Source organism: Engystomops pustulosus, chromosome 9 (genome assembly GCF_040894005.1).
Source record: "Engystomops pustulosus chromosome 9, aEngPut4.maternal, whole genome shotgun sequence".
NCBI classification, from domain to species: Eukaryota; Metazoa; Chordata; class Amphibia; order Anura; family Leptodactylidae; genus Engystomops; species Engystomops pustulosus.
The window spans coordinates 106,093,083-106,213,741 of NC_092419.1; the positions used below are offsets into that span (position 1 = coordinate 106,093,083).

General features: G+C 45.2%; 2 protein-coding genes and 1 long non-coding RNA gene across 7 annotated transcripts; 2 read left to right on the forward strand and 1 right to left on the reverse strand.

Annotated features, from left to right (window-relative positions):
- Positions 1-6,786: 6,786 nt before the first annotated feature.
- NSMF (NMDA receptor synaptonuclear signaling and neuronal migration factor) lies at positions 6,787-48,305 on the forward strand. 2 transcript variants are annotated; one of them, XM_072125359.1, is made up of 16 exons: positions 6,787-7,009; positions 21,843-21,904; positions 33,357-33,851; positions 34,057-34,132; positions 34,748-34,753; positions 36,229-36,297; positions 37,560-37,612; positions 38,467-38,556; positions 38,662-38,786; positions 39,069-39,152; positions 39,240-39,273; positions 39,504-39,574; positions 39,723-39,802; positions 42,579-42,681; positions 42,854-42,929; positions 44,739-48,305. In XM_072125359.1, the coding sequence occupies exons 1-16, from the start codon at positions 6,939-6,941 to the stop codon at positions 44,834-44,836; spliced, it is 1,593 nt and encodes a 530-aa protein (XP_071981460.1). In that variant the 5' UTR covers positions 6,787-6,938; the 3' UTR covers positions 44,837-48,305. The 2 variants fall into 2 exon arrangements, with proteins under 2 accessions (XP_071981460.1, XP_071981459.1); XM_072125358.1 differs by lacking the exons at positions 34,748-34,753; positions 36,229-36,297.
- On the reverse strand, positions 45,940-99,982 carry LOC140077831 (uncharacterized). Of its 2 annotated transcripts, none has more exons than XR_011849840.1 (4): positions 99,847-99,982; positions 49,908-49,957; positions 46,586-46,714; positions 45,940-46,112 (listed from the first exon to the last, which is right to left on the reverse strand). It is a non-coding gene; the product is annotated as an uncharacterized lncRNA (long non-coding RNA). The 2 variants fall into 2 exon arrangements; XR_011849839.1 differs by lacking the exon at positions 99,847-99,982 and adding an exon at positions 52,096-52,242.
- On the forward strand, positions 92,746-117,049 carry LOC140077830 (ectonucleoside triphosphate diphosphohydrolase 8-like). 3 transcript variants are annotated; one of them, XM_072125362.1, is made up of 10 exons: positions 92,746-92,820; positions 99,859-99,988; positions 101,722-101,839; positions 104,345-104,495; positions 106,070-106,229; positions 106,447-106,677; positions 111,295-111,561; positions 112,269-112,379; positions 112,459-112,596; positions 113,093-117,049. In XM_072125362.1, exons 2-10 carry the CDS (start codon positions 99,863-99,865, stop codon positions 113,270-113,272), a joined length of 1,482 nt encoding a protein of 493 aa, XP_071981463.1. In that variant the 5' UTR covers positions 92,746-92,820; positions 99,859-99,862; the 3' UTR covers positions 113,273-117,049. The 3 variants fall into 3 exon arrangements, with proteins under 3 accessions (XP_071981463.1, XP_071981464.1, XP_071981462.1); XM_072125363.1 differs by having other exon boundaries at positions 92,800-92,820; positions 99,862-99,988; XM_072125361.1 differs by lacking the exon at positions 92,746-92,820 and adding an exon at positions 96,237-96,387.
- The last annotated feature ends 3,610 nt before the right edge of the window (positions 117,050-120,659 follow it).

The following is a 120,659-nucleotide window of genomic DNA, read 5'->3' on the forward strand; positions in this document are numbered from 1 at the left end:
ACTATGTTACTATATCATCCTGCATATTACTATATGGTATGTTACACTATGTTACTATATCATCCTGTATATTACTATATGGTATATTACACTGTTACTATATCATCCTGTATATTACTATATGGTATGTTACACTATGTTACTATATCATCCTGTATATTACTATATGGTATATTACACTATGTTACTATATCATTCTGTATATTACTATATGGTATATTACACTGTTACTATATCATCCTGTATATTACTATATGGTATGTTACACTATGTTACTATATCATCCTGTATATTACTATATGGTATATTACACTATGTTACTATATCATTCTGTATATTACTATATGGTATATTACACTGTTACTATATCATCCTGTATATTACTATATGGTATGTTACACTATGTTACTATATCATTCTGTATATTACTATATGGTATATTACACTATGTTACTATATCATCCTGTATATTACTATATGGTATATTACACTATGTTACTATATCATCCTGTATATTACTATATGGTATGTTACACTATGTTACTATATCATCCTGTATATTACTATATGGTATATTACACTGTTACTATATCATTCTGTATATTACTATATGGTATATTACACTATGTTACTATATCATCCTGTATATTACTATATGGTATATTACACTATGTTACTATATCATCCTGTATATTACTATATGGTATATTACACTGTTACTATATCATCCTGTATATTACTATATGGTATGTTACACTATGTTACTATATCATCCTGTATATTACTATATGGTATGTTACACTATGTTACTATATCATCCTGTATATTACTATATGGTATGTTACACTATGTTACTATATCATCCTGTATATTACTATATGGTATGTTACACTATGTTACTATATCATCCTGTATATTACTATATGGTATATTACACTGTTACTATATCATCCTGTATATTACTATATGGTATATTACACTATGTTACTATAAGATCCTGTATATTACTATATGGTATATTACACTGTTACTAAATCATCCTGTATATTACTATATGGTATATTACACTATGTTACTATAAGATCCTGTATATTACTATATGGTATATTACACTATGTTACTATATTATCCTGTATATTACACTATGTTCCTATATGATCCTGTATATTACACTATGTTACTATATCATCCTGTATATTACTATATGGTATATTACACTATGTTACTATATCATCCTGTATATTACTATATGGTATGTTACACTATGTTACTATATCATCCTGTATATTACTATATGGTATATTACACTGTTACTATATCATTCTGTATATTACTATATGGTATATTACACTATGTTACTATATCATCCTGTATATTACTATATGGTATATTACACTATGTTACTATATCATCCTGTATATTACTATATGGTATGTTACACTATGTTACTATATCATCCTGTATATTACTATATGGTATGTTACACTATGTTACTATATCATCCTGTATATTACTATATGGTATATTACACTGTTACTATATCATCCTGTATATTACTATATGGTATATTACACTATGTTTCTATATCATCCTGTGTATTACACTATGTTCCTATATGATCCTGTATATTACACTATGTTACTATATCATCCTGTATATTACTATATGGTATATTACACTATGTTACTATATCATCCTGTATATTACTATATGGTATGTTACACTATGTTACTATATCATCCTGTATATTACTATATGGTATATTACACTGTTACTATATCATCCTGTATATTACTATATGGTATATTACACTATGTTACTATATCATCCTGTATATTACTATATGGTATATTACACTATGTTACTATATCATCCTGTATATTACTATATGGTATATTACACTATGTTACTATATCATCCTGTATATTACTATATGGTATGTTACACTATGTTACTATATCATCCTGTATATTACTATATGGTATATTACACTGTTACTATATCATTCTGTATATTACTATATGGTATGTTACACTATGTTACTCTATCATCCTGTATATTACTATATGGTATGTTACACTATGTTACTATATCATCCTGTATATTACTATATGGTATGTTACACTATGTTACTATATCATCCTGTATATTACTATATGGTATATTACACTGTTACTATATCATCCTGTATATTACTATATGGTATATTACACTATGTTACTATAAGATCCTGTATATTACTACATGGTATATTACACTATGTTACTATATTATCCTGTATATTACACTATGTTCCTATATGATCCTGTATATTACACTATGTTACTATATCATCCTGTATATTACTATATGGTATATTACACTATGTTACTATATCATCCTGTATATTACTATATGGTATATTACACTGTTACTATATTATCCTATATATTACACTATGTTACTATATCATCCCGTATATTACACTGTTACTATATCATCCCGTATATTACACTATGTTCCTATATGATCCTGTATATTACCCTATGTTACTATATCATCCTGTATATTACTATACGGTATATTACACTATGTTACTATATCATCCCGTATATTACACTATGTTCCTATATGATCCTGTATATTACACTATGTTACTATATCATCCTGTATATTACTATACGGTATATTACACTATGTTACTATATCATCCCGTATATTACTATATGGTATATTACACTGTTACTATATGATCCTGTATATTACTATATTATATATTACACTATGTTACTATATCATCCCCTATATTACACTGTTACTATATCATCCCCTATATTACACTATGTTACTATATGATCCTGTATATTACTATATGATATATTACACTGTTACTATATGACCCTGTACATTACACTGTTACTATATGATCCTGTATATTACACTATGTTACTATATCATCCTGTATATTACACTATGTTACTATATTATCCTGTATATTACACTATGTTACTATATCATCCTGTATATTACTATGTGGTATGTTACACTGTGTTACTATATCATCCTGTATATTACTATATGGTATGTTACACTGTGTTACTATATCATCCTGTATATTACTATATGGTATGTTACACTGTGTTACTATATCATCCTGTATATTACTATATGGTATGTTACACTATGTTACTATATCATCCTGTATATTACTATATGGTATATTACACTGTTACTATATCATCCTGCATATTACACTATGTTACTATATCATTCTGTATATTACTATATGGTATGTTACACTATGTTACTATATCATCCTGTATATTACTATATGGTATATTACACTATGTTACTATATCATCCTGTATATTACTATATGGTATATTACACTATGTTACTATATCATCCTCTATATTACACTGTTACTATATTATCCTGTATATTACACTATGTTACTATATCATCCTGTATATTACACTGTTACTATATTATCCTGTATATTACACTATGTTACTATATCATCCTGTATATTACTATATGGTATATTACACTATGTTACTATATCAACCCGTATATTACTATATGGTATGTTACACTATGTTACTATATCATCCTGTATATTACACTGTTACTATATCATCCTGTATATTACACTATGTTACTATATTATCCTGTATATTACACTATGTTACTATATGATCCTGTGTATTACTATATGGTATATTACACTATGTTACTATTTCATCCTGTATATTACACTATGTTCCTATATCATCCTGTATATTACACTATGTTCCTATATCATCCTGTATATTACTATATGGTGTATTACACTATGTTACTATATCATTCTGTATATTACACTGTTACTATATGATCCTGTGTATTACACTATGTTACTATATGATCCTGTATATTACTATATGGTATGTTACACTATGTTACTATATGATCCTGTATATTACTATATGGTATGTTACACTATGTTACTATATGATCCTGTATATTACTATATGGTATATTACACTATGTTCCTATATCATCCTGTATATTACACTATGTTCCTATATCATCCTGTATATTACACTATGTTCCTATATCATCCTGTATATTACTATATGGCATATTACACTATGTTACTATATCATCCTGTATATTACTATATGGTATGTTACACTATGTTACTATATCATCCTGTATATTACTATATGGTATATTACACTATGTTACTATATCATCCTGTATATTACTATAAGGTATGTTACACTATGTTACTATATCATCCTGTATATTACACTGTTACTATATTATCCTGTATATTACACTATGTTACTATATCATCCTGTATATTACTATATGGTATATTACACTATGTTACTATATCATCCTGTATATTACTATATGGTATATTACACTATGTTACTATATCATCCCGTATATTACTATATGGTATGTTACACTATGTTACTATATCATCCTGTATATTACACTGTTACTATATTATCCTGTATATTACACTATGTTACTATATCATCCTGTATATTACTATATGATATATTACGCTATGTTACTATATCATCCTGTATATTACTATATGGTATATTACACTATGTTACTATATCATCCCGTATATTACTATATGGTATGTTACACTATGTTACTATATCATCCTGTATATTACACTGTTACTATATCATCCTGTATATTACACTATGTTACTATATTATCCTGTATATTACACCATGTTACTATATGATCCTGTGTATTACTATATGGTATATTACACTATGTTACTATTTCATCCTGTATATTACACTATGTTCCTATATCATCCTGTATATTACACTATGTTCCTATATCATCCTGTATATTACTATATGGTGTATTACACTATGTTACTATATCATTCTGTATATTACACTGTTACTATATGATCCTGTATATTACACTGTTACTATATGATCCTGTATATTACTATATGGTATGTTACACTATGTTACTATATGATCCTGTATATTACTATATGGTATGTTACACTATGTTACTATATGATCCTGTATATTACTATATGGTATATTACACTATGTTCCTATATCATCCTGTATATTACACTATGTTCCTATATCATCCTGTATATTACACTATGTTACTATATCATCCCCTATATTACACTATGTTACTATATCATCCTGTATATTACTATATGGCATATTACACTATGTTACTATATCATCCTGTATATAACACTGTTACTATTTCATCCTGCATATTACACTTTGTTCCTATATCATCCTGTATATTACTATATGGTATATTACACTGTTACTATATCATCCTGTATATTACTATGTGGTATATTACACTATGTTACTATTTCATCCTGTATATTACACTATGTTCCTATATCATCCTGTATATTACACTATGTTCCTATATCATCCTGTATATTACACTATGTTACTATTTCATCCTGTATATTACACTATGTTACTATATCATCCTGTATATTACACTATGTTCCGATATGATCCTGTGTATTACTATATGGTATATTACACTATGTTACTATATGATGCTGTATATTACTATATGGTATATTACACTATGTTACTATATCATCCTGTATATTACTATATGGTATGTTACACTATGTTACTATATCATCCTGTATATTACTATATGGTATATTACACTGTTACTATATCATCCTGTATATTACTATATGGTATATTACACTATGTTACTATATCATCCTGTATATTACTATATGGTATATTACACTGTTACTATAAGATCCTGTATATTACTATATGGTATATTACACTATGTTCCTATATGATGCTGTGTATTACTACATGGTATATTACACTATGTTACTATATCATCCTGTATATTACTATATGGTATATTACACTATGTTACTATATGATCCTGTGTATTACTACATGGTATATTACACTATGTTACTATATCATTCTGTATATTACTATATGGTATATTACACTATGTTACTATATCATTCTGTATATTACTATATGGTATATTACACTATGTTACTATATCATTCTGTATATTACTATATGGTATATTACACTATGTTACTATATCATCCTGTATATTACTATATGGTATATTACACTATGTTACTATATCATTCTGTATATTACTATATGGTATGTTACACTATGTTACTATATCATCCTGTATATTACTATATGGTATATTACACTGTTACTATATCATCCTGTATATTACTATATGGTATATTACACTATGTTACTATATCATCCTGTATATTACTATATGGTATATTACACTGTTACTATAAGATCCTGTATATTACTATATGGTATATTACACTATGTTCCTATATGATGCTGTGTATTACTACATGGTATATTACACTATGTTACTATATCATCCTGTATATTACTATATGGTATATTACACTATGTTACTATATGATCCTGTGTATTACTACATGGTATATTACACTATGTTCCTATATGATCCTGTGTATTACTACATGGTATATTACACTATGTTCCTATATGATCCTGTATATTACTACATGGTATATTACACTATGTTACTATATGATGCTGTATATTACTACATGGTATATTACACTATGTTCCTATATGATGCTGTACACATTACTAGATGATGTATGACACTATGTGGGGTCCCCCATGCTCAGTGTAGCAGCAGGCACACGTGTGTGCTGCCCCTCCTGCTCCTGCCCTGTGCACATCCTCTGCCCATACATGGTGGCAGCTTCCTGCCCTGCTCAGCCTCCTCCTCCTGCACAGGCTGCAGCCTCAGTCACACACAGGAGCATCTCCTCCGCACAGGGCCGCCAGCTCCTCAGCTCCTCTCCTCATCACCCAGCTTTCCCACTGAGACTGCTCCCCCCTGGGCTGGTCGGATGTGGCCCCCAATCTCTTCTCTCGTCAAGGATGGGCACAGCTGTCTCCAAGAAGAAGGCACTGAGGAATGACACCATCTCCCATGTAGCAGCTAAAGTTAGGTAAGTGCATGGCACTGGCTCTAATACTGATGGGGGCAATAGATTGTAAGCTCTGGGGCCCAGGTGCATAGGAATGGATCAGTGCATTGGATTCAGACTGCTGTCAGATTGCAAGCTCTTGGGTCCAGTCTCTTGTTAGCAGTGTAGATGTACTGGTCCTAGTGCAGTTACATAACCCAGAGGGTTCATGCTGACTGCAGCACCTTGTCTATGGGAACCCTGCACCCCGACCCCTGTGTGGACCACCTGCACCCAATCCTCAGGTGATCCCCGGCAGGGTACACATCACTGTGCCTTGTGTTATCATAGGAATGAAGCTTAATTATAGTGTGACCCGTGTAAGGGCACACAGGGGAGCGCAGGCTCTATGGAGACACCGGCGAGGGAGGAACACTACACATATCTCTCTACTACTCTCTATGATGCAACCTTTACATCGGCCGGGACTACTCTACCCATCATCACGTAGTCATGCTCTGAACCCCCTTCTATTTCTGAATATTGACCCCCCCAATTTAGTTCAATTACACAATATGTAGCCAAGGTCAGGCTGAAGGGTCTTCAAAACTGAGGGTCTGTGCCGGTATAACAGAGCCCCGGGGGCACCGGTATCACAGAGCCCCGGGGGCACCGGTATCACAGAGCACCGGTATCATAGAGCCCTGGGGGCACCGGTATCACAGAGCCCCGGAGGTACCGGTATCACAGAGCCCCGGAGGTACCGGTATCACAGAGCCCCGGGGGCACCGGTATCACAGAGCCCCCGTGGCACCGGTATCACAGAGCACCGGTATAACAGAGCCCCGGTGGCACCGGTATCATAGAGCCCGGGGGCACCGGTATCACAGAGCCCCGGTGGCACCGGTATCACAGAGCCCCGGGGGCACCGGTATCACAGAGCCCCGGGGGCACCGGTATCACAGAGCCCCGGGGGCACCGGTATCACAGAGCCCCGGTGGCACCGGTATCACAGAGCCCCGGGGGCACCGGTATCACAGAGCCCCGGGGGCACCGGTATCACAGAGCCCCGGGGGCACCGGTATCACAGAGCCCCGGTGGCACCGGTATCACAGAGCCCCGGTGGCACCGGTATCACAGAGCCCCGGTGGCACCGGTATCACAGAGCCCCGGGGGCACCGGTATCACAGAGCCCCGGGGGCACCGGTATCACAGAGCCCTGGGGGCACCGGTATCACAGAGCCCCGGTGGCACCAGTATAACAGAGCCCTGGGGGTTGTGATATGCTTGTGGTGACGCTGAGCTGGGTGTAGTGTTAGTGTTGGAGTCCAGTTATTTCTCAGCTGCTGCTGGTCATGGGATATAGGTTGCATTTACAGCTCTGCTACATCTGTGCATGTGCTTTATGATCGTGCAGATGCCGCACTTGTTATCCTGTATTAGTACCTATAGATTTATCTTTGATGAATACTTCCTCTACCCCTGGTTTTACATCCTAGGTCTCTCCGAGTGTTGTAAAACTACAACTCCCATCATGCCCTGGCAGATAGTCTGCATTATTTGGTATACATCGTAGTAACTAGACACCAGGTTAATCCTAAATGTCCTTTAAACCCTCTCCCTACAGCAGCAGCACCCCTCCATAGCCAGTCACAATGACATTGACTCTGCTACCTGTCTATACCCCCATAATATGTACCTTACATGGTGGTCCGCCACCTCCAGGTGTTGTTCATGGATAAATGTAACTCTCCAGCATTATAAAACTACTACCCCCAGAGATGTACACACATACGCAGATGTACACCGCTGCTCCAGCTGCTGACAGGCTCTCACTGCTGCTCTATCTGCTTATATTTCTCTCGCTGCTGATCCAGTTACCAACGGGCTCTCTCGGCCGCTCTAGCAGCCGACGGGCTCTCTCGGCCGCTCTAGCAGCCGACGGGCTCTCTCGGCCGCTCTAGCAGCCGACGGGCTCTCTCGGCCGCTCTAGCAGCCGACGGGCTCTCTCGGCCGGTCTAGCAGCCGTCGGGCTCTCTCGGCCGCTCTAGCAGCCGACGGGCTCTCTCGGCCGCTCTAGCAGCCGTCGGGCTCTCTCGGCCGCTCTAGCAGCCGTCGGGCTCTCTCGGCCGCTCTAGCAGCCGTCGGGCTCTCTCGGCCGCTCTAGCAGCCGACGGGCTCTCTCGGCCGCTCTAGCAGCCGACGGGCTCTCTCGGCCGCTCTAGCAGCCGACGGGCTCTCTCGGCCGCTCTAGCAGCCGACGGGCTCTCTCGGCCGGTCTAGCAGCCGTCGGGCTCTCTCGGCCGCTCTAGCAGCCGACGGGCTCTCTCGGCCGCTCTAGCAGCCGACGGGCTCTCTCGGCCGCTCTAGCAGCCGACGGGCTCTCTCGGCCGCTCTAGCAGCCGACGGGCTCTCTCGGCCGCTCTAGCAGCCGACGGGCTCTCTCGGCCGCTCTAGCAGCCGACGGGCTCTCTCGGCCGCTCTAGCAGCCGACGGGCTCTCTCGGCCGCTCTAGCAGCCGACGGGCTCTCTCGGCCGCTCTAGCAGCCGACGGGCTCTCTCGGCCGCTCTAGCAGCCGACGGGCTCTCTCGGCCGCTCTTGACTTGTTCACTATATACTAAGATATATTGAAATTAAATGAGCTTTCAAAGACTGGGGATAGATAAGAGCTAATGACAGGAGTATAGTCATATGTCATTACAACGAGCGGCGCGTCCAGAATAATAACTCTGCTGCTTTACAATACGGTGCATTAGTAACTCCACCACGTTCTGGGTCGATACAATTACCTTGAATTGGAAATTGTACGTATAGTTATTGTCTGATGGAGGAGACATAGAATTACAGACATGAGACCACAGGCTGTTACCATGTGCTGCACGGGCTATGGAGGTACATGGTATATATAGGTATATATACACTCTGTGACCTTGACTGATGATGGCGTCGCAGCCATTGGGAGGTAGATGTGAAGATTTAGATTTCATCTATGGGGAAAGTAATGGGGCAGATGTGATACGATTCTTGCATGTAGTTTGTATGATTTTCCTCCGCTGTGTGCGGAGCCATATTATATGTTGGTGCCATACAATGTATGCCCTGAGCAGTCCAGTGTCGGTAGATATTTCCTCCTTGGGTCAGGTCCCTGGTAGTGTCACCTTCTGGGACTACAGAGTTGTGCAGGAGGTTTGTGCCAATGTATCAGGCTGCATCATGACTCCTGCAGCGGCTCCTATAGCACACGATGATCCATCAGCCGTATAGGACTCTTCTATGTTTAGGCACAAATTACATAAAAAGTAAAAAAAAAAGTTTTCCATCTCCTGTGGCCAGGGCATGGTGTTAACCTCTCGAGTGCTGGAGGCAGGTACAGAGCATTAAAGGACCAAAATCTTTACATATCAGAGAGCGGAGGCTGAGGATGAGACAGGAATATGAAGCACATAAAGGGTTATAAAATGTCATATTCAGCCACAGTCACTGCCAGGAAGAGCGGGGCTTCATTTCTTGGCACAGCTGGGTATTACCAGGGAAGGGGGAGGGCGGTGCTCCAGGGAATATCACAGAATCCTATTGTCACACCTGAAGGCAGAACCGACCTTTACTAAAATTATAGTCATAAAGTAGGGATCACGGATTTTAATTTCATTAAATTCAACTCGCCACAGGATGTAATGGCTGATAACAGAGAGTAATAGATTGTATCGCCCCTGTACAGTCTCCTCTCCCCGGGTGTAATGGCTGATAGCAGAGAGTAATAGATTGTATCCCCCCCCCCCCCTACAGTCTCCTCTCCCCGGGATGTAATGGCTGATAGCAGAGAGTAATAGATTACATCCCGGGGAGAGGAGACTGTACAGGGGGGGATACAATCTATTACTCTCTGCTATCAGCCATTACATCCCGGGGAGAGGAGACTGTACAGGGGGGGATACAATGGCTGATAACAGAGAGTAATAGATTGTACCCCCCCTGTACAGTCTCCTCTCCCCGGGATGTAATGGCTGATAACAGAGAGTAATAGATTGTACCCCCCCTGTACAGTCTCCTCTCCCCGGGATGTAATGGCTGATAACAGAGAGTAATAGATTGTATCCCCCCTGTACAGTCTCCTCTCCCCGGGATGTAATGGCTGATAACAGAGAGTAATAGATTGTACCCCCCCTGTACAGTCTCCTCTCCCCGGGATGTAATGGCTGATAACAGAGAGTAATAGATTGTATCCCCCCCTGTACAGTCTCCTCTCCCCGGGATGTAATGGCTGATAACAGAGAGTAATAGATTGTACCCCCCCTGTACAGTCTCCTCTCCCCGGGATGTAATGGCTGATAACAGAGAGTAATAGATTGTACCCCCCCTGTACAGTCTCCTCTCCCCGGGATGTAATGGCTGATAACAGAGAGTAATAGATTGTACCCCCCCTGTACAGTCTCCTCTCCCCGGGATGTAATGGCTGATAGCAGAGAGTAATAGATTGTATCCCCCCCTGTACAGTCTCCTCTCCCCGGGATGTAATGGCTGATAACAGAGAGTAATAGATTGTACCCCCCCTGTACAGTCTCCTCTCCCCGGGATGTAATGGCTGATAACAGAGAGTAATAGATTGTACCCCCCTGTACAGTCTCCTCTCCCCGGGATGTAATGGCTGATAACAGAGAGTAATAGATTGTATCCCCCCCTGTACAGTCTCCTCTCCCCGGGATGTAATGGCTGATAACAGAGAGTAATAGATTGTATCCCCCCTGTACAGTCTCCTCTCCCCAGGATGTAATGGCTGATAACAGAGAGTAATAGCTTGTATCCCCCTGTACAGTCTCCTCTCCCCGGGGTGTAATGGCTGATAACAGAGAGTAATAGATTGTATCCCCCTGTACAGTCTCCTCTCCCAATGGCTGATAGCAGAGAGTAATAGATTGTATCCCCCCCATGTACAGTCTCCTCTCCCTGGGATGTAATGGCTGATAACAGAGAGTAATAGATTGTATCCCCCCCTGTACAGTCTCCTCTCCCCGGGATGTAATGGCTGATAACAGAGAGTAATAGATTGTATCCCCCCTGTACAGTCTCCTCTCCCAGGGATGTAATGGCTGATAACAGAGAGTAATAGATTGTACCCCCCTGTACAGTCCCCTCTCCCCGGGATGTAATGGCTGATAACAGAGAGTAATAGATTGTATCCCCCCCTGTACAGTCTCCTCTCCCCGGGATGTAATGGCTGATAACAGAGAGTAATAGATTGTATCCCCCCTGTACAGTCTCCTCTCCCCAGGATGTAATGGCTGATAGCAGAGAGTAATAGATTGTACCCCCCTGTACAGTCTCCTCTCCCCGGGATGTAATGGCTGATAACAGAGAGTAATAGATTGTACCCCCCCTGTACAGTCTCCTCTCCCCGGGATGTAATGGCTGATAACAGAGAGTAATAGATTGTATCCCCCCCCCTGTACAGTCTCCTCTCCCCGGGATGTAATGGCTGATAGCAGAGAGTAATAGATTGTATCCCCCCTGTACAGTCTCCTCTCCCCGGGATGTAATGGCTGATAACAGAGAGTAATAGATTGTACCCCCCTGTACAGTCTCCTCTCCCCGGGATGTAATGGCTGATAACAGAGAGTAATAGATTGTATCCCCCCCTGTACAGTCTCCTCTCCCCAGGGTGTAATGGCTGATAACAGAGAGTAATAGATTGTATCCCCCCCTGTACAGTCTCCTCTCCCCGGGATGTAATGGCTGATAACAGAGAGTAATAGATTGTATCCCCCCATGTACAGTCTCCTCTCCCCGGGATGTAATGGCTGATAACAGAGAGTAATAGATTGTATCCCCCCTGTACAGTCTCCTCTCCCCAGGATGTAATGGCTGATAACAGAGAGTAATAGATTGTATCCCCCTGTACAGTCTCCTCTCCCTGGGATGTAATGGCTGATAACAGAGAGTAATAGATTGTATCCCCCCCTGTACAGTCCCCTCTCCCCGGGATGAAATGGCTGACAACAGAGAGTAATAGATTGTACCCCCCCTGTACAGTCTCCTCTCCCCGGGATGTAATGGCTGATAACAGAGAGTAATAGATTGTATCCCCCCCCCTGTACAGTCTCCTCTCCCCGGGATGTAATGGCTGATAGCAGAGAGTAATAGATTGTATCCCCCCTGTACAGTCTCCTCTCCCCGGGATGTAATGGCTGATAACAGAGAGTAATAGATTGTACCCCCCTGTACAGTCTCCTCTCCCCGGGATGTAATGGCTGATAACAGAGAGTAATAGATTGTATCCCCCCCTGTACAGTCTCCTCTCCCCAGGGTGTAATGGCTGATAACAGAGAGTAATAGATTGTATCCCCCCCTGTACAGTCTCCTCTCCCCGGGATGTAATGGCTGATAACAGAGAGTAATAGATTGTATCCCCCCATGTACAGTCTCCTCTCCCCGGGATGTAATGGCTGATAACAGAGAGTAATAGATTGTATCCCCCCTGTACAGTCTCCTCTCCCCAGGATGTAATGGCTGATAACAGAGAGTAATAGATTGTATCCCCCCTGTACAGTCTCCTCTCCCCGGGATGTAATGGCTGATAACAGAGAGTAATAGATTGTATCCCCCCTGTACAGTCTCCTCTCCCCGGGATGTAATGGCTGATAACAGAGAGTAATAGATTGTATCCCCCCTGTACAGTCTCCTCTCCCCAGGATGTAATGGCTGATAACAGAGAGTAATAGATTGTATCCCCCCTGTACAGTCTCCTCTCCCTGGGATGTAATGGCTGATAACAGAGAGTAATAGATTGTATCCCCCCCTGTACAGTCCCCTCTCCACGGGATGTAATGGCTGATAACAGAGAGTAATAGATTGTATCCCCCCTGTACAGTCTCCTCTCCCCGGGATGTAATGGCTGATAACAGAGAGTAATAGATTGTATCCCCCCTGTACAGTCTCCTCTCCCCGGGATGTAATGGCTGATAACAGAGAGTAATAGATTGTATCCCCCCCCTGTACAGTCTCCTCTCCCCGGGATGTAATGGCTGATAACAGAGAGTAATAGATTGTATCCCCCCTGTACAGTCTCCTCTCCCCGGGATGTAATGGCTGATAACAGAGAGTAATAGATTATATCCCCCCTGTACAGTCTCCTATCCCCGGGATGTAATGGCTGATAACAGAGAGTAATAGATTGTACCCCCCCTGTACAGTCCCCTCTCCCCGGGATGTAATGGCTGATAACAGAGAGTAATAGATTGTATTGTGTTGTGTTGCGGGGCAGTACAGCGGGGGGTATAATATAATGCCCCCATCACACGTGCTGCACTGGCCCCTCTCTGGCAGTGACCTTGCAGTGTGGATTTGGGAGCAGTCGGTCCGCATTATGTCCTCTGTGTTGAGGTGTGAGGTCCCGGGTGCCTCCAGGCAGGGTGAGCACCTCTGAGGACGACATGTGGTGGCAGCGATGCTGATGGAAGACGACATCCCAAGGATTACTCCAGAGCGGCTCCTCACATGTGTCTGCTCCAGATGCTGAGGGAGCAGCAGACCCCAACACCCTGCAGGCCACAGGTGGAGACCACCAGTACATAGTCCCTCGGAGACGCCCCGCCATCACTATAGGGAACATGCTGATGAACATGCAATTACACCATAGCTCAGCTCCTATGGTTTGCCATGATCTGGATAGTTCCCATAAGGTCTTTCCAGGCACTGAACATGCAGGAGACAATGTAACCAGAGGAGCAAAGTGTGTACAGCAACTGATCAAGTGGCTGTAATCAAATGAAAAAAGTGTGTATAGATTTTGAACAAGCAGAGGGTGTTGTAATACCTGGAGAAACCTGTGTATAGATACTGAACAAGCAGAGGGTGTTGTAATACCTGGAGAAACCTGTGTATAGATACTGAACAAGCAGAGGGTGTTGTAATACCTGGAGAAACCTGTGTATAGATACTGAACAAGCAGAGGGTGTTGTAATACCTGGAGAAACCTGTGTATAGATACTGAACAAGCAGAGGGTGTTGTAATACCTGGAGAAACCTGTGTATAGATACTGTTCAAGCAGAGGGTGTTGTAGTAACAGGAACAAAGTGTGTATAGATAATGCAGGGGGTGCTACAATCACAGCAGCAAAGTATGTGAAGATACTGTACAAGCAGGAGATATTGTAATCACAAGAGCAAAATGTATAAAGAATCTGAACAAGCAGGGGATATTGTGATTACAGGAGAATTTAATGAACAGACCGTGAACAAGTAGGGGCACTGTAAGCAAAAAGGAGCTAGGTATGCAAGACCCTGAACTAGCAGGGGCTGTTGTGTGCAGATATTGAACAGACAGGAGGTATGGTAATCGTAGGGGCAGGTGTGTACAGACACTGAACAAGCAGGGGCGGCTAGAATTAATACTGTTATCCCCATTTTTATATGATCGGGAGGGTCTACCTGTTGCTCTGCTCCTCTAGGGATCTGTAATATTTGTGCCTATTTTGCAGCATCTTACACAGTGTAAACCCCAGAGACTGGGCAGCCGTTATCTCCAGCTTCTCCATCCGCATCCGATTCCCGCACAGTAAATTATTATTTTTATGGCGATTCTCATAGAATTTGTAATATAAACCACAATATGGGATCTGGATGTGAGCACTAAGTGCTTCAAGGAGTGTAATCTGCTAATAGACATGTATAACGGGCGCTCTGTATATATAACTGCTGCTCTGTATATAACTGTACAACGGGCGCTCTGTATATATAACTGCTGCTCTGTATATAAGTGTATAACGGGCACTCTGTATATACATGTATAACGGGCACTCTGTATATATAACTGCTGCTCTGTATATAACTGTACAACGGGCGCTCTGTATATATAACTGCTGCTCTGTATATTCGTGTATAACAGCCGCTCTGTATATATACGTGTATAACGGGCGCTCTGTATATATAACTGCTGCTCTGTATATAAGTGTACAACGGGCGCTCTGTATATATACGTGTGTAACGGGCGCTCTGTATATATACGCGTGTAACGGGCGCTCTGTATATATACGCGTGTAACGGGCGCTCTGTATATATACGCGTGTAACGGGCGCTCTGTATATATACGCGTGTAACGGGCGCTCTGTATATATACGCGTGTAACGGGCGCTCTGTATATATACGCGTGTAACGGGCGCTCTGTATATATACGCGTGTAACGGGCGCTCTGTATATATACGCGTATAACGGGCGCTCTGTATATATACGCGTATAACGGGCGCTCTGTATATATACGCGTATAACGGGCACTCTGTATATATACGCGTATAACGGGCACTCTGTATATATACGCGTATAACGGGCACTCTGTATATATACGCGTATAACGGGCACTCTGTATATATACGCGTATAACGGGCACTCTGTATATATACGCGTATAACGGGCACTCTGTATATATACGCGTATAACGGGCACTCTGTATATATACGCGTATAACGGGCACTCTGCATATACGCGTATAACGGGCACTCTGCATATACGCGTATAACGGGCACTCTGCATATACGCGTATAACGGGCACTCTGCATATACGCGTATAACGGGCACTCTGCATATACGCGTATAACGGGCACTCTGCATATACGCGTATAACGGGCACTCTGCATATACGCGTATAACGGGCACTCTGCATATACGCGTATAACGGGCACTCTGCATATACGCGTATAACGGGCACTCTGCATATACGCGTATAACGGGCACTCTGCATATACGCGTATAACGGGCACTCTGCATATACGCGTATAACGGGCACTCTGCATATACGCGTATAACGGGCACTCTGCATATACGCGTATAACGGGCACTCTGCATATACGCGTATAACGGGCACTCTGCATATACGCGTATAACGGGCACTCTGCATATACGTGTATAACGGGCACTCTGCATATACGTGTATAACGGGCACTCTGCATATACGTGTATAACGGGCACTCTGCATATACGTGTATAACGGGCACTCTGCATATACGTGTATAACGGGCACTCTGCATATACGTGTATAACGGGCACTCTGCATATACGTGTATAACGGGCACTCTGCATATACGTGTATAACGGGCACTCTGCATATACGTGTATAACGGGCACTCTGCATATACGTGTATAACGGGCACTCTGCATATACGTGTATAACGGGCACTCTGCATATACGTGTATAACGGGCACTCTGCATATACGTGTATAACGGGCACTCTGTATATACGTGTATAACGGGCACTCTGTATATACGTGTATAACGGGCACTCTGTATATACGTGTATAACGGGCACTCTGTATATACGTGTATAACGGGCACTCTGTATATACGTGTATAACGGGCACTCTGTATATACGTGTATAACGGGCACTCTGTATATACGTGTATAACGGGCACTCTGTATATACGTGTATAACGGGCACTCTGTATATACGTGTATAACGGGCACTCTGTATATACGTGTATAACGGGCACTCTGTATATACGTGTATAACGGGCACTCTGTATATACGTGTATAACGGGCACTCTGTATATACGTGTATAACGGGCACTCTGTATATACGTGTATAACGGGCACTCTGTATATACGTGTATAACGGGCACTCTGTATATACATGTATAACGGGCACTCTGTATATAAGTGTATAACGGCCGCTCCATGGCTACTCCTAGAGACAGGCCATAGAGCGCCATCTAGTGCTCGGACCATACAACACAGTTCTATATTTGCAACCATCTCCAGCAGATAAAAGTAGATTATGGATTGTGAAGGGGGACATTTGGCCAAAATTCAAAGCCCCCTTATTTGTCTTCTGCCAATTTTCGACGTGGTACCCCTTTAGACTTATTGAAAGCATAACTGTAATATTTAGTTTTACTTGCATAAACTTCTAATATTAGATTGCAAGCTCCCGGGGACAAGTAGAGAAGCCTCCCCTGTGCGGAGCGGATTGTACGCGGCGCGGCGTGTACTAGGGGGTCTGAGTGACAGATCACAGGGGCCTCTCACCGGAGGCTGGAGCTGTGGGCGGCAGCTACAAGGATTATTTTTATAGATGTGGCGTGGGCTGCAAACAAGATGATTACGGGTGTTCAGGAAAGGAGAGGACATGGCGGAGACAAGCCAAGGAGCTCGAGCGCCAGCGATTGGACTGATTCACTAAACACTGGATTTGGCTGAAGTTTACCGCCAGAGTAATTAATGTCTTCATTACAATCTTCATTAAGACAATCGGCCTCCCGCGGCTCCCATTGTGTCCGCCTCATTAGCCGCATAAGGGCCTGGAAGGAGAAGCCGAGACGTGGTCAGATACACACAACATCCTCTAGACACCAGGAGAACGACTATTGCTCCTCCGAAAGATAGACAGAGAAGATGTGGAAGCAACAGATAAAATGGCAACATTTATCATTTAATTGCCTGTGTAGTGTGCAGGGGGCACCAGATTCTGGATTTCTGGCGCATGTTCTCCATGAATATGCACTGCTACGACGGAGTGCAACACTTTTTTTTTGTGCACCATTAACATGGGGCATGCGACTCAATTCTGTCAAACTACCCCCTATGTACGAGAGTAAGGACTTTTAAGAAATCAGAATTTTCTACACTCACATTGCTGGAGCCCTTTTCTTGTTTTTCTGTTGTTGGAATAACTACTATAATACTGCCCCCTATGTACAGGAATATAACTACTATAATACTGCCCCCTATGTACAAGAATATAACTACTATAATACTTCCCCCTATGTACAGGAATATAACTACTATAATACTGCCCCCTATGTACAAGAATATAACTACTATAATACTGCCCCCTATGTACAAGAATATAACTACAATAATACTGCCCCCTATGTACAGGAATATAACTACTATAATACTGCCCCCTATGTACAGGAATATAACTACTATAATACTGCCCCCTATGTACAAGAATATAACTACTATAATACTGCCCCCTATGTACAGGAATATAACTACTATAATACTGCCCCCTATGTACAGGAATATAACTACTATAATACTGCCTCCTATGTACAGGAATATAACTACTATAATACTGCCCCCTATGTACAAGAATATAACTACTATAATACTGCCCCCTATGTACAGGAATATAACTACTATAATACTGCCCCCTATGTACAGGAATATAACTACTATAATACTGCCCCCTATGTACAGGAATATAACTACTATAATACTGCCCCCTATGTACAAGAATATAACTACTATAATACTGCCCCCTATGTACAGGAATATAACTACTATAATACTGCCCCCTATGTACAGGAATATAACTACTATAATACTGCCCCCTATGTACAGGGATATAACTACTATAATACTGCCCCCTATGTACAAGAATATAACTACTATAATACTGCCCCCTATGTACAAGAATATAACTACTATAATACTGTACAGGAATATAACTACTATAATACCACCCCCTATGTACAAGAATATAACTACTATAATACTGCCCCCTATGTACAAGAATATAACTACTATAATACTGCCCCCTATGTACAGGAATATAACTACTATAATACTGCCCCCTATGTACAGGAATATAACTACTATAATACTGCCCCCTATGTACAGGAATATAACTACTATAATACTGCCCCCTATGTACAGGAATATAACTACTATAATACTGCCCCCTATGTACAGGAATATAACTACTATAATACTGCTCCCTGTGTACAGGAATATAACTACTATAATACTGCCCCCTATGTACAAGAATATAACTACTATAATACTGCCTCCTATGTACAGGAATATAACTACTATAATACTGCCCCCTATGTACAGGAATATAACTACTATAATACTGCCCCCTATGTACAAGAATATTACTACTATAATACTGCCCCCTATGTACAGGAATATAACTACTATAATACTGCCCCCTATGTACAGGGATATAACTACTATAATACTGCCCCCTATGTACAAGAATATAACTACTATAATACTGCCCCCTATGTACAGGAATATAACTACTATAATACTGCCCCCTATGTACAGGAATATAACTACTATAACACCGCCCCCTATGTACAAGAATATAACTACTATAATACTGCCCCCTATGTACAGGAATATAACTACTATAATACTGCCCCCTATGTACAAGAATATAACTACTATAATACTGCCCCCTATGTACAGGAATATAACTACTATAATACTGCCCCCTATGTACAAGAATATTACTACTATAATACTGCCCCCTATGTACAGGGATATAACTACTATAATACTGCCCCCTATGTACAAGAATATAACTACTATAATACTGCCCCCTATGTACAGGAATATAACTACTATAATACTGCCCCCTATGTACAGGAATATAACTACTATAACACCGCCCCCTATGTACAAGAATATAACTACTATAATACTGCCCCCTATGTACAGGAATATAACTACTATAATACTGCCCCCTATGTACAAGAATATAACTACTATAATACTGCCCCCTATGTACAGGAATATAACTACTATAATACTGCCCCCTATGTACAAGAATATAACTACTATAATACTGCCCCCTATGTACAGGAATATAACTACTATAATACTGCCCCCTATGTACAGGAATATAACTACTATAATACTGCCCCCTATGTACAGGAATATAACTACTATAATACCGCCCCCTATGTACAAGAATATAACTACTATAATACTGCCCCCTATGTACAAGAATATAACTACTATAATACTGCCCCCTATGTACAAGAATATAACTACTATAATACTGCCCCCTATGTACAGGAATATAACTACTATAATACTGCCCCCTATGTACAAGAATATAACTACTATAATACTGCCCCCTATGTACAGGAATATAACTACTATAATACTGCCCCCTATGTACAGGAATATAACTACTATAATACTGCCCCCTATGTACAGGAATATAACTACTATAATACCGCCCCCTATGTACAAGAATATAACTACTATAATACTGCCCCCTATGTACAAGAATATAACTACTATAATACTGCCCCCTATGTACAGGAATATAACTACTATAATACTGCCCCCTATGTACAGGAATATAACTACTATAATACTGCCCTCTATGTACAAGAATATAACTACTATAATACTGCCCCCTATGTACAGGAATATAACTACTATAATACTGCCCCCTATGTACAAGGATATAACTACTATAATACTGCCCCGTATGTACAAGGATATAACTACTATAATACTGCCCCCTATGTACAGGAATATAACTACTATAATACTGCCCCGTATGTACAGGAATATAACTACTATAATACTGCCCCCTATGTACAAGAATATAACTACTATAATACTGCCCCCTATGTACAGGAATATAACTACTATAATACTGCCCCGTATGTACAGGAATATAACTACTACACTATGACATCCTATGACCTTGCAGCCTGCAGTACAGAGCAGTGATGTGTGAAGCTTGCAGCAGTGACAATTGTCTTCAGTGATGATACATTATATATTATCACGGTACATTATTTAGAGGGATGTGTTGAGGCAGTGAAAGTGCAAGGTAATTACATTTCAGTCCCTGCTGCTTCATATTCTTCAATTATTTACTCACAATAGGTAGGATTTAGAAGCACATGCCGCTATTCTTCATACATAAAGTGGACCTGCCATGTGCACATTATACCTCCATACTACTTCATCCTGTGCACTAGGGCCCTGTAGGGTTGCAATACTAGTCACAGTCTATAGCCAGGGGTGGCGCTGCTTCTGCTTGGTTACTAAGTTCTTAGTATCAGTAATGTATGAGATATAGAGCTGCACCCGGGCGGATTGTGACTTGTTTTTTTCTCTCTTTTTAAGAGCGGCGAGGGCCTTTGGAGAATACTTATCACAGACTCATCCGGACAACCAAAACGGATCAGGTAAGAGCCAACTCCACTTATGTAATAAGCGCTTCTTGTTATAAAAAATTCCTTTTCTACTCATGTTGAAAACTTCAATGTAATAATTCAGGGACTGTAAAGAGGCTGAGAGACATATCCTGCTAAATCCTGACTAGAGATGAGCGAACACTAAAATGCTCGGGTACTCGTTATTCGAGACGAACTTTTCCCGATGCTCGAGTGCTCGTCTCGAATAACGAACCCCATTGAAGTCAATGGGAGACTCGAGCATTTTTCAAGGGGACCAAGGCTCTGCACAGGGAAGCTTGGCCAAACACCTGGAAACCTCAGAAAAGGATGGAAACACCACGGAAATGGACAGGAAACAGCAGGGGCAGCATGCATGGATGCCTCTGAGGCTGCCTAATCGCACCATTATGCCAAAATTATGGGCAACAGCATGGCCATGCCAGAGTGACAGAATGAAGCTAGATAGCATCTAAAACATGCAATAATTGACCCTGACACTATAGGGGACGGCATGCAGAGGCAGCGGCAGCAGGCTAGAGAGTGGCATGGCGATATACCCTAAATGGACTCAGGCTTCAAACCAATGGGTGGCAGAGAGGAACCAAAGGAGGTGAGCAAGAAGCGCTCAAATAATATCGCTACATGATAAAAGTTTGCCAGTATATTTTGTGGATTACACAGCAGGGTGGCGACAAAGTTAACATGGAAGCCATGAAAACAACCCAAAATTCTGCCTGACACAGCTCGTTTGATAAGGGGACCATGTATGGAGGCAGTGAACTAGTAGTAGATTAAAGGTGCTGCAGTTAAAACTATGTTAGTTGGATCTTGGCATGGAGCTGGCGCTCCGCTGCCAGGCGAGCTTTCGCCAATCCAAGCCCCTGTCTATAGGCTACTCCCCAAACAGCACTTCTAAGAACCTTTTGTATAAGATCAAGTGTAGTAGCGTTCTTATAAGTTTGGGTTATGGCAGGTGAGGGGAATGTAAACAGATGCGCAAGAAGCGCTGAAATAATATCGGTAAATGATAAAAGTTTGCAAGTATATTTTGTGGATTACACAGCAGGGTGGCGACAAAGTTAACAAGTTTGATGTGGAATGCCCTGTAATAGCTCTTGGGCGGTGTGCCTTTTATCAACTAGGCTCAGCAGTTTGAGCACCGCCTGCTGTCGCTTAGCGACGGCACTGCTGCTGTGCCTAGAGCTACCGACTGATGGCGCCATGCCCACGGATGGTAATTCGGAGGAGGAGGTGGAGGAGGGTTGGGAGGAGGTATAGTAGGCCTTTGAGACCTGGACCGAGGTAGGCCCCGCAATCCTCGGCGTCGGCAGTATATGACCAGCCCCAGGGTCAGACTCGGTCCCAGCCTGCACCAAGTTAAGTGTAGTAGCGTTCTTATAAGTTTGGGATATGGCGGGTGAGGGGAATGTAAACAGATGCGCAAGAAGCGCATGATGCGCATGGAGCTGGCGCTCCGCTGCCAGGCGAGCTTTCGCCAATCCAAGCCCCTGTCTCTAGGCTACTCCCCAAACAGCACTTCTAAGAACCTTTTGTATAAGATCAAGTGTAGTAGCGTTCTTATAAGTTTAGGATATGCCGGGTGAGGGGAATGTAAACAGATGCGCAAGAAGCGCTGAAATAATATTGGTAAATGATAAAAGTTTGCCAGTATATTTTGTGGATAACACAGCAGGGTGGCGACAAAGTTAACAACTTTGATGTGGAATCCATGAAAACAACCCAAATTTCTGCCTGACACACCTCGTTTGATAAAGGGACGATGTATGGAGGCAGCTATATGGATGACTTTTGGAGGTAGCAATGGAGACAACGTGTGGAGGCTGCTATGGAGACAATTTAATTTGGATAGTGCCTGTATGTGGCAGTCCCAAAAATTTTTCAAACCAGAGGAGCAGGTAGGTGGCCCTGCAGTAAAATGGAATAGATTGAGTGCCTGTATGTGGCAGTCCAAAAAAATTTTCAAACCAGAGGAGCAGGTAGGTGGCCCTCCAGAAAAATTGAATAGATTGAGTGCCTGTATGTGGCAGTCCCAAAAATTGTTTAAAACAGAGGACCGGGTAGGTGGCCCTCCAGAAAAATTAAATGCATGAAGTACTATAGCTAGAGCCAGTGGGCCCTGTCAAAAAATAGCCAGTTTCCTCTGCTTTACTGTACAAAGAGGAGGAGAAGGAGGAAAATGAGGAGGAGGAGGAGTGGATCAATTATTCAGGTTGAGCTTCCTTCACCTGGTGGAGATTGGAAATTCTGAGAAATCCAGCCTTTATTCATTTTAATAAGCGTCAGCCTGTCAGCGCTGTCAGTCGACAGGCGTGTACGCTTATCGGTGATGATGCCACCAGCTGCACTGAAAACCCGCTCGGACAAGACGCTAGCGGCAGGGCAGGCAAGAACCTCCAAGGCGTACAGCGCCAGTTCGTGCCACATGTCCAGCTTTGAAACCCAGTAGTTGTAGGGAGCTGTGTGATCATTTAGGACGATGGTATGGTCAGCTACGTACTCCCTCACCATCTTTCTGTAAAGATCAGCCCTACTCTGCCGAGACTGGGGACAGGTGACAGTGTCTTGCTGGGGTGACATAAAGCTGGCAAAAGCCTTGTAAAGCGTACCCTTGCCAGTGCTGGACAAGCTGCCTGCTCGCCTACTCTCCCTCGCTACTTGTCCCGCAGAACTACGCACTCTGCCGCTAGCGCTGTCAGAAGGGAAATACTGTTTCAGCTTGTGCACCAGGGCCTGCTGGTATTCATGCATTCTCACACTCCTTTCCTCTGCAGGGATGAGAGTGGAAAGATTTTGCTTGTACCGTGGGTCCAGGAGAGTGAACACCCAGTAATCGGTGCTGGAATAAATTCTTTGAACGCGAGGGTCACGGGATAGGCAGCCTAGCATGAAATCTGCCATATGCGCCAGAGTCCCAACGCGTAAGAATTCACTCCCCTCACTGGCCTGACTGTCCATTTCCTCCTCCTCCAACTCCTCTTCTTCTGCCCATACACGCTGAACAGTGAAGGACTCAACAATGGTCCCCTCTTGTGTCTCGCCAACATTCTCCTCCTCTTCCTCCTCATCCTCCTCCACCTCCACCTCCTCCGATATGCGCTGAGAAACAGACCTGAGGGTGCTTTGGCTATCAACAAGGGAATCTTCTTCCCCCGTCTCTTGTGACGAGCGCAAAGCTTCCGACTTCATGCTGATCAGAGAGTTTTTCAACAGGCCAAGCAGCGGGATGGTGAGGCTGATGATGGCGGCATCGCCACTGACCATCTGTGTTGACTCCTCAAAGTTACTCAGCACCTGACAGATATCAGACATCCACGTCCACTCCTCATTGTAGACTTGAGGAAGCTGACTGACCTGACTACCAGTTCTGGTGGAAGTTGACATCTGGCAGTCTACAATCGCTCTGCGCTGCTGGTAAACTCTGGATAACATGGTCAGTGTTGAATTCCACCTCGTGGGCACGTCGCACAACAGTCGGTGAGCGGGCAGTTGGAGGCGGCGCTGCGCTGCCCTGAGAGTGGCAGCATCTGGGCTGGACTTCCTGAAATGCGCACAGATGCGGCGCACCTTCGTGAGCAAATCAGACAGATTGGGGTATGTCTTGAGGAAACGCTGAACTATCAGATTTAACACATGGGCCAGGCATGGCACATGTGTCAGTCTGCCTAGTTGCAGAGCCGCCACCAGGTTACAGCCGTTGTCACACACAACCATGCCTGGCTTCAGGTTCAGCGGTGCCAGCCACAGATCAGTCTGCGCCGTGATGCCCTGTAATAGCTCTTGGGCGGTGTGCCTTTTATCGCCTAGGCTCAGCAGTTTGAGCACCGCCTGCTGTCGCTTAGCGACGGCACTGCTGCTGTGCCTAGAGCTACCGACTGATGGCGCCATGCCCACGGATGGTAATTCGGAGGAGGAGGAGGTGGAGGAGGGGTGGGAGGAGGACGAGGCATAGTAGGCCTGAAACACCTGGACCGAGGTAGGCCCCGCAATCCTCGGCGTCGGCAGTATATGACCAGCCGCAGGGTCAGACTCGCTCCCAGCCTCCACCAAGTTAACCCAATGTGCCGTCAGCGATATATAGTGGCCCTGCCCGGCAGCACTCGTCCACGTGTCCGTGGTCAGGTGGACCTTGTCAGAAACGGCGTTGGTCAGGGCACGGATGATGTTGTCTGACACGTGCTGGTGCAGGGCTGGGACGGCACATCGGGAAAAGTAGTGGCGGCTGGGGACCGAATACCGAGGGGCGGCCGCCGCCATGAGGTTGCGAAAGGCCTCGGTCTCTACTAGCCTATAGGGCAGCATCTCCAGGCTAAGCAATCTGGAGATGTGCACATTAAGGGCTTGGGCGTGCGGGTGGGTTGCACTATATTTGCGTTTCCGCTCCAGCGTCTGGGGTATGGAGAGCTGAACGCTGGTGGATGCTGTGGAGGATCGTGGAGGCGACGATGGGGTTTTTGTGGCAGGGTCCTGGGCAGGGGGCTGACTATCAGCTGACACAGGGGAAGGAGCAGTGGTGTGCACGGCCGGAGGTGAACGGGCTTGTTGCCACTGAGTGGGGTGTTTAGCATTCATATGCCTGCGCATACTGGTGGTAGTTAAGCTAGTAGTGGTGGAACCCCTGCTGATCCTGGTTTGGCAAATGTTGCACACCACAGTCCGTCGGTCATCCGGTGTTTCCTTAAAAAACCTCCAGACTTCTGAAGATCTAGCCCTCGCCGCAAGAGCCCTCGCCACGGGAGCTTCACTAGTTGACACATTTGGCGCTGATGCACCAGCTCTGGCCCTGCCTCTCCGTCTGGCCCCACCACTGCCTCTTCCAACCTGTTCTGCTATAGGACTCTCCTCTGTCTCAGAAGCACTGTGTTCACCCGGCCTCTCAACCCAGCTTGGGTCTGTCACCTCATCATCCTCCGATCCCTCAGTCTGCTCCCCCCTCGGACTTCCTGCCCTGACAACAACTTCCCCACTGTCTGACAACCGTGTCTCCTCATCGTCGGACACCTCTTTACACACTTCCACTACGTCAAGAAGGTCATCATCACCCACAGACTGTGACTGGTGGAAAACCTGGGCATCGGAAAATTGCTCAGCAGCAACCGGACAAGTGGTTTGTGACTGTGGGAAGGGTCCAGAAAACAGTTCCTCAGAGTATGCCGGTTCAAATGCCAAATTTTCCTGGGAGGGGGCAGACTGGGGGGGAGGAGGCTGAGGTGCAGGAGCTGGAGAAGTGGCGATTTCGGTGACATGGGTGGACTGCGTGGAAGACTGACTGGTGGACAAATTGCTCGAAGCATTGTCAGCAATCCACGACATCACCTGTTCGCACTGTTCTGGCCTCAACAGTGCTCTACCACGAGTCCCAGTAACTTCAGACATGAACCTAGGGAGTGTAGCTCTGCGGCGTTCCCCTGCTCCCTCATAAGCAGGTGGTGTCTCACCCCGGCCAGGACCACGGCCTCTGACCCCTGCAGTAGTTGGACGCCCACGTCCCCGCCCTCGTCCTCTACCCCTAGCCCTCGGGTTAAACATTTTTAAAATGAGAGTTATAGCTTTAATTTTTTTTTAACTTTTTTTTGTGTTTTTTTTTTTTTTTTTGTGTTTTTGAGTTTTTAAAACCAAACGATGCTATCCTATTGCTATGGCTATTTTCTAGCCAAGTATGAAAGCACACTACTATGCCAGATGAGATGACGCAGAGTTATTAAACAAAATAAACGTAAAATAAAAAAGGACAAATGGCAGACTGTGCCTAATTGAAATCCAACCCCTACTAAATTTTCCCACTTCGGTCTTTGCAATGGATATGTGCGTCACTAAGCGCAAAACACAGCGGTCGCAAGTCTCACTACAAATTGCTCACAATTGGCAAGTACAGCCACCAGCAGATCAACCAGAAATCAAATATATAACGCTACTGTAGGCGTAAGTAAGTCGTTTGGATTCTCCTATGGCTATTTTCTAGCCAAGTATGAAAGCACACTACTATGCCAGATGAGATGACACTGAGTTATTAAACAAAATAAACGTAAAATAAAAAAGGACAAATGGCAGACTGTGCCTAATTGAAATCCAACCCCTACTAAATTTTCCCACTTTGGTGTTTGAGGTGGATATGTGTGTCACTAAGAGCTAAACACAACGGTAGCAAGTCCCCCTGCTAATTCCTCACAAAATGGTACTAGATGCAAATAAAAAAAAAAAAAAAAGTAGAACGTTATTGTAGCCCTAAGAAGGGCTGTTGGGTTCTTTGAGAATCACTCCTGCCTAACAGTAAGCTAATAGAACACCCTAACGCTTTCCCTGACCAGCAGCAGCTCTCTCCCTAGCGGCATCCAGACACAGAATGATCCGAGCAGCGCGGCCAGCGGCTAGTCTATCCCAGGGTCACCTGATCTGGCCAGCCAACCACTGCTATCGACGTGTAAGGGTACCACGTCATGCTGGGTGGAGTGCAGAGTCTCCTGGCTTGTGATTGGCTCTGTTTCTGGCCGCCAAAAAGCAAAACGGCGGGAGCTGCCATTTTCTCGAGCGGGCGAAGTATTCGTCCGAGCAACGAGCAGTTTCGAGTACGCTAATGCTCGACCGAGCATCAAGCTCGGACGAGCATGTTCGCTCATCTCTAATCCTGACCCATCTGTATTCAACCTTGTATCAAGAGAAAGTTGAATAACCTGTTATCATTCAACAGCACATATAGGGGGCAGTATTATAGTAGTTATATTCCTGTACATAGGGGGCAGTATTATAGTAGTTATATTCCTGTACATAGGGGGCAGTATTATAGTAGTTATATTCCTGTACATAGGGGGCAGTATTATAGTAGTTATATTCTTGTACATAGGGGGGCAGTATTATAGTAGTTATATTCCTGTACATAGGGGGCAGTATTATGTACTATTAGTATTGCAGTAGTTATATGTTTGCACATAGGGGGCAGTATTATAGTAGTTATATTCCTGTACATAGGGGGCAGTATTATGTACTATTAGTATTGCAGTAGTTATATGTTTGCACATAGGGGGCAGTATTATGTACTATTAGTATTGCAGTAGTTATATGTTTGCACATAGGGGGCAGTATTATAGCAGTTATATATTTTTTTCCATTTGTTGAATACCCAGGAGATGATTATAAATAATACTGTCACTTTCCATCGTTGTGACTTTTAGTTAATGAGCAATGGGCCCAGAATGTTCAAGGTGACACTGAAGATTGTGACATGCGTTTAGCATCTCTATAACAGCGCAGCAGCTGCCATGTTGTGTTCTCTCATAGCCGTAGTCTGGCAGCTCTTTATACTGTCGCATGTGGCGCTTGATACTCCTACAGGGAGCATCTGTATGTAAAAAAAAACATTTATTGAAACTAATTACATTGATCCGTTTTTCTCATTATCCCACTACCCAGCGGGGTCCCATCCCTACAACCTGCTCATACAGTGATTGAAACAAGTAATTAGGTCTCAGAAAAGTTAATTTGCTCTGCCCTGCGCGCTCTGTACCCCGCACAATAGCCGCGCGTTCTCTCAGGATGGAAACGCACTTTGTTTGTGCTGATGGTTCGCTCTACAAGCCGTAGGGGTGCAAGTACTTGCTGTCACACTGCGGTATGGAAATGCGGAGATCCACAGACATTTGCATCCCGTTATGAAAATGATATGAAGGCTGAGGCTTAGAATTCTCACTTACTGTCACTGTGACCTTGGAGAACTTTTGTCATGGTAGAATAATGCGTTTTGTTGGGAATTTGGGTTTTTATGGAATGCAATTGTCTTGGCACCTGTGGAAGTGACCTGTGATGCCAGGAAAAAGGCATTTATCTAAAGAAAGGGGGGAAACGTGAGGCGGCCAAGTCTACACAAAGGCAGGATATCATGTGCAATGATCTTATAGGGGGCAGCAGACTTGGATGAGTTACTGTCATCTTCAGGTGGAGTCAGCGAGAAACAAAATATCTGATCTAGAAATATCATCAATTGTGTTTAGGTCCTGGGAGAGAAGCCAGGAAGGAGCGAATGCGTTGTGCGAGAGATTACAAACTTGAAAACAAAATATAAGGTTTTGTGAAATATGGTTATCAGCGTGTCCCTGTCCTGTACCCCCAGTGTCAGCGTGTCCCTGTCCTGTCCCCCGAGTGTCAGCGTGTCCCTGTCCTGTCCCCCCAGTGTCAGCGTGTCCCTGTCCTGTCCCCCCAGTGTCAGCGTGTCCCTGTCCTGTCCCCCCAGTGTCAGCGTGTCCCTGTCCTGTCCCCCCAGTGTCAGCGTGTCCCTGTCCTGTCCCCCCAGTGTCAGCGTGTCCCTGTCCTGTCCCCCCAGTGTCAGCGTGTCCCTGTCCTGTCCCCCCAGTGTCAGCGTGTCCCTGTCCTGTCCCCCCAGTGTCAGCGTGTCCCTGTCCTGTCCCCCCAGTGTCAGCGTGTCCCTGTCCTGTCCCCCCAGTGTCAGCGTGTCCCTGTCCTGTCCCCCCAGTGTCAGCGTGTCCCTGTCCTGTCCCCCCAGTGTCAGCGTGTCCCTGTCCTGTCCCCCCAGTGTCAGCGTGTCCCTGTCCTGTCCCCCCAGTGTCAGCGTGTCCCTGTCCTGTCCCCCCAGTGTCAGCGTGTCCCTGTCCTGTCCCCCCAGTGTCAGCGTGTCCCTGTCCTGTCCCCCCAGTGTCAGCGTGTCCCTGTCCTGTCCCCCCAGTGTCAGCGTGTCCCTGTCCTGTCCCCCCAAGTGTCAGCGTGTCCCTGTCCTGTCCCCCAAGTGTCAGCGTGTCCCTGTCCTGTCCCCCCAAGTGTCAGCGTGTTCCTGTCCTGTCCCCCCAAGTGTCAGAGTGTCACTGTCCTGTCCCCCAAGTGTCAGCGTGTCCCTGTCCTGTCCCCCCCAAGTGTCAGCGTGTCCCTGTCCTGTCCCCCAAGTGTCAGCGTGTCCCTGTCCTGTCCCCCCAAGTGTCAGCGTGTCTCTGTCCTGTCCCCCAAGTGTCAGCGTGTCCCTGTCCTGTCCCCCAAGTGTCAGCGTGTCCCTGTCCCCCAAGTGTCACCGTGTCCCTGTCCTGTCCCCCAAGTATCAGCGTGTCCCTGTCCTGTCCCCCAAGTGTCAGCGTGTCCCTGTCCTGTCCCCCAAGTGTCAGCGTGTCCCTGTCCTGTCCCCCCAAGTGTCAGCGTGTCCCTGTCCTGTCCCCCCAAGTGTCAGCGTGTCCCTGTCCTGTCCCCCAAGTGTCAGCGTGTCCCTGTCCGGTCCCCCCAAGTGTCAGCGTGTCCCTGTCCTGTCCCCCCAAGTGTCAGCGTGTCCCTGTCCTGTCCCCCAGGTGTCAGCGTGTCCCTGTCCTGTCCCCCAAGTGTCAGCGTGTCCCTGTCCTGTCCCCCCAAGTGTCAGCGTGTCCCTGTCCTGTCCCCCAAGTGTCAGCGTGTCCCTGTCCTGTCCCCCCAAGTGTCAGCATATTCCGGTCCTGTCCCCCAAGTGTCAGCGTGTCTATGACCTCCCAGTGTTATGCTGTCCCCTGTCTTCTATGTTGGATTTCTGGGCTCATGAAGCATTATCCACTCTCCCATCCCCCATGTATTATTGTGTCATTGTCCTGTCGCCCATTTGTTAGTTACACTCTGTGACCTTTCTTCACTAGTGTTGTTATGTCACAATCCTGTCCTCCTCCTAATAGAGTAAATCTCTCCATCCATTCTTGGCGATGCCGTCCTTCTATAATAGAGTTTCTGACCTTTGAACCCTTATACACACAATATCCCCGGCCGTGCTGCCGCTAGGAGTTAACACTTGTCCTGTAACAATGGACCAGTCCTTCTACGGAGGAAAACATCATCTCGGCTTTTAGCAGTTTCTCCCATGATTTCTCACATAATGGAGATTGTCTTTCCCTCTGGAGATGTGGAACACTGAACAGAATCTGGATTTAATTATTGGCAGCCAAGTTTTAATTAACTGAGCTCCAGCCTTGTGTCCTACAAGCTGCTTCTGTGTATTCAGCAATGGCGTCACTGGAGGCTGCGCCATTGTATTCCCCCCCCACACTGGAGGCCGCGCCATTGTATCCCTCCCCCACACACTGGAGGCCGCGCCATTGTATCCCTCCCCCACACACTGGAGGCCGCGCCATTGTATCCCTCCCCCCGCACACTGGAGGCCGCGCCATTGTATCCCTCCCCCCGCACACTGGAGGCCGCGCCATTGTATCCCCCCCCCGCACACTGGAGGCCGCGCCATTGTATCCCTCCCCCCGCACACTGGAGGCCGCGCCATTGTATCCCTCCCCCCGCACACTGGAGGCCGCGCCATTGTATCCCTCCCCCCGCACACTGGAGGCCGCGCCATTGTATCCCTCCCCCCGCACACTGGAGGCCGCGCCATTGTATCCCTCCCCCCGCACACTGGAGGCCGCGCCATTGTATCCCTCCCCCCGCACACTGGAGGCCGCGCCATTGTATCCCTCCCCCCGCACACTGGAGGCCGCGCCATTGTATCCCTCCCCCCGCACACTGGAGGCCGCGCCATTGTATCCCTCCCCCCGCACACTGGAGGCCGCGCCATTGTATCCCCCCCACACACTGGAGGCCGCGCCATTGTATCCCCCCCACACACTGGAGGCCGCGCCATTGTATCCCCCCCACACACTGGAGGCCGCGCCATTGTATCCCCCCCCACACACTGGAGGCCGCGCCATTGTATCCCCCCCCACACACTGGAGGCCGCGCCATTGTATCCCCCCCACACACTGGAGGCCGCGCCATTGTATCCCCCCCACACACTGGAGGCCGCGCCATTGTATCCCCCCCACACACTGGAGGCCGCGCCATTGTATCCCCCCCACACACTGGAGGCCGTGCCATTGTATCCCCCCCACACACTGGAGGCCGCGCCATTGTATCCCCCCCACACACTGGAGGCCGCGCCATTGTATCCCCCCCACACACTGGAGGCCGCGCCATTGTATCCCCCCCACACACTGAAGGCCACGCCATTGTATCCCCCTCACACTGGAGGCCGCGCCATTGTATCCCCCCCACACAGTGGAGGCCGCGCCATTGTATCCCCCCACACACTGGAGGCCGCGCCATTGTATCCCCCCCACACACTGAAGGCCACGCCATTGTATCCCCCTCACACTGGAGGCTGCGCCATTGTATCCCCCCCACACAGTGGAGGCCGCGCCATTGTATCCCCCCACACACTGGAGGCTGCGCCATTGTATCCCCCTCACACTGGAGGCTGCGCCGTTGTATTTATGGTGTAATAGTAACTACACCTACTCATGTGAGACATTGGAGTTTTCCTATGAAAAAAAAGGTTCAAACAAAAAGTAGTTCAGACCTAAATCCAGCCCTGGATCATGATCTATCACAGCGTCAGTATACAGGACTTCAGACCAGAATACATGTATAATATATTATGTATATACACACTCAATGACCCTCACCCAATGTAATCTCTGAATCCTCCTCCATCTCCTTGTTTCTGCAGACCATCTCCTCGTCCAAGAAGATTCCCCGGAGATGCTCCAGGCTTCTCAGAACAAGCGTCGCCTCTCTGCCATCTCAGACAGCAAATTGGAAAGAAGTTTCTCTGAGGAGCGCGGGGAGAAGTTGACCAGTGAAGGACCAAAGCCTCGTGTCTATACCATCTCCGGAGAGAGGCCAATGTTGTCCGACCACGAGAGCGACAGCATGGAGCTGGTGGTGATGAAGAGCGGGCAGGACGAAAGGCATCACCACCATCACTCCCATCATCATCATCATCATCATCACCATCCTCTGCAAAACTCAGGCAGCGCTCACAACATCACAAGGCCTTGTAAAAGTTGGTCAGGAAGCCGACAGAACTCCAAAGAGTGCCCAAACTGTGCCAAACTCAGCGTGCCGGCACAGCACTCATTCGATCTAGAGCAACATCAAGCCAATGAGTCTGGATGGCGCAAGAAGAAGCTGGAGCGCATGTACAGCATCGATAGAGTATCTGGTGAGAGCCAGGGCCCTGGGGGTCCAGACTCCAGAGGAAGGGTCCTGCCCAGACTTCAGAGGGGAAAAGGGGGGGGGGGAGTTGTGGAGTTTGTGGAAACCCATCTACCTTTGCACCCCTATAGCTACACTGCAGGGATAGGATAGCGCAGGTACATTGACATATACAATGTATAATTTGATTCTTTTTTCCCCCTTTTGGGCAGATGATGTTCCCATTCGGACCTGGTTCCCCAAGGAAAACCTTTTTACCTTTCAGACTGCCACCACAACTATGCAAGCGTGAGTACAGATCCCCTTGTCCTAGCGTCACTGACCCCATCATTTCTATGCAGGTTTATTCTCCTGAGCGCAGAACAATCCTAGGACCCCCCCCATTGCTCGCTAACAATAACATTACAGCAATGGCTATGACTTGGCTGCAGGCGTTCTCACATCCACCTGTGTCTGGACCAGTGAGCTGACACTGAGGTTTAATTCATGTGCTGATCTATGGATCCTGACAGAATGAGACTATCCTGCTCCTGTAGATAAACCTGCCGCGTCAGCATCTCCTTCCCCCTGCGCCACCTGACAAGGATTAATATCCCCAGACTTTCCGCTTTTGCAACTCTAACAAAGGCGAATCTCTCAGGACAGTCAGCAAAGTGGAGTTTTACCCTCATTATACCAATAATTTACAGAAACACAATATGGCTCCGGCCCAGGAAACCGCAGGAGGGTGCAAAATCTGCATAGAGTATAATACCAACACCGCAGGGATATTCAGTGTCCATAGCAATGTGTAGCGGCCATATAATGCGGGGCAGTGTGTAGCCACCATCTATCTGCTTGTATTATTGTTCCTCATCACTTATTGTGACTTTTCTCTTCTTCCTCTCCGCTGTCTGTGATCAGAATCTCGTAAGTATCCACTGAATGCACCTCCTGTGTCTTGTACGGATAGACGCAGCTGCGCATCCATCCGCTCTGTGCATGCACCTGTGGTTATCGTGGAATTGCATGATGTGTTTGTATCGATCCCATACGTCATGTAGATGGACATTGCTGTTACATCCAATTACAGAAACAACTGAGCTCATTGGGATTATTGATAAAGACAAAAGACCAGAGGGAAACTCCAATCACTCTGTACTCAGGGGATATATAGTGTCTGGTCACAGGACTGCATCTTATGTCAGCACAATCATCATCCGGCTTGTACATAGGGGGCAGTATTATAGTAGTTATATTCCTGTACATAGGGGGCAGTATTATAGTAGTTATATTCCTGTACATAGGGAGCAGTATTATAGTAGTTATATTCCTGTACATAGGGACAGTATTATAGTAGTTATATTCTTGTACATAGGGGGCAGTATTATAGTAGTTATATTCCTGTACATAGAGGGCAGTATTATAGTAGTTATATTCTTGTACATAGGGGGCGGTATTATAGTAGTTATATTCTTGTACATAGGGGGCAGTATTATAGTAGTTATATTCTTGTACATAGAGGGCAGTATTATAGTAGTTATATTCCTGTACATAGGGGGCAGTATTATAGTAGTTATATTCCTGTACATAGAGGGCAGTATTATAGTAGTTATATTCTTGTACATAGGGGGCGGTATTATAGTAGTTCTATTCCTGTACATAGGGGGCAGTATTATAGTAGTTCTATTCCTGTACATAGGGGGCAGTATTATAGTAGTTCTATTCCTGTATATAAGGGGCAGTATTATACTAGTTATATTCTTGTATATAGGGGGCAGTATCATACTAGTTATATTCTTGTACATAGGGGGCAGTATTATAGTAGTTGTATTCTTGTACATAGGGAGCAGTATTATAGTAGTTATATTCTTGTACATAGGGGGCAGTATTCTAGTATATACATTCTTGTACATAGGGGCAGTATTATAGTAGGTATATACCTGTACATAGGAGTAATTATTAGTTATGCTCTTGTACACAGTCTTATAATATAGTTTTGTTAATGATGGTTGTTGTAGTAGCTATGTAGCCACAATCTGTGTGATATAGTGGTAACATTTCTATGTAGAATATGCAGTAATATGGATAACCTCTGTCATGTTGTGATATACAGTCACTGTATGGTTTCCCAATACACATGTGCATGAGGCACCAAGCATACGATCACGGTGTCACTGTAGGGGTATCCTGTATCCTTATAACGTATATGGGTGGTCACTGTGCTCCTGGATTTTGGTCTGGCTGTGATCCCGGGTCTATGTTGTCTCCATCTCTCGCCTGTGTGTGGTCAGAGCACGGCTTCTGCCTCTGTCCTGTCTGTTCCTGTGGTTTGTCGCCTGACCTGGACATGGTGTGCTACTGTATTGGCTTGGTTTAGTTACTGACATACACCGGTTTCTCAGGGCCTTCCGGGGTTATGCCGAGAGGAAAAGACGGAAACGAGAGAATGACTCTGCAGCTGTTATACAGAGGTAGGGCGAGCTCCTAGTATGCTGCATGCCTAAACCCTGAAGGTCCGTGTGACCTGGACCCAGGGGAGGATCATAGTATTCATGTGTATAAGCTCCATCACTATCAAGACTGCACTGGGTGGTTAGAAAGACAAGTGAATGATAGCACCAACACATTCCACCATGTAGTACAGCTGAGAATACATCCTATAGATTTTTTCGATTACACAAAGTAAAATATAGATCACAAGTTTCCCTGTTGCTGCTTCATTGCAGTTATCAAGCGGCTTCACAGCACAGAACGCGTTCATCTTCCTGTCATTCCCTTCAGTGTTTATAAAGGGGGTGTTCAAGTGGAAAATCTCCCTGCTGTTCCCTTCAGGAACATGTAATGTGAAGGCATCCATTCCTGACAGCCACGGCGCGGGGTCCTGATCGCAGCGGTGCCACGTGCCACGTGAAGGAGAGGGGGCAACAAGGCAGCTGCTTCACCAGGTCCTGCGTGACAAGGCATCATGTACCGATGGATTAAGCCATGCCTTGTCTCTTCTTCTCCTAGAGGGAGACACAACGGGTCACTCCATGCTGGGACTTGTAGTGCTAGGATTTTTAGCACACCTCCACAAAATTATGTATTGATACTTTGTCTACAGAATTAATTTCGGATTGATTGTGGTCCGACACTGAGCACCCCTATAGATACACTTTTTTCAGCACCGGATACTCCGTATAGAACAGGATGCAGACAGTGCCGTTCTCTGTGTAGTGGTCAAAGCAGGGTACTGCAGATGAGCTCCTATAACTCTTGTATAAACTCCAGGTCATCAGCAGTTACTACATTATGTATCATACAGGGACCTGGCCGTTACACCTGCGGACACTGCCAGACCAAAATTCAGTGGGTGACTGCTTGTACAATATTGACACATACACTGCAGATTTAAAGGAACACTCCAGGCTGTGCAAGTAAAGGGGCGGCACATGAGTTTTCTTCTGTCCCACCTATGTAGAGCCTAGAACATTCCTTTAAACTGGACTTGAATGACCTTCTGGCTGTGTATAGATTTTATAGCTGCTGATCCTCCCTCGATACTTGTAATAAAACCGCTGGCCTTGGCAAAGTTGTGGAGCAGACCCCTCCTCATGCCCGGGAGTCCTGCAGTTTTATTCCAGTCTTTAATCACAGCCCAGCGGCCAGGGGCGGCTTAATAACCAGATTTCTTCCGCAGTATACAGACTCTGCTAGATTCTCGCTTAGGTTCTCTTCTCTTCTTTTCCCGTAGGAATTTCCGCAAACACTTACGGATGGTGGGAAGCCGGAGGATGAAAGCACAAAGTAAGAACCAGGGAAATTTCCCCCGGATAGGGGTATTTATAGACTTTCATATAGGAATTCCCTGGTGTGGGAGGAGGTCATGCACTTATTCGTGTAGCATGGTGATGCAGGTTTTACAGACGTATGGAAGTATAGCTGGTGCCGCAGCAGTTGTGTAATACAGGAGGTAAAACACATCATGGTCGTCCATCAATGACCCCCGGAGGGCTGACGTATGGAAGTATAGCTGGGAATATTTCGAATATTTCAGTTTCCAAATTTTTAATGCTGCGACGCGAGTTCACTGAAAAGTCACCCAGGGGCCTATTGATACCTGGAGCCGACACCAGTTGTGTAGTACAGCAGGACCACTGTTCCTTGCGAGGTATATTTAATGTGTATAAACTGCTCTGTATAAACAATAAGAGGGCAGAAGGACCTCAGCTCAACCAGCAATCGCATTTTCACTACACAATAGTTTCCACCAGAGTGGTCTGGGAGCAGGGTGTCCTCGTCCGACTACTGAGAACACATGCACCCTCAGCCAAACACTTACTGGGGTTTATTGCTGCTGCACCTGATGTCTTTGCATTGCTTTAGGAAAGACAAGGAAGTATACACCAGCTTTGATGGGTGCAGACCTTGGGCACATGCACATTTAATATGATTTGGGGCACTAAACCACCAGAGCACAAGGACCTATGGATGGTTTGGTTTTCCAAATAGCCCTGACAGGTTCCATTTAAATCCTAATGGAGAAGCAGGCTGGAGAGCAGCTGGGATAAGCACTTTGTGACAAGTTAGCGGGATAAGAAGATGCTCTCATTTATACTCATTAGTAAAGCCGCTGCCTCCGCTCTGCTTGATATTTGTAGCCTTCGCTGACCGCAGAGAAAGAAGCTTCAGCCGGTCCTGGAGCGATCCCACCCCAGTCAAAGCCGACTCCATTCATGACTCCAGAGAAAGTGAGTACCAAGAAAATGTTACACAACCTAGTGGTGGCCGCTACGAGGAAGCCTGCGGCGGGGCCTGGAACCTCCACTGACCTGTACGGATCATTACCCCCTTAGGCCATGATCTGCAGAACTCCTGCACCGCTCTGGATGAAGAATGTGAGGATCTGAACTGGGAAGCCGAAAGAGAAATGGAAGTCATGTCCTGCGAGGGAGAAGATTTCATTCCACCCAAGATCATGGTAGGAATTGTGTATATTGTATATGATCTGGGACCCCATCATCCTCCAGCCATACTTATATTATCAGTGAAATGACCATTCTCCAGCATCTAATCCTATGGAAACAAAGCAACGATCAGAATTAGATTCTTCGTGAAACGAGTTTGAAACCAGTACCACAGCATCTACACGTCCTACAGATCTGGTGTATGGAAGGGGATATAAGGAGGTGTAACCCCACATAACCTGGGGCGTCCATATACACGTCCAGTCCAGTGATCAGGTTTTTCTTTCTATCCGCAGCTAATATCATCCAAAGTTCCTAAAGCAGAATATATCCCGACTATAATCCGGAGAGATGACCCCTCCATCATCCCCATTCTCTATGTAAGACATCTATATGGTGTCATGTATATACACTCCACACCCTGTATATCGTATATGAAGCTAATCCTGTCCTCACTCTCCTTCTAGGATCATGAACATGCGACATTTGATGACATCTTAGGTAGGTTCTATACAATAGCTTCATCTGATGATATGCAGAATCTGTGCATTGTTTCTGAGATCGCCTGTTTGTGCGTCTTGTAGCGTCCCAGTTATAATTTGATGATAAGTTAATGTGACATCCCATTTCTCAGGACTCATTATACACTCGGGTCAGGGAGATGCAGTACATAACAATATTTGTTACATTGTATCTATTCCTGTTTGTAACGTTGTTTTCCCTTCTTCCAGAGGAGATTGAGAAGAAGCTGAATGTATATCGGAAGGGCTGCAAGATCTGGGAGATGCTGATCTTCTGCCAGGTAAGTGACTGCTGTAAGGTAAAGGGCTCTAGATGCCCCTGGCCAGGTGTGGGGTTTCTTGTTGGCGCCCCCTAGTGCTGCAGTGCCAGTTTCTCTCGGCTCAGCTGTGTCATCGCTCTCCCTCTCACCGCTTTGGTCTTCTTTATAGGGGGGACCCGGCTACCTCTACCTTTTGAAGAATAAAGTTGCTACTTTTGCCAAAGTGGAGAAGGAGGAAGATCTAATTCTGTAAGTTCTCTACAGGAGAAGTCCCCATAAGCTTCTTATACTATGGAAATGTTGTGCTGCCATTATCATTCTCAATCCTCCGTAAAATCCTGAAGTCCTGAATAATTGATCCCCAGATCCCAGCACCTCATTTATTCTCACAGTGCAGAGAGCTCTCCCCGGGATACATGTATACAGATCAGTGACGTAGGAGAGATGCATCAATAATTCATCCGATGCATGAAACCTGACAATTGTTATATATTCCATATATATTCATATATACATTGTAGCCTACCACAGTATACTGTGTGATGTATAAATGCTGCACACTTCTGATAGAAATGGAAATCAACACATAGCGAGTGTATCATTACACACCAAACACAATGACACCCTATAACCTCAATGTAAACCCATCTGGTACAGGTTATACCAGCTGTACATATATCATTATATACAGGAGATCCCCAGGTTATACCGGCTGTACATATATCACTATATACAGGAGATCCCCAGGTTATACCGGCTGTACATATATCACTATATACAGGAGATCCCCAGGTTATACCGGCTGTACATATATCACTATATACAGGAGATCCCCAGGTTATACCAGCTGTACATGTATCATTATATACAGGAGATCCCCAGGTTATACCAGCTGTACATGTATCATTATATACAGGAGATCCCCAGGTTATACCAGCTGTACATATATCATTATATACAGGAGATCCCCAGGTTATACCAGCTGTACATATAGCATTATATACAGGAGATCACCAGGTTATACCGGCTGTACATATATCATTATATACAGGAGATCCCCAGGTTATACCAGTTGTACATATATCATTATATACAGGAGATCCCCAGGTTATAGCGGCTGTACATATATCATTATATACAGGAGATCCCCAGGTTATAGCGGCTGTACATATATCATTATATACAGGGGATCCCCAGGTTATACCGGCTGTACATATATCATTATATACAGGAGATCCCCAGGTTATATCAGCATGCATTATCAGTATATACAGGAGATCCCCAGGTTATACCAGCTGTACATATATCAGTATATACAGGAGATCCCCAGGTTATACCGGCTGTACATATATCATTATATACAGGAGATCCCCAGGTTATACTGGCTGTACATATATCATTATATACAGGAGATCCCCAGGTTATACCGGCTGTACATATATCATTATATACAGGAGATCCCCAGGTTATATCAGCTGTACATATATCATTATATACAGGAGATCCCCAGGTTATATCAGCTGTACATATATCATTATATACAGGAGATCCCCAGGTTATATCAGCTGTACATATATCATTATATACAGGAGATCCCCAGGTTATATCAGCATGCATTATCAGTATATACAGGAGATCCCCAGGTTATACCAGCTGTACATATATCAGTATATACAGGAGATCCCCAGGTTATACCGGCTGTACATATATCATTATATACAGGAGATCCCCAGGTTATACCAGCTGTACATATATCAGTATATACAGGAGATCCCCAGGTTATACCAGCTGTACATATATCAGTATATACAGGAGATCCCCAGGTTATACTGGCTGTACATATATCATTATATACAGGAGATCCCCAGGTTATATCAGCTGTACATATATCATTATATACAGGAGATCCCCAGGTTATATCGGCTGTACATATATCAGTATATACAGGAGATCCCCAGGTTATAGCGGCTGTACATATATCATTATATACAGGAGATCCCCAGGTTATATCAGCATGCATTATCAGTATATACAGGAGATCCCCAGGTTATACCAGCTGTACATATATCAGTATATACAGGAGATCCCCAGGTTATACCGGCTGTACATATATCATTATATACAGGAGATCCCCAGGTTATACTGGCTGTACATATATCATTATATACAGGAGATCCCCAGGTTATACCGGCTGTACATATATCATTATATACAGGAGATCCCCAGGTTATATCAGCATGCATTATCAGTATATACAGGAGATCCCCAGGTTATACCAGCTGTACATATATCAGTATATACAGGAGATCCCCAGGTTATACCGGCTGTACATATATCATTATATACAGGAGATCCCCAGGTTATACCGGCTGTACATATATCATTATATACAGGAGATCCCAGGTTATACCGGCTGTACATATATCATTATATACAGGAGATCCCCAGGTTATACCGGCTGTACATATATCGTTATATACAGGAGATCCCCAGGTTATACCAGCTGTACATATATCATTATATACAGGAGATCCCCAGGTTATACCGGCTGTACATATATCATTATATACAGGAGATCCCCAGGTTATATCAGCATGCATTATCAGTATATACAGGAGATCCCCAGGTTATACCAGCTGTACATATATCAGTATATACAGGAGATCCCCAGGTTATACCGGCTGTACATATATCATTATATACAGGAGATCCCCAGGTTATACCGGCTGTACATATATCATTATATACAGGAGATCCCAGGTTATACCGGCTGTACATATATCATTATATACAGGAGATCCCCAGGTTATACCGGCTGTACATATATCGTTATATACAGGAGATCCCCAGGTTATACCAGCTGTACATATATCATTATATACAGGAGATCCCCAGGTTATACCGGCTGTACATATATCATTATATACAGGAGATCCCCAGGTTATATCAGCATGCATTATCAGTATATACATGATCTGTGCTGTATCTATAGGTGGTCGTCATTATATCATTCTATTATTCCTAGGTTTTGGAAAAAACTGAGCAAGTTAATGAGCAAAATCAATCCTGAACCCAACATGATTAATATTATGGGGTGCTATGTGCTGGGGAACCCCAATGGTGAAAAGGTAAGAGCTCCTGATACATTGTAGCGGGATGTCTGCTGGGATATGGAATGAAGGCTTCTCCCTGTAGTCTTGCTGGAAACAGTAATAATTTCTGAGCAGTCATGGTGGCTCAGTGAGCTCGTATATGTGAAGGATTGGTCTCTGTACTCATCATGTCACTTTGTCCTCTCAGCTATTCCAGAATCTGAAGAACCTTATGAGTCCTCATCGAATTGAATTCAAGTCCCCCCTTGAGTTATCTGCACAAGGTAAGTGTAGCAGTACTTCAGATATCACATGACAATCTACAGCATTGGGTGGCTTAGTAATTGGGCCCTGAGCCCTATGATAATATACAGAAAAAAAAGAGACTCAGTAATTACATGTCACCATTAAACCACCCACCTGAAGCCGAATGACAATATACAGGGGTGAGTGGCTCAGTGATTACATGTCACCATTAAACCACCCACCTGAAGCCGAATGACAATATACAGGGGTGAGTGGCTCAGTGATTACATGTCACCATTAAACCACCCACCTGAAGCCGAATGACAATATACAGGGGTGAGTGGCTCAGTGATTACATGTCACCATTAAACCACCCACCTGAAGCCCAATGACAATATACAGGGGTGAGTGGCTCAGTGATTACATGTCACCATTAAACCACCCACCTGAAGCCCAATGACAATATACAGGGGTGAGTGGCTCAGTGATTACATGTCACCATTAAACCACCCACCTGAAGCCGAATGACAATATACACGGGTGAGTGGGTCAGTGATTACATGTCACCATTAAACCACCCACCTGAAGCCGAATGACAATATACAGGGGTGAGTGGCTCAGTGATTACATGTCACCATTAAACCACCCACCTGAAGCCGAATGACAATATACACGGGTGAGTGGCTCAGTGATTACATGTCACCATTAAACCACCCACCTGAAGCCGAATGACAATATACACGGGTGAGTGGCTCAGTGATTACATGTCACCATTAAACCATCCACCTGAAGCCGAATGACAATATACAGGGGTGAGTGGCTCAGTGATTACATGTCACCATTAAACCACCCACCTGAAGCCGAATGACAATATACAGGGGTGAGTGGCTCAGTGATTACATGTTCGCTGCGAGGCTAACAGATATGATGACCATTGATTACAAGTCACCTGTAGCCCTTACACAAACCCCATAATAATCTACAGAGTGGCTCACTAATTATATGTCTGCTATAAGCCCCGAACTGTGAACCCCATGACAACATACAGCAACGAGTGCTTCACTGATTACATGCCCCTGTAACACCCCTATCCAAAGCCCCATGACAATATACAGAGGAAAGTGGCTCAGTGATTACATATCCCCTTAAGCCATCTGCCTAAAGCCCCATGACATTCTACAGTGGAGAGTGGCTCAGTGATTACATGTCCCCTGTGAGCCCCCCACCCTCAGTCCAATGACAATATACAGTGGTGAGTGGCTCAGTGATTACATGTCCCCTGTAAGCCCCCCACCCTCAGTCCAATGACAATATGCAGTGGTGAGTGGCTCAGTGAGTACATGTCCCCTGTGAGCCCCCATATTACACATTGGAGAGTGGCTCAGTGATTACATGCAGCATCACAGGGGCAGCTGCTCATTGTTTTCATTTCCTCTCCAGATAATTAGCGCTCCTTGATTAGATCTCCCCGGAGTTAGCGGGATCGGTCATGCTGTCCAGACTTGTCACTGTCTTGGCAGATTCCGAGCGGCTTCTGGAAATATTTCAAGTTCTGCCAATTTGTCCATAAGATGATAATTACAGAGCGTTCACACAGAAGATTATCCTCATCTCATTGTCACATAAATAGGAGCGGATAGAGGCTGCTGGTTATAAATCTCCCCCGGGGGCCGGGGTTTTACAGTCTGGTCTCCTCCTTAATATCAGTAGGGGGGGGGGGAATAATAAGATGTATCCTATACAGATACAAGGCCAAGGTGTACAGCCCCATTATTGGGGTCTCAGCACTGGGGTCGGGCTGCTCGTCTGCACAGACAATTCTCACATTGTTTCTCTTCCATTTCCAGGAAAGCAATTAATTGAAAAGTTTTTTGATTTCCGACTGTATCGTCTCTGGAAGACGCGACAACACTCCAAGCTGCTGGACTACGATGACATTTTGTGAACCTAGGACCACGCTGACGTGTGAGGAGCACTTTTTTGCTGATTTCCAGGGGGGCTGAAAGAGTCTACTGGGATCTTCCCCCCCACAAAAGGTGGAGAATGGAGGACGGGGGAGCATGGAAGAGGTTGGAAGAGGCCAATGATGGCTGCCGGAGCTTACGGAAGGAGTTGGCTTGAAAAGTTTGCGCTGGAAGATTTAGCTTGTAGAGAAACGGAGAACGAGAAGACGTCTTCATTCTGAGCTTCACTAATTCAGGGCAAACACTAAACCAAGAATCGCCGAGGGGGGGGGGTCTTCATCCAGGGCCCCTTCAAGACTTAAGCTCAGGTTTTATATTAAGACAATAACACTTCTTGCACTGGAGAGCAAGGATCCCATCGAGCCTTCAACACCCACAGAGAACTTTTTGTAGCAAAACCCAGGGGACTTTTCTACTTCACAGGACGGAGGAGAAGTATCAGTGATGGATATATCTATATAGAACATATACGTATATATCTTCGTAGGGTTTTTTTTAGATTATATACGTGGGTTGACTTAGACTTTAAGTGCAATTTCTTTTTAAACAAGCAAATAGCGTATTTAATTGTTGAACATGGTGTGTGAGGCGTCCGGGGGCGCGGGAGGCTTTAGTGCGACCACATCTCTTTGTAGACGTATAGATCACCAGCAATCATGTGTTGTTACCCTCCTCGCACCCTCACGCGCATCGTCTTGTGTCACACACGGATATAAATCGCATTTACACGTCTTCTCGGATCGGGTTGACCCGGTCACTTAGCACTTTTTTTTTTTTTGCAATATATCGATATTATAGATAGTATGTGAACATAGTAGACCAATAGAAATCTATGTACAGTATACAACTGATATACATATTATATATACTAGGGGAGAGAGCCATTGTCTAGACACTATTACGCGGGTTGTGGCGCCCTCTGCTGGCCTGGTGTGTACGGGCATCCTGTTACCTAGTGTTTGTCATTCTGGGTGGGGGGGAAATAACTAATAGGTATATTGCTGCATTTTATACTCTCTATATCTATAGAATTGTGTCATTCGCTGGTCTAGACCCAGGTTTTTGATTGATTTTGGGTCTTGAGTAAGCGAAGGTTACATATTTAATCACTGATGTTACATGTCTGACAACTCGCATATAAAACGTGTCCTGGCGCAGTTAATTCTGAGTCTTAAAAATTTTCGAGTTCAGGATTTCTTCTGCGATTGGCTCTCCAGCATTGATATAACCCAGTATGTCCTCAGAACCTGTAGAATTCTGTAAAAGTAATAATTTTGTATATAGACTATATACATGTATAGACACACAGTGCTGTGTAAGTAAAGCAGGTCAATACCCAGGTTTTTATGAAGCTGCTGATCCCACATACACTGCAGACTAAGGGGGCTGCTAGATTGAACCCCCTTTTTCTGTAAGCTGATAACATTGTAGCCAATGAATCATTTCACATTGCATTGAAAGGTGATCTACTAAGGGAAGGTCCTGACTACAGTCTTCTCAGGAGGTTACACTGTATATTGCCTGATGCACGGGCACTTAGTGCAATTCCTTCATGTCTCCACTAGGAGGGGCAGTTATTACCCTACATATAATGAAGACTTCATAATTACACAAATTGTTACGTTAAAATGCACAGCTACAACATATGGGGAGGTTTCGGAAAATTAAAATTTTTACATTCAAAATTAAAAAAAAAAAAGTTGCAGAAAGTTACCCATGGTTCACGTTACCTTTGGTGTCACGTCAGGACCCCTTCAGTGGATTGTGCGGGGATATGACTGCAATATGTGATCATAGAAGCCACTGCCAGTCCTCGGACGTGGCTCACAGCTCAGGATCGGCTTCAGTGCTGACGACACCTGGGGGATATGATTGATTCATTTACTGACGGCTCCATTACTGCAGGGGATCAAGTAGCATTTACTCTTTTTTATGCACCGTCTGGTCATATGTACAGATAACACGTGCGATGCTGTCCTGCAGATCACTGGCTGCGTCACACATATGTATATCATAAACCCCCATACATGGACCTGGACTACACTTCAGGGAAGCCTCCAGGTCGCGACCTCTTGATCCGTGACGGCTTGACCCAGCCAGGTCAAGAGATGACCGATGTCGAATGCTTAGTAGGAACACAGAAGCACATCTTATAGTAGTAAACTAGCCAGATGGGAAAGGTGCCTATAGACTAGAGCACAGCACCCATGACAAGGGAGAACAGTGCACCCGTCACCATGGCCGGGCTATACTTATGTTCATTGCTGGTAAATGAATGTACAGTAAATTCTGCAACTACGACACGGAAGCAAATCTAAGCCCAATAACCAGCTGATGGTATAGATTTCTATGTATCTAATCAATGAAATATTATCAATCTTGTGCGTGTCTGATGTGACTCCTCACAGAGCTGCATTCATTAGTGGGTGATAAGTAATTAAGGACTGAGACCTCCTCTAGCACCTCCACTGGAGGAAAGAAGTATTACAACCGTCGTATCTCAGAATTCATTATAGAATATGTAAAAATGTGTTTTCTATAGTAGACAGCCCCATTATATAGAATAATATGATCATGTATTTATTTGCATTGCAGGTACTTACAGAGTTCTGGTCAGTGTGATGTATGGAATGACAGCTCTGAGGTGTACGAGTCTTATGTATGACTGTATATAGAGATAGAAGTGTATAGAAGTATATACAGACATTATAATACATTATGAGGTTATGAAGCAATGGATAGTTAAATCTATGCTCGGATGCAAATGTTTATAGGAATATACAAATATGTATCAAAGAATTAGTATTGTACAATGATAAGTAATTGAGGACACACTAGTTCCTGAGCAAATTAATCGATTTTTTTTTTGCAAGTTTGCAAATATGTAATAAGTAATAAATGTGCTGACTGTTAGGAGAGAAGTGATTATAATGTACATGTAAACAATGGGGAGAAAAGCGGGGGACACACAGGGGTGAACAGGGTGAGTGCTACACACAAATTGGGAACTATACAAAATCCTGGGACCCATAGTGCGTCCCGATTGAACAGTTTATATTTATTTCGGAGTGACTTATGGCCTCGGCCACACCGGGGATGTGGACAGGTGTGATCACCCTCCCAAAGAGCTTTATTTAACCCGTGGTTGACCCACGGAGGACCACGAAGGATGGTGGCTGATCCTACCAATAACTTCTCTCTTGTCAGTGCCTCCATCGTGATGAATCTGCTTTAGCTGGAAGCAGTCGCTGTATGACCCCTTCTCTGTAGGTTTATTATGTGGCAGGCTGAGATTTTGCATTGGAGGGGAAAAATTGTATTTTTTATCAAAGTGCAAAATAAAATAAAGACGTAGCCATGTGAGGTTTTTTTTTCCCCTTTTCTGGATGACAGTGCAGTGATGTGTATTCCCACTGTCAATTTGTTAATAAAAAGGTAAAATTATACAGATTTTCTCATCTCATTTATTTCTGTGTTCGGCAAACTTATAGTGCGATTATAAATGCTTATAGGGATATTCCCAGTTTATAAAGCGGGTACTGGATTAGGACAGGTATCCACCATGGATATAACATGTAGCTTCCATTCAATGACAACAAGCGGAGGTCTTGGGAATAACGAGAACCTAAATATTTGCAATGCTTACACGCTATATAAAACAGATACAATGGGGCTTATTTACTAAAGTTCCGCGGATCACATTTCCATCGGACTGTTCACTTTATTTGGGGATTGCACAGCTGTGACAGGTATTTAGAAGGGGATTGTGTTGCGCGTGATCGGATGCAGTGGCACTGGCTTTCATGTGACAGAAATCAGGGCGGCCATCGGACGATGGGACTGATTCGGACTGAGCGCGGGATTTAATATTCAAATTGTGTCACAGGACAATGCACTTACATGCATCAGGAAGAAGAAGGTGAACTCCGGGGACCTGAGCGGGGAAGCGACACATGCAGGATATCGGGGGCAGGATCTTAGTGACTCCCCGCACAGCGCATTATACATGGACAATGCACTTACATGCATCAGGAAGAAGAAGGTGAACTCCGGGGACCTGAGCGGGGAAGCGACACATGCAGGATATCGGGCGCACGATCTTAGTGAATCACGGCAGAGGAGATTGTCGTCGGACAATGCACTTCGGTTGAACTCCATTGGCCGGGTAAGTAAATGTGCCCCGATGTGTCCACATTCCTCACTACCATCTAATAAGGAGGGGAGGAAGTGATATTTGATGTATATTTATGCAGTGATGTATATACACGGACACACAGGATTGTTCCATCACACACACATGATCCCCTGCGGTCTTAATTGTACAACCATCGCCTAATGACGCCATTATTATTCAGATGTGGTGGCAGTGCAGCTGTGTACCATGTATATGAAGTACAGACCCTGCAGGGGAAAGAGATGCAGAACCAGATAGTCATGTGTTAGTGAAGCTCATGGACACGGAGGCCTCTGTGCAGACTGAGGTTAAGCCTAAGGTCTGGGGCATATACTCAGAGGCGTAACTTGAGGGGGTGCTGAGGTTGCGATTGCACCAGGGCCCAAGAGTTTTAGGGGGCCCTTATGGTGTCACTTTCCCATATGAGAAGACTATTACTATAAACCATACCTTATAGTCGGGGGCCTGGCACAGACTTTGCACTGGGGCCCATCAGCTTCTAGTTACGCCTCTGCATATACTAGAAAAAGCTCCTGGCATTATATACATTAAAAGTATCACACAAAACAACCAGAATGTCTCACATCAGAAGTTATGTCATTGTCCATAGTGACACCGCAGGGAGGTCATTGCTGTAACTATAATGGGCACCAATATATCTTCCCTCTAGTACAGAGCCCCACTGATTATACATAATAACATACCGGAGCATTATATGGATTATCTCCAGGATTATCAGGACACAACAGAATCAGTTGAATGTGCACCTTCCTGAATGATTAATCAGATCAATAACTATGATTGGTGATGGGTCTATACATCCCAGGAGCGGAGGAGTCTGGTATAACACAAGGATGAACACTCAGCCATCCACTTACCTCAGCGATGCCGGTGACCTCTGCGGGGGCCAGCAATGACATGTTCCGAGCTGAAAGACACAAACATAATAATATCCAATGTAATCAGGTTGTGACAGAACGGAGATCGATAGGATGTGATATTACTAGAGCAGATCCATAAGGGAAGAACGACGAGCATGGGAATGCAGTATAGGAGAAACTCATTCACATCCAACTCTTTTCTTAAGGGGGTTTATCCAGGGTTTGCAAAAATATGGCTGCTTTCTTCCAAAAACAGCGCCGCTCCTGACCAAGGGTAGTGTGTGGTATTGCAATTTAGCCGCATCCATCACTACACAATGGAATTGCGATACCAGCACAAAGCATGTTACGGGTGGTAAGTTTTGCACCGTGTTGCCAGTGGAAGAAATTCAAGATGTTACAAGAAAACTAATGGACACGTACAGATTGGATTTCTCTTCCTGGTGTCAGTGATTTTTGCCGCACGCCTTACTCATCCGTTCTTATCTTTTAGTGTTCACTGACAACATTGCATCAGCGGGAAAAAAACTGAAGTGTGAAAAATCCCAATGAAAAAAAATGGGTCATTAAAGAGAACCCGTCATGCAAAATAACCCCCCTAAACTAAATATATTTTCATAAACTGCCATTAGAGAGCATTGCCTCTATCCCTTCATTGTCCCTCTACATGCCTGTAAACCTAAGCAATGAGGTCCTAAAGCTGTATGCAAATGACCTGTGAAATGTCCAATGAGTCATTAGCATATTCAAGCTGTCCACTCTATTCATGAGTGGGAGGTACAGCCACACCCCCAGTGCTTGACTGACAGGCTGTATAATGGTGTGAGGCTGTATAATGATGTGCTTCCTGGTGCTGGTGGCCACACCCCCAGTGCATGACTGACAGCCTGTATAATGATGTGAGGCTGTATAATGATGTGCTTCCTGGTGCTGGTGGCCACGCCCCCTGCAGCCTGTGTGTGTGTGTACAGGAGAGATACAGCAGCTCCAGGCAGCCATGTTATAGCAGAACATGTCAGATTCATGTGTAGCTGATGTCTGTGTCTCTCACCTGTATATTAGGAGGATGCAGCATGTCAGCAGATGCAGCACATACACTAGCCATGCTTTACTATACATTACACACAGACATGAGCAGGGGGAGGAGAGGGGAGGGGCAACAGTGGTGACATCACTGCCTCTGACCATGTGACCAGCCTCATTTACATGATAAAAAATAGATGATTTTACAATGAATAATGTATGAAATAACTAGATAAAGGCTGGGATGGGATCCATGTGAGCTGCTCCAACAGGTAGAGGTGACAGGACTAGTGGCAGAGACCTGATGACAGGAGTGCTTTAAGGCATTCGGGAAAAAAAAAAATCACTGAAGCCAAGTAGGAAAAAACCAATCTGTGTGTGTCCATGAGCCCAAATCACTGATGTGAAAGTAAAACGCCAATGTGAAACCACACTAAGGCTACATTCACACCACCGTTGGGGGACTTATATATACGGCCAAAAGCTTGTAGCAGTATATACATCCCCCATAGGCCGGCAATGGGGGAACGGAGTGGTACGGTGCAGCACTGTACCGCTCCGTACCCGCTGTGCGCCATATATCTCTATGCGCGGAGAACGTATGCCCGCCATACTACGGCCTGGCGGGCATACGTTAATGTGAATGTAGCCTTAGTTCCATTTATTAAGTTGAGTGGCAAAGCCTGCACTTCCATGCCCTCTATAGAAGCACAAGGTCACAGGGGTAAAGCCTCTAGAGCCGGATCATTACAGGCAGTCCCCGGGTTACATACAACATAGGGTCTGTAGGTTTGTTCTTAAGTTGAATTTGTATGTAAGTCGGAACTGTATATTTAATCATTGTAATCCCAGCCAGAACTTTTTTTGGTTTCTGTGACAATTGGATTTTTAAAATGTTGGGTTGTCATGGGAATCAATATTAACACTAAAGCTTCATTACAGACACCTGATAACTGTTATAGCTGATTATTGTAGCCTAGGACTAAAGTACAATAAATTACCAATATCCAGGGGTCCGTTTGTAACTAGGGGTCGTATGTATGTTGAGTGTTCTTAAGTAGGGGACCGCCTGTATACAATTTGTCACCAATAACCAAACCCCTATTTATTAGTGGATAAAATGTAAGTTCTGACCATTGAACATGATGATTAAATCACCTACCAGACCTCCTGACGGAAAGGAAACCGTTACTGTGTGGTAGAGGGGTGACAGCTGTCCAGAACTACAACTCCCAGCATGCTCTGACACTGCTAGGACACAATGATATAAATGCTGAGCTGTGTGGATTTGATAAGCTCTGCCCCATGTTGTAGTCCTGCAGCCTCACCTGAGCACTGGGTCATGTGACTAGACTAGGGAGGGGGAGGGGGAGGGGGAGGGGGGGGGGGGAGTTTAACCCCTTATCACCTCTGCTTGTTTTCAGCTCAATGACCAGACTCGATTTTTCGGAACGCTTTAACATATCTGGGTGTTTTCTGGAGACACAATGGGGCAGATTTACTTACCCGGTCCATTCGCGATCCAGCGGCGCGTTCTTTGCGGTGGATTCGGGTCCGGCCGGGATTCACTAAGGTAGTTACTCCGCCGTCCACCAGGTGGCGCTGCTGCGCTGAAGAGCATCAGAACGCACTGGAATACACAGAGGACGGCCGAGTGAAGGTAAGTGCAAGCTCTGCGACCGATTTTCAGTTTTTAAATGCGGCGGTTTTTCCGAATACGTCGGGTTTTCGTTCGGCCACGCCCCCCCGATTTCCGTCGCTCGCATGCCAGCGCCGATGCGCCACAATCCGATCGCGTGCGCCAAAATCCCTGGGCAATACAGGGAAAATCGCCGCAAATCGGAAATATTCGGGTAACACGCCGGGAAAACGCATGATAATTCACATTTCCGGAATGTCTGCTTTATGTTGCGATGATATTTTTATGCGTCCTCTCATTTTTCTAGGATGTTATGAGGCGCAGAACTTTAGGTGCGATTTTTCAAATTTTCATGAAAATCGCCAAAACTCACATTTTGAGGGACAACTCAGCTGTGATTTAGAAAGTCCTAAATAATAGTTAAACGCCATTAATTACCCCACTATTGAAACTTCACCCCTCAACGTATGTAAAACAACTTCTCTAAAGTCTATTAACCCTTTAAGTGTTTCACATCGGTTAAAACAATACGGACCTGCGATTTAGAAACTTTTGTTTTTGGGGGGGGGGGGGGGGCGGGGGGGAATACATTCATTTAGGCCAAAAATGACACTTTCATAATGAATAAAATGAAGCGCTCTGATGCCCAATTTCTCCTTATGGTACTGAACTGTACTGATCCCCCATATGTGGTGGTAACTGCTGTACGGGCGCACGGCCGAGCATAGGAAGAAAGCAGCACCATCCAGAGCAGATTTGTATTGTCACATTGGGGGTCATTTACTAAGGGCCCGATTCGCGTTTTTCCCGAATATTTCCGATTTGCGCCGATTTTCCCTGAATTGCCCCGGGATTTTGGCGCACGCGATCGGATTGTGGCGCATCGCCGCCGGCATGCACGCGACGGAAATCGGGGGGCGTGGCCGAACGAAAACCTGGCGGATTCGGAAAAAAACGCCGCATTTTTTTTAAAAAAAGTGTTGCGGGACTCTTCACCAGGTATAGGATGGTGCATTCCAGCGGGCCTCGGGGAACTTCAGCGCAGCAGCGACACCTGGTGGACGGTGGAGGAACTGCCTTAGTGAATCCCGGCCGGACCCGAATCCACCGCAGAGAAGGCGCCGCTGGATCGCGAATGGACCGGGTAAGTAAATCTGCCCCATTGTACAAGCTATGAAATTTTTATTTGTTTAGGTAATGGGAACATACGAGGCTTATTATTTGCGAGGTGAGATACAATGTATAGATAATTCATTTTGGGGGTCTATAGCTGATTCATGAGATTTTATTAACTATTTGAAGGGGGATACGAACAAAATTATCCATTTTTGTTTTGGATTTTTAGCCCTTTTTCCCCCCGCTCGCCATAATATAAAAATAATATTTTATCAGTATTCTCTGGTTCACTACGATTACGGTGATACCTCATTTATATAGTTTATCTTATCTTATATTAAACCAATATTGTTTTTACTATATATAACTTTTTAGGGGCAGAACTTCTATATTTTTCTGTTGACAGATCTAGTTGAGGGTTTTTATCATTTTGTTCTTTTCAGCGCTATCATATTAGGGCACGTTACTTTTTTGATCATTTTTTAGAACATTTTTTGTGAGGCTATTTGGTTAAAAATGGTATATTACAGGAGGTTTTCCTTGTTTTTTTTTTTTTTACGTCGTTAACCGAGTGGGTTCATTATTGTTTTAGATTTATTGTACAGATCGATAGGGACACAGTGATATCAAATATGTACGTTTTTGTGTTTTATATAGTTTATCTGGATTTTAGAAGTAATTGGGCTAATTAAGGGATTTTTATGTTATTTAATTATTAAAAAATGATTTTCTGTTTTTTTTTATTTATTTTTTTTACATTTTTTACATTTTCCAGACTTGGGCTTTAACAAGCGTTTATCTGAGCAGCCTCCCATCATAGTGTGCTCTCTCCAGCAGCTCCCCATCATAGTGTGCTCCCTCCAGCAGCTCCCCATCATAGTGTGCTCCCTCCAGCAGCTCCCCATCATAGTGTGCTCCCTCCAGCAGCTCCCCATCATAGTGTGCTCCCTCCAGCAACTGCCCATCATAGTGTGCTCCCTCCAGCAACTCCCCATCATAGTGTGCTCCCTCCAGCAGCTGCCCATCATAGTGTGCTCCCTCCAGCAGCTCCCCATCATAGTGTGCCCCCTCCAGCAGCTCCCCATCATAGTGTGCTCCCTCCAGCAGCTCCCCATCATAGTGTGCCCCCTCCAGCAGCTCCCCATCATAGTGTGCTCCCTCCAGCAGCTCCCCATCATAGTGTGCTCCCTCCAGCAGCTCCCCATCATAGTGTGCTCCCTCCAGCAGCTCCCCATCATAGTGTGCTCCCTCCAGCAGCTCCCCATCATAGTGTGCTCCCTCCAGCAGCTCCCCATCATAGTGTGCTCCCTCCAGCAGCTCCCCATCATAGTGTGCTCCCTCCAGCAGCTCCCCATCATAGTGTGCTCCCTCCAGCAGCTCCCCATCATAGTGTGCTCCCTCCAGCAGCTCCCCATCATAGTGTGCTCCCTCCAGCAGCTCCCCATCATAGTGTGCTCCCTCCAGCAGCTCCCCATCATAGTGTGCTCTCTCCAGCAGCTCCCCATCATAGTGTGCTCCCTCCAGCAGCTCCCCATCATAGTGTGCTCTCTCCAGCAGCTCCCCATCATAGTGTGCTCCCTCCAGCAGCTCCCCATCATAGTGTGCTCTCTCCAGCAGCTCCCCATCATAGTGTGCTCCCTCCAGCAGCTCCCCATCATAGTGTGCTCCCTCCAGCAGCTCCCCATCATAGTGTGCTCCCTCCAGCAGCTCCCCATCATAGTGTGCTCCCTCCAGCAGCTCCCCATCATAGTGTGCTCCCTCCAGCAGCTCCCCATCATAGTGTGCTCCCTCCAGCAGCTCCCCATCATAGTGTGCTCCCTCCAGCAACTCCCCATCATAGTGTGCTCCCTCCAGCAGCTCCCCATCATAGTGTGCTCCCTCCAGCAGCTCCCCATCATAGTGTGCCCCCTCCAGCAACTCCCCATCATAGTGTGCTCCCTCCAGCAGCTCCCCATCATAGTGTGCTCCCTCCAGCAACTCCCCATCATAGTGTGCTCCCTCCAGCAACTCCCCATCATAGTGTGCTCCCTCCAGCAGCTCCCCATCATAGTGTGCTCCCTCCAGCAGCTCCCCATCATAGTGTGCTCCCTCCAGCAGCTCCCCATCATAGTGTGCTCCCTCCAGCAACTCCCCATCATAGTGTGCTCCCTCCAGCAGCTCCCCATCATAGTGTGCTCCCTCCAGCAGCTCCCCATCATAGTGTGCTCCCTCCAGCAGCTCCCCATCATAGTGTGCTCCCTCCAGCAGCTCCCCATCATAGTGTGCTCCCTCCAGCAGCTCCCCATCATAGTGTGCTCCCTCCAGCAGCTCCCCATCATAGTGTGCTCTCTCCAGCAGCTCCCCATCATAGTGTGCTCCCTCCAGCAACTCCTCATCATAGTGTGCTCCCTCCAGAAACTCCCCATCATAGTGTGCCCCCTCCAGCAGCTCCCCATCATAGTGTGCCCCCTCCAGCAACTCCCCATCATAGTGTTCTCCCTCCAGCAGCTCCCCATCATAGTGTGTCCCCCTCCAGCAGCTCCCCATCATAGTGTGCTCCCTCCGGCAACTCCCCATCATAGTGTGCTCCCTCCGGCAACTCCCCATCATAGTGTGTCCCCCTCCGGCAACTCCCCATCATAGTGTGTCACCCTCCGGCAACTCCCCATCATAGTGTGCTCCCTCCGGCAACTCCCCATCATAGTGTGCTCCCTCCAGCAGCTCCCCATCATAGTGTGCTCCCTCCAGCAGCTCCCCATCATAGTGTGCTCCCTCCAGCAACTCCTCATCATAGTGTGCTCCCTCCAGAAACTCCCCATCATAGTGTGCCCCCTCCAGCAGCTCCCCATCATAGTGTGCTCCCTCCAGCAACTCCCCATCATAGTGTTCTCCCTCCAGCAGCTCCCCATCATAGTGTGTCCCCCTCCAGCAGCTCCCCATCAGTGTGCTCCCTCCAGCAACTCCCCATCATAGTGTGCTCCCTCCAGCAACTCCCCATCATAGTGTGCTCCCTAAAGCAACTCCCCATCATAGTGTGCTCCCTCCAGCAACTCCCCATCATAGTGTGCTCCCTCCAGCAGCTCCCCATCATAGTGTGCTCCCTCCAGCAACTCCCCATCATAGTGTGCTCCCTCCAGCAGCTCCCCATCATAGTGTGCTCCCTCCAGCAGCTCCCCATCATAGTGTGCTCCCTCCAGCAGCTCCCCATCATAGTGTGCTCCCTCCAGCAGCTCCCCATCATAGTGTGCCCCCTCCAGCAACTCCCCATCATAGTGTGCCCCCTCCAGCAACTCCCCATCATAGTGTGCTCCCTCCAGCAGCTCCCCATCATAGTGTGCTCCCTCCAGCAACTCCCCATCATAGTGTGCCCCCTCCAGCAACTCCCCATCATAGTGTGCTCCCTCCAGCAACTCCCCATCATAGTGTGCTCCCTCCAGCAACTCCCCATCATAGTGTGCTCCCTCCAGCAACTCCCCATCATAGTGTGCTCCCTCCAGCAACTCCCCATCATAGTGTGCTCCCTCCAGCAGCTCCCCATCATAGTGTGCCCCCTCCAGCAGCTCCCCATCATAGTGTGGCCCCCTCCAGCAACTCCCCATCATAGTGTGCTCCCTCCAGCAGCTCCCCAGGGATGCAGCAGAGACGTGCGAGACTCCAGAATCCCAGCCGCCCGGGCGACAGGAGAACCCTAAAAATATGTTACTGTCCCGCAAATGTCAATTGTTGTAATTTTTGAAGTTGAAAAATGTGGCTACTTTCAAAACTTTCAAAAAATATCTCCACACCAGAACAGGTATGTGCAGGTATATTGCAATTCATGAAGCTTAGTAGTAATACCATGCACTTCCTATAATCAAGTGTGGCACCCTTTTAAATTCAGCATACTTCTGGTGCTTTCATTTGTGTGTATGTATGTTCTTTCTTTACAAAAAAGCATTAGGTCCTTCTGCCCGAAAAGGATGAGGGTTGGTGACCTGTAGATAGGTGACCTGAGATCTAGATGCTTGTGAGAGGCCATCGCACAGACATTAGTGGTCAGAATGGATATGTGTGCATATAAGGTGCAGAGTAGTTGATTATAAGACAGGTAGTTTGGGCGGTAGCCCGGCGTCCAAGCCTTCTAGGGGACCCACGGCCATCCAAACCAGCCACCACATTTTAGACTGACAAGGGTCTTCACCCATGAAATCCTCACACATCTGTTCCTGCTCTCAATACACATTCACAACCTTTGAAGGTCCTCGAAAGGCCCTAAAACCACAGATCAAGAGCAGGCAGAAGGGACACATGCTCCATTCCCCAAGACGCTGATTCTAGTACCATATGTAGGAAGTGATTCCAGACTTATAGGGGCTATAATATTTATAGAGAATCGGCCCCATTCCTTCTGTAGGACGCTTACATTCAGGTCCTCATGCCGAGGTGTGCAGAGTGATATCCTCCTATATTAGTCAGAGCTCAGCTAATGATGGCGCTGTCTCCTATGTAACTTACACCTGTAATCTGTCACAAGTTATCAGACCTAAAAATACTACCTGCAGGCGTTAGATGGATTCAGGATCTGATCCGGAGGCACCAATCTCACTGATATGCCCATATTTGAGAATAATATTGGTGGGATATAGCTTTGCTCCCATCATTGGTAACATCTCCAATGTGTCCCTTCCACATCCTCCCCCACACAATACTGTATGTGAGCACATAAAACTACAGCACAGAAATAACAAGAAATGCCAGAGACGTTTCGCCTAAATTCTCCAATTTCCTGCAATCTTATTGCATGTTAAACTTTACAGATACACCGCATATTCTGCGAGTGGTACTGTGAGTGATGGTGATCGGTAATGTAACCCTCTAAATTCCCCACCTCACCCAGCTGTGGAATTTCAATAATGCATATATAAACTTTATAAGGAAGCAATGTCTGAAATCAATAGCAAGAACTGTAGAGATTGAAGAATTTCTTGTCCAGCCTTACCCTGAGTGACCCGTGGCTATACGCGAGGCTGCCAAAATATAGGATGTGTTGTGAGGTGGTAAGGAAATTCCACATCATGAAATTTAAATTTTAAAGAATAAGACGATTCCTCCATGTGGTCATGTTACAAAACATTCTAAGGACCTGTTACTTTTGCGGATTCTATCCGAAAAAAGGATGATGGGTTCTGCCTGTACCAATACTTGGTAGTAGATGGATCCCATCACTGTCACCAATCCAACAGGACCTACTGTGATATAGTAGATCCTGGGTCAGTTCAGTTGTCCTGCTGCAGATGTGATTTATAGTGCTGTGTACATCCTATTGGTTGTATTTAGCCTGATCCTTTAGAGGGGTTACACCAAGTTTACTTGTCATCCCCTATCCAATCTGATTGACTCCTAGGATCCTCAACAATCACAAGATGTGACCCCCCCTGTGATCAGGAGAACAAGGGGTCTCATTCTCACTATATGATGGAGTGGTAGGTGCGTCTCAATGCTCCATACAATCAGTCGCACCCTCACCGATTAGACGCCTCCATTCCCAGCCAGAGAGATGGTGACGTCAGCCGACTCTCTGCAATTCCTGCACGTGGCGGCTGAACCGGCTCTCTGGTTGGGGAAGGAACGGAGAAGGCGGCCGTGCATAATTAGCAGAGGACGGAGCCAGAAGGGACTACTGTGAAGTAGACATATAGTTTGTGAGACTAATTTGCATAATTTTAATAGACGATTTTCTCCAAAACTAGAATATAATGAATGAACAGATAATGTTTAGGGACACACACACACCAGCGTGTAAGTGTGCTTGATGTACAACACTACATCCATGTGGTTGACTTCCTTTATGGTCCATAGACCATAACCTGGGGTCAACTGGTGAACACTTATAGCTTACCACTAATGTACACCGCGCTAATAGAACCATAAAACCTCAAAGTAATGTCAATAATCTCCATCTGCACCTATCATCTCTTTTTACCTGCCCTCATACAGTAGATTGGGAGCTCACACACACACAGGGTCCTTTTTATATACATGTATCCAGTTTTATGTATTGTATAATGTATTTGTTTCTATCCTATGTAGAGATGAGCGAGCACTCGTTATTCGAGACGAACTTTTCCCGATGCTCGAGTGCTCGTCTCGAATAACGAGCCCCATTGAAGTCAATGGGAGACTCAAGCATTTTTCAAGGGGACCAAGGCTCTGCACAGGGAAGCTTGGCCAAACACCTGGGAACCTGGGAACCTCAGAAAAGGATGGAAACACCACGGAAATGGACAGCCTCCACCAAGTTAACCCAATGTGCCGTCAGCGATATACAGTGGCCCTGCCCGGCAGCACTCGTCTACGTGTCCGTGGTCAGGTGGACCTTGTCAGAAACGGCGTTGGTCAGGGCACGGATGATGTTGTCTGACACGTGCTTGTGCAGGGCTGGGACGGCACATCGGGAAAAATAGTGGCGGCTGGGGACCGAATACCGAGGGGCGGCCGCCGCCATGAGGTTTCGAAAGGCCTCGGTCTCTACCAGCCTATAGGGCAGCATCTCCAGGCCAAGCAGTTTGGAGATGTGGACGTTGAGGGCTTGGGCGTGTGGGTGGGTTGCGCTATACTTCCTTTTGCGCTCCAGCGTCTGGGGTATGGAGAGCTGAACGCTGGTGGATGCTGTGGAGGATCGTGGAGGCGACGATGGGGTTTTTGTGGCAGGGTCCTGGGCAGGGGGCTGGCTAGCAGATTACACAGGGGAAGGAGCAGTGGTGTGCCCAGCCGGAGGTGAACGGGCTTGGTGCCATTGAGTGGGGTGTTTAGCATTCATATGCCTGAGCATACTGGTGGTAGTTAAGCTAGTAGTGGTGGAACCCCTGCTGATCCTGGTTTGGCAAAGGTTGCACACCACAGTCCGTCGGTCATCCGGTGTTTCTTTAAAGAACCTCCAGACTTCTGAAGATCTAGCCCTCGCCACGGGAGCCCTCGCCACGGGAGCTTCACTAGTTGACACATTTGGCGCTGATGCACCAGCTCTGGCCCTGCCTCTCCGTCTGGCCCCACCACTGCCTCTTCCAACCTGTTCTGCTATAGGACTCGCCTCCGTCTCAGAAGCACTGTGTTCACCCGGCCCCAACTGGGGGGAAGGAGGCTGAGGTGAAGGAGCTGAAGGAGTGCTGATTTCGGGGACATGGGTGGACTGCGTGGAAGACTGACTGGTGGACAAATGGCTAGAAGCATTGTCCGCAATCCACGACATCACCTCTTCGCACTGTTCTGGCCTCAACAGTGCTCTACCACGAGTCCCAGTAACTTGAGACATGAACCTAGGGAGTGTAGCTCTGCGGCGTTCCCCTGCTCCCTCATCAGCAGGTGGTGTCTCACCCCGCCCAGGACCACGGCCTCTGACCCCTGCAGTAGTTGGACGCCCACGTCCACGCCCTCGTCCTCTACCCCTAGACCTCGGGTTAAACATTTTCAAAATTAAAGTGTAAACTTCAATTTTTTTTTTGTGTTTTTTTTTTAAACAAAACAATGCTATCCTATTGCTATGGCTAGTTTCTAACCTACACTGACAGCACACAACTGGATTTTGTGCTGTGCCAGATGACTTTGAGTTATAAGAGAAATAAACGTAAAAAATAAATCAGCAGACTCAAATCAAACCCCTAATAAATTGTCCCACTTCGGTGTTTGAGATGGATATGTGTGTCACTAAGAGCTAAACACAGCGGTCGCAAGTCTCCCTGCAAATTCCTCACAATATGGTACTAGCTGCACTACTAATGCCAGCAAGCCCAGCCACAAGCAAACCAAAAAAATATATATATATAACGCTATTCTAGCCCTAACAAGGGCTGTTGGGTTCTTGTAGAATCACTCCTGCCTAACACTAATCTAATAGAACAGCCTAACGCTTTCCCTGACCAGCAGCAGCTCTCTCCCTAGCGGCATCCAGACAGAGAATGATGCGAGCAGCGCAGGCAGGGGCTAGTCTATCCCAGGGTCACCTGATCTGGCCAGCCAACCACTGCTATCGACGTGTAAAGGTACCACGTCATGCTGGGTGGAGTGCAGAGTCTCCTGGCTTGTGATTGGCTCTGTTTCTGGCCGCCAAAAAGCAAAACGGCGGGAGATGCCATTTTCTCGAGCTGGCGAAATACTCGTCCGTGCAACGAGCAGTTTCGAGTACGCTTTGCTCGAATGAGCATCAAGCTCGGACGAGTGTGTTCGCTCATCTCTAATCCTATGTATGTTATAATGTACAGCACCAGTGATACATAAAATGCTGTGTAATGACACTAATGGTGCAGTTCTATTTCTCTTTTAGGGACCCGGTCCGTCCTTCTGCAGACTTGTTGATGTGAAGTGTTTTGTCCCTGAGGATTTTGAGGTGAAATAACCTGTAATGGTTTAGCAGGAGTCCTTCTACCAATGCGGTTATACTGGTTAGCAGCTCTGGTATCAGATCACCCCATATGCTGGTTGACATTTTCTAGGAATCAGATATTTGCGGTCGTGAACTTACCACCCCTGGTCTGCAAGTCACAAATCTCTGAGACATCCAGCAGACACGTTAAAATGATTTCTTCTTTTCATGTCATTCATAATCAACTTGTCAACATGAGACAAACATGAATAACAGGAGGCACACATTTTAGCATGAAATGTTTAGGATATTCTTTCCATGTGGTCTCTCTGCAGTAAACATTCACTTCATAGAACGTAGTGTCCATAGACAAAGAACCCGGGGTCAACCGGTGAACACTTATAGCTTACCATTATAGAATAGCTTTTTTTAAGTATTTATTTATACATTTTTTAACATTTTTGTACAATAACAATAAACTTAAACAAAATAACAAGACAGCGGGCTGCATCGTTTTCACGGGTGCTCACACGACCCATATCTCAGGCCGCGGGCTCACCCGTGACCCTCTTGCCCAGCGCCACTTACCTGTCCCCATTCCTGTTCCGGCTCCCGTGGCTGTGCGCGTGCACTGGCTTGTGGAGATTTAACTGGCCAGCGCACCACTGATTGGTGCTGGCCATTCCAGGAAATGGTTCCAATCCGGCCTCTCCCAGCATTCCCTGCTGGATCTTCTTGCTAATGCCGTTGAGAAATCTTGTGTCCCTGCCTTGTGCCTGTGCTTTGATTCCCTGTTGTGACCCCGGTTCTGTATTAGACTATGATCCTGTTGACCCTAACCTGATCCTGGGCTGCCTGTCCCCGACTACAATCCCGCTTAATATACCTCGCCTTGGCTGCCACCGTGGACAAAGTTGCGGTGGGCTCTGTTGATCTTAGATTCGGGTCCCAGGTGTCGGCTTACGTCATCGTCCACCGTGGTCCGGTGGGTCCACTACTCCTGAAACCTGACAAGCGTAATATTCTCCACTTTAACGACCTGGTGGTTCCACGCCGCAGCAAGTCCAACCTGCTTTGCGGTGGGCTCTGTTGATCTTAGATTCGGGTCCCAGGTGTCGGCTTACGTCATCGTCCACCGTGGTCCGGTGAGTCCACTACTCCTGAAACCTGACAAGCGTAATATTCTCCACTTTAAGACAATTACAGGTGCAATTGTAATTGTGTCAACCAGCCAATTAAATTCTCAATAAAAGTAAATGTGGTATACAGAATATACAGTGATGAAGGCCATAGTACTGCAGACAGCCAGCCTGGTTGTAACATAACACTACAATGACACAAGACAGACAGACATTCTCACACCCACACCAATATTCCTCATCTCCTTTGTCGTATAGGCAGATATTTGGCTGATGACTTATAGGGTAGTGTATGGGGGGGGGGGGCACATTCCGGGCATAGTATAAGGTAAACCGAAGAAAGATTTTGTCTTAGTAGCCTTTAATGACTTTATTCATAACACCCTAGAGACATACTGTAGGGGACAGTAGTCGAGGGAACTCAAAATGTCTATTTAGGAATTCCAGGACTTCTGACCAAAACATATTAAACTTAGGGCATAACCAGAAACAATGTAAGAAGGATCCGGCTTCAGCCTGACACCGGAAACAAAAATCCTTGGGGGCGTTACTCCCATGCGAAAAAGTCTTGCAGGGGTGAAGTAAACCCGGTGTAAGAATTTAAATTGGATTAGGAAGTCCCTTGCACTCACCACAGATGTAAAATAGGACGGTTCAATCTCCTACAGTCATCATCTGACATTTCAGAGGGTCTGGTCCTTAGTTCTTGCAGGAGTGGTTTAGGGAGGTACGGGGGTGCTCATCAGAGTCTCCAGCTTGGAAAATTTGTCGGTCAGGCTGAAAGAACCAAAGTGGGCCTTGAAAGCATGGTGTAATAGTGTGTAGTGAAAGGCGGCTATTATGGGCACATGGGGCTTATTTACTAAGGGTCCTGCGGATCGCACATTTGTCGGATTTTGGAAATTTTCGGGATTTGGGCCTCTGTGACAGGTATTTAGAAGGGGATTGTGTCGCACGCGATCGGATTTTGCCGCATAGGCGCCGGCTTTCATGCAACAGAAATCGGGGGGCGGGCCATCAGACGATCCGTCCAATTCGGACTGAGCGAGGAATTTAAGTTTGAAATTATGTCACAACCAATTCACTTACATGCACCGGGAAGAAGAGGGGGAACTCCGGGGGACCTGAGCGAGGAAGCTAAACATGCAGGATATCAGGCGCTCGATCTTAGTGAATCGATCTGGAGTGGATGATCGTCGGACACTCCGTATTTTGGGAACTCTGACGGCCGGGTAAGTAATTGTGCCCCCATGTCTTTCCCGTATCTCGGCAAAGCTAAGCAATGCAGCAATTGTCAGCACAAAACAGAAAAATTATTTTTGCCCTAAACAAATCTTTCTTATTTGAACCCACTCCATCAACAATTCAACACATTACTAAAGGCGTATTGGTGTACACCGGTCCATACATATTGCATCACAACATGAGTAAAAATAATATTCATTACAACATTAAAGTATAACACAAAATAAATCATTCCTGAAGGTCCATCTAATTCATCACCGCATCACAAAACAATTCATAGTCACATGTTTTCATAGGGCATCTTAGAATATGCAAATATTCACAAAAAACTGCTAGTGCAAGGTCAACTTTTTGTGTACCAATTTGCCATATATTCCCATGAAGTGCCAATGAATGAATATTACAAAAACCGTGGTTCAAAAATACAACAGGGTAATTACTGAGCTTCCTAATAATCTCAGAGCAGCTGTAGGGGGCCTGAGCAAGCGGGGATAGGTGAAATGCAGGTCGGGGTATCTCATGCACGCTCACCAAACAATCACGAATCATGGGTAAGCTGACTTAGAAATACATCGCCCCTACAAATGAGGAGGAGATCGTCGATGTATCTGCCATACCGCTCTATACAAGAGAAGATGTTCTGCTCTTCCCACTACAACATCACTAGGTTCGCTAATGATGGGGAAAATATTTCCCCCATACAGACTCCTTGAGTTTGCAAGTAGAATTTGGAATCGCACATAAAGTAGTTGTGCTGTAAGAGGTAATTGCACACTTCCATTATAAATTCTTGGAGTTCAGGGTTATATGCGCTATACCAGTGATGGCAAACCTTTTAGAGACCGAGTGCCCAAACTACAACAAAGACCCGCTTATTTATCACAAAGTGCCAACACAGAAATGTAATTTGTGATTTATACTCCCTTCTCTGTCACAGTTTTCATTGATACCAGCCCCTGAGGACACCAATAAAGCAGAAAATAGTCCCAGGTAGAGCTGTCACTTTAAAATAACGCTGTGCACAGCAAGTCCTGGGCTGTCTGGGACTGCAGGAAGATACCTGGAGTCCTCTCTGGTGATGGTCTGGGTGCCCACAGAAAGGGCTCTGAGTGCCACCTCTGGCACCAGTGCCATAGGTTAGCCATCACTGCGCTATACTGTTTTACTGTTTGACATGAAATGCCAAAGCCCAGATGTCTATATTGTTTGGAATTGATGGATACAGTGCAACAATGTTGCAACTCAGCCATATAAAGTTCTCCTGACAGATTTTATCTTGCATGGCTGATAGGACATCTCGACTATTTTTGAGATATCCAGGCGTTCTCAAAACTAATGGCTGTAGATAATGATCCAGCCAACCACATGGGTTTTCATTAATGGATCCAATACACAAAATAATGGGTCTCATTGGGGGGAAATTTTTTATGTGTTTTCGGGACCACAGGTAAAATTGGTGTCATGGGGTATGAAACTATACGTTTTTCTGCTAAGTTTGGAGTCAATACCCCTAATGCAACTCCTTCTGCAATTGCCTCCTGCAGTTTGCCTGAGTGGGATCTAATCCTAGCTGTCTATATGATAGTTCATCAGACAAGAGGGTAGCGGTCTGTGAGAAATATTGGGGCTTATTTACTAAGGGTCCCGCGGCCGCATTTCTGTCGGGTTTTCCAATGTTTTTCTTTCGGGGATCGCGGTGCTGGGACAGGTATTTAGCAGGCAATTGTTTCGCACTCAATTGGATTTGGGCGCAATCGCGACGGTTTTCATACGACCCAAATCGGGAAGCGGGCCATCGGATGATCCGACGGATTCGGGCAAACCGTGGGATTTAACTTAAAAATTGTGTCGCAAGCCATGCACTTACATGCACCGGGAAGAAGAAGGTGAACTCCGGCGGACCTGAGCGGGGAAGCGACACATGCAGGATATCGGGCGCAGGATCTTAGTGAATTGCCGCACAGCGCATTGTCGTCGGACAATGCACTTCCGGGATCTCCTCTGGACTGGGTAAGTAAATGTGCCCCACTGTTCTTTGTTCATGATAACAATTGATCCCCCCTTGTCTGATGCCCTAAGGACAACATCTTTCCAAGTCAGGATTTCATCAAGGGCAAGCTTCAGGTTGGGTGGGAGGTTATTAGCACTGGATTTATGTTTGTGCATTAAATTTCATAAATCTCTTTTTCACCTGTTCCTGAAACAAGCTCATCGATTCTGTTCTATCTTTAACCGGAGGATAGATTCTAGAATTTTTGATTGTGTATGGAGCACAGACCCCTTGTTTTAAGATAATATCCTATAACAGTGGTTCTCAACCTGTGGGTCGCGACCTCGGCGGGGGTCGAACGATCAAAACACAGAGGTCGCCTAAAGCCATCGGAGCCACGATTTTATTGCATTTTTTGGCATGAATACAATATTCTTGCACATGGTTTGGGGTCACCGCAACATGAGGAACTGTATTGCGGGGTCACAGCTATTAGAAAGGTTGAGAACCACTGTCCTATAACATTACATCCTTGGTGGTGGGGGATGGAGCTTCAACATCCAAACTGGCTAAAAGTGTGCCAGCTATCAAAGACAGATCTTCTAACTTAATAAGTGCGTCCATGGTGTCCCTGACATAGGAGGGCAGAGACACCACAAATGAACGCAAGATGGTGTCCAGGTAGATACTAGCATTCTGGGTCAGGCTGTCATTTCCTGAAACAATTGTCCTTTCCTTTAATGGGGAGATCCCTTTGTGAATCTTGGGTAGGGAATAGAACGTGGCCGGGCTGGACACTTTGGGGCACATGAAATCATATTCACTCTTTGAACTGAGTCTCTCTCCTATTCCCTGGTCCAAAATTTGGACGAGTTCTTGAAGGAATCGTTCTGTTGGATTACATGCTAGTTTTTTGTAGCATTCTTGAACATTCTAAATTCTCATGCACATATTGGTGTATTGATCCCTGTCCGGCACTACCACGTCCCCCCCTTATCCAATGGTTTAATGACAATGTCAGAGTCCTCCTTAAGATTCTGAAGGGCCTCATATTCTCCTCTTGTAACATTATAGTGGGACACGGAGGATGCATCATCTGTTTCAACCTGTTAGTCACTACCTCAAGAAAGACATCGATAGGGGAACAATCCCCCACCGGAGCCAACTTGGTTTCCTGTAAAAGGGCTGGCAAATTATGGAAATCCGGCATGTCAGCTTCTGTCAGTCCGAGCTCCTCACATTTCTTTTTGTCATTCAATTTGAATTTTTTTTTCCAATTTAAATGACGACAGAATAGGTTCAGGTCTTTGACCCGTTCAAATGCATTGAAACGTGGAACTGGGACAAATGACAATCCCTTCAGAAGCGCATTCCTCTCCTGCATAGGTAACATTTTCTTAGAAAGGTTTATCATCTGCATGTCTGCATTGGGGATGGGGCACCGGGTAGTGTTATCCTTCACGTTTTCTGGGAATCTTTTTTGCTGCGTGACAGGTATTTTCTGATATCTGGGGTCCTTGTGATAAAAAAACCCCTCTCTTTTCAGGAGCCGTTCCTGGGGCACTTTTGGCTCCCCTACCTCCTCTTGAACCCGTGCCTTCCCTCTTCCCCTTGGTGTTTTTGGACACCATTTTCAACATTGACACATTTATTTGTGTCAGTATTGGGTTCACAACAACACCTGACGCGTTTCCCCACTACAGATATATCTAGCGGTTCATCAGAGGTGTACTAGTATATGGTAAGCTCGTCGCTCGCTGACTAGGCTACCTTACTGAGCATAGACCCTATTCGATACAGCGAGCCGAGACTCTTGTGATGCTGGCAGTAGTATGTCCGCACGCTGTGTAGGAATCCTGGACCATTTAAAACTTATGCTCCACCCCGGGGCAGGTTGCAAGGAAGCACTGCGTCATCAGGAACCTTCCCTCGGTGCTTGGAAGCGCAGGACGCCACAATCGTCACTCCCAAGATACTGCAGGGAGCGTGAGGCAGGTAACTCCCTCCAGAATGCATTCTCCACCCCCGATGTCACTGAAAAGTGATACAGTATCCGGAGAGATTGTCTTGCGGTATCCTAGACAAATGTATCCATTATTGCACATTAGTTGGTTGGGACAAGAGGTATATACATACATATAGGGATGGATATATCCCATCCATGATTGAACAGTGGATTTCATACAGCATCCAGCAGTACACTATGGGGGTCATTTACTAAGGGCCCGATTCGCGGTTTCCCGATGTGTTACCCGAATATTTCCGATTTCCCGATTTTCACGCGATCGGACTTTGGCGCATTGGCGCTGGCATGCACGCGACGGAAATCGGGGGGCATGGACGAACGAAAACCCGACGGATTCGGAAAAACCACCGCATTTAAAAAACCGAAAGTGTCGCGGAGCTTGCACTTACCTTCATCCAGGATAGGCCGGTGTATTCGAGTGCGTTCCGATGATCTTCAGGGCAGCAGCGCCACCTGGTGGATCGCAAATGGGCCGGGTAAGTAAATCTGCCCCACTGAGTGATAGTAGCACCACAACACCAAATTCTATGCAATGAAGGATTCCTATGATGGTTAAATGGAGATGCATATGACATCGTAGTGCGCTTGTGCACAATAATTATGTATTAAGAGAAATATATCCAAATATATATATACAAACATCGGGAACTGATTGAAAATGGAGATTACAGTCGAAAAGGGATGTATGTATCTGACTAGTATGAAATGAGAAAATTGTCCAAAAATAAACATTTCCCAAACAAATATGCTAAATCCTGGCACAATCCCTGGAGGCAGAAGCCAACTATAACCTACCCAAAATAATTCAGAGAAGGGGGGGTGGGTGTGCCCTGAGAACCAGCCTTGTGTCTTGTTGCTGTATAACCATCACACTAAAATAGATTGTTTTTTTTGCTATTTTTTAATAAACCAACCCCTGTACAGGCAGTCCCCGGGTTACGTACAAGATAGGGCCCGGAGGTTTGCTCTTAAGTTGAATTTGTATGTAAGTCGAAACTGTATATTTTATAATTGAAGTTCCAGACAATTTTTTTTCTTTTGTCCCAGTGACAATTGGATTTTCAATTTTTTTTCTGTAATGGGACCAGGGATTATCAATAAAGCTTCATTACAGACACCTTACAGCTGATTATTGTAGTCTGGGACTATAGTAACATCCAGAGAGGTCACCAGAGGTCACAGGGGGCAGAGAGGTCAGTCTGTAACTATGGGTCATCTGTAAGTCGGGTGTCCTTAAGTAAGGGACTGCCTGTAGTGGCTATTGGCCTTGTAGGAGAATTCAGTGTACTTGAAGTGGAGTAAGAATCGACTATGGACGCAGAATACATTGATGATTTTTTTGCAACTTTTTTAAACCTTAGCGGCCATGTGAAGTGCGGTGACCAAAGCTGCTACATGAATGGGGTTGTGTAGCCTGGATGGACTATCCCCTGACATAACGCTGCATGACAGGTGCGTTTTGGATCAGCAATCTAATATAAAGCTGTGTGTGTGTGTGTATGTATGTATGTGTGTATGTATGCATATATTCGTGTATGTATGTATGTATGTGTGTGTATGTGTGTGTATGTATGTGTGTGTGTGTGTATGTGTGTGTATGTATGTATATATTCGTGTATGTATGTATATATTCGTGTATGTATGTGTGTGTATGTATATATTCGTGTATGTATGTATGTGTGTGTGTATGTATGCATATATTCGTGTATGTATGTATGTGTGTATGTATGTATATATTCGTGTATGTATGTATGTATGTGTGTGTGTATGTATGTGTGTGTGTGTGTATGTATGTGTGTATGTATGCATATATTCGTGTATGTATGTATGTATGTGTGTGTGTATGTGTGTGTATGTATGTGTGTGTGTGTGTATGTGTGTGTATGTATGTGTGTGTGTGTGTATGTATGTATATATTCGTGTATGTATGTGTGTGTATGTATATATTCGTGTATGTATGTATGTGTGTGTGTATGTATGCATATATTCGTGTATGTATGTATGTGTGTATGTATGTATATATTCGTGTATGTATGTGTGTGTGTGTATATATTCGTGTATGTATGTATGTATGTATATATTCGTGTATGTATGTGTGTGTGTGTGTGTATGTATATATTCGTGTATGTATGTATGTGTGTGTGTATGTATATATTCGTGTATGTATGTGTGTGTGTGTGTGTATGTATATATTCGTGTATGTATGTATGTGTGTGTGTATTTATATATTCGTGTATGTATGTATGTGTGTGTGTATGTATGCATATATTCGTGTATGTATGTATGTGTGTATGTATGTATATATTCGTGTATGTATGTGTGTGTATGTATATATTCGTGTATGTATGTATGTGTGTATGTATATATTCGTGTATGTATGTATGTGTGTATGTATGCATATATTCGTGTATATATTCGTGTATGTATGTATGTGTGTGTGTATGTATGCATATATTCGTGTATGTATGTGTGTGTGTGTGTGTATGTATGTATATATTCGTGTATGTATGTGTGTGTGTATGTATGTATATATTCGTGTATGTATGTATGTGTGTGTGTACGTATGCATATATTCGTGTATGTATGTATGTATGTGTGTGTATGTGTGTGTATGTATGTATGTGTGTGTATGTATGTAAGTGTGTGTATGTATGTATGTGTGTGTATGTATGTATGTATGTATGTATGTGTGTGTGTATGTATATATTCGTGTATGTATGTATGTGTGTGTGTATGTGTGTGTATGTATGTTTATATTCGTGTATGTATGTATGTGTGTGTGTATGTATGTATATATTCGTGTATGTATGTATGTATGTGTATGTGTGTGTGTGTATGTAGGTGTGTCCGCTAAAGGAATCTGTACCTTCGCGTTTACAATCACCAAATTTTGCACAGTTGTTGCCTGTGACTCAGGGAACATCTTAGACCAGGTTTTGACCCGAAATTGTTACCCTGCACTTTCCTAAACCCACTTATTACCCCCCATATACAGGAACCATTGTCTGCTGCTGATGTGGCAGTTAGAAGCTGAGCCGTGATTGGTTGCTGTTCTGTCACAGGTGATTAATATGAGCTCTGAGCTGTGATTGGCTCATTGAAAGGCAATGAGTAGAAGACACTTCTGTGTGAGGTAGGATGGATAGATACAGACATAGGGGGAGATTTATCAGAAATTTCTGAGGTAAAACAGTTTCAGTTGCCCATGGAAACCAATCAGAGATCAGATGTCATTTTATAAGCAGCCGTGCAAATATGAAACTTGAGCAGTCTTGCTTTCAGACACTTCTGATAAATCTCTCCATAGACAAAGTGACAGTCGAAGACAGAGAGAGTGACAGTCACTGGATTGAGAGAGCTTGAGACAGAAAGTCACTGGATTGAGAGTGCCCGAGACCTACGGTCACTGGAATGAGAGTGCCCAAGACAGACAGTCGCTGGAATGAGAGTGCCCGAGACTGACAGTCACTGGATTGGGAGTGCCCGAGACAGTCACTGGAATGAGAGTGCCTGAGACAGACAGTCACTGGAATGAGAGTGCCCGAGACAGTCAGTCACTGAAAGAGACAGACAGTGTAAGTGACAGTGAAGGTCAGTGACAGGACAGTCAGAGACAGTCTATAGATACATATAAAAAAAATTTTGTTAACCCATTCTATTTTGTTATAGCTAAGAGCAGTTATTTACTATCCTGGGCAACGCCGGGGGTTCCAGCTAGTATGTCATAAAGTAAGAGGGGAATGATGTGAGAGATTCCAGGGCACACATGGCGTCCAGCTGCGCCTCTATAACCATGATGATTCCTGCAGATTGCTGCACATAATGGATTTCACACATTTGTCATGTTCAAAGAGCAGAATCCCCAAAAGGTGATTATTAAAGGGAACCTGTCACCAACGCACTAATTTATGGTTATCACATGTTCCAAACAGCCAAAACATGACAAAAGCAGTAGTGCTAATATAGGTATTATACTAAAGTACCTGCCTGCCAAGGCCCCTACACCCTCCCAGAAGTCCCGGGGACTGGAATTCAAATTTTAAAAAATGTATTCAATTGACACCATGGGGCTTATTTACTAAGGGTCGCAGATCGCACTTTTGTCGGACTGTAAACGGATGTAGAAATTTCCCCAGCAGGTATTATTACACACGGACAATGCACTTACATGCACCAGGAAGAAGATGGTGAACTCCAGGGACCTGAGTGGGGAAGTGACACATGCAGGATATCGGGTGCACGATCTTAGTGACTCCCCGCACAGCACATTATACACGGACAATGCACTTACATGCATCAGGAAGAAGAAGGTGAACTCTGGGGACCTGAGCGAGGAAGCGACACATGCAGGATATCGGGCGCACGATCTTAGTGACTCCCCGCACAGCGCATTATACACACACAATGCACTTACATGCACCGGGAAGAAGATGGTGAACTCCAGTGGACCTGAGCGGGGAAGCGACACATGCAGGATATCGGGCGCACGATCTTAGTGACTCCCCGCACAGCACATTATACATGGACAATGCACTTACATGCACCAGGAAGAAGAAGGTGAACTCCGGGGACCTGAGCGGGGAAGCGACACATGCAGGATATCAGGCACAGGATCTTAGTGACTCCCCGCACAGCGCATTATACATGGACAATGCACTTACATGCATCAGGAAGAAGAAGGTGAACTCTGGGGACCTGAGCGGGGAAGCGACACATGCAGGATATCGGGCGCACGATCTTAGTGACTCCCCGCACAGCACATTATACATGGACAATGCACTTACATGCACCAGGAAGAAGAAGGTGAACTCCAGGGACCTGAGCGGGGAAGCGACACATGCAGGATATCGGGCACAGGATATTAGTGACTCCCCGCACAGCGCATTATACACGGACAATGCACTTACATGCACCAGGAAGAAGAAGGTGAACTCCAGGGACCGGAGCGGGGAAGTGACACATGCAGGATATCGGGCGCACGATCTTAGTGACTCCCCGCACAGCGCATTATACACGGACAATGCACTTACATGCACCAGGAAGAGGAAGGTGAACTCCAGGGACCGGAGCGGGGAAGCTACACATGCAGCATATCGGGCGCACGATCTTAGTGACTCCCCGCACAGCACATTATACATGGACATTGCACTTACATGCACCAGGAAGAAGAAGGTGAACTCCAGGGACCGGAGCGGGGAAGTGACACATGCAGGATATCGGGCGCACGATCTTAGTGACTCCCCGCACAGCGCATTATACACGGACAATGCACTTACATGCACCAGGAAGAGGAAGGTGAACTCCAGGGACCGGAGCGGGGAAGCTACACATGCAGCATATCGGGCGCACGATCTTAGTGACTCCCCGCACAGCGCATTATACACGGACAATGCACTTACATGTACCAGGAAGAAGAAGGTGAACTCTGGGGACCTGAGCGGGGAAGTGATACATGCAGGATATCGGGTGCAGGATCTTAGTGACTCCCCGCACAGCGCATTATACATGGACAATGCACTTACATGCACCAGGAAGAAGAAGGTGAACTCCGGGGACCTGAGCGGGGAAGCGACACATGCAGGATATCGGGCGCACGATCTTAGTGACTCCCCGCACAGCGCATTATACACGGACAATGCACTTACATGCACCAGGAAGAAGAAGGTGAACTCCGGGGACCTGAGCGGGGAAGCGACACATGCAGGATATCGGGCACACGATCTTAGTGACTCCCCGCACAGCACATTATACACGGACAATGCACTTACATGCACCAGGAAGAAGAAGGTGAACTCCGGGGACCTGAGCGGGGAAGCGACACATGCAGCATATCGGGCGCACGATCTTAGTGAACTCCGTGGGACCGGGTAAGTAAATGTCCGCCATGGGTGTTAGATTTACCTATGAAATCCCAGCTTCCTGTATCCCCTTCCTGGATATTATGATACAGAAAACCACCAATGGAGAATTAGATACAACAATCTTTAGAAAACCCACCTCAACAAACTGGCTCCTTAGATGGGAATATATCCCTCCTCCAGCCCTTAAACGAGGCATCCCATTTGGACAATACGTCAGAATACGGAGAAACAGTTCATCACTGAGCAAGTTCATTAGATAAGCCAAAGAGCTCTGATTGCGATTCCAGGCTTGGGGATATCTGGACTCTATCCTTAGGTCTTCATACAAACGGGTACTGGCTTAGAATCTAACCAGTTTACTAACGACACAACCCAAATCATGAATGTCACAGATCATCAGACTCATAGGTACTTATGAAGGAGGCACGAACACAGTACATAAGATACTCACTAAACATTGGCATGTACTTAGAATGGACCCTGACCTAACATCCGTCATTACCGATCACCCCTGCCAATGTGCAACACCCCTGCCAATGTGTAGGCAGGTGGGAAGTTGCGAATAGCGCCCTCTCCAGGTCAGGAGCTGTTAGGGAGACTGATCACTTTTCTAGGAAGGTTCTAGAACCTGGGCATTGTGTAATTGCAGCTGTAGATACTGCCTAGCTTAGTAATTGCTGTAAGGAAGGAGTAAGCTGGTCGGATGATCCACCTGAGCTGGACACACCCCAAGGAAAATATAAACCTTGGGTGTGGAAGGTTCTAGTCTCTCGAGGTCTCGCCAGGGAGAGCTCAGAGAGTGCTGAGGCACAGCACTCCTCAGCACATGGCCTGCAGACCTCCATCACCAGATGTCTGCCTCAACCTTGCTGCTGTAGCAGCCCACCATCCTCCAGCCTGAAGCCACCCTGCCAGGCTGTAAGCCCATCATCCTGAGGAATCAGATCCGACCAGCTATCTCTTTCTCGAAGAAGTTTGCTGATGTTAAGGCCATTACCTGCTGTCTGAAGTTTAATAAAGAACTGTAAGTTACCACCACGGGCTTCCCCATCCATTACCCAGGGACTCATCCTACAGACACTCAGGGGTGTCCATTGCATCAGCCTCTCACTCTTTCTTGCACACACCACCTGCTGGAAACCTGCCAGGCTGTAGGACAGTCCTCCGGTCCCCGTACCGAGCACCATGACCACAGCGTGCCCAAGGCTGCAACCGCCTCCAGGCCCCAAAAAAGGCAAGGCCCCAGTGGGGGATGTTGCATAAGCGTTGCTTGCTTTCTCTAACTCCCCTTCTCGTTAGGTATCTACTGCTGCATTACTTCCTCTTTCTCGTTATATTAACAGCATATTAGTGATTGTCCCCCTGTCCACTATCTTTACTGTGCCATCTGACATAACTATTGAGACCAATAGGCCCTTTAAATCCCTATTCACTTGTCATGACACTAGGTATGCTATTAGGCCTACCATAGGTCACTTTATGTCGCTGTTTGTGCCTTATCGACACCTTTGACACTGTTTATATTTGTGCTTTACTTTGTAACTCATTATCTTCGTGATATATTCGCTCCCCATTGCTATCTGTGCCCGCACTGGTTTGGTCTTTTGCCCATGCCGCGGCGGGTTCCTTTGACAGTTATGCGCATGCGGGAGGACACGTGCGCACACCAGGCGGCTTTTGCCGGTGGAGGTGCGCGTACCCAGGAGTGTATATCATGTGCTGTGGGAGTGTATAGCACGGCACGTGGGTGACGCTTTGGCGGGCGGATCCCACTATCACGGCGCGCATATACACCCACTCACAGGCACAATTTGTTTCAACCCACTGCTTGTTACAGCTGATTACTGGAGTCTATGATATACTCTCCCCCAGCCAACTACACTTGCACATCTGACCCCGTGATGCCTCACTAGGATAAGGTTGGAGCTTGTTAACTATTCTTACCTCAGAGGCTAACGTGGCATATATTCTATCCCTATCTTGGTAGGGTGTCTAGCTATCCAGCTATCCCCTGATGAGCCCAATAGGGCGAAACAAGCCTTGTGAGGATTTGGGATTCATGTCTAGAGATGAGCGAACATGCTCGTCCGAGCTTGATGCTCGGTCGAGCATTAGCGTACTCGAAACTGCTCGTTGCTCGGACGAATACTTCGCCCGCTCGAGAAAATGGCAGCTCCCGCCGTTTTGCGTAGTTCTGCGGGACAAGTAGCGAGGGAGAGTAGGCGAGCAGGCAGCTTGTCCAGCACTGGCAAGGGTACGCTTTACAAGGCTTTTGCCAGCTTTATGTCACCCCAGCAAGACACTGTCACCTGTCCCCAGTCTCGGCAGAGTAGGGCTGATCTTTACAGAAAGATGGTGAGGGAGTACGTAGCTGACCATACCATCGTCCTAAATGATCACACAGCTCCCTACAACTACTGGGTTTCAAAGCTGGACATGTGGCACGAACTGGCGCTGTACGCCTTGGAGGTTCTTGCCTGCCCTGCCGCTAGCGTCTTGTCCGAGCGGGTTTTCAGTGCAGCTGGTGGCATCATCACCGATAAGCGTACACGCCTGTCGACTGACAGCGCTGACAGGCTGACGCTTATTAAGATGAATAAAGCCTGGATTTTTCATAATTTCCAATCTCCACCAGGTGAAGGAAGCTCAACCTGAATAATTGATCCACTCCTCCTCCTCCTCATTTTCCTCCTTCTCCTCCTCTTTGTACAGTAAAGCAGAGGAAACTGGCTATTTTTTGACAGGGCCCACTGGCTCTAGCTATAGTACTTTATGCATTTAATTTTTCTGGAGGGCCACCTACCCGGTCCTCTGTTTTAAACAATTTTTGGGACTGCCACATACAGGCACTCAATCTATTAAATTTTTCTGGAGGGCCACCTACCTGCTCCTCTGGTTTGAAAATTTTTTTGGACTGCCACATACAGGCACTCAATCTATTCCATTTTACTGGAGGGCCACCTACCTGCTCCTCTGGTTTGAAAAATTTTTGGGACTGCCACATACAGGCACTATCCAAATTAAATTGTCTCCATAGCAGCCTCCACACGTTGTCTCCATTGCTACCTCCAAAAGTCGTCCATATAGCTGCCTCCATACATCGTCCCTTTATCAAACGAGGTGTGTCAGGCAGAAATTTGGGTTGTTTTCATGGATTCCACATCAAACTTGTTAACTTTGTCGCCACCCTGCTGTGTTATACACAAAATATACTGGCAAACTTTTATCATTTACCAATATTATTTCAGCGCTTCTTGCGCATCTGTTTACATTCCCCTCACCCAGCATATCCTAAACTTATAAGAACGCTACTACACTTGATCTTATACAAAAGTGCTGTTTGGGGAGTAGCCTAGAGACAGAGGCTTGGATTGGCGAAAGCTCGCCTGGCAGCGGAGCGCCAGCTCCATGCGCATCATGCGCTTCTTGCGCATCTGTTTACATTCCCCTCACCCGCCATATCCCAAACTTATAAGAACGCTACTACACTTAACTTGGTGCAGGCTGGGACCGAGTCTGACCCTGGGGCTGGTCATATACTGCCGACGCAGAGAATTGCGGGGCCTACCTCGGTCCAGGTCTCAAAGGCCTACTATACCTCCTCCCAACCCTCCTCCACCTCCTCCTCCTCCGAATTACCATCCGTGGGCATGGTGCCATCAGTCGGTAGCTCTAGGCACAGCAGCAGTGCCGTCGCTAAGCGACAGCAGGCGGTGCTCAAACTGCTGAGCCTAGGCGATAAAAGGCACACCGCCCAAGAGCTATTACAGGGCATTCCACATCAAACTTGTTAACTTTGTCGCCACCCTGCTGTGTAATCCACAAAATATACTTGCAAACTTTTATCATTTACCGATATTATTTCAGCGCTTCTTGCGCATCTGTTTACATTCCCCTCACCCGGCATATCCTAAACTTATAAGAACGCTACTACACTTGATCTTATACAAAAGGTTCTTAGAAGTGCTGTTTGGGGAGTAGCCTAGAGACAGGGGCTTGGATTGGCGAAAGCTCGCCTGGCAGCGGAGCGCCAGCTCCATGCCAAGATCCAACTAACATAGTTTTAACTGCAGCACCTTTAATCTACTACTAGTTCACTGCCTCCATACATGGTCCCCTTATCAAACGAGCTGTGTCAGGCAGAATTTTGGGTTGTTTTCATGGCTTCCATGTTAACTTTGTCGCCACCCTGCTGTGTAATCCACAAAATATACTGGCAAACTTTTATCATGTACCGATATTATTTGAGCGCTTCTTGCTCACCTCCTTTGGTTCCTCTCTGCCACCCATTGGTTTAAAGCCTGAGTCCATTTAGGGTTTGTCGCCATGCCACTCTCTAGCCTGCCGCTGCTGCCGCTGCCTCTGCATGCCGTCCCCTATAGTGTCAGGGTCAATTATTGGATGTTTTAGATGCTATCTAGCTTCATTCTGTCACTCTGGCATGGCCATGCTGTTGCCCATAATTTTGGCATAATGGTGCGATTAGGCAGCCTCAGAGGCATCCATGCATGCTGCCCCTGCTGTTTCCTGTCCATTTCCGTGGTGTTTCCATCCTTTTCTGAGGTTCCCAGGTGTTTGGCCAAGCTTCCCTGTGCAGAGCCTTGGTCCCCTTGAAAAATGCTCGAGTCTTCCATTGACTTCAATGGGGTTCGTTATTCGAGACGAGCACTCGAGCATCGGGAAAAGTTCGTCTCGAATAACGAGTACCCGAGCATTTTAGTGTTCGCTCATCTCTATTCATGTCTCTTTAGAACACCTTAAGACACAATAAGACTAAACCTGACTATACCTGCTGAATAGGTCTTTAATAGGGCCAGTTACTACAGGGTCAGGTTCCGGTCGGGATTGTGGTTAATTAGGACCATAGCCCCAAAGCTAAACAATTAGGGGGTGATAGATTTTTCTGTTCAATCTAGGGCTTTTGTGGGGATTTTGGACCTTAGTGTCTACAAGACCCTTGCCCCCACTGACAATATCTATCACTTACCTACCTTTTTTTTTTGTAATCTATATACTCCATCTTTAGGTACTTCCCCTACATCTAACGGACTTACTGAAAGTTGTGCATATTGGGGTGAACTACTTCTGGCATTTCCCAAAAGAGCAACATAGATGATCTGCTCGTGATTCTTGAGACGTAAAAACAACTTACTCGGCGAGCCCTCTAGATATTTTCACAAGGTAAAAGAGGACACTCCCAGTAGGTTATCATACGTTCAATTCTCCTTTCCTTTTAGACTGGTTACCTGTGCAGAAGAATGGAATACATCCGCACTACTTTACAACTTCTTTTATGTAGTCATTTCTAATATGGAAGTAAAAGTTATATTTTAAAAATCACTATTTGTTCTCTTTTACTGGATCACGTCAGCCGATGCGCCAAATTCCTTCCCCTCCATGATATCAGCTCAGCACTGCGAGCATTGCCGGCGCTTGCGCGGTACGTATCTCGCTGACATACGCAGTGAGAACCTCATCTCCAGCTGGATACAGCTCATTGCTCCAAACATTGACAACGCTTGCGCGGTAAACTGTATGTCACTGACATGCGCAGTGAGAGCCTCATCTCCAGCAGGATACAGCTCACCATGCAGGCAATGCTTCCAGTGGTGAGCTGACTTCACACTGGGGTTAATTTTAGAAGGAAGGAGGCCACGGATAACAGATATAAGATTACCACAGTCGCCAATTCGCCAACAAAGAGATTTATGGTATGGAATTGTATAAAATCTTACTCCCCAGACGTCGTTTTGTTGCAAGAAACACACCTGCTGGAAAAAGACCAACATAGATTCAGAGACAATCTTTACACATCTATGGATTTTGCTTCAGATAAAGACAAAAAAAAAAGCTGGTGTGTTAATAGCAACAAAAAAAAAAACCACTCCCAATAGCAGAGGTGAAATGTGAGCAGGACAGCCAGGGGAGGTATGTCCTAATTCACTGTCTTATTTACAACCAGCCGTATATTATACTGAACATTTATGCTCCAAATCAGGGTCAAAAAAAAAGTTTATAAAAACAGTTTTTAGCAAAATAACTAACTCCTATAAAGGAAACATCATTGTGGGTGGGGACTTTAATGCAATTACAAACATACGTTTAGACTCCACAAGTAAATGGTCCCGGAACAAAGAGGAGACCATGCATTGATAAAATTATAAAAGAGGCGGACCTGCATGACGTGTGGAGAAAAAAGACACTATGGGGGTCATTTACTAAGGGCCCGATTCGCGTTTTCCCGACGTGTTACCCGAATATTTCTGATTTGCGCCGATTGTACCTGAATTGCCCCGGGATTTTGGCGCATGCGATCGGATTGTGGTGCATCGGCGCCGGCATGCGTGCAACGGAAATTGGGGGGCGTGGCCGAACGAAAACCCGACGGATTCGGAAAAACCGCCGCATTTAAAACCCGAAAATGTGTCGCTTGGGGAGCGCTTACCTTCACTTGGTCCGAGCTGGTGTATTCCGGCGCGTTCAGATGATTTTCAGCGCAGCAGCGCCACCTGGTGGACGGCGGAGGAACTACCATCATAAATCCCGTCCGGACCCGAATCCTGTGCAGAGAAGGCGCCGCTGGATCGCGAATGGGCCGGGTAAGTAAATCTGCCCCAATATGTTTTTTTTCCAACCCACACTTAAGTTATTCACGGATAAACTACTTTCTAGTGAGCAGACCAGTGAAGGTGGACATCATACCAATGACATTTTCAGATCACTCTCCTATAAAACTGAGGATATCAGTTGAAGGAACGACGGTGCTTGGTAGAACATGGAGATTGAGCTTTATGGGTCTTAAAAATTTTAAGAAAAAGGCTAGGGGTGGATTTAAAATGTTTTTTTTTTTTTTTTTTTAAACACAGTAGGGTGCAACTCACCAACTCTTTTGTGGTGTGCCCATAAGGCATTCTTTAGGGGGCACCTGGAAATGTTAAACTCTTATATAAGAAAGGAAGAATCTGAAGAACGGGATGCCCTCATAAAACGCATCTACATGTTAGAAAAAAGGTCATAAATTAAACCCAAATAAAAAATACCGCAGACATAATCACACATCTACAGCAAAAAAAATACAGTTGCTATCCCTCCAAGAATATAGAGGAGCATTACGTAAACAAAAATTACATACATTTGAACTAGACGGTAATAGAAATAAACTATTGACAGATAAATTCAAGAAAGAAGCAACAGACACCAAATTAGAAAAGATTATAACTAGAGATGAGCGAGCACTAAAATGCTCGGGTGCTCATTATTCGAGACGAACTTTTCCAGATGCTCGAGTGCTCGTCTCGAATAACGAACCCCATTGAAGTCAATGGGAGACTCGAGCATTTTTTTAATAAAACTGAACAGTAAAAGAACAGTGCAAAAAAAAAATTCCAGATCTTTGCAGATGTTTTACTTGTAAGAACACATTGAAATAACACTATTCTTCACTTTGCAGGTGTTCGCGCGTGTCTCCCGCTAAGTTAGGAGATGTGCACGAACATCTGGAATGTGAAGAATATTGTTCTTTCAATGTGTTCTGCACTTAAATGCTCCTGTGTTCACTGTTTTTAATGTTTTAATTCTATTCTTCACATTGCAGGTGTGCGCGTGTGTCTCCCGATAGGTTCGGAGATACGCGCGCACAGCTGCAAAGTGAAGAATAGAATAGCAGCAGTTTCAGATGTATCCCATTAACGTTCCCCAAAGTAGAAATTAAAAGGCTGCAAAAATATATTGATAGGTACATCTGGAAAGGGAAGCCCCCCCCCCACCCCCCGAGACTCCCCAAAGACACACTTTATGCTCCTAGATTTTTAGGGGGAATAGATTACCCAAATTTGGAGCGATATTACGACACCATGGGGGTCATTTACTAAGGGCCCGATTCGCGTTTTCCTGACGTGTTACCCAAATATTTCCGATTTGCGCCGATTGTACCTGAATTGCCCTGGGTTTTTGGCGCACGCGATCGGATTGTGGCGCATCGGCGCCAACATGCGCGCGAGGGAAATCGGGGGAGGGGGGGGCGTGGCCGAACGAAAACCCGACGTATTCGGAAAAACCGCCGCATTTAAAATCTGGAAATGTGTCGCTTGGGACGCGCTTACCTTCACTTGGTCCAGCTCGGTGAATTTCAGGGCATTCGGATGCTTTTCAGCGCAGCAGCGCCACCTGGTGGACGCGGAGGAACTACCTTCATAAATCCCGTCCGGACCCGAATCCACCGCAGAGAACGCGCCGCTGGATCGCGAATGGGCCGGGTAAGTAAATCTGCCCCATTCTCTTTAGGTTATGTCATAGCCCGCACAGAAATTCTAAAGTAATGGAAAAGTAACTCCATACCTTCCATAGAAGATGTTATCCTAGTGATGAATAAATTGAAAGATTGTGAACTGTTCATGCATAATGGGGATGTAATAGGAAAAAAAAGAAGCCACTAAAATGCTGGGAACTGTGGTCTAGACATCTGTGACGAGCCAGTAATTTTTTTTTTTTTTTTTAATTGTTTTTTTCAAGTTTTAAACACCAGAGAAACACTTATTTTTTTTTTTTTTAATTACTACTATTTTTTTTTTAAATTGCAGTCGAAATGTATTGATCAACTCGCATGAAATATGCCTTTTTTTTTCTATGTGCTTTCTTTTCTTCTTTTTTGTAAATAAAGATAAATAAATAATAATAATAATTAAAAAAAAAATAAGATTACCACAGTCACGGTCCCTGGATCAGTGAGTAAGTGTCCCTGGTTTATCATGATGGATTCTGATGGTAGATTTCCTGTAAAGGCCTAGTGTATTTCACTACTATGTGCCATCCTTGATTTTCAGATAACACAGGACTCCTGATTACTCCAAATCCATCACAGAATGCATTGGGGCTCATTTACTAAGGCTCCGTGGACCGCACAAACGTTGGATATTCCAGCGTTTTCCGATCTGCGCCGCATTGTACCGACGATCCGACGGATGTGGACTGAGCGCGGGATTAAACTTTAAAATTGTGCCGCAAGCCAATGCACTTACATGCACCGGGAAGAAGATGGTGAACTCCAGTGGACCTGAGTGGGGAAGCGACACATGCAGGATATCAGGCGCAGGATCTTAGTGACTCCCCGCACATCGCATTATACATGGACAATGCACTTACATGCACCAGGAAGAAGAAGGAGAACTCCGGGGACCTGAGCGGGGAAGCGACACATGCAGGATATCAGGTGCAGGATCTTAGTGACTCCCCGCACAGCGCATTATACACGGACAATGCACTTACATGCACCAGGAAGAAGAAGGAGAACTCCGGGGACCTGAGCGGGGAAGCGACACATGCAGGATATCGGGTGTAGGATCTTAGTGACTCCCCGCACAGCGCATTATACACGGACAATGCACTTACATGCACCAGGAAGAAGAAGGTGAACTCCAGTGGACCTGAGCGGGGAAGCGACACATGCAGGATATCGGGCGCACGATCTTGGTGCATCTCGGCACAATGCATGATTGTCAGACATTGCGGATTGGGGATCGCGACAGGACCGGGTAAGTAAATATGCCCCATTATGTTCTTCTTCAGTTGTGAAAAAATGGACTCTTTTCTGGAGTCTGTTCTCTTGGTTTGCAGTTACAACTATTGGATAAATATATTAGTTATTTTGTGAACATTCTGCAATAGTTATCATTCCGGTCGGGATTGTGGTTAATTAGGACCATAGCCCCAAAGTTAGGCAATTAGGGGGTGATAGATTTTCTGTGCAATCTAGGGCTTTTGTGGGGATTTTGGACCTTAGTGTCTACAAGACCCTAGCCCCCACTGACAATATCTATCACTTACCTACCTTTTTTTTGTAATCTATATACTCCATCTTTAGGTACTTCCCCTACATCTAACGGACTTACTGAAAGTTGTGCATATTGGGGTGAACTACTTCTGGCATCTCCCCAAAGAGCAACATAGATGATCTGCTCGTGATTCTTCAGACGTACAAACAACTTACTCGGCGAGCCCTCTAGATATTTTCACAAGGTAAAAGAGGACACTCCCAGTAGGTTATCATACGTTCAGTTCTCCTTTCCTTTTAGACTGGTTACCTGTGCAGAAGAATGGAATACATCCGCACTACTTTACAACTTCTTTTATGTAGTCATTTCTAATATGGAAGTAAAAGTTATATTTTAAAAATCACTATTTGTTCTCTTTTACTGGATCACGTCAGCCGATGCGCCAAATTCCTTCCCCTCCATGATATCAGCTCAGCACTGCGAGCATTGCCGACGCTTGCGCGGTACGTATCTCGCTGACATATGCAGTGAGAACCTCATCTCCAGCTGGATACAGCTCATTGCTCCAAACATTGACAACGCTTGTGCGGTACGTATCTCGCTGACATGCGCAGTGAGAGCCTCATCTCCAGCAGGATACAGCTCACCATGCAGGCGATGCTTCCAGTGGTGAGCTGACTTCACACTGGGGTTAATTTTAGAAGGAAGGAGGCCACGGATAACAGATATAAGATTACCACAGTCACGGTCCCTGGATCAGTGAGTAAGTGTCCCTGGTTTATCATGATGGATTCTGATGGTAGATTTCCTGTAAAGGCCTAGTGTATTTCACTACTATGTGCCATCCTTGATTTTCAGATAACACAGGACTCATTACTCCAAATCCATCACAGAATGCATTGGGGCTCATTTACTAAGGCTCCGTGGACCGCACAAACGTCGGATATTCCAGCATTTTCCGATTTGCGCCTCATTTAGAAGGGGATTGTATCACACCCGATTGGATTTTGGCGCCGGCTTTCATGAAACAAAAATCGGGGGTGTGCCGTCCGACGGATTCGGACTGAGCGCGGGATTAAACTTTAAAATTGTGCCGCAAGCCAATGAACTTACATGTGCAACACCCCTGCCGCTGCAAGGCAGAGGGGTTGTTGCGAATACGTCCCACCATGTAGCTTGCAGCCTGTGTAGGGTCTGATCAGCCCCACAGCAGGTCAATACATAACAACTACATAACACAGATGAGCACTGCAGTGGTAGAACCTGCCTGGTAAGGCAGGAGTTAAGTATTAAATGTGATGTAATATGTGTCAGCCAACCACATATATTCATGTCTTATATCTGTGAGCTGAGATGTAATTGGAAGAGTAGCCACCACCTGACCAGTGGGAGTAACAAAACCCCTGGTCAGGAAACTTCTAGAGCTCAGTTCCAGTCAGAGTTAGCCTTAAGAAGAGCTCAGCCAGACTTGTTAGTCAGACTCAGAAGAGTCAGTGCAGCCAGCACAACAGACCAGAGCAGGAGAGCCCAGCTCCCTGCTTGAAGAGTGCAGTGAGTTAGTTAGTGAGGAAAGGGGTATCATCCTACCTTCAAGGGTGATATCTGAAGCAACCCAGGACAAGCTGAAGCATCCTACTAGGACACAGCTATCACCCAGCCTGCCATTGCATACAGGCTGATGATCCATTCCTGTGGCTCCCTCCAACTGCATCTCCAGCATTCCACCATTTTGTCAAGGCACGTTGCTACTGTTCCTGTCGGTTCCAATAAAGAACTGTAAGTTATTTTTGTTCAACGTATGCCTCCGTCTGGTCCCTGTGACTACGGCTGTCAGCATCACGGGCACCCTGTCCACCACACAGAGACTCATAATCTAGACACCAAAGGGTTGCCCCAGGGAGAACCGCTATAGCAGCCTCTCCCTCCATATTTCTTGCCAACACCACCCTGCTGGAGACCTGCCAGGCTGTAGGACAGCCCTCCGGTTCCCCATACCAAGCACCGTGACACTAGCGTGCCTAGGCCGCAACCGCCAGCCACTCAGGTACTGCGGGCCCCGGCTGTCTCTAGGCCCCAAGAAAAGGCTAGGCCCCGGTGGGGGATGTTGCAAGTGGCGTCACGAACAGGATTTATACTTCTGTGCCTTATTCTGGCACTAAAGACTATCCTTTATTGAAAAAAACTAGTGTGCTGCCTAACCCTGCTGCCATTCGGGTTTAGACCCAAGTGATTGTGTGCGTTTCTGCATTGAACTGTATTACTGCTGCCACGTGCTGTCGAGCCTCGCTCCAGCACTCAGGAGGTTAAACGCTGCAAAGAACTTTGTCAGCTCTGCTGCATCTGGCGCTCCCGCGCCTGAAGCATTTACCTCACGAAACTGTGACGCAGCAAATAATTACAGCCCGCCAAAACCTTCACTGGCGGGAAAATCCAGATGACTCACCAAACTCCACCGACGCGTGAATGGCGCGAACCCCGCCTCCTGTGGCGCAGGGGAAAATAGAGCCCACCACAGCTCTTGGCGGGAAAGGCTTGGACTCCTCCCTCTGGCATGTAGCGGACTTCCTGCCCTGCCTCAACGAAGTGCCAGCACTAGTGTGGACTTTGTGCAGTGAGGTCAACACCATGTGGGGTCCTCGGCCATTCCCCTCCGTAGAGCAACCGGAGTTCCTGGAAGCCCTCGAGACCGTGATCGTGGTCTCTGCACAGCCGGTCCGGAGGCCCTTCGCTGCATCGAGGACTGACCCGAGCCTCCATCAAGAGGACGTACCTCCAGTCGGTGACGGAGCGCCAAGCACCACCCGGGCGGTTCCTGCTGCCTCTCCCGGCTACCATGCTGGTACCGCAGGAAGCCCCGACTCCTGCTGAGCCAGCACCTGGGCCAACTGCTGCTGTACAACCTGCATCGAGGCCTACTGCTGCTGCCGACCAGCCTGCCATACCTGCTGCTGTGGTTCCTGACCCTTCGGCTGCTCCCGCTCCAGTTCCGGCACCTGTCTGATCATCTGCGAGACCAGAGCCTGCCCCGGAGAGACCATCTGCAGCACCGCCACCTCTGCAGCCTCGAGGTCAAGGTGAGGCCCTTCGCCGGCATCTCCGAGACGCTGTCTCGGAACAGCGACGCCGAGAGAAGGAGGCCCTGCGCTACACGACCGGCCGATCCAGAGAAGGCGCCTGGGTAAAGCAGAATTGAACCACCGGCATGGTCCGCTACTTTGACCGCCAGCTGGGTTATGGCTTCACCACCCATGACTACACCGGACGGAAGGTATTTATTCCCCGCCGGTCCGTCAAAAGGCCCGATTTGCCGGAGAGACTCCATAACCTGAAGCCGGGGGAGTACATACAATTTTCCCTTCAGGACGGACCCCGAGGGCCATGGGCGGCTGGCGTGATCCGGATCCCGGACCCTGATGAGGACCGCTACCCATCTTGTGATGAGCTTTATGAGGACGACGAATGGCCGGAGTCTCCGAACTCGTCTTCATCCTCGGCGATGAGTCCCCGGGCGGTGACCCATGTGAATGCCCCATCCACGGTCATTGTGAGTACAGGCCCCATTGCCATCCACGGGCATGATTCAGGGAGCACCCCCCCCCACACCCCCACCGTCTCCCCTGCAGAGAGCGCTGCCGGATCCCGCGGTTCCTCCGTGGTGGAAGATGTCCCGGCTGGTGAGCCTTATCCAGAGGCTCCAACTAGACCACCATCTCCCCCTGCCGGCTACCAGTGGGCTGACGAGCCGCGGTGCTGCCGCAGGTTTCCATTTATCTATTTCTGGACCCCTCCTTGGTCCCTGGCTCTGTTGAGCCCCCGGCTGGAACAACCGACACCCCGGGCGACAGTGCCTCTCCCCCTGAATGTCAGGAGGATGCTGCTGAGCCTGCAGTACCTGCAAATGCCACCGGGTGTCCCCAGCCGGCTCCTACTTCCACTGCTTCTCCTACACAGGATCCTGTTCTGATCCCGGATCCTGCTGTTGCTGGGAAAGAAGATCCTGAGTAATCCCTGATGGGCTGAAAGCCTTACCAGGTACTGTGTACATATGTATATTTATTTCTACTATCCCAGTTGAACCGCTATAGCAGCCTCTCCCTCATCATTTCTTGCCAATCCCACCCTGCTGGAGACCTGCCACGCTGTAGGCCCCAAGAAAAGGCTAGGCCCCGGTGGGGGATGTTGCACATGCACCGGGAAGAAGATGGTGAACTCCAGTGGACCTGAGCGGGGAAGCGACACATGATATCAGGATATCGGGCGCATGATCTTGGTAAATCTCGGCACAATGCATGATTGTCAGACATTGCGGATTGGGGATCGCGAAAGGACCGGGTAAGTAAATATGCCCCATTATGTTCTTCTCATATGTGAAAAAATGGACTCAGTCTGTTGTCTTGGTTTGCATTTACAACTATTGGATAAATATATTAGTTATTTTGTGAACATTCTGCAATAGTTATCATGTAGCTGTAGTATCGGAGTGCCTGGGGGAGCATGCCTGGAGGTGATGAGCCCAGATCAGAAGATTCCTGCCTCCTGTAAATAATCCTCTCCCCACCACATCCAGCAGATTATGTATGGTGTTGGAGCTGTGTTTTTGGCTACAATTATTTCTTGGAATTTACAATGTAATCTGCTGACTTCAATATATGGATTGTATAATATATGGCTGCATTTCTGTCGGGTTTTCCAACATTTTTCGGGGATCACGCCGCTGGGACAAGCATTTAGAAGAGAATTGTGTCACACGTGACAGAAATCGGGGGGCGGGCCGTCGGACGATGCGACTGATTCGGACTGAGCGCAAGATTTAACATTTAAATTGTGTTGCAAAACCAAGCACTTACATGCACCGGGAAGAAGAAGTTGAACTCCGACGGACCTGAGCGGGGAAGCGACACATGCAGGATATCAGGTGCACAATCTTCTTGAATCACGGCAGATGTGCATTCCGGTCGGACAATGCACTTTCGGGGTTCGCACAGGACAGGTAAGTAAATGTGCCCCAATGTGATTAAACCTGACTATACCTGCTGAATAGCTCTTTTTTATCAAAAGACCTTTATTGGATTTTTTAAAACTTTTTTTACAGACATACCATGACACAAATGCTGAATAGGTCTTTAATAGGGCCAGTTACTGCAGGGTCAGGTTTGGTCGGGATTGTGGTTAATTAGGACCATAGCCCCAAAGTTAGGCAATAAGGGCGTGATAGATTTTCTGTGCAATCTAGGGCTTTTGTGGGGATTTTGGACCTTAGTGTCTACAAGACCCTAGCCCCCACTGACAATATCTATCACTTACCTACCTGACTTACTGAAAGTTGTGCATATTGGGGTGAACTACTTCTGGCATCTCCCCAAAGAGCAACATAGATGATCTACTCGTGATTCTTGAGACATACAAACAACTTACTCGGCGAGCCCTCTAGATATTTTCACAAGGTAAAAGAGGACACTCCCAGTAGGTTATCATACGTTCAATTCTCCTTTCCTTTTAGACTGGTTACCTGTGCAGAAGAATGGAATACATCCGCACTACTTTACAACTTCTTTTATGTAGTCATTTCTAATATGGAAGTAAAAGTTATATTTTAAAAATCACTATTTGTTCTCTTTTACTGGATCACGTCAGCCGATGCGCCAAATTCCATCCCCTCCATGATATCAGCTCAGCACTGCGAGCATTGCCGACGCTTGTGCGGTACGTATCTCGCTGACATATGCAGTGAGAACCTCATCTCCAGCTGGATACAGCTCATTGCTCCAAACACTGACAACGCTTGCGCGGTAAACTGTATGTCACTGACATGCGCAGTGAGAGCCTCATCTCCAGCAGGATACAGCTCATTGCTCCAAACATTGACAACGCTTGCGCGGTACGTATCTCGCTGACATACGCAGTGAGAGCCTCATCTCCAGCAGGATACAGCTCATTGCTCCAAACCCTGACAACGCTTGCGCGGTAAACTGTATGTCACTGACATGCGCAGTGAGAGCCTCATCTCCAGCAGGATACAGCTCACCATGCAGGCGATGCTTAAAGTGGTCCGCTGACTTCACACTGGGGTTAATTTTAGAAGGAAGGAGGCTTTCATGCGACACAAATCGGGGCGGTGCCGTCCGACAATCCGACGGATGCGGACTGGGCGCGGGATTAAACTTTTAAATTGTGCCGCAAGCCAATGCACTTACATGCACCGGGAAGAAGATGGTGAACTCCAGTGGACCTGAGCAGGGAAGCGACACATGCAGGATATTGGGCGCAGGATCTTAGTGACTCCCCGCACAGCGCATTATACACGGACAATGCACTTACATGCACCGGGAAGAAGATGGTGAACTCCAGTGGACCTGAGCGGGGAAGCGACACATGCAGGATATCGGGCGCACAATCTTGGTGAATCTCGGCACAATGCATGATTGTCAGACATTGCGGATTGGGGATCCCGACAGGACCGGGTAAGTAAATATGCCCCATTATGTTCTTCTCAGTTGTGAAAAAATGGACTCAGCCTGTTCTCTTGGTTTGCAGTTACAACTATTGGATGAATATAATAGATAGATAGATAGATAGATAGATAGATAGATAGATAGAATAGATTTTGTGAACATTCTGCAATAGTTATCATGTAGCTGTAGTATCGGAGTGCCTGGGGGAGCATGCCTGGAGGTGATGAGCCCAGATCAGAAGATTCCTGCCTCCTGTAAATAACCCTCTCCCCACCACATCCAGCAGATTATGTATGGAGTTGGAGCTGTGTTTTTGGCTACAATTATTTCTCGGAATTTACAATGTAATCTGCTGACTTCAATATATGGATTGTATAACATCAATCTGTAAGGGCTCTGAGTGCAGTGACCTAAGACAGACCCACTCCCTGCATACACTACATGGATTGGTTCCCATGCACATTGGGGGGGCATTCATTATTGAATTTCCAACAGAAAACTGGGCCTAAAATACCAAATAGAAGAAAAAAGAGGAAACGAAAGCCAAGGCTTCAATATAGATACAATAAGTAGTTGTTAATAACAACAATAAAATATGTATAAAAACTTTATAAAAAAATATGTCATGAAATCCAGAGTCACAGAAGCAAAAGCACAACCAGTGATAAAAGAATGAACACCAATAAGGCGAACATGAGGCTAATGTGCCAGGAAGGAGGACATACTATTACCTGGCGTGGACCCCGAAGCACATTTCAACCACAGCAGGTCTTTGTCAAGGGAGCCTTATGCGTCTTATTTAAGTGTCAGCGCCACAATATCAGTGCTTTTCTGACACTCACAAATATTTTTTGGGCTCACAATTTGGGCGCCACTTGGGAACCAGGCACTTTTCCAGCACATCTTTCAAACTTGGGGGTACATGCAGAGCTACAAAACGGTGGGCTATGGAGTAAAAGTTCACCTTCATGAATGTTATGAAATTCTCACCCGTTGGTATAGGACCTGAGTAAATCATATGGTTTCCTGTGTCTCTCCTATCTGCTGGGGACTCTATCCTGCATGTCTGGTGGGACATAGACCTCTATGGGAATGTGTGCAGAGCTGCCGAGGATCTATCCCCAGCCACTGTTATCCATGCTTCCAGGCTGCAAGGCTGGTGATCCCTAGGCTTTGGAAGACCACAATGTGTCCTGCAAGACTAATGTGGGTGGAAGTGTCGCAGTATGTAAGAACTTAGAGCTCTAAACAATAATCTGATAGAAGCTTATCATACTACTTGGTCCAAATGGATCATATTCAGGAACTCCGCTTCATTCCCCAATTGGTTCTGGTCCAGAGTCATGAGCCTCTTCCATAAGTCTTGGTCTTGGTACATCTACCTGCAAAGTTGTGAGGATCAACTCACCCCTCTACCCCCTTTCCCTAAAATCGTCTCCCCCTTGATTTTGTTTATTTTGCCATTTATTGTTGGGATGAGTTGGAGGTAACAAAACAACATGTGACTTGTCTGTGCTGCTCACTCCTCAGCTCTCAGCCTCCACCTTTGTGCTCTTGTACAGCTCCTCCCTCTCCCACTGATGTCACCAGGCTGTGAGCTCTGTTCCTGTGAGTAAGAGAGCAGGAGGAAGGAGCTGTACAGGAGCACAAAGGTGGGGGCTGAGAGCTGAGGAGTATGCAGCACAGACAAATCATGTATTGTTTTTATAAACTGATCTAAACCAGAGTCAACCCCTGGGACTACACAGAGGATTCTGTCAGGATTCAAGGTAAGTTATAAGGCACAATTAAATTGTGATGCAAATGCTTAGAGAAAGCAGAAAAGCTAATAGTTAAAAGTTTTTTTTGGCATTGGTGCAAATTATCACCTACCACTATACAGATATGGAGATTACTGACCTCACCACCTGGTGTCTCTCACCAGGCACCTTGCGCCATTGAGACAGTAACATGAGTCTATGGAGGGGACCACTAGAAAGTCACCACTTTGGCTAGTAGGGGGAGGGGGGGTTTCGGGAAATTCACCTTTAATCACAAAGTGGTGCTTCAATTCGGACATCAATCTGCAGTCATGTCTGTGGTTTATATAAAGAGACTGTGGCTGTTTTTAAGAAAGCGTTTCACTCTCTGCCCGCACACAATGGGAAGCTTACGGATAATTGTCCGACATCAGCTCATAGCCAGGGAGGCAGTTCTTGGAGTGAATAAATGGGCAGGTGACGGGGCCGCTCCCTGTTCACGGCAGGATTTTGTTATATAAAGATAAACAGTGTGAAAGAGACGTCCAGATTCCACAGGAGACGCTCACTTGCTCCGAGATCTTGAGACAGGAGTAAGTGCACTTCTTATACTTCTTATAATCGATCTGACTGGCAGGACTGGTTTTGGGGGTGAGGGCGGTATAAACTGTGTGATCATATAAGGCTGCCATTGTCTGAGGGTATCCCTGAGGAAGCTCAATTTATCATTGACCCATTCTTCACCCTAGACCACCAGGAACTATAAGATTAACCCAATCACTGGCTTAGACTACCAGTAAATTTCCATTTACCTCTGCACCTACAGAGGGCCTGACTTGTGATAATACAAGATCGCAGCTCACGTTCCAATCACTGGGTTACATTGTGTGGGTGTATTATCATTGTGGGTACGCCTGGTGACCTATATGACCTGGCGTATCTGTCATCTTGTGTTATGCTATGTCGCAACTGTATACCATAGATTACTCACACCTCTATGAACCTGTAATAGCACAAATCACAGAGGACACATCCTCTAAAGATACAACTGATAGATAACCTACAACGTGGGTCACTGGAAACAGAAATAGTCCAAGGTCTCAGTACATAGTTGACCCGAACGGCAGAGGTTTTACAGAGGAGGGTGAGTGGATGTATAAAGGGGGACACTTGCCCCCTAGTTACATTGTGTACCTACATAATAGCCAGTATCTGAGAGAGGCATAGAGAACGTTAGACATGGTCTGTTCTTCGTCTGGTTTCATTTGTATTGTTTTATTGTATTGCTGGATTTGTTTTGCCAGTTTTTGGTAAGTTTAGTTTGTGCAACATTATGCTGTACCTCTCCCCGCATCTTATACAAATAGGATGAGTATACGGGGGAGGACTAACCAATAATGTAATCACATAAGGCCATGGGCATCATGAAAGGGCCACTCACTGGTGGGATACAGCCAATTCTTCCAGAGCTGATGTTATACACGGAGGGATGCTGACCTGTCCTCCCTGTGTGCTCTATATTATCCTGCACAGAACGTCAATACAAGTTATGGCTTTGGGAGACTCCCTGCTGATCATTACAGGGGTCCCCCATACATAACTTTGTTTTAGGGGCCCACAGAAATGCCCTAATCCACCCCTGGACTATAAAATCTGACTAATAGAAAGGATACATCACAGAACTCTCCTTTCTGTGAATTACCCCTTGACTTTCTTATTCATTCATTGATCCATGATATTTGTCAGACTGTATGTTAGAGCTAAAGATCTTTATGAGAGGGACTGATATTTGATCTATTGGTTTAGTGTATGTACCACGCTATATGCCGGGACTGTACAGATGGGTAATTCCTTATCCATGCCCCTGTATATAGGACCCCATATGTATCAGCCATCAGTGTTACCAGGAAATGATATCTGCCACGTACAAGCTGTACCTCCCGGTCCTGTGAGTGCACCCTGCCAATCCTTTCTTCCTTACATACTTATACTATTATGCAATCATTGGCATTGACAACTTATAATGTGTGCGGTTACTCAAACAGTCTCTTACACAATGTACAAAAAGAGTATTTCTATGTGTCATTACACGGGTATTGTCATATAAGCCTGCTGGTCAGGAGCGGAGATTTTCTAGGGCACAAGACTCTTTAGATGAGGATATTGGGTTCCGTCTCCTTCTTGGACTGTATCACAAGAGATATGGGGATAGGATGAGCTGACAGGTCACCATGTCATTTTTCATATTTCACCGCAAAAAGTGGAATGTGACCCACAATGTGTGATCTCATCCATGGCCATGGCATTGGGTGGGTGACCCAGTGGGTTCCTGAAAACCACAGCAGATGGGATCCCACAAGCAGTAATGCACATTGCCCATCATGTCATCTCATTTTACATTTCCTTTTACCTTCTGGAAAGGAATTTTTATAATGTGAAGGGTTGGGTTATGACTCTTTTTCTGCCATATCTAGATGTGTGCACAGCCACGTCATCTGTGTCTATTTTATCCTCATCCTCCAGCAGCCTGAGCTTCTATTTTTGTAGGATCATTTTTAAGTAACAGCCAATAAAAGTTGCATAAACCCGGATGTAGCAAGTTTTGGAAGTTCAGCACAGAAGTTCTGGCTCTTGTCCCTAGCTCGTGGTCCTCTTATGGGTTTGGAAAGGTTACTGGACCCAGTAGTGTGTCGCTATGTGCTACTGGGGTTCCTAGGATTAGCCACTAATGCCACCTGTACTGTACATTGCCAGGCTCGGCCGAGCATGCGCATAACCTGAATGAAAAGAGAAGAGTTAGTTGCCGTAATATTTCATTAGAACTAACAGCAATTGTTGACCGGTCCCACAAATTTGTAGGTTTGGCCAACATTGAATGAATGGGTATGAAGTGCATGTCATGTGCACTGGGTAGATTTGTTTTGGTGAGATATAACTGCATTGAGTATCCGTCATCCGACCTCTAGAGATGGTTGGAGAGATAAGGATCTCATGGGAATTTCAGGGAAGAGATAAGTGGATAATCTTTGGAATCCGCTGATTATGGGAGATGTCAGAGGTTCTGCAGCCTGGGGGTGCAATCTGATAACATCGCTGCTTGGCATTCCACAGACTGAACTTGGGATTGATTTTGACATTTCCCTTTGAATCCAGTGAAATCTTTTAGGACTTTGTGTGACCCTAGAGTCGTTGTAATTCATCACATCATGAAGACTGGATCTCACATCTCATCAATACATACGCTAAATGATGACTTCAGTTCACTACTCGCTGTGTAGACCTGTTGTATCCTAGATGGAAGGTTTTCTGAATTACAACAAAGGAACATTTGTGTGACTTAGGGAACGCATGTATAAAGGGTCACCTAGAAATTATACCAACATGAAACTACATTGACTAATAAAAGTACAGGACAGGAGGATCAGAGGAGCAGCTGATATCAGCCTCATATATGGATGTACAGTAAATGTATCTGGAGGTAGGGGCAAAATCCCCTAAAGTTTTTATATCAAAAGTTTCAAAAGGCTGCGTTAGGGTCCTTGCAGAAGACTCAGTGTAGGCCAGTAAAGTAAGTTTGTAGCTGACGGTATAGTTCCTCTCACTTTCCATATAGAAGTCTTCTTAGCTCTTCCGTCCTCTCCCATAGAAGTTCTACAAGGGCCTCTCCAGTGCCTAATGCACCCAGTTGTTAGATCTGTCATTGTGCATTTTGTTCACCTTCACATACAGTGCAGTTATTTTTGTCCTAACCTCCAATGGAGACTCCAGCCTCGGTTGTCAGTGTGAACAGAGGCTTACAGTTATGTACTTACTAGATGGAGCTGAACTTGTGTCAGCCCGGTGCTAGTAATACAGCTCCTTGTGTCCTCCCCACAGTATCTGTTTGTGGGAGATAAAGCAAAGTTGGGGCTCCTTGCCAAGAGCAGCAGGAAGTGAAGGGGTTAACTGTTTCTTATCTCAAGTGAAATCCCACATTTTTTGTGGCTGCGCAGCACAAGGTATGGCTAAACTTTCACTACTCGGTGGCTGCGGGGAGTGGGAGGGGAAGAGGAGAATTTCTAGAGAGTTTTAGAGAAGCGGCTTCTGTCTCGCTGGTTTCTATCCTCCTCAGCATCTCAGCAGGAAGGAGCTCCAGGACTTGGGTCTGTTCCCGCATCAAGGTAAGTTATAAAATAATCCACAAATAGACCTTTATAGTCATAAATTAACCCCTCACTGCGGAAGCCCCTCTTCAGAGCCCTGTTTATAGAATCTGACAGGTCAGTGGTGATAACTTTGTAGCGCTTTTCCTCCAGATTTTGGAGGTTGTACTTGTGCCTCACGTTAGTTGAAACATTTGTGTGATATGTTTTGTGGGTATTATATGAATAAAAAACAGAAAATTAGGAAAAATTTGCCGTTTTCAAAATTCACAATTGTATTCTTTGTAGACAGATAGTGATAGCATCCAATGTCTTATGAACTAACATCTTCCATATGTCTGCTTTATGTGGCCTCACATTATAAATGAGGCTTAGAACTACACAGGCAATTGTTTTTTTAATAAAAATCTACTTTTTGAGGCACCAGCTCAGGTTTCAATGCACTATATAAGCGAAAACCACCATAAATGACCCCTTTTTCATAAACTGCACCTCTCTAAATATTGAGGGTGCGTTCACACGTGGCAGTAACGCTTGCGTTTTCACACACATCAGAACAGCTGAGAAGAAGAGATTTGATTACAAAGCTGGTAACATTGGACAGTTTGCAGGGGCCAGGATAGGTTTGGGGGTCCCATAACAATGGAAACCCCCAACAAGTGCAAAGGGGAACTTACCATTGGGAATAGGAGCATTTTGACCCCACAGGTGTATCATAGAAATGATTTATATTTTTGAAACATCACTTTGGGGTTAAAGGAGAAATTACATCCCAATTTTTCTGCAATTTCTCCCAAGTAAGGAACAGTGGGAACCCCCAACAGGTGAAATTAATTTACCCCCTACACAGGTTTCTAAGGTGTATAGAGATAATGGGGCTCATTTACTAAGGGCTCCGCGGCCGCACTTTCACCGGGTTTCCCAAATTTTTCAGTTTTGCAGCGAATTCTGCTGGGATTTTGGCGCGCCGGCTTTCACGCGGCAGAAAACGGGGGCGTGGCCGTCGGACAACCCGACGGATTCGAAAAAAACCCCCCGGAATTTAAAAAACAAAATGTATCGCAAAATCAGCACTTACATGCACCAGGAAGAAGAAGGTGTACTCCGGCGGACCACGGCGCAGCAGCGACACCTACTGGTTATCGGGCGCACGACCTTAGTGAATCCCAGCAGTCGGACTTATTCTTAAGTAAAGTTTTCACAATGTTTTATGAACCCGGATGTCAAATGCAGAAAGACTAAATTTAGTTTTCCATTTTCAACAAATAAAGTTGTTCGCTGTGTTATGCAACTTTGTAATATTTGCTATATTGCTAGCTAAGGACCTGTGTCCACCACCAGTAAGGGTGATGCCACACATGGCGTTTTGAACCTGTTTTCGGTCCGTTTTTAAGCAGTCTGTTAAACGCAAGCGTTATTGACAGGTTTTACCAATTATCTTAATTAAACAAAAAGAGGAAAAAGATTTTTCTCAGCTCACCCTTTAGCCACGCCGGTGCACGGATATACTGAGCCGAGTCAGGAATGGATGCAGCAAGGAGGGAACGGTGGAATCCAGCAACCAGGCAGGCATGAGTTCAGGCATAGGTGGAGTAAAACTTCACGTTTATTTCATCTTATAAAAAGTTTAAAAAAGGTACCAAAATGGAAAGAACTGACGTGTTTCGAGCTATAACATGCTCTTGATCATAGTCTAGACTATGATTAAGAGCATGTTATAGCTCGAAACGCGTCAGTTCTAGACTATGATTAAGAGCATGTTATAGCTCGAAACACGTCAGTTCTAGACTATGATTAAGAGCATGTTATAGCTCGAAACGCGTCAGTTCTTTCCACTTTGGTACCTTTTTTAAACTTTTTATAAGATGAAATAAACGTGAAGTTTTACTCCACCTATGCCTGAACTCATGCCTGCCTAGTTGCTGGATTCCACCGTTCCCTCCTTGCTGTATCTTAATTAAAACTGTTCAAAAACGGAATGCGTTTTTGGACAGACTGCTAAAAAACGGGTTCAAAACGCCATGTGTGGCATCACCCTAACGAATATGGACATCGGTCTTATGATGATATGAAAACAGATCCCGTGTCTGACCCTGCATATGGGTCCTCCTAAAGCTCCTAGGCCCAGATGTGACCAAACTATAAGAAACATTAATAATTGCACAAATGCGATGTTCCCTGTTGTGTGGTTTCCCTCTTTCCGTACGTGGTAAAACTCACCTCGGTGAATGGTTTTCATCTGAAGATGTGGAGTATTTGAGACGTGATCTCGGCTGCTTATTGGAAGCAGCTGGAGCCTAATGGATGGAGGATTACAATGTCACTGATACAGACTGCAGCTGGTGAATGCCCCCAGGTCTAACACTACAAAGACAGAGCAAGGACCGGCTCATAGAGAAATTCACTCGTAGCACAGGGAAACCCTATACAAAGCATAAGCTTAAGGTTTTTTTTTCAGTAATTCAATTCAAAAAGTGTAATAAAAAGTGTGTTAAAACTGCATCGCCATCAGCTTTGAGGTGGTTTTGTTATTTTAACTGGTAAAAGGCATTTGTTGGACAGGTGAAGGACATTTGTGGACCAGGTTTTCCCTCCAAAATAAAAAATGCACCCGTTCAGTTCATGTCTTTCACCTGTTAAATTAATGAAATTGCACCTAAAACCACCTCAAAACTGATTGCAGTGCACACTCATATATTATAAAGTCAATGTTGATCATCATGGCTGAGGGTGGGGGCACACTTGGCCTTTTGAACCCGTTTGCACGCATTTTTGAAAACGCATCCGTTTTTGTCCGTTTTTCCCCAATTATGATAATTATGATAATTGGTAAAAACCCAAAAGTAATTATCTCAGAATATTAGAATAATTTACCCACAACATCTGCAAAGGCTTCCTAAGCGTTTTGAAAGGTCCTTTAGGGTGGTGGCACACGTTGCGTTTTGAACCCGTTTTTGGGCCATTCCACTCTGGCCAGTCAGAAACCTCTTATCTGGGCCATGTAGAAAAAGAATTGGACTGTTCTCAGTGCCCAAGGTGTTCAGATGACAAGAAATGTTGTATTTAATTTGGAAATCAAAGTCCCAGAGTCTGAAGGAAGAGGAGAGGCACAATCCAAACTGCTTGAGGTCTAGTGTGAAGTCTCCACAATCAGTTATGGTTTGGGGTCCATGAAATCTCCTGGTGCAGGTCCATTATCAAGACCAGAGCAGCATCTACCAGTAAATATTAGAGCATTTAATTTTATGATATGATTACACATTTCTCCAGGGACAATAGCTGTAAGGTCACGTCAGCTGACAAGTTATACCCATCTCTCCATGCTGATTAGAAATCTGCTTCTCAGCCTCCATAAATTCCATGGGAGTTATAGAAACAGCAGTTTGTTTCTCAAATTCCCAACCTGGTTTAAGCGAGATGCAGTGGTGTAATTTGGGAATAGCATTTTTTACCATATTAGAACATCTAATAACCTACCTTCATCTGCAGCAGGATGGGTGTAGAATCCAAGCAGAGAACTCTCCTGGTGTTGCTGATTGTGTCAGTCATTTCGGTAATCATCGCCCTCATTCTGGTCCTGGTGAGAAGTGCGGAGGTCCCTCTTCCTCCTGGAACCAAGGTAATAAATATTTTAAAACTTAAGAGCAAATCTAGAATGTACTAAACCACTAGCAACTATTACAGGAAGTGCAGCTCTCCTTTATATGATCTGTGTTAGATGCTACATGCAGGACAAAAACAATACAATGTATTAATCTTCTATTATTCCTCATAAGATTTTACAAAAGAAGACGAGAACTGAGCATAACTTTAATTAAATGTTATATGTAAACAATAGTACATGTATATTTTGTCCAAATTGAGCTGAAGGAGCTATGTTAAATTATTTACCTTCTATTAAAGGCTGCATTCACACTACAGTATGGGGGATGTATATACGGCCGACGTATATGCGGCCGATATACGTCCCCCATACACTTCTATGGGCTCGTGGGGCCCTACGGGAGCGGTACGGTGCAGCACACGTGCGGCACCGTACCGCTCCGTAGCCCGGGAAAAAAAAGGACATGCCCTATCTTTTCCCGTATTACGGCGCCGCGTCCACACATCGCTATGGAGAGGGGCAGGGGTGAGCTGCGTGCCGTGTGCTGCCGTGTGCCCGCCGTGCTACGGTGCGGTGGGCTCACGGCAGTGTGAATATAGCCAAAGTCTGTATTATTTTTTACAATAATTCACAATCTAAAATCTCATGACATTCCATATTTGTTTAACAATTTTAAGCTTTGTACTGATACTGTACTGAGGATCAGTACAGGATAAGTAATGTCATGTATGTACACAGTGACTGCACCAGCAGCAGAATAGTGAGTGCAGCTCTGGAGTATAATACAGGATGTAACTCAGGATCAGTACAGGATAAGTAATGTCATGTATGTACACAGTGACTGCACCAGCAGCAGAATAGTGAGTGCAGCTCTGGAGTATAAGACAGGATGTAACACAGGATAAGCATTGCCTGAATGTATAATTTCCCTTTATGACTCTGGATGCTGCTTAGCAGTACTGTGTTTGGTCATCCTGTGATGTAATTGCAGGTGTGTCCGGAAAGTCTTTATATTATAGACTGTAAAATGTGGATGACTCAATAACCTGGGATTTCCAATTTAAAGTGCAGATAAATAAAGTTAAACTTTGTCAAAACTCTTCTCATAGGAGAAGTCTGATACGTCGGGTCCCATCTGCACATAGTGACCTCTCTCCTGGCGTCTACCTGTGCCTGTGAGATGACTGATTTGTGGGAATCGGGTGCACACAGTCATGTGATTTTAGAGGGCATAGTACATAGACCTTATATTTAGGCAGATTCACTAGTTTTCACAGAACTGCCATTGTACCTTTTGTTAGTTATTTATATAGATTTTGAAGCTTTTTTTATTGTAATATCTTTTGCTAACCAGAAATAAAACGGGTAACGTCCTTAAATCCGTCCTCTGATAATCCAGACAGTGAGAACTTCTGATGTTTGTGTCCGGCACATGTTACATAAAACTGGGCAGTAAGAACCAGATAATAATGTTTCAAGGTTGGTCTTCCTTATTATATACGGTGGTAGGTCGCCTACCAACACTTAGGTGTGCCATGTTGTCTGCCAGACTACCCCTTCGGATCACATCATCTCTGGTACTGTCATTCTGTTACTCCATAGGTCTTTATGGGATTTACAGAAGCAGCCAAAAACACCTAATGCTTTACCCAATTCTATTAATTATCGGTGTAACTTTTAAACCCCCCCCCCCCCCTACAATTCTGTGCCACTGGTGTAAGTCCGCTGCCTCTTTGTGCTTCTTTCAGTATGGGATGGTGTTTGATGCCGGTTCATCTCACACGTCGCTTTTCATCTATCAATGGCCGACAGACAAGGAGAACAACACCGGGGTTGTGAGCCAGACTCTTGTGTGCGATGTGGAAGGTGCGTATCATCATGTAAGAGATAAGAAACGCAAAGCAAATGCAAGTGGGCGGAGCTCGGCCCGAGCGCAAATAATGCGATCAGCAACAAGCACGCGGTGTAGACGCAACTTACAAGATTCAGCCTAATCATTTTGGGGGTTTTAAGATGTCTGGCTGTCAGTCAGCAATTGTTTCCATTTATAGGTAGCTTAATGTAAAGTTTGCTACAATGGGGCAGATTTACTTACCCGGCCCATTCGCTATCCAGCGGCGCGTTCTCTGCTCTGGATTCGGGTCCGGCCGGGATTTAAGAAGGTAGTTCCTCCGCCGTCCACCAGGTGGCGCTGCTGCGCTGAAAGTCATCTCATCGCGCCGGAATGCACCATCTCGGACCAGGTGAAGGTAAGCGCTCCCCAAGCGACACTTTTTCGGTTTTTAAATGCGGCGGTTTTTCCGAATACGTCGGGTTTTCGTTCGGCCACGCCCCCCGATTTCCGTTGCGCGCATGCCGGCGTCGATGCGCCACAATCCGATCGCGTGCGCCACAATCCCGGGGCAATTCAGGTACAATCGGCGCAAATCGGAAATATTCGGGAAACACGTCGGGAAAATGCGAATCGGGCCCTTAGTAAATGACCCCCAATGTGTCAGTCTCTAGTCCAGAGAATATACACTCACCGGCCTCTTTATTAGGTACACCAACTGCTCGTTAACACTTAATTTCTAATCAGCCAATCACATGGGGCAACTCAGTGCATTTAGGCATGTAGACATGGTCAAGACAATCTCCTGCAGTTCTCCCGAGCATCAGTATGGGGAAGAAAGGTGATTTGTGGCCTTTGAACGTGGCATGGTTGTTGGTGCCAGAAGGGCTGGTCTGAGTATTTCAGAAACTGCTGATCTACTGGGATTTTCACGCACAACCATCTCTAGGGTTTACAGAGAATGGTCCGAAAAAGAAAAAACATCCAGTGAGCGGCAGTTCTGTGGGCGGAAATGCCTTGTTGATGCCAGAGGTCAGAGGAGAATGGGCAGACTGGTTCGAGCTGATAGAAAGGCAACAGTGACTCAAATCGCCACCCGTTACAACCAAGGTAGGCAGAAGAGCATCTCTGAACGCACAGTACGTCCAACTTTGAGGCAGATGGGCTACAGCAGCAGAAGACCACACCGGGTGCCACTCCTTTCAGCTAAGAACAGGAAACGGAGGCTACAATTTGCACAAGCTCATCGAAATTGGACAGTAGAAGATTGGAAAAACGTTGCCTGGTCTGATAAGTCTCGATTTCTGCTGCGACATTCGGATGGTAGGGTCAGAATTTGGCGTCAACAACATGAAAGCATGGATCCATCCTGCCTTGTATCAGCGGCTCAGGCTGGTGGTGGTGGTGTCATGGTGTGGGGAATATTTTCTTGGCACTCTTTGGGCCCCTTGGTACAACGCCACAGCCTACCTGAGTATTGTTGCTGAGCATGTCCATCCCTTTATGAGCACAATGTACCCTGTAACATCTGATGGCTACTTTCAGCAGGATAATGCGCCATGTCATAAAGCTGGAATCATCTCAGACTGGTTTCTTGAACATGACAATGAGGTCACTGGACTCAAATGGCCTCCACAGTCACCAGATCTCAATCCAATAGAGCATCTGTGGGATGTGGTGGAACGGGAGATTCGCATCATGGATGTGCAGCCGACAAATCTGCGGCAACTGTGTGATGCCATCATGTCAATATGGAGCAAAATCTCTGAGGAGCTTCCAGCACCTTGTTGTATCTATGCCACGAAGAATTGAGGCAGTTCTGAAGGCAAAAGGGGGTCCAACCCGTTACGAGCATGGTGGACCTAATAAAGTGGCCGGTGAGTGTATATGTGTTATAAGCATATAACATGCAGAAAGGATGGGACATATTGACATCTCACTACCTGATCATTCTCTTCTGCTTGTACCATTACATCACATGGTTGTCTGACATTTGTCTAATATGCATCAAGGCCCCTTGAAGACTTGGTGGGTTGTGCTGTGTCCCTGTGTCCTTATTCCTTTCTGTATACACATAGTCATGACTACATTCCCAGATCTGTCTCTTGTCCGTCTCCAGGACTTTGGGTCGTATTTTTTGTGCACATCTGGTTTTCCTATGGACAATGCTCTGCAGTCTAGTATTACAATGAACAGGCTTCCAGCCATTGCCTGCAGTAATGAAGCCCATATGACGAGCTCTGCTGGTGCAGCCCACACCCTCCCTGGGGTCTGCTCTTCACATGCATCTCCGTTCTCTCTGGTATAAATAAAAAGCTCTCTACACCGTGGAAAATCACTGATGCCAAATGATCTCAGTGATCCTTCCATCATAATGGCAGATAACATGAAGGAACGTCATGGACCCCATTGTACGTCATTGAGATCCATTGGGCTCTAATAGTATCTGATATATCAGGTTGTTATGAACCCAAATTCAGAGACAGATAACAGAGTGGTCATTGTCAATGATAACAATATGTAATTGTATTATTTTACAGGGCCTGGGATTTCCAGTTATTCCAATGACCCTCCTGGTGCTGGGAGGTCTCTGGTCCCCTGCCTGGATAAAGCAATGTCCATAATACCCGTAGAAAGCCAGAAAGCCGCCCCTGCTTATCTGGGCGCCACCGCTGGGATGAGACTGCTTGAGTAAGGGAATCTACTCATCTAAACTAGAGTTTCTTGCATGCAGTTTTTGACGGCGCCGGGTGCGTTCACACGGTCAGTTTTTGCAGATGCCGTTTTTGATGTCCAATCCTTGGAGTGGAGTTAAAAATTGGAGGAGCAGCTTCTCTCGGTGATATCTTCTCACCCATTATGATCCGCACCTGCTTTGGGCTTCAAAAACTGCATCTGAAAAAGTGAACATGTGAAAAACTGAATGTGTGAATGATCCGTAAACTTGTGTGTGGAGCTTATTGGGAGAGAAAGTATCAATGTTGGGTCCTAGTTCTGTATCCAGCAGCCTGCGTGTGCCCTCTGTACCAGTCACACATCTGGGCACACTTTTGTGGTTGTCACTTTCGCTTCCCCATATGGTAGTGAGAGGAAATGATTCACATTCAAGAAGAACTTCACAGCGGAACAACCCCCTTCTCCTTCGCTGACCTTCCCCATCTTCTTTTTAATTAAATAGTGGAAATGAAAATAGTCATTTGGACGGCGGCCATGATGGGGGCTGGCCCGCGTCCCTGTACACCTCACAGAGACATGGATAGACAGAAAGTCTGTGGGAATACAAGTTACACTGCGGTGCCAGATTACAAGAAATCCTAAACAATTTAACCCCCCCTGTAACTGATTTACCACAGGTTCCTCTGCCAAACACAACAAATGAGTGTAATGAGCCCGCGGGTTATGGGATTTTATATGTCAGGCCGTCCTTCGGCGCTTTATACAACAATGTGGAACTTGTTCTGACCTTTGATTAAAGTCAGGTCTTTCATGTAGAGTTCTATACATTGGTTAATACCCTGTAACTATTTACCTTCCAGAAACTATAAAACAATTGACCATATATGGATTTAGCTACGTCAAAGAGCTGAGACTGATCCCTGTTATATATGGTAAAGCTAGAAGTCCTGGCTCTGCCCCAAATCTATGACCCTCCAGTCATCCATCTGCAAGTCCCACAGACAGATGTGTATTGGGGTGTAACCAGGATTATGATTACACATTATAATATTACTAGATTATATCACAAAAGAAGTAATGATCCCAGACATAATATAATGCCCCATCATTTCCCACCAGGACTACTGCCCCGTAGCCTCCCATCTAATGCAAATATCCCAAAACTCTCCAAATACAACCTGGCCCATCATCTGTCCCTCCAATACCACACGCTGTCCTCTCCATACATCCCAGACCTTATCTCCTGATACCCCTCACATTTGTATTGTATGTAACCTGCATCATACGGTGCTAAAAAGTGAACAATAGTATCAAAAATATATCAGAGGAAAGTTATGCAGAGGAACAAAATTTTAGCTATTTTTTCTGGTGCAAACTTAATGCAAATAATTAAAAATGCAAAGTAGATCAACAAGTAGACAGATCTTTTCAGTATCAGACATCTTTGATACTGTATTCAAATCCTCCTCTAACTTTACAACTTTACCTTGTAGACACATGTAAGGAATCTGACTGAATATCTGTAATGTTGTGATCCTTGCATATATACTATCCTAATTATAGTGTTATAAAATCTGTCTCCTGTAAAGTCTAGAAAACAAGACTGCATCGGATCTGGTGCTGGCTGAGGTATCAAAGACCATAAGGGGCTACCCCATTGATTTCCGTGGTGCTCGGATCATCAGTGGACAAGAAGAAGGGTCCTACGGCTGGATCACCATTAATTACCTCTTGGAGTCCTTCATGAAGGTAAGTTTCCATAAGATAAGGCTTTAAGAACATGGGATATAACAACCTTACAGCAGGTTGTCGCCATGAATATCAGTCACTGCCGGGCCCTGGTACCAACGGGAGGCCCAATGATAGACTAAATATCACATAATAAGGGCCATGGTGCAGGTTTGGCACTTAGGTCCACCTTCTTGTTAGATTATGGGATTCATTCTTGTGACATTGTTTCTTGCAGTATTCCTTCAGCGGTCGTTGGGTTAAACCAATCTCTTCCAATATATATGGAGCTCTGGATCTCGGTGGTGCCTCCACACAGATCAGCTTTATCCCAAAGGCGAACATTGAAGATGTCACAGAAAAAGCAGTATTTAAACTCTATGGCTTCCCGTACACCATCTACACACACAGCTTCCTCTGCTACGGCCAAAACCAGGCGCTAAAGCAGATGCTGGTGAAGGCAACACAGGTGAGCGATGCATGGTTAACACCCCCGATCGGCACCAGCCCTGACCGCAGGTGTTACTGGTGGGTGTTTGCTGCAATATACACCACCACCACCGTGTATGAAGAGGGATCAGCCCGCATTGCTATATCCATTCAGAAGTTATGAACGCAGAAAACTGGGACAAAAACTGGGAAGTTCCCTGTGATGCACAGCTATGTGACGTGCTGAAGGCCCTGGATCCAGTATTTATGAACCCGGCAGGAGAATCTATTGAGAATCTCTGTGTTGATAACTTCTGAACCGTAAAAGATATTGGGGGTCATTTACTAAGAGCCAGATTCACGTTTTCCTGACGTGTAACCCGAATATTTCCGATTTGCGCCGATTTTCCCTGAATTGCCCCGGGTTTTTGGCGCACGCGATCCGATTGTGGCGCATCGGCGCTGGCATGCACGCGACGGAAATCGGGGGGCGTGGCCGAACGAAAACCCGACGGATTCGGAAAAAAACGCTGCAATTAAAAAAAAAAAAGTGTTGCGGGACTCGCGCTTACCTTCACTAGGAATAGGCCGGAGAACTTCAGTGCATTCCAGCGCGCCTCGGGGAACTTCAGCGCAGCAGTGCCACCTGGTGGACGTCGGAGGAACTACCTTAGTGAATCCCGGCCGGACCCGAATCCACCGCAGAGAACGCGTCGCTGGATCGCGAATGGACCGGGTAAGTAAATCTGCCCCATTGGGGTCATTTATCTTCATTTTTATTCTATTTTTTCTGTCTTTTTTTAGACTTTTTTTTTTTTGACACATTGCAAATTTTCCGCCTCTTTGGGGACTTTTTGAAATGTGCACTGAATTTGCGCCGGACATTTGTTTATCACCAGTAAGACACATTTATCTTCTATTCCAGATGTGCTAAACGTCACAAGTGACATTTATCTTTTCAAATTGTCTAAAATTTGCAACATTTCTTGGTGCAAAAAACTTTGTGCAACATTTTTGAGACATTTGTAACAAATGTAGCAAAAATAGAAAAACATTTAAAGAGAACCCGTCAGGCAAAATAACCCCCTAAACTAAATATATTTTCATAAACTGCCATTAGAGAGCATTGCCTCCATCCCTTCATTGTCCCTCTACATGCCTGTAAACCTAAGCAATGAGGTCCTAAAGATGTATGCAAATGACCTGTGAAATGTCCAATGAAGCATTAGCATATTCGTGCTGTCCACTCTATTCATGAGTGGGAGGCACAGCCACACCCCCAGTGCATGACTGACAGCCTGTATAATGATGTGAGGCTGTATAATGATGTGCTTCCTGGTGGCCACGCCCCCTGCAGCCTGTGTGTGCATGTGTGTGTGTGTTTAGGAGAGATACAGCAGCTCCAGGCAGACATGTTATAGCAGAACATGTCAGGTACTTGTGTAGCTGATATCTGTGTCTCTCACCTGTATATTAGGAGGATGCAGCATGTCAGCAGATGCAGCACACACACTAGCAATGCTTTACTATACATTACACACAGACATGAGCAGGGGGGGGGAGAGGGGGAACAGGTGGGACATCACTGCCTTTGACCATGTGACCAGCCTCATTTACATAATAAAGAATAGATGATTTTACAATGAATAATGTATGAAATAACTAGATAAAGGCTGGGATGGATCCTTGTGAGCTGCTCCAACAGGTAGTAGTGACAGGACTAGAGGCAGAGACCTGATGACAAGTGTCCTTTAACACAAGGAAAAAGTGAGATTGATAAATGACCAAAGTAGCAGATGGAATAAAGAAGCCAAAACCTACAGAGAATAAGATAAATGACCCCCCATTATATCCAAAATGCTTTGATATTACGGCTGAGGAACCAGAATACTAGCTGATGGCTATAACAGGAGACCGGGCCAGCTGAATGCTATATATTTTTTTGCATTAATCATTTCTAAGACTGTAGACTGTTTGATGGATTTAATAGAAACCACATGAGAGGATGTGACCCTAATCCCTGATGGATTTGTGGCTTGACTCTCGTCGTTGACTATTCTCTTCCTATGCAAAAATTGGCTATAAAGGTAGTGAGTTCCCATCACTCCCAAACCTTAACAGATGGATTCTACCCATAACATCAAGATTAGTAGTGAAGCCGTACTGCCAACTATTGCTAGCAGGTGCGACACTGAGAACCTTATGAATTGTATGACTTCATTAATCCATCCCTTTATTCCTATAGGAGAAGGTGGAGCTTCAGGGATTGGGTTACGTCTTCTGATGTGGGTTCATCAGTGTAACATCAGAAGACGATCTTACAGATGATGTCACCTACGTTGTATAAACTGTACGCAGATGATGAATGTACACACTTGGCGGTATGGGGAGTATGGAGCCCTCTCCATACAGCAGCGGGGTGTTTGCTGCATATAAGAATAAACCAAAAAAATCATACAGGTTAGGTAATGCTGCGTCTGTTTATTCCCAACGGAAATATCAGAATTGCAACTTTTTAACCATTTGGCAACTTAAATATTGGAATGACCCTTACACCGCACCATACTCCAAAGTACGAAAAAGCTATTGGCCTCAGAATATGGCGCAACAAAGAATTTTTTTGTGCAATAGGTTTTAATTTTTATTTTTTTTTAATTTAATAAGATGTAATGATGTACGGTTCCTTGTAATCGCAGCGACTGAGAGAATAAAACGGAGGCGTCATTTGGAGCGCACAGTAAAAAAACGTAAGAAAAGTCCACAAGAAAATGAGGGTTTTTTTATGGTTAATTTTGCCAAATTAACCCCTTAAGGACGCAGGGTTTTTTTCCCCCTGCTTTCTCGCTTTCTACCTTCAAAAATCCGTAACTTTTTCATTTTTCCATGCACAGAGCTGTGTGAGGGTTTATTTTGTGCATAACAAGTTTTACTTATTATTATTCCCTGCCATGTAGTGGAAATCTGGAGAAAATATTCCCCCCCCAAAAAAATTCCAAATGGAAAAATTTGAAAAAAAAAACGTGTTCGCGTCACGTTCTTGTGGGCTCAGTTTTTACGACTTTCACTCTGCGCTCCTAAATAACACGTCTACTTTATTCTATGGTTCGGTACGATCACGGTGATACCAAATTTATAAAGGTTTTATTGTGTTTTAATACATTTTCAAAAATTAAACGAATGTGTACGAAAAAGAAACACATTTTTTTTTGCCATTTTCTGAAAAATGAGCCGACGTTTTCATTTCTAGCATTTTGAGGTCTGTGCAACATTTTGATCACTTTTAATTCCATTTTTATGTGATGTAAATGGTGTAAAAGTGGCATTTCGGACATTTGGACGCTATCTTCCGTGATGTGGCAATAGCCGTTTTCATATTTTGATAGATCGGCCATTTTGAGACGCGTCGACACCTATTGTGTCTGTGACTTTTACTGTTTATTATGTTTTATATCAGTTCTAGGGAAAGGGGGGTGATTTGAACTTTTAGGTTTTTAACTTTTTAAAATTATTTTAAAACTTTTTTGAAAATGTTCTTTTTACTCTAGATGGTCTGATTGTTCCTACCATATACTGCAATACTACTGTATTGCAGTATATGGCATCTTTGCACAGTATACGTTACACTGAGCCACTGGCTCATTGTAACAAAACTGTAGAAACCAGACAGCCTGAGGTCTGACGAAGACCCGAGGCTGTCATGGAAACCGATCCCGACGATGTTCGGGGAAGCGACGATAGGATCCAAGATGGCAGCGCTCACGATAGGGTTAATACGTGAAATTGGATATTAGCTGTAGGGGTTTGGGGTTAACAAAACAAGCCAATTGTACAGACCAAAGAGCTCTATAGAGAGTAGCCAGACAAACTCTCCGGTGGATATGTCCTAAATATTAAAAATGAGAATACGCCTTTAAGCTCATAGAATTTAAAGGTACTGTTTATAGGTGAGAATACCTTGGAAAAACTCATGAAATCATCACAGATATATTTTGGACTAACACTGTCCACCATATTATAAAGGAACATCATAACAAATAAATATAGTATGTTATTGGCTGTGTGCGCCACTTCTATTATCCACCTGGGGTTTCTCATAGAACATGATGCTAAACTTCACCCATACACTTTACTGAGATTAGTTACTCTGGACTTTTCTTTCAACAGATAGATATGAGATAGATAGGTAGATGTAAGACAAGTGGGCGTGGAGCGATGTGAAGGGGGCCTGTAGGGTGTTCACAGGAATGTCCTGCTGACCAGTCTCCGACTGTTCCAGCCTGAACACCTGCTGGCATTAGCGCAATTCTACGCCAGACAGGGCCTGACATAGATTTGTTCGGCAGCACAACCGCCCTGCCAAATACAAGAAACCCGACCCTCCTGATGTATCTGAAGCAGCAGAGGTAAGTCTCCCCTATAGATGATAGTTTTAGATAGATATATATGAGATGGATAAATGGCAAAAGTATAGACAGCCCCCCCCCCCCGCCCCCGCCAATCTTTTCCTCATTACCGCCACAAACGTTAATGTATTTTATCGATATTTTATGTTACCAAATATCAAGCAGCAGATATTTGTCATGTGTAAAGTAAATAGATATAAATATAAAAAAAATACGGTAATTATAATAACATTGTGTAAATCATTTTTCTTCAGGGGCAGGATCTGACCAATCCTGTGAGCATCCCTTGCTACCCAAAGGACTATGAGGAGACCCTGACACTGCAGTCTCTGTATAACAGCCCATGTACTGTGAAGTCTGCTCCACCATCACTAACCCAATCGTTCAAGGTGATTGGTACCGGCGATGCCACCCAGTGCTACCAGCTGCTCAAAACCATCTTTAATTTTACTGCCTGCTCGGGTAAAGATCAGTGCTCATTTGATGGAGTCTATCAGCCGCCGGTTGTGGGGAACTTTTTTGTGAGTATCTCATGTGGAAACTTACCAGGGCTAGTGCAATATCAGATTTAACTGATGTAATAAATAAGTGATGATGAATTGAGTAAATGATCCAGTAATATGAGTGATATAAAAGTGACATGATAACATCAAGGGGGTTATCCAGGAAAAAACATTATTGTATGACCATTCCTAAAGATAGATGGATGGGGGGGTCCAACACCCAGAACCATCAACAGCTCATACACAGAGAATGGAGCAGGAAGCAGCCAGCACCCTCATCTATATAGTGGCTGAACTGACCAGGACTGACCACTATACACAGTCCCCAGATTACGTACATGATAGGGTCCATAGGTTTGTTCTTAAGTTGAATTTGTATGTAAGCCGAAACCGTATATTTTATAATGGTAGATCCAGACACAAAAATTTTTTGTCACAGTGACAATTTTTTGCTGTAATTGGACCAAGGATTATCAATAAAGCTTCAATACAGACACCTTACAGCTGATCATTGCAGTCTGGGACTATAATAACATCCAGAGAGGTCACCAGGAGTCACAGGGGTTATCTGTAAGTCGGGTGTCCTTAAGTAGGGGACCGCTTGTACAAAGAACATCAAACTATATAAAAAAAACTCTACGGGGGAAATATTGGGATTACAGTTGCTGATCCATTATCTGGGAGGATTATGTCATATAATGGGACGTGTTTGTGCTTCCATCCAGGCTTTCTCTGCTTTCTTCTACACATTTGACTTTCTCAATCTGACATCAGGACAGAATTTGTCGACAGTAATAAGCACAGTGGAGACTTTCTGTGCACGGAGCTGGAGTGATGTAAGTAGCCCTAAAACTCTCCTGCTGGTCCCCTCCATATATCCCTCATATTAATTGTATGACTTTACTTTCCTGACAGCTTCAGGCATCTTTCCCCAAGGAGAAAAAAGACCGACTAAGAGATTACTGCGCTAACGCCAACTACATCCGCTCCCTGCTGCTGGATGCCTACCACTTCAATGCCGAATCCTGGAAATCCATCAGCTTCATGAAACAGGTGACCTCGATGGCTCAGAGATCTGCTGGGGTACTGTAAGGGTTCAATGCAAGATCCCTCGCAGGCCCCTTAAATACATGTATCTCCTTGTAATGGGAAGAGACACCTTATGTTGCAGGCACCATTGGGTATGAGTCTAGCCATGACTAGCATCTAGTTGTGGGTGGATTTTTTTTTCCGATTTTCCCCACAGTCTAAGGGTACATTCACCCAGCGGTATGCCCGCCGTGCGGACATACCGCCGTGTGCTGGAGAGGAGGATGAGGTGGCCCCTCCTCCCTCCATAGAGAATAGCGGCGCACGGCCGCACACACGCCGAAAGATAGAGCATGCTCTATCTTTTTGCGGTGTGCGGCCCGGATGGGTGCCACACATGTGTGGCACCATATCCCCGCCGTGCCGCTATTGCCGTCCCCGCAGACGGCCATGTGAATGTGCCCTAACAATAATTCCAGATCTCTTGAATCTCATCACCTCTCACGTTCTAATTTTACAGGCTGCAAACACTGACATTGGCTGGACGTTGGGCTACATGCTGAACCTGACCAACATGATCCCATCGGAAGCCCCATCCTCCATGAGAGTCCAGACCTACAGTGTGTGGGTGGCCGCTGTCTTCTTCGTTGTCTTCAGTCTGGCTCTCGTACTGCTTATGTTGTTTCTATATTTTAAATAGCTGAGATATTCCGGTGGCATATGAAGGATGAACCAAAATAAATGGTGCTGAACACCTCATAGAATAATCAATACATGGTCCGATCCATTAACCTCAAATGGCCGTGATATCACTGATACATGAAGAAGGGCGGCTGTGCCTGAAATACGTCCCCAGTCCATATCAACCAAGGCGGCAACAACATCTAGTGCTTCCTCTCACCTTGGATTATAGTTATATACCCAATGCTCCTTTACTTTCCTTAGATCCTTTCATGAAAATACAACTTACGGGTTTTCTTGGTCTCCCGGCAGTTCTCAGTTGATGTCAGGACTTCTGGCTCTCGTGGAATAACTCCTGGATCACTATGAATTGACGTCTTTCCAAAGACAAAGGCGAAGCATTCTTAGATCATCTGTGATTTGAAACAGAAAAACTGGAAATAAATAAGAAACAGAGATGGATGTAACAGGATGTGTATAAATGACCTCAATGAAGGAACCAAATACTAACAAGAATGATTATTGTTGGGTCATGAAGGGGCCTCTTCCCCCCACATGGAGGGTCTTTCACCAGACCACCACTCTGTTCCAGGAGGACACTTCCCATTCCACTTAGGAGACTGACGCCAGTCCCTTTTACCTCATTTGCAAATGGTGCGATAAATAGAGGAAGAGGGGCGTACTTTTGGCACGCACTTATTAAACTGAAGCCTATGGATACACTGGAGAGCTTTTCAACTGTGATAAAAACAATGCAGTACCATTGCAGAGTCACGCTCCCCGTACATGGTAGATCAGGTTGTCAGTCAAATCACCAGTCTTAGAAGGACCAGTGAACCATATACTATGTATGGAGGTCTCACACAGAGATTTTGGTGACAGACATCTTATGTATATGGCCGATTTGACTATTTGCTACCCCGATGATGATGACACACGCAGGTCCAGTCATCAGAAGATCCAGAGGTAGCAGTTGATCAAAAGGAACACCTTTTTTAAGGACTAGTTCTGAAAAATAAAAGAGATTTGTTGTAATCCCAAATTGCCTTTAAGTGCAGAGAGAGATTGTTCTGTCTCCTTGTGTCACTTTGCACCACCAGATTATCTGTGAATTACTTTGTAGCTCGTTTTACTTCATGTGAAAGCAGATGTTTCCAATGATACGTTGTGCATGAATAAATTACTCATCGCTGTTTTCTCCTTTAACAATGCCTTTCATATGAGACTGTGACTATAATTGTTATCATATTTGGATGTCTTTGAGAAGAAACGTTGCTAGTTCAGTCTCAGGGGTTGGTCAGATTGGGGTGCACTTTCCTTATTGCAGTCTGTCTGCTTTATGGCTGCTGCAAACAGCGAGTGTTAAGGGACAGAGACGTATCCATGTAATCCATTCTCTGGAAGTATAGCCGCTTCCCGAAAGACCAGGGTGTAGCAGGGCAGCTGCATACACAGCAATATCTGTGCAGAGTGTTGAAAGAGGTTAAATTACCATCTGTTTCCCAAAATACCCCAAAAGGCTGGTGTCCATTATTTTACAGTAAATGTCAGCTTCTTGTGTGAAAACTGTATCGTTATCTGAATTTTGTTTATGTATAGAATACTTTTCATTTAAGGGACACAAAACCGAAAGGGAGAAGAATTGTATTTCTGGAGATGTGACACACATCACAGTTTTCTATCCTACACTATATTCCACGCATACATTTTTTGACTTACCCGGTACACTAGCGATAGTGAAACTTTTAGAGACTAAGTGGCCAAACTAAAACCAAAACCCACATATTTATCACAATTTAAGCAGTAACTGGAGGTTGCTACCTGCTCTGCCACAACCTTCAAATCGCATTAGCGCCCTGAGGACACGATACAATGCAACTTTATTGGTTTGGGGAAATTTACAAGTGATTTTACAAGTGATCAGGCATGCATGAGGGAGGACTAGTGTGGGATGATACATACGCTTTTTTGTCCTGGAGGCCAATGTTTTCTTGTACAGTTCAACTGTTTTGGAATCTGGCAGTAGGACAACATAGCTGGCGATATCTGTTTTGCTGATGTTGCTGGAATATTGTCGGGAACATGGGGTGGTGTGTATTCGATGTGATCTGCTCAAATTTGCTCAGGCATCTTTCATCCCATACTGTGTTTTGGCAGCTCACCTATGATGCTGGGTGCCTTTTTGGTGATACTGGTGAGTTTATTTTTTGCTCTATCCTACTCCTTTATGTTACTGCTCCAGCACACAACGGCAAAAATTAGGATGGAGGCAATTGTGGATAGAACATTTTCAGGAACTTGTTGCAGATGTGGAACAATTTGAGATTCCGGAGAAAGTACATACAAGACCAGGCCTTTTTGAATACTTTGTAGCTGTTCGCCTCTAATTTGTTGTCTATGATTACAGGTACTTGTAGGTGCTCCAAGAGGACAATGCAGTACAGAATTGATAGGCAAAATGGATGGTCAGAAAACAAGCCAAAGGCCCAAGATACTGAATTCAAGATACGCCTGCAATCTCAGCACAGGGAAAATGGCAGGGAAATCTTTCATGAGATGTCCTGGTCCATGAGGTGATTGGTGGAGGAAGTGGAGGAAGACACTGTCCGTCTCACCTAATTTGCTGTAAATTCCATCTTATCAGCATCCAGCTGTCACCCCCCTCATACCATCCATGCTATCCCATATGGTGAATATTTGCGAGCTAAGCGTATATGCTCAAGTGACGAAGAGTTCCAAAACCAATCGGAGAGGGTCACAGCCAAACTAACTGAAAGAGGCTATTCTAAATCCATGTTAAACTGTGCCAGAGGTAGAGCTTTAAAAGTTGATAGAAAAAATCTACTCAAAAGAAGAATTAGTACACCATCATTTAACAACACCACTAATTATGTGCCCACTTTTAGTACCCCTTACATCTCACAATTCAATGCCTTTAAAAATATCATTAAAAAATATATTCCTATATTGAATCAGGACACTATTCTATATGAAATCATGAAAAACGGACATAGAAGTGTAGCCAAACGAGGGAAAACTTTAGGCAATACCCTGTCACCCAGCACCATCAACACTGAAGCCCATACCAAAACATGGTTATCCACCAAGGGGTTCTTTAAGTGTAGTGGCAACCGCTGTAATGTATGTTGCCTAGCCCTCAACAAAACACTACAGTTTAAAACTAACGATGAAAAAATCAATATGATAAAAACATTTATTAATTGTGACACGAAATATGTGGTTTATAACATTTCATGTACTCATTGCCAAGTCACATATATAGGATGCACGATACAGAAACTGAAAACCAGAATTGCCCAACACCTTACCAGTATTAGAAATGGTGACCTCAATGCCTCAGGAGCTGCTAGACACTTTATTGAAATGCACGATAAAGATTTGTCATGCTTTCGTTTCTTTAGCATTGAATGGGTTAACCGCCCAGCAAGAGGAGGTAATTGGAGAAAAGTTCTTCTGAGAAGAGAGGCTTTTTGGATACTAGCGTTCAACTCTAGGTATCCAAACGGAATGAATTCTAAAAATGATCTATCTTACATTTATTAACCTCTTTTCATATACCATGTATTTAGTATTTACATCTTTTTAATGATTATTATTCTATGAATTTCCACTAATGTAATGTTTGTTGATGCCGTAGACCGGATATGACGATACCTATAATGAGGTATTCAGGTGTGCAATGGTGCTATAAGTGTTGTTTTTAGTATGCTTTTGTTAGACCATGATTAAGGCTTTGTTTTAAGCTGAAACGCGTAGGTTGTTTACCTGCACCCTGTCAGCACGTGCCTAGTGCGACAACTTTTAATGGATATCCAATAAACCATTTGAATTTTATATCAGAATGTGCTCCGGCTTTTTTGAATAATCAGTAAACATTTCATTAGAATGTAGTGTAAAGAGAAGTTCATCTGAAAATGAACTAAATACATCAATGACATAACTACAAGAATACGTACAATTGTCATAACAAATAAGTTATGTACAGTTGCTTTAGCACAGCTGGAGGGATACCTATATGATGCTTCTGGCCTTCTCCTAGCCTGAGGTCCAGGCTTATATATCTATCAGCCCTATCTGTAAAATCCTCTCCGCTTCTCCTGAAGTGGACGGGCTCTTCCTGGTTGTGACATCAACTAAGGGCAGTGAGGCCAAATAATTGGCATTACTGCTTATACTGCTGCTCACACACACCACAGACAGTGACTGATGCACAAAAGGCACAACAGAAAGTGACTGATACACAAGGGGCACAATGGACGGAGAGTGCTGTGCACACTGTACAATGGATAACGATTTCTCCACACAGTAGGTATTGGAGATCTGTGAGAAACCACAAGCAAAATGAAAAGATGGAAAACCGCTGCATCTATGGTAGAGACGGTGACTGCTGCTCGCATGGTACAGCAGATATGGCGATCTCAGAAATTTGTGCAGCAGATCCAGTTTTATTTTTAATAATTTTTTTTCCGGTGTAAATAAAGTTCTGTTTCAGGGGTTGGGAAGGGGCGGGTAACTTGCATAGCTGATGCTTGTTTAGTGTTTATCACAGGCAGCACCTAAAGTAAATCACTGTAATCATCCCTGTGAAGGGTTTACTTGTGGCCAGGATTTTTAGGCCCCTACACACCTGCTTCGCCCCTCAGAAGCCCTTCAAAATTGGGTGCCCCACACAGCCCCTGCTATATCTTTACTGTAGGGGAAAAATTTAGTTGATTACCCCGACAGCCACCACTTTTCTTAGGGTGGCCCTTGGGAACCATAAAGATGGAGAGTCTGATGCACTTCCCGATATTTAGTTTTTTATGTTATGTTACATTTCTTGCCTTTACAGTTTTTCATATATTCTTGTATTTTGTTCAGATAAAGATTCTGTTTACCCTGGATGATTTGAGGAGCGGTTCTTTTATTTCTTTATAATTTGGCTTACATCCTGCCATATCTGGCTCTTGTCATCGACAATGATATCCGGAGGTCACTTTATTGCCAGCTGCTCGATCAGAGGTCGAATGATGTAAAATCTCGTCATCTGTGATGTGTTGTGTAACTTTCAGTTCTGTTTTACAAGACTTGTAAACATTTAACACAATTGTGGAATTCCTGATATCAACATAGTGTCCTGGGAGTGAGGTGCAACCAGTTTTATGAGAACAAAACCGGAATTCCCGCATATACAAGTCACTGAGGCACATGTACCTTTATTTTGGCTTGGCTATTTCTGCCTTTTTTTGTAGCTTTTTGTGGCGCATGCGCATATTTAATACTTTTTATTACTTAAGACATCCTCCCTTCAAAGTTCACAAAACGCGATGTAAGCAAATGTAAGTAAATTAATTTTGATGGTTTTGTAATGTGCATCTGTAGTAATAATAATATGCCATTAGGTGGCGCTAAGTAATAGTGCAGCAGAGGTAGACTAAATCAAGTCACAAATTCCCTGGAATGTGGAGCCTGGAAATCTTGGCTAAAATATCACTGAAGGATGAATCCATATCTGATGTTTCTCTAATATCCTTCAGGTTGAACTTGGATATGACTCCACTGAAGTGATTGGGGATTATAGGATACCAGATTATCTTTAGTAATCTGGAAATATACCCCCCATGCTGATCATTGTGCCCCGCTATAAGCAATAGCGAGGTCAAGGCACCTGTATGGTTCCTTTGGCAAATGTCTATAGAAAGCTTTAAAGAGGTAAAATTCTGAGAACAGTCTGGAGAGGAACATGAGGTTTCTGCTGTAGACCAACTGGGTGAAATGTAATAGGAGACGTAGTAATTTTGTTTGCACCATAATAAGGTTGTGACAATTCTGCCATTGTCTGCGCTCAGTGTGCCCTTGGACAGGTAGAAATTACTACTTAAGCCTTTACCAGAGAGGATGCCAAGCTTATAATAACACAAGGATACCATGGTTCTTGTTACACTGAAAATAGCTATTTCTATGTGTAATGCACATGACCATATACCGTATATGGCGGCTGTATAGGAGTGCATTGTACACGGCACGGTATGGTGAGCATACACACGTGTCAACATACTGTGCCGTTCCCAGAAAAAGATAGAGGCAGCATGCCCCTGTATGGAGAGGTGAGTAGCGCTCAACCCTCCTCCTCTCCCGCAAAAGGCTCCTTACACATGAACGTATGCTACGCCTGGCCCAGGGCTCATAATGTGTAAGGAGCCTTACATACTCTTAAAGACAATGCTGCCACTCACCACCGGCACAGTGCTGAGTAATGGCCCTCTGGACGGGTCCCTTAGCAAACTTTATGCTTCAGATAACCTTAAATAAGTAGTTGATGACAGCCAACTATATCCTATACTCCGAGTGGTTTCTCTATGAAGTTGCCTTTAAAAATATATTCAATCCTTGGTATGCAGCTGTATATTATCTACCTGAGTAGGGAGAGTCTACATAATGGTCAATAAGAAGTTGTGTTTATGTCAATCTAGCTCTGTCTTTGAGGTCCCTCATTGGATGCCTGAACTCTCTGCCAAAGGGAAGTTTATATTATATTCCTATGGCTGGAAAGTGATAGAATTGAGTTCTTAGTGATCCTTGCTACCAGACTCAAGGCCTGCAGACAGAAGCCTGCTGCTGTCTCCTCTGAGGGTACATACAGAGCCCGCCTCATATTGCTGCCAACGCAGCTTCTACCTTCTCCAGTCCCATGTTCCTGGATCTGAGCTGTGAGCTTCCTCTACCAGACTGTATCCAACCCATTACCTCAAATATTGGCAGATAGGACCTCTACCTCCGCCTGTTATCATTGCTGAGTTGAAGTTCTCAAATAAAGGAACTGTATGTTGATCTTCTACAGCTTGTCTCTACGTGTGATCCCTGGCTGTGGCTACCATCATGAGCCTCTCCTCTACCCGGGGATCCCTAACACACGCATACACCGGGAGTGCCCCAGGGAGAAACCTCTATACTGCGGCCTCCCCCTTTTCTCCGCTCGTCAGACCTGCCTTGAGTAGACAAGGCCTGTTCCACCTGGACCAAGCAACCGTGACAAGTCAAGTGCTAGGCCGCACTTAAGCCAGCCCCTAACCCCCGACACTCACCTCCGGAATAGTACTGCCCCTCATCTAAGTCTACGACGATAGACACATTTGTGTATTGTGCTACATATGTTAAACTATTGTACATGCCATTGTACTGAGCTATTGGGACATATTTATTGTGCGCTGCTGCACTTACACAGCAGCATATTCCAAGAGGCTTCCTCCTCATGATATATGGGGGCAAGCGGGGCATATGAAAAGTTGCCGGTAGCAGTGAATGTGCCAGCGCGGGGACAGTAACGCCCCGTGCTGCCCCCCCCCCCCCTTTCACGCACTACTGGCGTGAAGGTGGCGGAGAGGGCAAAATAATCGCAAGTGCAA

Excerpts from the sequence above, each read along its gene's own strand:
- LOC140077830 (XM_072125362.1), top strand. The coding sequence starts at position 99,863 with ATGGGTGTAGAATCCAAGCAGAGAACTCTCCTGGTGTTGCTGATTGTG. Across the intron at positions 101,840-104,344 it reads TCTTGTGTGCGATGTGGAAG|GGCCTGGGATTTCCAGTTAT; the intron begins GTGCGTATCATC and ends ATTATTTTACAG. Across the intron at positions 106,230-106,446 it reads TCTTGGAGTCCTTCATGAAG|TATTCCTTCAGCGGTCGTTG; the intron begins GTAAGTTTCCAT and ends TGTTTCTTGCAG.
- NSMF (XM_072125359.1), top strand. The coding sequence starts at position 6,939 with ATGGGCACAGCTGTCTCCAAGAAGAAGGCACTGAGGAATGACACCATC. Across the intron at positions 37,613-38,466 it reads CCGGAGGATGAAAGCACAAA|CCTTCGCTGACCGCAGAGAA; the intron begins GTAAGAACCAGG and ends TGATATTTGTAG. Across the intron at positions 42,930-44,738 it reads CCTTGAGTTATCTGCACAAG|GAAAGCAATTAATTGAAAAG; the intron begins GTAAGTGTAGCA and ends TTCCATTTCCAG.